Source organism: Artemia franciscana, unplaced genomic scaffold (genome assembly GCF_032884065.1).
Source record: "Artemia franciscana unplaced genomic scaffold, ASM3288406v1 Scaffold_1089, whole genome shotgun sequence".
Classification (NCBI taxonomy): Eukaryota; Metazoa; Arthropoda; class Branchiopoda; order Anostraca; family Artemiidae; genus Artemia; species Artemia franciscana.
In genome coordinates this window covers 22,254-163,060 of record NW_027062738.1, presented here as the reverse complement: position 1 = coordinate 163,060, position 140,807 = coordinate 22,254, and the positions used below count along the sequence as shown (strand labels likewise).

General features: G+C 35.2%; 1 protein-coding gene across 4 annotated transcripts; it reads left to right on the top strand.

The window, feature by feature from the left end:
- The first annotated feature begins 23,797 nt into the window (after nucleotides 1-23,797).
- LOC136042317 (uncharacterized) lies at nucleotides 23,798-132,663 on the top strand. Of its 4 annotated transcripts, none has more exons than XM_065727266.1 (14): nucleotides 23,798-23,932; nucleotides 33,924-34,116; nucleotides 35,447-35,706; nucleotides 36,709-36,894; nucleotides 48,437-48,798; nucleotides 52,069-52,273; nucleotides 68,100-68,275; nucleotides 70,847-70,990; nucleotides 85,099-85,407; nucleotides 91,221-91,703; nucleotides 94,976-95,446; nucleotides 102,558-102,637; nucleotides 121,908-122,053; nucleotides 131,157-132,663. In XM_065727266.1, exons 4-14 carry the CDS (start codon nucleotides 36,771-36,773, stop codon nucleotides 132,389-132,391), a joined length of 3,735 nt encoding a protein of 1,244 aa, XP_065583338.1. In that variant the 5' UTR covers nucleotides 23,798-23,932; nucleotides 33,924-34,116; nucleotides 35,447-35,706; nucleotides 36,709-36,770; the 3' UTR covers nucleotides 132,392-132,663. The 4 variants fall into 4 exon arrangements, with proteins under 4 accessions (XP_065583338.1, XP_065583340.1, XP_065583341.1 ...); XM_065727267.1 differs by lacking the exon at nucleotides 23,798-23,932 and adding an exon at nucleotides 30,657-31,914; XM_065727268.1 differs by lacking the exon at nucleotides 85,099-85,407.
- Nucleotides 132,664-140,807: the final 8,144 nt, after the last annotated feature.

The window sequence follows — 140,807 nt, the reverse complement described above, 5'->3', positions numbered from 1 at the left end:
CGGAAAAAATAGAAAAAATGAAGTATTTTTAACTTACGAGCGAATGATGGTATCTTAATAAAAATTCTATGTTTGGAAAGGATATCGTGTCTTAGAGCTCTTATTTTAAATCCCGATCAGATCCGCTGAAATTGGGGGAGTTTTTCGGGGGAACCTAAAATCTTGGAAAACGCTTAGAATAGAGGGATCGGGATGAAACTTAGTGGTAAAAATAAGCAGAAGTCTTTGATACGTGATTGACATAGCCGGAACGGATCTGCTCTGTTTGGAGGAGTTGGGGGAGGGGTTAATTCTGAAAATTAGAAAAATGAGGTATTTTTAACTTACGAAGGAGTGATCGGATCGTAATGAAATTTGAAGTTTGGAAGAATATTGTGTCTCAGAGCTCTTATTTTAAAAGCTGACTGGATCCGGTGACATTTGGGGGAGTTGAGGGGGAACCCTAAATCTCGGAAAACGCTTAGAGTGGAGGAGGGATCGAGATGAAACTTGGTGGGAAAAACAAGCACAAGTCCTAATAATAGCACAAAAGCTATTAATAAGCACAAGATACATGATTGACATAACCGGAGCGGATCCGCTCTCTTTGAAGGAGTTGGGGGAGGGGGTTAATTTGGAAAAATTAGAAAAAGAGGTATTTTTAACTTATGAAGGAGTGATCAGATCTTAATGAAATTTGATTTTTGGAAGGATATCTTGTCTCAGAGCTCTTCTTTCGTATTCTGACCAGATTTGGTGACATCGGGGGGAGTTGGGGGGGGGGGCTAAAATCTTTACAACACTTGGAGTGGAGGGATGGGGATGAAACTTGGTGGTAAGAATAATTGTAAGTCCTAAATACGTGATTGAAATAACCGGAACGGATCCGCTTTCTTTGGGAGAGTTGGGGGAGGAGAGTTAATCCTGAAAAATTAAAAAATAAGGTATTTTTAACTTACGAAAGAGTGACCGGATCTTAATGAAATTTGATGTTTAGAAGGGTATCGTGTCTCAGACCTCTTCTTTTAAATCCCGACTGGATCTGGTGAAGGGGAAGTTGCGGGGGCGGAACCTAAAATCTTGGAAAACGCTTAGAATGGAGGGATCGGGATGAAACTTGGTGGGAAAAATAAGAACAAGTCCCTGGACACGGGATTGACATAACCGGAACGGATCTGCTCTCATTTTGGGAGTTGGGTGGGGGGGGGGGTTAATTCTAAAAAATAGAAAAATGAGGTATTTTTGACTTACGAAAGAGTGATCGTATCTTAATGAAATTTCCTATTTAGAAGGACCTCGAAACTCAGATCTCTTATTTCTAAATCCCGACCGGATCCAGTGTCATTAGGGGGGGGGGGTGGAAATCTTGGAAAACGCTTAAAGCGGAGAGATCAGGACAGTGTTGCGATGGGTGGTACAATTGTACCAGATTCAGTACTTTTTTCTCTGACCTGTACATCTGTACAACTTTTTTTTAAAGTCAGAAAATCAGTACATTTACGTCGAACTGGTACAAATTCAGTACATTTTCTCCAAAACTAAAAAAAAGAACGATTTTTACTTGTAAACGGAACCTTTACCATTCATTGCTATGGCAAATACTCTCGCGACTTGTCTGTCTGCTTTTATTTAGAGGTTAACTCTATGGTAAATTTGGAATCGTTACGGAAAACGGAAAGTTGCCGCGGATTTTCAAAAACTAAAAATGCTATCATCTTAAGGCTAATGGTCTTAATTTGTGTCCAATGCTATTTCTCCTATGATAGAAAATCATGAATAACTTCTGCGATTTTGGTGATTTTGAACTGATTTTTTTTTTGATGACTCTCGAGTTAAAAAGGAAAAAAATGTTGGTTTCACTTTTTCTGTATATGCTTTACCTATTGTGCAAAAAAAAGAAATCAAGTTATTTTAGTTTGATGAATAAAAATTTAGTGGATGGGAAATGACAGTAGATTTTTTTTTTAGTTCATCCTGCCAGTATTTAAAAAAAAATGTTGGTTGCAGAATTGTTATATTTTTATTTTTAACGGTGCAAAAAATTATTTTTAATTTTCAACATTTTTCTTGCTAGAAGGTATGAAGTTGGCTCCAGAGGGTAGAATTTTGGATCATATGTAGATTTTATACTCTACAACCATTACAGAAAATTTCTGATGTCTATCATAAATAGTTTGAAAGCAAAATCAGAAAAATACAATTTCAAAATGTGCTTACTTTTTACTTATTTTACCCCTGTTTCCGGCTTAATAGCGTTGTTCATCAGCCAATAGAAAAAAAGGCGGGATTCTTATCCAATTTTAGGCATTACGCCTCCAAGGCATTGTGTCTCTGATTAGTTGACTTGTCAACTGAAGTCAATAAGACATTTGAGATATGAGGAAGAAAATTATCAACAAAAGGTGGCTGAATTTAAAATACCGGTAAGTAAAAATTACATATACAAGTTTCATTCCCTCTTGTCCATTAAATAAAAAAAAACAAGTTTTTTTTAACTGCATGTAAGGAGCGACATTAAAACGAACAAAAATTATTCCGTTTATGAAAGGGGGTAGTCCCTCAATGTCCCGCTCTCTACGCTAAAGTTTGACTCTTTCTCGCAACTATACTTTTTAAAACAATAAGAAACTTTAGCGTAAAGAGCGAGGCGTTGAGGAGGGGACTACCCCTTTCATATACGGAATAATTTCTGTTCGTTTTAAGTTTTAATGACGCTCCTTACTTGAAGTTAAAAAAAACTGTTTTTTTTATGTAATTTCTGAACGTTTTTAAATTAATGCATGTTTTGATTTGGCTAACCGCACAACGAAATTTGCATATCTTTTTTTGTCTAAATGGCTTTCTCATATTTTCGTTCTGACGATTTTGAAGAAAATGGGGTGGGGGAGGAGGTCTAGTTGCCCTCCAATTTTTGGTAACTTATAAAAGCACCTAGAACTTTGTATATTTGTATTACATATATGAGGGGGTTTGCCCTTTCGTCAATACCTCGCTCTTTACACTAAAGCTTAAATTTTCTCCCGGTTCTTTAAGAATGACCCTAGAATCACCAAGTCCGTAGAATATATAGTTGAAATTACTTTAACGGAAAGAGCGAGGTATTTAGGAGGAGATGAACCCCTCATATGCGTAATAATTTCTGTTCGTTTTATGTTTTAATGCTGCTCCTTACTTTCAGTTGAAAAACTTCTTCATTATTATTTTTTCAGTGTTTTTTTTAATAATGCTAGAAAATCCTATGCCCCTTCATTGAATTTCTTTTCCCCCGTGACAAATTCCTCTAAGTAAAGATCCTTCAACGTAGCTCCCTCCCGTCTACCCCCCCCCCCCTCAGCCAAAACCCCTCAACCGTTGACTTTTAATTAAAAGGAATAGTTGTGGGAAAAGTCAAGTCATGGCCAATTGTAGAAAAAGCCAAGACAGATTGTCCAATTAAGTGGGCATCAGGTCAAGGTAAACACTGATCAAAGTTTATAACTTGTAGCCCCTCCCCCGGGAACTATGGGGGAGTAAGTCGTCCCCAAAGACATTTTATTATGTTTTTTGACTATGCTTAAGAAAATGGCTATCTCAAAATTTTGATCTGTTGACTTTGAGAAAAAAAATGAAAGTGGGAGGGGGCCTAGGTGCCCTCCAATTTTTGGTCGCTTAAAAAGGGCACTGGAACTTTTCATTTTCATTAAAATGAGCCCTCTTGCGACACCCTAGGACCAATGGGTCGATACAATCACCCCTGGGAAAAAGAAAACAAAAAACAAATAAACACGCACCCTTGATCAGTCTTCTGGCAAAACAATTCTATGACTTTTAGGGCGTGTTTCCCCCTTTTTTCCAAAATAAGACAAATTTTCTCAGGCTCTTATCTTTTGATGGGTAGGACTAAATTTAATTAAAATCCGATTCTTTTGACGTATTTATTAGTATCAAAATTTCGTTTTTTAGACTTTCGTTTACTATTGAGCCGGGTCGCTGTTTTGTTTTTCTATGGTTCTTTTCATTTTTTTAGAAAGGTGCTGCTTGGAGAACAAGATAAAGATAATTTGTCAAATGGATCGAAAATTTCAGAAGAATTTTCAGCAAATCCTCTCATAGACGATTCAAATAAATTGGAAACGGTAGTGGTTCTTACGGTGTTGATTGCCCCGATACGAATACTGAGATAGACTTATCTGGAATTCCAGATGGAAACTGCATTGTGAATCTAAGGTATTTCCTTGCTGAAGTAATTTCAGCATTCAGACACAAAATCAGTTGCGATCACGGAAAATTGATTATAAAGCAATTAGAAAAGAAAGGCCTGAAAACTGAACTGAAAGTTAAGTGTAATAAGTGTAACTGGGAAAAGAGGATTAAAGGTGAACCAGAATGTCCAGCAACAAGCGTAAAAGAATATCTTTCAAGTTTTACGGACCAGACACAGGTTGCTTTTTCCGAAAAAAAATCAAGTCTTAAAGGCTGCTTGAATTCGAAGGCTGTTTGGGGAGCCATGGGTAGTGGAGGAGGGTATTCTACACTGTGTGAATTCTTCGGGGGGGGTGCTTGGAGTGAAACCAATGTCACGAATAGTTTATTCCCGTATTGAAAGGCAGCTTGGTAATGCTTGGATGAATAGTTTATCGGAAATTTTGCTAGAAAATGGACGAGAGGCCTTAAAATCAGCCATTCATGATGATAGGTATAAGGAGGACTCATACTGGACAAAAGTGATATGTGATGGAGGCTGAATAAGCGTAGCAAAGGACACGATTATTCGGCCAAAGGATGTGTTGCAGTTATCATAGATGCATTTACGAAAAAACTGTTATATGTTGGCATAAAAAATAAATACTGTTATATATGTTTTTCTTCTGCAAACGGCAAAGTAATTCCCAAAGATCATTTCTGCTTTCTGAATTATAACGGAAATTCAAGGAGCATGGAAACAGATATTCTAGTTGAAGGCTTTCGTTCCAGTGAGGAGATGCACGGATTACAGTTTTTAGAGTTTATCGGTGACGGTGATTCCAGTGTTTTTTATAAGCTAAAACAAAGTGTTTCCTACGGTTCCAACATACGGAAACATGAATGTGCAAATCACGTCACAAAAAACTATACAGCCCATCTATATAATTTGTGCAAAAATAAAAAAGGTTTGTACACAAAATGTCTTCCCCGAGGAATTATCCAGCAACTGACAAAAAATTTAAGGGGTGCGATAAAAATAAATTCTGAAAATAATGGAACAGCAGAAGAATTGAAAATCTTGTTAAAAAGAGGTCCGTACCATGTTTTCGGAAACCACACAAAATGTGATTCTGGATGTCCTAAGATTGCTGAATTGACCGTGAATAGTAAAATAGAAGATCGGTGGAATAATTTTCCCCTGCACGTGTTTGAAGATGTTATGACAGAGGTCGATATTGTGTGTCGAAAAGCAGAGCAGCTTCGAAATGACGCAACTACAAACTTAGCTGAAAGCTACATGTCAATTGTTGCTAAATTCATCGGAGGAAAGCAAATAAGCCGGTCTAAACGAGGTTCATATCATGCAAGAGTTCATGGAGCAAGTCTTGCTTATAATTCAGGTCCAAAATGGCATCAATTAGCTTGGAAAAATATTTTTGGGCTTAGTCCTTCTAGCGTAACAAAAAAATATTGTAATAAAACGGCTAAACTCCGTGTAATATCTAAACGTAATTTGACCAGTTATTATAGTGCTCTTGGAGGAAAACACGTTGCTAAGTTAAAAAATAGAAACTATAACTTTGGTAATCGTGACTATGGACCAAATTGCAATAAGCCAGACATGACTTCTGATGAAATGAATTTGGCCATACAAAAATATACTGACGAGAATTTAAAATTGGATTTTGCCAGTATAAGCTGTTTGTTCAACAGTACCAAGGGCCAATCCAAAAATGACACTTGGGTTGAAGAAAGATCTAAGAGAATAACTAGTAGTTACTTCCACAGAATTGCAACCAGAAAAAACAGCACCAGAGTTGCCCCAATTGTTAAGCAAATTCGAAACTTGGGACCTAGATTCTGCTCTGCCCTAATGAAAAAGGGCTTAGATTTAGAAGTAGTGGCACTAGAAGCATATGAAAACAAATTCAACTTAAAAGTCGTAAAGGGAGATCAAATAGGACTCAGTGTGCATCCACAGTATCAGTATCTTGCTGCATCTGTAGATGGGCTGCTCCCTAATGGCACACCTATAGAGATAAAAACGGTGCATAATATACCAGAGTTCAAAACCATTTATGATGTGGCCCAGTCAAAAAATTTAGTTAAAGCATTTTTTCTTGAATTATCCAGTGAAGGTCTTCAGCTAAAAAAAAATCACAGGTATTTCGCCCAGATACAAGGCCAACTCGAGATACTGGATAAAATGGTATGCCACTTAATAGTTTATAACTCTATTGAGGATTGGGAAATAATTACAGTTCATCGATCGAAAGACTACTGGGAAAAAATATTTCCGAAGCTTGAAGCCTTCTGGAATGAATCCTTACTTCCTGAAATTTTAGACTCAAGGGTTGCAAGGAATATGGAAATCAGAGAACCTGTGTCTGTAAAATGTACAACAGCCCACCAACCGAAGGACTCAAGCTTGTCTCAAGAAATAAAAAGAGGAAAAAAAAGAAGGTTGAGTCGAGTTGAAGTGAACAGCAAGAAAAAAAACGCACAGAAGGGATCGGGGGAGAACAGTGAATTTACCAGGAACTCAATGCATGAAAACAGTGATTTTGAAGAAATAATTTGGTCTGATTTGGAATAGATAAATCTTCGTGTTTGATAAAAAAAAATGTGTTAAAAAATATTGGCAAGGAAAATTATTTTTTCCTCCATAAATTTCTGTCTCATTCTTCGTCAATGTCCAAAAATAATGAAGTTTCTTATCTGGTCTGAAGTATATTAAATACATTTAATACAAACAATTTTAGTTTTTTTCTTATAAATTTCTTGTATGTTACTTGGGCTTAGTATTTGTGATTTTTATAGTTTTTCCTACAATTATTACGTTTTCTGTACAATTCGTTCATTTTTGGTATTTAATTAAAGCGTCTTTAAGTTTCTTTCCGAAATCTTGTGCATCTCGCCCTAACACAAAATAACGTTAATGCCCTAATCTTATTACAAGGAAAATAGCTTTCATCTTATTAATTCCAAAATACTGACAAAAAAAAACCACTATAAAAATCAAGGTGACTGGAAAGATATTGAAAATGAACTGAATGTGTAATGTATAATTATTTAGTGTTTAATATACTAATTACAGGAAACATCAACAATTAAGGTTTACAGATTCTATTTAGCGACAATTTTTTATTTTGGTTTACGGTTAGAACGGAACTCTAGTCGAACTCCTATGGGCAGTAATTTGTGTCCTTTTTGGTTTAACTTTAGCACTCATTTTAATTTTTAATCGTTTAGGATTTAATTATTTGTATATAGCAGTACCCATTTCTTTTATGTTTGGTATAATTATTTATTTTTATTTCTCTTCATTTTCAGTCAATTATGCATAGACAGTAATGTTTGACCGTTTCACATTTAGATCATTGAAGGATTTTATTTTCTGTCCGTCTGTTTCAAATGGCTCTTTAATTTTCAATTACTTAACTCACTAGCCTAATTGTATAATGTACATTCCCAGATTGCTATGAAATCACGATCTTGTATCAGACTTAGCAGACATCTGCCATGCTTGGGATACTTATGTCATGCTTGGCACAGATCATTCACTCTTAGTACTGTTCTCACAGTTCCGCTATGCTTGGCACACTTCTGCCATGCTTGGTACTAGCCACCTGAGGTATATGATTTCTGAGAGTGAAAAACCTCTCAAACATTCATCCTTTTTCTTTGGGTAGTTTACTTTTGCATGTGCGGACTGTTTGTTTTCGTTGTTGTATTTTAATGGGGGCAGATACGATGGACAAGGGTTTTTAAATTCCTTTTGGGAAATCCCAAACTTTTTACTGTTATCGCTTTTCTTCTATTTCAATAAAAATTCTTTTTTATGTGCTTTAACCCGTATGCGCCTGAGAGGCTATATTTCTTCCAAAATAAGTTCATTAGTACGGGTATGCATTGAGTTTTTCGTTTTACACAAACTTTTCCTCTTGTTATCTTCCCAATAAATTAGTTTTATTTCCATCAATTCTGTTTATGTGCTACTTTTTCATAGTAAATTTATGATGGAATGGCGGATTAGTCTTCTTAGTTATTTAGCAGGATGAGATTGAGGAGCACAAAAACACAAACGTACGCAAACACAGGAACAAGTCTACACACACACATCAAATTACCAATTACGCACTTATTGTTTGATGCAAGCTGTGCTAGAGTTTTGTTCGCAGGAATTCTTCAATTCAATTCAATGATATATATTTAAATAAAAACCCATAATTCCATGTACATAATCTGCCAGGAAAGCACAAAAGTGCTTGACTAGGGCAGAAACTTAACTAAAGAATAATTAAACAATCAACTAACAGAAACAACGAATCAACTGGATTTATCAAAAAAGAAAAAAAAGAGAAAAAAGGGGAGTGACGAAGAGAAAGAAAAGAAAAAAAAGAAAAGATCGAAAAGAGGAGGACTGCATGATATTCAAATCTAAACAGTATTTCTGGAACGACCCTTCACTGCTCGCTTGAAGGTAGTAAGGTTATTTGAGTTCCGGATTTCCAAGGGGATTGAATTCCAGATAGCTGGTGCATATCCGTAGAAAGTCCTTTGCGAAAGCCAAGTTGGGTATCGCACAGAAGATTCTACTCCTGGAGGTAATCATACATTCTTTCATGGACTACTTTCTCATAAATCTTCGAAAAAAAGGTAAAATAGAAATGGATCGGTAATTACTCGGTTCATTTTTTGACTTCCCTTTGTGAAGGGGTAGCACTCAGGCTAATTTAAGTCTTTCTGGAAAAGTTCCCTCTTCAAGTGATAAATTAATCAGATGAGTCAAAATAGAAATAACAATTGTTTTTGTTGCTTTAACGATACTTCATCTACTCCACAGGATTGTTATTTCATACACATAATTATTTCATTTATTTCATTTTCATCACAATTTGTAAAAAGGAATTCAGAAGTAACATGACGAGGTTTAAGTTTGGGGACTGGTGGACTTCGAGAACTGAAGATTAAAAGAAAATAGCCAGGTGGGTGTTTCACCCACCTGGCTAACTGCTTGCAATTCTCAATACCCAAGGGTTCTCCCAATAGCCAAACAATTTTCATTTCCAAACGGACTCGGTCTCGGTTGAGGTTTGGGAGAGTTCACGCTTTACATTTCAAAACAGACACCCATCTCGAAAATAAAAGATTTGTCTACTTTTCGTACAAGTTCTACCATTTGCATTCAATGCACATCGAATCAAAATCTCTGAGCGAAAAAATATAGGATTACCCTTTAAATTGATGTGCAAAAGAAAACACTATTTTTAGCTCAGCAGTGGGTATATTTTCTTTTACATAACCTGTTCATTTAAATTAATCTCCGTAGAATCTAACGTGCTTTTGCTAAACAAACATCTTTTGTTTTTTTCTCCCACTTGTTTATGTTTTTGTCAAGTCTCATAAACGAGTTTGCTATCGAATAGATACTAGCAGTGGCGTTATTAAGATTCTTAGAATCTGTTTCAGAAATTGGGCGGGAACAAAAAAGACCATTAGCCTTAACTCCAGTTGTGAGGTAAGCCTGCTGAAGTCTTCTTCAGATTTGCCATGTCAGCAACGCTAAGTATGTAGTGTAGTGGCTTATTCAGATGATTGTTATGTACGGTATTTGTGCAACAAGTCCTTCTTGCAACCCACATTGCTACAGGCTCGATCACTAACTTAGTGATCTAACAAAATGCACATTCAAACCTACAAGTTCAGATTGTTCAAAATATCTATCAGTTATAGTATGAATGACAATAGGTTTTATGTGAGCCATACCTGTATGCGATTAGCCCCCATGTTTCTTAAGCTGATCACTTGTGGAAAAGCAGATAGAAGAGGCTTAGAGTAGGAGTGTAGTGGAGAGCATATTGGCTAGACATATGCCATGGTGAAATCTACCTTCATGAACCTTTCATGTGCAGCATACTTGGGTAGAAGTATACTTATTTGAATGTTTGTTGACTTTGAACTTTGCCATTTTCATGCACTTGCTGTGACTAAAGTTAACTATCAATTAGCCAAAGTAGGCAATTAGGGGCCTCTGAAAATAGTCTACCTGAATAGGTATTTTGGATCTTCATTCTACCATTTAGCCCAAAACTGCACTGTTTATATTTAAGTATGGTAACTGTTTAAATAAGCATACCTCTACTGTATCATTGCTAGTTTTGGAATAAAAAAAGCAGGAACCTTTATTGTATTTTTTTTTAACCTATAGGCTACTCTACCAAAATCAGGATAATTACTGACATGGGTAGTACCTGACAAAGTCACTTAACCTGTAGGCTACTCTACCAAAATCAGGATAATTACTGACATGGGTAGTACCTGACAAAGTCACTTAACCTGTAGGCTACTCTACCAAAATCAGGATAATTACTGACATGGGTAGTACTTGACAAAGTCATACTTATTTGAATGTTTGTTGACTTTGAACTTTGCCATTTTCATGCACTTGCTGTGACTAAAGTTAACTATCAATTAGCCAAAGTAGGCAATTAGGGGCCTCTGAAAATAGTCTACCTGAATAGGTATTTTGGATCTTCATTCTACCATTTAGCCCAAAACTGCACTGTTTATATTTAAGTATGGTAACTGTTTAAATAAGCATAGGCCTACCTCTACTGTACCATTGCTAGTTTTGGAATAAAAAAAGCAGGAACCTTTATTGTATTTTTTTTTTAACCTGTAGGCTACTCTACCAAAATCAGGATAATTACTGACATGGGTAGTACCTGACAAAGTCACTTAACCTGTAGGCTACTCTACCAAAATCAGGATAATTACTGACATGGGTAGTACCTGACAAAGTCATACTTATTTGAATGTTTGTTGCCTTTGAACTTTGCCATTTTCATGCACTTGCTGTGACTAAAGTTAACTATCAATTAGCCAAAGTAGGCAATTAGTGGCCTCTGAAAATAGTCTACCTGAATAGGTATTTTGGATCTTCATTCTACCATTTAGCCCAAAACTGCACTGTTTATATTTAAGTATGGTAACTGTTTAAATAAGCATACCTCTACTGTACCATTGCTAGTTTTGGAATAAAAAAAGCAGGAACCTTTATTGTATTTTTTTTTAACCTGTAGGCTACTCTACCAAAATCAGGATAATTACTGACATGGGTAGTACCTGACAAAGTCACTTAACCAGTAGGCTACTCTACCAAAATCAGGATAATTACTGACATGGGTAGTACCTGACAAAGTCATACTTATTTGAATGTTTGTTGACTTTGAACTTTGCCATTTTCATGCACTTGCTGTGACTAAAGTTAACTATCAATTAGCCAAAGTAGGCAATTAGGGGCCTCTGAAAATAGTCTACCTGAATAGGTATTTTGGATCTTCATTCTACCATTTAGCCCAAAACTGCACTGTTTATATTTAAGTATGGTAACTGTTTAAATAAGCATACCTCTACTGTACCATTGCTAGTTTTGGAATAAAAAAAGCAGGAACCTTTATTGTATTTTTTTTTAACCTGTAGGCTACTCTACCAAAATCAGGATAATTACTGACATGGGTAGTACCTGACAAAGTCAGTGACAAGTATCCCACAGCCTGAAATTCTGTGGAGGATAAGCGTTCCTTTATATCTATCATGGCCATGGGTAATTTTGTAGTAGCTTACCAGATGGTTACTCTTCTTAAAGAGATGACAGGCGCACACATCTTTGTGATCAGAGTTTTCACTGTCTTTGTCACCGTGTTTATTGGAATATCAGTACATATTTCGATCACCCATGCATTATTTACTGCTATCACATAACACAGTTTTTCAGGAAAATCTCTTTAGGAAATCCGTACTTCTGTGTTGTGTGATTGTAGAAGGGAATCTCTGGTTTTTCGTCAGTATCTGTTTACCTGATCAAGGGTAAAGCTAACAAAAAAATCCCAAAGTAAAATTACTATCTAGCCTAGTATGGTTGTCATTCTTACCATGAAAAAAGCTAGTTTTAATCCTCTTTTTTGATTTACCATACGTAGTAGAGAGTAGCTAGTAGATACATGGAATTATATGCTATATATCGTTTTTAAGGACAAAATGAAGCAATCAAAACTTCAACAGTTTTTCAAAAAGCCAGGACCTCCAGATGAGACAGATAAGAGACAAGAAAATCCGAACAAACCCACTGAAGAATTGCACGAGGTGACAGAAGTACAGACTGGAATAAACCCTGATAGCCGAGCAAACTTGGGCAGTGATAAGAACAGCAAAACTGTGACCAGGATATGATATCACTAGGTGAAGAAAGCGGCAGCAGTACTGAATCTAGTGAATCTGAAGAGTCTGACTCTGATGACGAATGTGTTGATGAGAGAATGAATGTCAAGGCAAAGCCAAAAAAGAAAAAGACACATTACAAGCACAAATTTAACAGTGACTGGCTTTCTGACAATGACCTGCAGAAATGGATTTGGAAGGATGAGAAGGACAGTACAAGATTTATGTGCCTGGTTTGCAGCAAAAGTTACATTGGAGGAAAAACCCATGCTCTTCGACATTCCAAAAATAAATTCCATGTAAAGAACTTTGAGGCAAAGCAGCATACAACTGATCTAGCAAACTTGTGCTCCAGTAACGTTGAATTTAAGAAAAGCGTGATGTTGCAGAAGAGTGTTGAGAATGCAGAGCTGAAGCTCAGCGGCTTTATCGCTGAACACAACCTGCCATTTAGGGTTATGGAACATCTGCCAGGGCTCCTAAAAAATGTGTTCCCTGATTCCGTGATCGCAGGTAAGATTACGTGCGGCCGTGACAAAACACGAAATATCATTGTGAAAAAGTTGGCACCTGATGCAGACCAGGCTCTCTCAGAGAAATTGCAGAAATGCAAGTTTTCAATCTTGTTGGATGAATCGACAGACAAATATGTTGTTAAATCTATGGCTGTTGTTGCTCGCTTCTGGTGTCCTCAGTTAAAACGTGTTTGCGATCGCTTATTAGGACTTGTCGAGGTGCCATCAGCAACAGCTCAGATAATGAAGGGAGAAGTAGATAAGCTACTCAGCATCAGAAATATCCCAAAAGAGAACTGCATAGGTTTTGGATGGGATAATGCCTCTGTGAACATGGGGGAGGTAACGGGGCTGAAGGCTCTTGTGAAAATTGACAATCCGTATGTTATTGTTGTAGGCTGTGTGTGCCATAGCCTTGCACTATGCGCGTCTAGCGCCTCCAAAGAGATCCCACTAGAATTTGATGAGTTTGTCTGTGATGTATATAACTATATACAGCATTCACCAAAGCGTATTGCAGCATATGCAGAGTTTCAGGGGATAACAGATACGAAAATCCATAGACTGCTGAAAGTCTGTGACGTCCGTTGGCTGTCTCTCGAGTCCGTAGTTATGCGAATTTTAGAACAGTGGAGAGCTCTGAAAGTGTACTTTTACGAGGAATTCAAGGCCATCAAGTCGGCCTCTGCTGAAAAGGTCCTGAAAATGATGGAAAATGTGTACACGAAACTGTACTTGCAGTTCCTGGGCTTCATTTTGCCGCAAGTCAACAAGCTGAACATATTGTCTCAAGCTGAGGGGGTTAGGCTGCACTGCCTTTGCAACGAGGTCTCTACGGTATTTGGGACTATCCTAAGGAACTTCCTACGTCCGGAAGTAGTTGAAAACAAGCCGTTAGGGACCTATTATCCATCCAACCGAGAGTATTTCTTGCCTCTTGAACGAATCTATGTGGGAGCAAACGTGGAAGCTGAGGTTATTGAGAAAAATATTCCTGCCCCAACAGTGCATGCGTTCAAACTAGTGTGTCTGAAGTTTTATGTGAAGTTGGCAAAGGAGTTTTATGTCCGCTTTTACTGCAACTCAACCTTTAAGGTTCTGCAGAAAATGAAAGTGATCGACCCGGTTGTGGCTGCCTCTGGCAGAGAGGATTTAGTACCAGTACTAGTCATGTTTCCTAACTTAGTCAACCGACAATCTCTAGAAGAATTGAGCTCTCAGTGGCGATCAATCCCTGCTGAATCAAAGCATTTGCCACCCCAATACTTGAAAAGTCCAGAGGTGTTCTGGGGGAAACTGAACGAGCTTAAAAATGGTCTTGGCTCTTCAAAGTATGCAGAGCTTTGTACATTCATGTTTTCTGTCATGTCCCTTCCACACTCATCGGCCTGTGTCGAACGTATTTTCAGTGCAGTGTCGGTGGTTAAAACGAAGTCTCGAAACCGCCTTGCAGTTGACACCATTTACTCCTTGATTCGGACAAGGGAGCATATTCGCGGCCATGGTACTTGTGTCTCCTGGAACCCTCAGGAAAAAAAAGAAAGGGTCTGAAGAACAGGCAATTGTTGAAGTAGAAGATGATCAACAGGAGGAAATTGAGTCTCTGCTAAGAGATATTGAAGACGTGATGATCTCGTGATAATTCCTAAGAAGTTTTAGTTTTTAAAAGAAGTGAATATCTTGTTTTTCTGTTCATTCCTACTTTTGTATCCGATGATCTAACATAAAGAAAGATAAATAACGCCGTAAAATGGGCCGTAATTTTAATTTGAGCTGATTCCGAGCTCCACAACTCAACAACCCCGTTCTCGATTAGAGCCAGGCCCATAGACATAACATATGTCCTCCATGGACAAAGCATATTTGGAGTTTTTGTTTTGGTTATCTGTGGTTTCTTCCGCTTCACTCTGCTTAAAATTGCTATCCTTTTGGTTATCACTTAGGTTAGGCTACTGCCGCTTTCCGTAAGCGTTGTTCAAATTGGTTAAATAAGACGAATAAGGGATTTTCGGAAGAGACATCTCTGGGTCCGTGGTTCGTGGATCCAGTGGAATTTCTTTGCGACTCAACCGCTTTTCCTTTGTGGCAGATTTTGCGTGACTTACCAGCTCTGAGTTACCTTCATTTGGCAGAACTAATTTACCTCAATAGGCACATTTTGGCTCTTTGGCTACTGAGCACGCTCTAGAGCCAAGCTCTATTCCAGAAAACACGAAGGTGCAGAAAAATAAGGTTAGAAAAGAAAATGGGAGCCATTGGGAAGAGAGAGAAAAATAAGCGAAAAGAACGATATTGTATAGATTCGTACAGTAGCGCGAAAGAAGAAAAATTTTTGCGTCTGGTACATTTTTTCCCGGGAAGTACATTTTTAGACCTATGTCTAGTACAATTCAAAAAATCAATATCGCAACACTGGATCAGGATGGAGCTTGGTGGAAAGAATAAGCACAAGTCCAAGATAGGTGACTAACATAACCGGACCGGATCCGCTCTATTTGGTGGAGTCGGAGGGGGGGGGGGGTAATTTTGAAAAATTAGAAAAAATGAGGCATTTGTAGCTTACGAACGGTTGATCAGATTTTAATGAAATTTGATATCTAGAAGGATCTTGTGCTTTAAAATTGGCTTTATGAATCTCAACCAGATCCGGTGACATTGAAGGGAGATTAAGGGGGAAACCAAAATTTTTGGAAAACGGGAAAATCGAGGTATCTCGATTTTGACGAATGAATGATCGGATATTAATGAAACTTGATATATAGAAGAATCTTATGTCTCGGATGCTCTATTTTCAATTCGAATCGGATCCAGGGACAAAGAGAGTTGGAGGAGGAAACAGAAATCTTGGAAACTGGAAATCTTGGAAAACCCTGAAACTTGATGGGAAGAATAAGCACAAGTTATAGATACGAGGGTGACATAATGGGTACGGATCCGTTCTCTTTGAGGGAGGTGGGGGTTGTTAATTTGGAATAATCAGAAAAATTGAGGTATTTTTAACTTAAGAACGGATGACCGGATCTTAATGAAAATTGATATTTAGAAGGAACTCATGTCTCTGAGCTCTTATTTCAAATCCCGGACCAGATGTTTTGACATTGGAGCGGGAAACCGGAAATCTTGGAAAACGCTTATAAATGTCGTAGATATATGATTGACGTAATCGAACTGTATCCGCTCTCTTTGGTGGAGTTAGGTGGTGGGGTTCAGTGCTTTGGCGAATTTGGTGCTTCTAGGCGTGCTAGAAAGATGAAAATTGGTAGGTGTGTCAGGGAGCTGCACAAATTGACGTGATAAAGTCTTTTTCCCCGATTCGACCATCTAGGGGGCTGAAGGGAGAGGAAAAATTAGAAAAATTGATGTATTTTTATCTTACGAGTGGTTGATTGGATCTTAACGAATTTTGATATTTAGAAGAACTTCGTGACTCAGAGCTCTTATTCTAAATCCCAACCGGCATTAAGCCTCTGAGTTTCCTTTTAAAGCAATCTATTGATTCTTAGAATTTTGCTAGAGCTCTAGGCTTTTGGCTCTTTCGACCTCGTCACAAGTGCCATACGAGCTCTTAGCTCTAGTTTTCATAGGTCAGGTTTGTTTTTTGACGGATATCCTCAAAAGACGAGTAAATATCACTTTTAATCCTATGTCGTTTACATCGAATGTTAGCTATCTAATTCAGTTCCTATGGTGATGTTGTTTATCATCTTACTTATTGTTGTACACTATTCTGTTTGAACTTTAACCTTAGGCACTATGTGTGGGGTTGGGGCATATAGTTTTTACATGCATTGGTTTTGTAGGGCTTAATCAAAATGTGCTATCTGACAATATTTGGAAAACTTCAATTTATATTTCACTTCCTCAAGCATAACCATTCCTATCAGTTTGTTCAATTCTCATTCAAACTACCTTATTTGGCTCCTAACACATTCTAATTTTTCAATTTTCTAAAATTCTTTATTTTCTCTCTTCCCAGTCATAGAATTTGTTGTAAATTGGAGCTTTAAAATTTTTTAAAAGAAGCACATTTTTCCACTTTTCTCCTCTGAAGTCAGTTTCGTGTTTGTAGAAATTTTGTCTTTTAAACCCATGCAACCAATTTTTTTTTTACTGATTTAATTTATATGAAATTCCACTTTTTTTTTACTGTATTTTAATGCTAGGAGCAGTGCTAGAATTGACAGTAATCGTATATAGATTGTATAATAAGGTTTGAAGATTCCTTATTCCTGATAAGGTATATGGTTATATGGTCTTATCGTTATATGGTATCAGAGGCGCCATTGGGGGGGGGGGGGTCAGGGGGGGCCAAATGTCCACCCCTAGATTTTTCAGGGGGGGGCCCAAGCTTCCACCACAAAGGGCCCTTTCCAGCCATAATTATACATTATGTCCAAAATAATCCATTCTGTTCAAATGATTTGAACTAACTGCACGCCTGTTAGCCAAAGAGCGTAATTTCCTGACGACCCTTGGGGTGATTATACCATTTGCTATTAATCATTGTAAACTTTGAAAGTAGGTTAGATTCATAATAGAAGTCTCAAGTTCTGTCAAATGCGTCATGCCCACCCCAAGATTTGGCCCAAATGGCACCTCTGTATGGTATACCAGAAAAATACATTAAAGTGATTTGTGCTATGCACGAGAATAATACTGCTACGGTTAAGGTAGGAAATGAGGTTAGCAACCGGTTTTGTATTAAATCAGGAGTTAAGCAGGGTTGTGTTCTATCCCCCTTTATATGGATCATTTTGGTGGACTTCGTCTTAAGGAGCACAGGAAAGGCAATTGGAAACCATGGAATCAAATGGAGAGGAAAAACGCTCTTGGACTTAGATAAAGCTGATGATTTAAGCATATTAGATCAAAGTTTGAGCAAAATGAATGAAGTTTTAGAGGTTTTGCGAGTTCAGGGTGCTAAAATAGGCTTGAAAATTAATGTTAAGAAGACTAAGTCACTAAAGCTAGGAATAAGTGAAGAGGAACAGGTGACATTACGTAACGAAAAGATTGATCAGGTTGGGAGCTTCAGTAACCTTGGTAGTATTATTAGTAAAGATGGTGGGAGCAGTGAAGATGTTAAAAGTAGAATAGCTAAGGCTCAGGGTGTTTTTTCACAGTTAAAAAAGTTTGGAAGAATAGAAAGATAAGTCTGCAAACCGAGATTAGAATATTGGAAGCTACAGTGATGACAGTGGTCAAATATGGTTCTGAAGCATGGGTGCTCCAAAAAGCAGATGAAAATTTACTAGATGTTTTCCAGAGAAATTGCCTACAGATTGTTCTGGGTACCCGGCTGACTGACCATATTTCAAACAGTAGGCTGTACGAAAAATGTGGTTCAATCCCGCTTTCTAGGGCTATAATGAAAGAAAGGTTGAGTCTGGGGCTACACGGAAAGCAGGTCGTCCTTGTCTGGGTTGGGAGGATGTCATAAATAAAGATTTAAAGGAAATGGGACCTTCCTAGGAGGGTGTAAAGAGGGAGGCTATAAATAGATTAGGTTGGAGGAGGAGCGTGCGTAGCTGTGTTGGCCTCGGGTGGCCTGGTGCTGCAGTGAGTTATTAGTAGTAGTAGTAGTAGTTATTCCTGATACCTAGTGCATTTTTGTCAGATATACCAGTTTGCTTTATCTTAAGCAAGTGTGCCTGTATAGATTTTGGAGGTGGGAATTTCAACAGGTTTATGATACATCAATCATCAATCAATAAAACCGCTTACCATAAAAATCTTCCTCCCCACTTATTATCTTATTTTAATAGTAATAATTCTGAAGGCCACTGTCTCCGTTCATCCAACCGTTCCTTCATTGTCCCCAGGTGTATCTCTAGTTCCGCCCAGCGATCCCCAATTTATAAATCTATAATTCAATGGAATTTAATACCCTCCAGTGTCGAGCTATCCACTAGTTTTCGGACGCTATATAACAATGTACTAAAATCTTGATATTATATTTCTCTAAATGTTTATTCGATTTGCTTTAAATACCCTTGTTTTCTCTTTTCTTTTTTTTCTCTCTTCTTCATTTTCAATTTTTTCGCTTCTAGGATCTTTATTATTATTGTTGTTATGTGTTTTTTTCTTTTAAATAAATTGAATTTAATTGAATCATTTTATTAATGCTATAACACTATTACAAATGTAAAAAAAAAAAAAATATATATATATTTGGCCCAAGAAGCTTTGCTTGTTATGGGCCATACAACACAATAATAAAGTACTAAAAGAACCATAAATTATACCCTAAATGAAGATGTGGAAGAATAAACGCTAATATACAGTAAAAAAACTGATAGTAATTACAAAGATAGACACAAGTAGAAACCAAGACAGTAGAGAAACAGAAAGACAAAGTTGACATTAGAACATGAGAAAAAATAAGACAAATAAACAAGGACATTAAGAATTAAGAAGATTCCTGAAAACAATTTTAGAAAGAATAAGAGAGGGAAATATCAGTTAGGAAAGAATTCCAAAAAGGAGAAATAATAGGAAAAGAGAAAACAGAAAAACAAGGTTGTTTTGTACAAATCTATTCAATATTCAAAGTGGTCGCAAAATTAACTTTAAATAGAATCGAGTCATAATTACGTATGAGCTTTCTTGAACAAAGATGCCATTTAAACCCGAAGAAAATGAAACACTATTTGCTGACAATTTTCGGAGGTAACAATTGATAGTAGAAAGAAGGAAATAGAATAGTATTTTTATGCATTATTCTTTTCATTTTATAATTTTTAATAAAAATTTTTTAAATTTATATAGATATCAGTCAAAAGTTTTATTTAGCCTATTGCAATTTTATCGATATAACTATATAGTTATAACCAACACAGAATCGTGTCATAAAATTGCCTCTAAGTTAACGTGGTATTTCCATGATGGTAAGACAGCAAATCTAATTGATTATGGTACTGGAAACTGAAGACTGGCAGGATCAATACTAGATACTAGTATAGGAGTGCTGTTCTTGCTGTTAAAAGTAGAGATCACCATTTACTAGCGTGTAGGACTAATTTAAAGCTGAAATTTTTGGAACAGTAAATACCTTACAGGAAGATATGGCGTTGATAGACTCTAGAGCGGCACTATGAGAAAAAATCTCCTGGAAGAGTTGAATCATAAACTGGAGAGGTTACAAATCAAAAATGTAGGAGATGGACTGAAAAATCTTTGAAAATAATTTATGAAGTTGCTGTAGGTGTCTCAGGGAAAAAAGTTAGGAACGCAGCTATAAATATCAGTAGAAACGCTTTATGTTTAATGGAGAGAAAAAAGGTCTTGTACAAGAACTATCTGAGAGATAGATCATATGAAAATAAGAAGAATGTAGAGATAGCGGAGAAAGTATTAAAATATAAAAAGGAGATGTGAAATGGAGACCATGGATAACATTGATGAGGGATTTGAAGATGCAAATAAACGGCATTATAGTAAAATTTTATACTGATATGCTAATAAATAGAGATGGAGTGGTCAAATGGCACAATTAGTGATAAGGAAAGAGTTGAACAGAGATGGGGAGACAATGTTGAGAATGTGCTAAACGAGGATATAGCTACTGGAAAAGATATAGAGTAAAATGAAAAAGTCTGTACACATTATATGTAAAGGACCATTTATTGACCCAAATTCAAGATCAAGGTCATTTTATGCCTACTTTCAAAGTAAAAGGGCAAATTTATCACAGAGGAGGCTCTCTTCTATCATTCTCAGGTGAGCTTCATAAATTTTTGCAACTGTACTTCATCAGTGATAGCAATGCTGAATTGAATGCACGTTGCAGCATTTCTCCCGGCGTTGAAAGGACTATCGTTTTCCAGTTGCAACATCTTTTCCACAATAATAATAATTATAATTATTTAGAATGGAGCCTACGGCTATCTCTTTAATATTAAATTGATAAATCCAGCCACTAACAAAGAAATGGATAAGAAATGCAGCGCAATGAACTGTTATGGCTACAGAATAATGATTCGTCAGGATGAAGAGAATTATATTTTAAAATGCCGTCAATTGTTTCACCAATACATCGTTGATATGTATGCAAAGATTGAATCAGAACGTTTGCTATTCATCTGTCTGAATCAGACCAAGCTCCACTCTAAACAATACATATATTTTCGAGATGCAGTTGTAAATGACGGTAATACCGTTAATATTGGAAGAGTAACGATTTCACCTTCGTCATATGCTGGCAGTCCGTGTCATATGCATGAGTATGCTCAAGATGCCATTGCGTATGTTCTTCTCTATGGTCGTCCAGATTTATTTATTATATTTACATTTAATCCATCTTGGAACGAGATACAGCAACTTTTACTTCCTGGACAATCACCGGTTCATAGACATGACATTACGGCCGGTGTCATCTGGCAAAAGTTGAAATCACAGATAAATTTTAAAGTAAATTTTTAAGTGTTTGGGCCAGTGCGTTGCTGGTTGTAATCAGTGGAATGGCAAAAGCGAGGGTGGCCACACGCACATATACTAATATGGTTATTTGATAAAATTTCTTCTAATGAAATTGACGATGTCATTTCCGCTGAAATACCTGATGTAGATGTCGCTAGGGGCTTACATGACATTGTGGTAAAAAAAATATGATACATGGATCTTGCGATAAACTGAATGAAAATTCACCATGCATGGACAGAGGATGGTGCGCAAAGTACTATCATCGACTTTTAGTACCTAACACAATTACCGGCAATGATGGATACCCTTTATATAGAAGAAGGTCGACCAAAGATGGCGGAAAAAATACAATCCGCACATAAACGTGGAATATTGTAATTTGGTAAAGGCAGTCAAATACATATGTAAATACGTTAACAAAGGCAGCGACATGGCAATTTTTGGCCCGCACTCCGAAATCAGTGATATCGATGAAGTCGTACAATATCAGGCTGGGAGATACATAAGCAATAATGAAGCTGTGTGGCGAATTCCTTCATTTCAATACATCAACGAAGTCCAGCTGTTGTTCGCTTAGCGGTACATTACAGAATGGTCAACGTGTTTATTTTTCGGAATCCAACGTGCAACAAATAGCCCTGAATCCACCTGATACAACGTTAACTGCTTTCTTCGTGTTATGCCAAAATGATTCTTTTGCAAAAAAAAAACTGCTGTATTCTGAAGTGCCTATGTGTTACGCATGGAATGCTAATAAGAAATCATTTGAAGGTCGAAAACGGGGTTAGTCAGTTGACGGTCAACCTAACATCTTCAAAAACCTCGATAGGAAGAATCTACACCATTCACCCAAATCAAGATGAATGCTTCTTTCACCGCCCGCTATTGGTTAATTTGCCCGGCCCGAGGTGCTTTGAGCATTTGAGAACTGTAAACAGAAGTCATCTTGAAGCATAGGCTGTATATATTAATTAATTCCTGCTTCCTGATATATCATAGCTCGCTCAACTAAAATTCCTAAATGCATGAATCATTCTTAACAAAGTCAAGCCTTATTAAGGTATGACAAAGAATCCCAGGGGTGATCGTATCGACCCAGTTGTCCTAGAATTCTACGAGAGGGCTCATTCGAATGGAAATGAAAAGTTCTAGTGCCCTTTTTAAGTGACCAAAAAAATTGGAGGGCACCTAGGCCCCCTCCCACGCTCATTTTTTCCCAAAGTCGTCGGATCAAAATTTTGAAATAGCCATTTTATTCAGCATAGTTGAAAAACCTTATAACTACGTCTTTGGGCACGACTTACTCCCCCACAGTCCCCGTGGGAGGGGCTGCGAGTTACAAACTTTGACCAGTGCTTGCATATAGTAATGGTTATTGGGAAGTGTACAGATGTTTTCAGGGGGATTTTTTGGTTGAGAGGAGGGGGTTATATTGGGGAAACTTTCCATGGAGGAATTCGTCATAGGGAAGAGGATTTCCATGAAGGGGGCGTAGCATTTTCTAGCATTATTTAAAAAAACAATGAAACAATAAATATGAAAAAGTTTTTTCAGCTGTAAGTAAGGCGCAGCATTAAAACTTAAAACGAACAGAAAATATTACGCATATAAGGGGTTCACCTCCTCCTAACACCTCACTCTTTACGATTAAGTATTTTTAGTAATTTCAACTATTTATTCTACGGCCTTTGTGATTCAGGGGTCATTCTTAAGGAATTAAGACAAAATTTAAGCTTTAGTGTAAAGTGCGAGGTACTGACAAGTGGGCGAACCCTCTCATATACGTAATAAAACATACGAATATAGAAGTTTGTTACGTAAGCTAGTTCGTAAATTAAGTATATCTTATACTAATGAAAACGTTCGTAAAAAACTAAAAGTTCTAGTTGCCTTTTTAAGTACCCAAAAAATTTGAGGGCAACTAGGCCTCCTCCCCCCTCCTTTTTTCTCAAAGTTGTTCGATCAAAGCTATGGGAAAGCCATTTAGCCAAATAAATAAATATGCAAATTTCGTTTTAATTATTCATCTGCGGAGAGCCGAAATCAAATCATGGATTAACTAAAAAACGTTCAGAAATTAAATAAAAAACAAGTTTTATTTAACTGAAAGTAAGGAGTGACATTAAAACTTAAAACGACCAGAAATTACTTCGTATATGAAAGGGGCTACTCCCTCTTTAACGCTTTGCTCTTTACGCTAAAGTTTGACTCTTTCTCACAGCTCTGCTTTTTAAAAAAATAAAAAAATAGTATATAGAGCGGGGCGTTGAAGAGGGAGCTGCCCCTTTCATATACGAAGTAATTTCTGTTCGTTTTAAGTTTTAATGTCGCTCCTTACTTTCAGTTAAAAAAAAATGTTTTTTTTATATTTTATATATATTTAAGTGCAATATCTAAAAAGGTATTAAACGCATTGTGACAGTATTGATAATTGTAGCCACTCTAAATAACGTCATTTCTATTTTCTACTACAGATAAAACTGTTTTTGTCTTTTTTGTTTATTCTTTGTCAGACCTTGATAAGGCTTGACTTTGTTAAGAATGATTAATGCATTTAGGAATTTTAGTTTAGCGAGCTATGGTATATCAGGAAGCTGGAATTGATTAATATATATAGCCTATGCTTCAAGGTGATTCCTCTTAACTATTTTTATAATTGGCGCAGTAATATGTTCTTTTAATTTGTTCGTAGTTCTAGCGATAAATTTTTTTCTATTAGTCTTCATTATTATTAATTACTCAAGAGGATCGAATCTTCTTATAGTTGAAGTCCTACTTCAACTATAATCTCTATTTTTAGAAGTTCTACTCTGTGAGAGACAGACAATACTAATCCGTACCTCTAGACTATGGATGATTACGCGTAAATTCTTAAATTAAGAAATATTTCGAGATGTTCAATGCCGTGTAATGATCTGACTTGCTTATATTTTGTGTTTTGAGATACTGGACTTTAAATATAAAAAATAAAACTAGTTTTTTTAACTGAAAGTAAGGAGCGACATTAAAACTTAAAACGAACAGAAATTACTCCGTATGTGAAATGGGTTGTCTCCTCCACAATCCCTCGCTCTTTACGCTAAAGTTTGACTCTGCCACAATTCTACTTTTGAAAACAATTAAAAACTTTAGCGTAAAGAGCGAGGGATTGCGGAGGGGACAACCCATTTCGTACATGGAGTAATTTCTGTTCGTTTTAAGTTTTAACGTCGCTCCTTACTTTCAGTTTAAAAAAAGCTAGTTCTTTTATTTAATTTCTGAACGTTTTTGAATTAATGCATGTTTGATTTTGGCTCTCCGCACTAATGAAATTTGTATATTAATTCTTTTTTTGGTAAAATGGCTTTCTCTTAGTTTTGATCAGACAATTTTGAGAAATAAGGGGTGGGGAAGGAGACCTAGCTGCCCTCCAATTTTTCGGTTACTTACAAAGGCAACTAGAACTTTTAATTTTTAGCGAACGTTTTTATTAGTAAAAAATATACGTAACTTAAGAATTAACTTACATAACAAACTTTTATATTCTTATATTTTTAATATGTATACGAGGGGGTTTGTACCCTTGTTAATACCTCGCTCTTTACATTAAATCGTAAGTTTTGTCCCAACTCTTTAAGAATGACCCCTGAATCAGGAAGGCCGTAGAATAAATAGTTTAAATTACTAAAAATACTTTAGCATAAAGAGCGAGGTATTTATCTCCTTCTAAATACCTCGCTCCTTATGCTAAAGTACTTTTAGAACCCCTCGTATGCCTAATAATCTCTGTTTGTTTTAAGTTTCAATGCTACTCCTTACTTTCAATTGAAAAAACGTTTTCATGTTTATTTTTTCATTGTTTTTTTTATAGTAATGCTAGAAAATTCTGCGCCCTTTTCATTGAATTTTTCTTCCTCCATGACGTATTCCTACAAGGAAAGATCCTGTCACATAGCCCCCTCCCTCAATTCCACCCCTCAAACCAAAAAATCCCCCTGAAAACGTCTGCAAATTTTCCAATAACCATTACTGTATTTAAACACTGGTCAAAGTTCGTAACTTACAGCCCCTCCCCCAGGGATTGTGGGGGAGTAAGTCATTCTCAAAGATATAGTTATTATGGTTTTCGACTAAGCGGAACAAAATGGCTATCTCAAAATTTTGATCCGTTTAGTTTGGGAAAAAAAGAGCGTGGGAGGGGGCCTAGGTGCCCTCCAATTTTTCGGTCACTTAAAAAGGGCACTAGAACTTCTCATTTCCGCTAGAATGAGTCCTCTTGCGACATTCTAGGACCACTTGGTCGATACGATGACCCCCTGGGAAAAAAACAACAACAAATAAACACTCACCCGTGATTTGTCTTCTGGCAAAAAATACGAAATTCCACATTTTTATAGATAGGAGCTTGAAATTTTTTCGAAATGGTTCTCTGATACGCCTAATGCGATGGTGTGATTTTTGTTAAGATTCTATGACTTTTAGGGGGTGCTGCCCCCTATTTTCCAAAATGAGGCAATTTTTTTCAGGCTCGTAATTTTTGATGACCAAGACTAAATTTGATGAAACTTATATATTTCGAATCAGCATGAAAATCCGATTCTTTTGATGTATCTTTTAGCATCAAAATACCACAACGTTTTTTATAGTTTCATTTACTATTGAGCCGGGTCGCTCCTTACTACAGTTCGTTACCACGAACTGTTTGACAGGCAATTCATCCAATTGCAGAATTGCCTCAAAGAGACGCATTATTCACAGGTCACCATCTGGACATCATGTTCTAATAATGTTCATTAATAAGGTTGGCATGAGAAGTTACCCTAATAGCGTACAAGAGCTTATGCTTAATTAGTCGTAGCTAGTTGGTAGTATACAAGGTAACAATAAATTCTTTTGTCCCACCTTGGAAACCCTTTTCTTTTGAAAAATTGTAATGTTCCCTTTGTAATAACCCACTTTACGCTCCCCTGTGTGGTTTATGTTTAAATTTATAGTATTTCTTTTATAAACATTGAAACAATATGTCCTTTGTTAAAACTGATCATCTTACTCCTTAAAATCACCTTACTTCCTCCTTACTCCTTACTCCTTAAAATACACGTACTAAGTTGGAACTTGAAGCTCCATCTCAATACATAACGATTGTCTGTTGTAAAAGGGTTTGGGTACTGAAATACAAAAAAGTACTACGTCGATAGTTCTACCAATAGGTTGCATCGTTCTAAAACAAGTATTTGAAGCCCAAAAAATCAGCTTTGACGGTCTACAGTTTGAGGTGCTTCAAACTTGTTGAAGACACATAGTCATAAGAAGCATTAATACGTAAAAACCTTGGGACAGTATATGTTTTGACGTGAAGATGTTTTGTTGCTTTCCTTCCGCTCCCTATAAAAGGGTTTCGACAAAGGGGACTCTTGTTATTTAGGTATACTGTTTTATTACAGAACTACTACTACTACTACTAATAACTCACTGCAGCACCAAGCCGCCTGAGGCCAACACAGCCACGCACGCTCATCCTCCAACCTAATCTATTTAAAGCCTCCCTCTTTACACCCTCCCAGGAAGTCCCCATTTCCTTTAAATCTTTATTTATGACATCCTCCCAACCCAGACAAGGACGACCTGCTTTCCGTGTAGCTCCAGACGGTTGGCCAAAAAGGACAATCTTCGGCAATCTGTCATCCTTCATCCGTAGAACGTGGCCTAGCCATCTCAACCTTTCTTTCATTATAGCCCCAGAAAGCGGGATTGAACCACACTTTTCGTACAACCTACTGTTTGAAATACGGTCAGTCAGCCGGGTACCCAGAACAATCCGTAGGCAATTTCTCTGGAAAACATCTAGTAAATTTTCATCTGCTTTTCGGAGTGCCCATGCTTCAGAGCCAAATTTGAACACTGTCATCACTGTAGCTTCCAATATTCTAATTTTGGCATGTAGACTTATCTTTCTATTCTTCCAAACTTTTTTTAACTGTGAAAAAACACCTGAGCTTTAGCTATTCTACTTTTAACATCTTCACTGCTCCAACCATCTTTACTAATAATACTACCAAGGTAACTGAAGCTCCCAACCTGATCAATCTTTTCGTTACCTAATTTCACCTGTTCATCTTCACTTATTCCTAGCCTTAGTGACTTAGTCTTCTTAACATTAATTTTCAAGCCTATTTTAGCACCCTGAACTCGTAAAACCTCTAAAAATTCTTTCATTTTGCTCACACTTTCATCTAATATGTTTAAATCATCAGCATAATCTAAGTCCAGGAGCGTTCTTCCTCCCCATTTGATTCCATGGTCTCCAATTGCCTTTCCTTTGCTCCTTAAGACGAAGTCCATCAAAATGATCCATATAAAGGGGGATAGAACACAACCCTGCTTAACTCCTGATTTAATACAAAACCAGTTGCTAACCTCATTTCCTACCTTAACCGCAGCAGTATTATTCTCGTACATAGCGCAAATCACTTTAATGTATTTTTCTGGTATACCATATAACGATAAGACCTTTGTTAACGCTGTTCTATCAACAGAATCGAAAGCTTGCTCATAATCGATAAAACTAAGGACCAAAGGTGTTTGACAACGAAGGGACTTCTCAATTATTAACCTAAGAGTGAAAACATAGTCGACACATCCTCTACCTTTTCTAAAACCGCATTGCTCTTCCCTTAAAATTTTGTCTACAACATGTCTCAGTCTAAAAAGTATCATATTACTCAGTAATTTGCTACCTACAGAGACCAGACTAATGCCTCGATAATTACGACACTCACTCCTTTCTTATACAGTGGTTTAATTAAGGTTTTCCTAAAATCATTGGGATCTACCCCTTTTTCAAAAATCATGCTCATAATCTTCAGTAGCTTATTACTAACCTCAGAGCCACCATATTTAAGAAATTCATTAATCATACTATGAACACCTGGGGCCTTAATATTTTTTAATCCTTTTAGTACTGTCACTAATTCTTCCTCACTAAACAAATCTTCCTTCACATCCAAGGGATCACAAACTTTTTCATTTTCATCTATATCTTTTCCTGCAACAGTATCTCGGTTTAGCACATTCTCAAAATGTTCCACCCATCTTTCTTTAACTTTTTCCTTATCACTAATTGTGGCCCCATTTCTATCTTTAACTGGGACTAGTCCGGATTGGCTACTCCCTTTCAATTTATTAACATGCCAGTATAATATTTTACTATTATGCCGTCTAGCCGCATCTTCCAGATCCTCAGCAATTTTATCTCGCCTCCACTTCACATCTCCTTAGTTCATATTTTAATGCTTTCTCCACTTTCTTTACATTCCTTTTGTTTTCATACGACCTATCACTCAGATAATTCTTATACAAACCCCTTCTACTCTCTATTAAACCTAAAGCTTTTTCATTAATATTCCTAGTTGCAGTCTTAGCACTCTTCCCTAGGACACCATCAGCAACTTCACAAATTGTTTTTCTGAAATTATTCCATCCATCTTCCACGTTGTCAAATTTTAAACCCTCAAGTTTAGTACTCAACTGTTCCTGGAATTTTTTTCTCAAATTTTCATCCTGAAGTCTACCACCATCATAACTTTCCGGGAGGGAGTTGCCCTTCCGAAATTTCAGCTTTAAATTAACCTTAGACACTACTAGATGGTGATCTTTACTTTTAACATCAATAACGGCACTCCTATACACCCTAGTATCTTGTATTGATCCTGCTAGTCTTCTGTTTACAATAACATAATCAATAAGGTTTGCAGTCTTACCATCACGTGAATACCATGTCAACTTATGGGCCATTTTGTGACCAAACACCGTTTTGGTTATAACTAGGTTGTTATACCTACGAAATTGCAAAAGCCTATAGCCATTACTGTTTTCTTTTCCTACACCAAATTTACCTAGGCTAGGATACCATCTATCCCTATTTCTACCAACCTGGGCATTGAAATCTCCTAGCAAAAACACCATATTTCTACCTGGTACCCTATCTATTTGCTCCTGTAACTGTAAGTAAAATTCATCTGAGTCACTAGTATCTCCATCAGTTGGTTCAATGGGGGCATATACTACTATAACTGATACCCTAAACTTTTTAGTCATAAAATGAGCAATTAGTATTCTATTATTAATACCTTCCCAGCCTAAACAAGACTTAGCAGCTTCCTTATTCATCATGAGCCCTACTCCCTGTCTATGTACCCCATCCTTCCTGCCTGAGTAAACAAATTCTATGTCACCTAATTTCATGCTTCCTACCCCTGGGATATGAGTTTCTGAAACTTCTAATAAGTCCAGTTCAAAGCGTCTGAATTCGTCAGTCAAAATGTCGATGCGATAGTCATTTTTTAACGTCATAACATTCCAAGTTCTAATTTTTATGTTTTTGCTGGTAATTATTATTGCCGCTTACCTGCCACGTATATTATCATTATTAGTAAATTATCACCACACTACCTTTGTTATACATAATTATCATTACCAGCTGCTTACCTGCAATGTATATTATCATTAATGGTATATTACCACTATATACCATTGTCTTACATGTTTATCATTGCGAGCTACTTATCTGATAGGTATATCATTAATGGTATCAAGTGAAAGAGGCAGCTACAGAAATTGTCGGAGTAAGGGACAAAAAACCCAATAGGTGGATTTCACAGAAGACAATAGAACTCTCTTTAAGGAAGAACCAAATGACCGATAGACACTCTACTTCTTTTGAAGTACTCCGCAAAGATTGTCACAAATCTGCTAAGGCAGATAAACAATCAAATTATTTTATTGTAGCCTGTGAAATGGAAAAAGCTGTTTCACACAATGATTCACGGAAACTCTACTAGCTCCTAGGCGAATCAAACGGGAACAAAAACCAAAGATCTACCCCCACGCTACTTAGTAAGGACAACAAGCTCCTCACGAGCAAAGAAGATGGTATCGAACCATAGTGTACTCACTTCGAGAAGCTCCTTCACCCGCCAGAAAATGACCACAGCCAACCCACTCCATCCCACAACAATTCTGAGTCACCTACCATGTATGAAGATCACAATATCGTCCCTCCAAGCAGAGAAGAAATTATCTATGCCATAAAATTATTGAAAAATAATAAAAGCCCTGGCTTCGGCAAATTACCGGCTGAATTTCTCAAGGCCCTTCCAGACGTTGCTACCGATAAGCTCCACAACTTACTTACAGATGTCTAAGTTAATGAATACATTTCTGAAGATTGGAGGATCTCTGTAATAATTCCTTTATTTAAAAAAGGGGATCGAACCGATTCTACAAATTATAGAGGAACTTCCCTGATACCGATTTCTGCAAAAGTTTTTACAATAATAGTATTAATTAGGCTCAGAAATATGAGGAATGGCTGGAGGAGGCCAAATCAAGCAGGATTCAGACCTGGTACGGGATGCTGTGATCACGGTTTTAGCCTGAGACAGATCCTGGAACACCGCCTTATAAACCAGCAGGAAACAATACAAGTTTTATCGACATTGTAACGGCCTTTGACTCTTTGAAGAGTAACTCTCTCTGGGATATGATGAGGGATGATAGAGTACCGGAGAAAACTGTTCGTTTAATTAAGGCTTATTACGAGGGAACGAGGGCATTTGTAAGAGCAGACGGATAAATATCTAATGGACTACCAAATGACAAAGGAGTGCGACAGGGTTGTGCCCTATCGCCATTTTATTTAACTTTGTCATCGACCAGATCCTGAAGACCCTTGACAAATATATAGGTGTGGCAATCAGTCCCACACTATCAATGACAGACCTTGATTACACCGATGATGTAGATATCTTGGCTGAGTCTGTAACCGAAACACAGCTCATGATAGATGACATTGCTGCTAGATCCCTTGCTAGCGGACTAAAGATAAGCCAATCGAAAACAAAGTCAATGCGCACCTCTGGCTAGATGAAACTTCCGATCACGTTAAATGGCGTCCCAATCGAGGAGGTCCAGAATGTCAAATATCTAGGTTCCCTAATAAATTCAAAGGGCAAAGCTCTAAAGGAAATACAAAGCCCCATCTCTGCCGCCTAGGCAGCGTTCATTCAGTTTTGGAAGTATCTCTGGCTACGAAATGAAATCTCCCTTGGAACTAAGCATCGTATATATAAGCATTGGTCCTCTCTCCACTTCTTTATGGTTGCGAAATGTGGCCCCTCACAACTGGAGAAGCTAACGACCTTAACGTCTTCCACCACAAGTGTGTCCACTTTATTCTTGGCCTGTGTCTCTCTGACCGCCTCTCTAATGATGTCATCAGAAGAAAATACGGTGATATACCACTTTTCTCAAATGTTGTGAAAGCGAGACGACTACGGTGGTTCAGGCATACATTGTGCCAACCGGACGACTCGTTCAACAAACAGTGCTTGAAATGCCAACTCTTTACGCACTGGAAGAAGAAGTCTGGAGGACAAGAAAGACATGGTTATCGACTGTTAGAGCTGACGCCGAGCCAATGGGATTTCAAGAAGCACGGGCATCACTGGAATAGGCAATGGATTCTGCTGATAGAGCAAATCACACTTGAGAGAAAGCAATGGATAGACGCTTCTTGGCAAAATCTGGGTGCCATGATGGGCCTGGACAAGGTTCGAACATGACCCAAGTACAAGTAAGTAAGAAAGTACCACTAATTTATCACTGTATTACATAATTATCATTGTAAACTGCCTACCTGCCATGTATGTTCTTCCTGTTTAAACAAGCAATAATTGTAAAATCATGTGTGTAGGTTAATGTTACTCAAAGAGCAGCATATCTTTTTTTTTCTTTGTGGAAAAATATGCAATCCAGGATTTTCTGACTAAAAAAACGGTCTATATAGGTTAAGAGTCTGAGAAAATTCGTTAAAAGCCTTAATTCTTAAAAAATAAATCACAGTGACGTTATAAATATGGAACACATTTCAAGAAAATAAATCGTATACCCCTCCCACACTGTGATCGTATCGCTTTTAGTATCGATGACGCATGCTACATCAAAAAAGGAACATAGCTAAGCATAAAATACCAAGTGTAATGAAGTATTTTTACAAAACGTGTTTTAAGTAGTTCCATAATGCTTAGAAGACAAAAAAAAAAACTAGACCATCTAATCTGACAAAACCAATCCGAGCAGCTAACTTAATGGGTATTAAAAAATATCTGAAGCAATGGTAAAAGAAAATGAAGAATAAAGAAACTTGTGGTTATAATACTTGGTGCAATGACAATTTAACGATCAAAATTACGCGCTGCTGCGAGAATTACAATTGACAGTGCTAGTCTGAACGTGTCAAAAATAAAAGTGACAAGTTCCACAAAAGGAACATAGCTAAGCAAAAAATATCAAGTGTAATTATTCTATTTACAAAAGGCGTTTTGAGCAGTTTCATCATGCCCAGTGGTCAAATGACCAACTTAGACCATCATATTTGACAATATCAATCCGGGCAGCTAAGGTGAAAGCTATCAAAAAAATATCTGAAACAATGATAAACAAAATTAAGAAAAAATAAGTAAAAAAAAGAAGAACAAAAGGAATATCCGGTCCAAAGATAAATGACAGCCAGAGTTAAAACAATTCAAAAACAAAAGTGAAGAACAAACAAAAAATATGAGGTTACAAGACATGCAATAGCAAGAAGAATTGTTTTTTGTCAACCATCCCTGTGCCAGAAAAATGGTCTAAATGGTTTTAAGGAACTTAAAGAAGAGGGTGCAGCTAGAAAACAAGTGACAACGAGTATCAATATTTACAAACCTGCCGCTTAGCCGTGCTAGTTCCCAGTGGCATAGCCACTAAGCTCCTGGTACTATATACTATCTCCTGAAACGAACCATTATTGTTATGTATTTTATGCATTATTTCTCGAAAACAGCTCCATATTTTTTCGGGAAAATTGGCATCCAGGGATTTTATGGCCTAAGAAAACGATTTATATAAGAATGTTTACAGGAACTTAAATTTCCAGTATCTGTCGCTCGATAAGAGCTCGAATTTTGAATCTGAAATTGCATTAGTCCTTTCGAAATTTCTGTGACATTTGTGTCCATAAGAAAATGGTTGGATTAAAAAAAAAAAAATATTAATAATAAACACTGAGCCCACTTCGCACTTAACTGAGGTAGCACTACTAAAAGTGATTTTTGCAATTCTAAGTGTCTTAAAGTGACTCTCTATGTTATGTTGGGAAGAGTGTGAATCTTAATAAAAATACTTCCCTTCTATATAATGAGCTATTTTGTATAGACCAGAAACGTTTATATTTCTTGCATCTTCTATTGATTATATTCCTTCCTAAAAATTCCAGCTTTCCTTTGCATTTTAATTTATCCAGATTATTTATTGAATATATAAAGCAACTATTATATAATTAAATATGATGAATCATTTTCAGTCGTAATTAAACAAATTATAAAAAGTAGGCTGATTTAACCTTTATGGAGATCCATTTTCAATGGTCACCTGGTTCTGCAATTTAGTTCTGAACAGCAATTTGTCGAAACTACAGCATAATACTAAAATATAATTTTCCTTTCCTGCAGATTAAAATGCCAAAATCTTCCAAGAGTATTGTTTTGACTAGTATTGAATTAGATTTTCACGAGTGCGAGTCAAAAAGACCATTTTGAATTTTAGGTTGGTAAATGCTACCACTATGACAGTTTCATGTAGAGGATCTTCAAGAGGAGGGAGACGCAATCGAAATAAGACAAAACCAGCAGAGAGTAAGCCATATCACGAACAACTAGAAAAAACATTAAAATCAACAGCATCTACTGTATCTGAGAAAACAAAGGGCGCACAAAAACCAGGAGCTAGCAAAATACAGGTATTTAATTACCAAAAATTGATTATTATATGCCGATATATGCCGACATCTTCCTAGTGGTTGAATCAATCTAATAACCCATTTTCCTATTTCCAAAAGTTCTAAAAAGTTGACAATACTGTTTAGATAATGCTTCAAGCTTTTGTCCTCGGAGATTTTCTGTATCTTTAAATAGAAAATCCGCTTAAGAAAGACCTAGAAAACTAAAATTGGTATGAAATCATAATTTTGAGGTTAAAAATAATAAAAATGACACAATTATCGTTTTGCCTATCTAATTGCAACGTTTTTTTTAAACACATTGAATATTATTTATATGTTTTACTAATAGAATACCATTTGGAATATCAATTTCAACAAAACAAGCCTTGGTATTGATTTATATTGATAATACCAATTACAATTTTGTTATAATTTTTACAACAGTAAAAAAAATAACACAGAATTAGAAAAAGAAGAAACAAAATGAAAAGAAAACACTTAAGGACAGTTTAGTCACGCAACTTAAACCTACCTACAAAACACAATTTATTTACAAAAACAACCGAATTTGACAAAATAAACAAAGGATTATTTCCTTTTTAAGGTTTTATTGTATTTTTCTGTCAAAAGGTATTCATACAAGACCTTAAATGGGTTATTGCTATGCTGATATTGATCAAAACCCATAGGAACCATATGAAATTTACGACGACACAACCAAAGTTTTACAAGGTAATGACTGTCAAATTAATTAGTTGTTAACAGTGACCAGCCATTTATTTTGTATCAAGGATTTATTTAGGCTCTAGAGCACAGGAAAGCAGATTTTGTGTCCAAATGTTTTTATTTTCTATCCGTCGAGACCTAACTCTATTCGGAACATAGCCAAAAACTCCCTAAAGTAATTTGAGAACAGAAGGAGACACAAGGCGTTTAACCAATTTATCCAAACAATCAATATTGTTTCAAATGTACAGTTTAAATGAATTTAATAATAGTCCTAATTTTACTAAACAAAGTGCAGGAATGATTTTGACTAATGCAAACCCTTTTTATTCTTTTTTTGCTTAACTTGATGAAAGAAATAGATAAACATCTGTCAAATTTGGGATTGAACAATGTCCACTATCCACTACCTACCATTACATTAAGCCCACATTGTTATTCAGAGTTAAGTCTTGACACAGGCATTCCTCTTTTTCACAGATGAGGTGAGAGATAACATCCATAAAATTTTTGATATTTTTGTTTCAAGTCCACTTTTATAGTTTCACACTCGATGCTAGATATCTTACTTGTATGTAACTACGTTTAACTATGTAATTATGTTAACATCTGGCCTTTTCAGCTTGTTGATCCCAGTAATAAATCAGCAGACGCTTGTTTATCAGATCTGTACGACGCAGACTATGATGGTGACAAAGAAATTGAAAAGCAATTGAAGGATTTTCGAGCAATTGACCAATTCTTTGTCGAGCAATATTTGATAAAAAAAAACTGTTGAAGGTGATGTGCCTGGAGATAAAAGGAATGAAACTAATGCTTGGGATGCTGAGAACAGAAGGTCTCAAAGCAGAAGTGGAGGACCACCCAGATGTAGAGGGAGAGGTGTGTAATGACGATATTACATACCTTTGTTTAAGATGAGGTGGGAAATCAGTTCAGAAATAGCCTTGATTTAACCATATCCAATAGTTATTCCATTAAACTGGTAAATTTATTAAGAATAATTTACGCAATTGTATCATCCTTTTGGTGTGTTTTAGTAATTTTATATTTATTGTGTAACTTCCCCTTTTTTATTTAATATCTTGCTTGTTTTTAAACCTGTTCATTTTTTGTTTTCCTCTGTCGCTTTTGTGAAACTCTTTTTTACTTCCATTACTCATTTTCATTTCAGAGCACCCTTCCCCCCAAAGACATTACATAGGAATTTGGATATGGGCATTATATTCACCATAGTAGCCGCTATGAATTTGGTTGTAAGTTACGCGGTTTACCTCTGGGTCACATCATATAGCAATTGTTATTGCGAATTATTCAGAATTTTTAGGGGGAGGGGGGAGGATTTTAGGCAGGGGGATTTTGCACTGGGAAAATTTTTCACACGAGGAAAGTTTCTGGGAAGAATGTTTTAGATAAAATTTTGCACAAGGGAGGAAAGAGATTTTTAGGTATGACTAGAAAAACCCGTCAGAAATTCAATAGAAAAATTACCTTTTTCAGTCATTAAATGGAGCAACATAAAAATTCAAATGATTGGAAATTATTCTATGTGTGAGGGGGGCCATCTCGTCCTCAAAACTCGCTCTTTACGATAAAATATCACCTTTTGTGGCAACATTCTAATAAAGACTAGTCAAACTTTAAGAACTTTAGACTGCATTGTAAAAAGTGAGGGTTGAAAACTGGTAGCATACAAAATCATTTCTGTTCACTTTATGTTTTAATGTTGCTCCTTTTTTGTAGTTGATTGTTTTTAATATTAGCAAGAACGACCCAAGTACCGTTATTAAATATAAATTCTTAATCGAGAAAATACTGCGTGTTGTTTGTTGAATTTTCCCTATCCTGCTAGTGTTGATGACTAATTAGTTTTAATATTTAAAGGTCGCGGAAGATTTGTTTCTTCAAATGGGTCAGAAAGAGTTAGAGATGGAAGAGGTCAAGGTATGGTTGGTGCTCGTAATGTTGGCTATCGGGGAAACATACCCACAGAAGTCACTGTTTTTGGCTCACCCATGGAAGCCCAAAGTGGAACACTTCAAGAAAAGTCAGATGAAGAAGTTACAGTTGGCAAGTTCTGTTCCTCAAACGTATATACTACCCTATATCAGTGGATTTAAAATCTTCGACTTTATGAAAAAATTCAATTTTTAGGATGCAAATGATCCCGCAATGTTCTGAAATTATTTCCATTGGAGTTAAAACATTCCGAAACTCTTTGGGTAAATAAATCTCGTAGAAAAAGGGTAATACGGAACTCGAAAATAGCGAAACCACGCTGTTAGATAAACACATAAAATTGATAATTTCGTAAATCAAAAAGAGTGTGTTTAGTCATATCTGGCTACGGGCTACATAAGTTTTCAAACAGTTCCTCGTAACGAACTGTAATTAAGGAGTGATGCGGCTCAATAGTAACCAAAACTTAAAGGAACAGAGTCTTGATAATAATAAATACATCAAAAGAGTCAAATTTTGATGCTTATTCAAAATATATAAAATTCATGAAGTTTAATTTTACCCTCAATAGTTATGAGCCTGAGAAAGTTTGCTTTGAAAAAGGGGGAAAACACCCTTAAGAAATCAAGTGATCTTAAGGCAAATCATACCAAAAGTTTCAAAATTTTGCAGAACCCTACTGTAAAGGTTTCAAGCTCCTATATACAATGAGGTAGAATTTTGATTTTTTTTTTCCAGAAGCATGATCACGGACTCGTGTGTATTTTTTTTTCAGGGGTAATCACATCGAGCCAGTGATCCTAGAAAATCGGATGAGGGCTCATTGGATCGGGAAATTAAATTTTAAGGTATTTTTAACTTACGAAGGAGTGACCAGATCTTTATGAAATTTCATATTTAGAAGGACCTTGTAACTCAGATCTCTTATTTTAAATCCTGACCGGATCCAGTGTCATTGGGAGGACTGGAAATCTTGGAAAACGCTTAGAGTTGAGAGATCAGGATGAAACTTGGTGGGCAGAATAAGCCCAAGTCCTAGATACATGATTTCCTTAACAAGGAAAAAAAAATCACAATCGGCTTTAGGCCCCGCTTGTAGTCATTAATAGTATACTACTATTTACAATAGGAGGAAATGTTCTGGGTAGAATGTTCTTGAAGAGATTGTACACAATGAGGGAGGAGATTTCCAGGTTTGATTTGGAAACCGTTTAGAAAATAGCTAAAGTGTTTTTTTTTCAGCTGAACGCTACTAGCAGCACTAAAACTTAAAACGAACAAAACTTGTTGCATATATGGTGGGTGCTACCACATCTCAAGCCCCATTATTTATGGTAAAGTTTTATTTTTAGTCACAATGCATTGAGACAGACAAGTCAAAAATAAGGGGCGTTTAATTTAAATAAAAAGTAGTTTTAAAGAGCTTTAAAACTGTAGCGTAAGAAGAGAGGGTTGTAAACAGGGTACTCTCCGTTGTATACAAAATAACTTGTTTTGACATTAAGTTTCACTTTCAGTCGAAAAAATGTATTTTGTTGAATTTTAGAAGGAACTAATCAAACAGCGTTATAGAATTTATACTTTAATCAACAGAATATTTTACGATGTTTAGAGATGTTTCAATATCGTGCTGCTGTTGGTGATGAATTTTTTATTTTTTAATTGATGGGTCGCGGAAGATTTTTATTAACAAATGGTTCAGAGAAGGGCAGAAGAGTAAGAGGTAGTGGTTGTGCTCGTAATAGTCACTTTGAACGTCGGATAAATATACCCAAAGACGCCACTGTGTTCAAAACGCCAAATGAAACTTGTGGTAGTTTACCTCAAAAAAATTCGAAAGAAGAATTTAAAGTTGGTGAGTTTTGTGACTCAAATGTATAAAATAGGATTCAACAGTGAATATGAAATTTAGACTTACAAGAAAGTTCAATTTCTGGGATACAGACAATCCCACCACTGTTAGAAGCTGGCTGTTTCTTGTGTATGAGAAGCATTGAACTAATAAAAAGCATATTAAGCTTTTGAGTCTCTACATTTTTTTACAAGTTCCAATTTCTAAGCATCTACGCTGGAGTGGTGATGGGGTGGTAATAGCAGGTCATCTTTAGAAATGGTTTTGATAGCAGATAAAAAAAACAGCGTTAAAGCTTAGATATCCAGAATTCATGACCTTAAATGTGCTTCCTGTTATAACTTTTGAATGATGTGGAGAAAGGAATTGAACAGCTTTTTTCTTATTAAATTATTTTGTTCTTAAAGTTTGAATATAAAAATATATATTTATATATTTATATTTATAGAATATAAATAAAACACGATAGTAGTTTCAGTCAATTAATATTTTACTGTTATGTTTAGGTAACTCCATTATATTGAAGAAGTAGGTTCACCCTAGGTAGTAGAAGGGTTGAGGTGTATCCTCGTCAATTTTCAGGAGGTTTCTTTCTTTCCTTGAACATGGTACCTATATAGGCCTTTTTAGGGACGGAGGTAGTACTCGTTTAGCTATACTGGCAACTCTTCAGGGGGTCACTCCCTCCATGACGTACCTAACAATTGTTTTAAGGACCGCTATGTCTCATTTTCATTGTATCTATATGGTATACTGCGACATAGTATGGGCAATTCTTGACAGCATTTCGTCCGAGTAAAATTTTATAGGGCAAATCTTCTAGAATCAAAAACTTTTTTTCACCCCGTGTCGGGTGGATCCAAGGGAGGCCGCGGAGGGCCTTAGGCCCTCTAATATTTTTCTGACACCCTCATTCGCATTCCGTTCTTTTTTCTTTTTTACTCTTTTTTTAAGTATACTTGTCAATTTGATCAATTATTAGTAGGTGATTTACCCATTTAACAACAAAAAGCAAAAATCTTCTATGAATGTAAAGAGCAAAGTTAAAACTTAAAACGAACAAAAATTATTTATCTTCAGCCGGTTCAGTATTAATCTGCAAAATTGGCATAAAAACCTTTGATTACTGCAAAGGTTTTTCAACAGACAAAGAACTTTCCCCTATTTCACGGAAACCTGTTGAAAATAAAGTGGTATCTTCAAGACGTTTAATAAATGTGGTAACACAGTTATAGCTATTTGTCTATTCACAATGACATATTGAACTGTAGCCTTGTAGCTAAAAGTTCAAAATGGATAAAAAATGAAAAATCTGGACACGAGCATAGAGTGCATAAGAGACGAAAACTGACTGCTGAGCGTGCAAGGGGATTGAAGGCTTTTTCCGGATATTTTTGTGAAATATCCGAAAATACCCTGAAATCGAAAGGTAAGTTTTGAATAATAATAAACCTCCTCCACCCTCAAAAATCCTTAATTTTAGTTTTGTGACTAATTAAATAGTGAATGGCCCAATAGGGCTCTCGTATAAATCAATCTATCTATCGATATATATTAACTATATAGCTAATGTGGTTGAAATTAGATGAATGAAAGAATTTAAAGCAATTTAGGCAAGGAACAGATACATGGGGTTGTAGGGAGCGACCCTTCTCCTAAGACACTTCTGGCACGCTTTTAAAATTAACTTTTTAATTTGGTGCCCACCTCGAATCACATTAGCGTTCTTGGTTCAGCAGCCCCCTTACCCAAGATTTTGCTTTTGATCTGTTAAAGATTCAAACATGAAACTGCTCGCAAGATCAGTTTCATGTTATAAAATTATAAGATAAACCTCGTTTTCATGAAAAATTAATCATATAATTTAACTTGCTTGCTAGATATTCATCTTCAGGATTTGTTTTATTTTTTATTTTTTTGGAAGATTTGTTTTATTCTCTTTCTTGTGAGCCCGTCAATTGAGGGTATGGTGTCTGGACTTCAATTATGGGGATATGACAAGGCAATTTACAACATTGATTTATGTTAAGGAGTAATTTTTTTGGACTGCCCCTGTCAACTCCCCACTCAAAAAAATTCTTAATTTTAGTTTTGCGACTAATTAAATGGCGAATGGCCCAATAGGGCTTTCGTGTGATAAATCTGTCTATCTTTTTATTTTAACCATGTAGCTAATTTGGTTGAAATTAGGTGAAGAAAAGAGTTAAAAGTAATTTAGGCCAGGAACAGATCCATGGGATTGGGGGTGACCCTTCCCTCAAGATATTTATGGCACCAGTATTCTGTACTTTTTTTCTTTTTTTATAATAAACTTTTTAGTTTGCTGCACAACATTAGTCACATTGGCGCCTTTGGTCCATTGGCCCCCATACCCAAGAATTTGCTCTTGATCTGCTTGAGATTCAGACATGAAACTGCTCGCAGGATCAGTTTACGAATCATTTCGTCATAAAATTACAAGATAAACCTCATTTTCAGGAAAAACTATACCTACGTTACCCGGGCAACATGAAGTGTTGCGGCAACCTTTGTCCGGCTTCGCCGGCTAAAGTATTGCGAGAGCAACACTTTGGTTTTGTTTCTTCGCTATCGATCAGTAATCACATGATCAAAGGCTATTCCTCAGCGGTGATAGAACAACAACAAAATAGTATCGAAAGAAGGGACTAAATTGACTTTGCAGCCAGTTGAAATTTATCCGTTTCAATCGTAGACATCATGACCGATGAAAAAACGGGACAATATCTTATATAATCTAGTTGATATTATAAAGCTATCCCTAACTTTTCAGGATCAAAATACCATAGATGACATTCTGTTAATTATTACGAAACTACCTCATTGTTTTACATTCTCGTTTGTGCTTGTTTCTTCACTATCGGTTAAATGATGAAGTTGTCAGGCTATCGAAGTTACTAAAACGGCATGTTCTAACAAGAACGCAATCAGTTATCACATGACCAAAGGCTTTTCCTCAGCGTTGAAAAAAACAACAACTACAAAATAATATCGAAAAAAGGGACTAAATTGACTTTGCAGCCAGTTGAGCTTTATCTTCATCAATCATAGACATCGTGACGGATGAAAACTTGGAACAATATCTTATATAATCTAGTTGGTATTATAAAGCTATCCGTAACTTTTGAGGATTAAAATACCATAGGAGACACTAATTATTACGAAGCTACCTTATTGTTATACGTTATCGTTTGTACCCGTTGCGTAAACACTTAATTCTGTCAGATTTAAAGAGATCGAACACAATATTCACCAATTCGCACAAATTTCTAGCTCAAAGTGAACAGATTCTTACTTACAAGTTCCTCTTCCGTGATAGACATCAAGCTCACCGGAAACAAATAAATGGGTACACCAACTAGCAAAAGCTGCAAACCCCTCATCGCTGAAGATGATTGTAGCCCAACAGCTGATTATTACTTATAATTCCCCTAAATGTCTTACCATTGGAACCAAATTGGTTTAACCATCAAATACACCGGAAACAAATAATAGGTACACCAACTAGCAAAAGTGACAAACCCATCATTGCCGAAGATGATTATGAGCTAACAGCCGTTTCTCGCCCAAAGTAAACCGATTCTTACTTATAAGTCCCTCTCCCGTGATAGGCATCAAATTCCCCGGAAACAAATAAATGGGTACACCAACTAGCATAGTTGCAAACCACTCATCGCTGAAGTTGACTGTAGTTTAACAGCAGATTATTACTTACAAGTCCCCTACATGTCTCACCGCTGGAACCAAATTGGTTTTACCATCAAATACACTGGAAACAAATAATAGATACATCAAATAGCAAAAGTTGCTAACCCCTCATTGCATATGGTGATTATTACCTAACAGCCAACTGTTGCTTACAAGTCCTCTATATGTCTCACAATTTGTATCGGCCTAGATTTCGTTTCAGTGCGTACCTTACTACTGAAGTTGGCAACTCCTTGAAACTTTCAAACTGAAAGCAAACTTTCAAACTTTACCTCATGAAGGAATTTTTGTACCAAGAAACGGATGTCATATACTTTCATCAGCTCATCAAGAGCTATTGATTGCCGTCAAAAAAAATTCTATCTGTCTTAGTTCAAAAGTTGATTTTTTTTTTTTGCCGTAGGCCAACTTTCTAACGTCACCACTTAGAAAGGAGCAAAGGATAAGCTCCAAATTTCTTTAGCAATGAGAGAACTTTTGAAGTTTATTAGGCACATCTGATACCATTTCTCTACCGCAATCCCAAGTCCGAAAAACCGAATGATAAGCTCAGCTGAAATCACGAACAGAAATGGATAGAAACAATAGATGGTAGCACTTTCAGACCCGTGGGAAAATGCCACATTTTCGCTTCTGTAAATCTTTCTATTTATTATTCAAAGAAGATATATTGGCTGTGGGGCCGGGTAACTGCCGCATATATTTAACACTTATAGATTTTAGTCCATCTTCAATTTGAAAGCGGTGCCTGCCTGCTTGCCTGCTAGAACGGAGCTCTCCACTCGAAAGCAGAAACATGTTTTGATGAAACGATGGCTTAGCTGCACAACTTCAGATACTCCTCTCTGACATAGGCTATATAAATCCAATTCACTTTGCACACCATAGGCTCTGGCTCGTGGACAAGCAAAAACCATCCTTTTTGGCCCCAGGCAAGAGTTCTGCGGAGTTTTCCAAAATGTAATGCCATATTCATCAATCTGGCCTGAGGTCCACACTTTCCGTAAAAACCGAAAAATAACGGGACAAAACCAAAGTGTTGCTCTCGCAACACAATTGTTCATATAATTAAACTTGAGTGCTAGATCTTCATCTTCAGATTGTGTTTTCTTTTATTGGCAGGCTTTTTTATTCTCTTTCTTAAGAACCCATTGATTTAGGATACGGTTTCTGGAAGTCATTGATAGGGGCATGATAAGAATGGATCACGGGAGGGAAGACACATTATAAAGGGGGTTTCGGGAAATGTTTTGGACATTTGAGTTTGCCGAGTAGGATTTGGGAGAGCTAATTCACATGCCCTATCTCATTGAGCTGCCTGACCGTAGTAAGATGCAGGGTAAAATACTATCTTCCTAGAACGAAGTCCTAGTGGAATATTGTCTATGTTATTCAAACAAAATGTGGAAGTTAGAAACTACCCAGACTGATAAGGTCAACGTAGGCTGTCTGATTCACAATTATCAATAATCTCAAACTCTATCGTCCCTGCAAGACAACTTGGAAAACTACTGAACTTTTTTAGTGCCCTTGTCTCCTGCCCTTTCGTCACTGAATACCCCAATATTACCCCCATATTTTGTTTATTATTACCCCGAAATTATGGGGAATAAATAGATAATGACCATATCAACGTCTATCACATCGTATATTATTTCCTCTATCGTAGCTACAGTTTCTTTGACAGAAACATATTTCCTGGGACCCATCTGTAAAACAGAAATGATCGCCTGCTACAAAGCATGTGGAAAATTTTAGGTATGCGAAACACCAAAATTTTCGGGTTGGGAACGCTTTTGGTTAACTGATACTGCATCCTTATTTTTATAGATATTTTAGTGCAATTGTTTCATAGATTCGAAGAGTGGTGATAATAGAACAACAAAATGCAAAAACAAGAGGTTTGCCTCCATGCCTTCCATGATATTCCATTAGAAACAGATAGCTTTCAAAAACTTTTTTTCCATATTTCAAAAAATCCAGAGAACCAAACTAAACCGAAGTCAAGTCCGAAAAAATTTGAAAATTTCTCTGATACTTATGACAATTTAAGGGACGCTTAGAATTTGCCCTAGTTGCTACCGTCTTAGTCATAAAAGTTTAAAGTAAGGCGTTCTCAGATGGGAACGCTGGACGCTACTGGGTTAAGTTAGAAACTATTAAAACATGTGTTTAAACAGTATTTTGACCGTGTATCGGCAAAAACCCCTAAATTGAGATAAGGCAGAACATCCAAGACCATCCATTTCATAAGTGAACAATATCATCATAAGAAAACGGTGTATCTCTACTTAGGGTCTATTCTGAGAATATTTTTTCTTATTTTTCACCGCTTAAAGGGAAATTAAAAAAAAAAGGACCTAACTGGTTCCATCGAGAGGAATCCTCAGAATTTATCATTTAGGACTTAATTGAGCGCAGGAGTTCAATATACTGATCAAACAGAATTAGTTAAGCCTTATGAATTCGCTTAGAAAAAATATAACTCAAAAAAGTAATTTTGCCTAGAAACTGTTGATTTACTGTCGACTAGTATTGAGAAAAATATCAATTATTTAATAACTCTAAAGAAAAAAAAATAGTCCGGTCAACTCATTCAGAAAGTCTCAATGAAACCATAGTCATTTATTCATCAAAGAATCTGCTCGCGTCTGTTGTTAATACGCATTTTACTGCTATAAGAAAATATTGTTGGCTTTCAAAGAGGTTTTTTTGTCATTTTACATCAGGACCAACCAGATTCACACAAATGAACTGGTCTGACGAAAGTGTTATCTACACCCCTATCATTACGTTCGAATCATATTGGCACCCTTGGTCCAGTGCCCCCCCCCAAGATTTTTCTTTAGATCCGCCCTGCCCGTGTCTTGTAAACTTACGCTCCATTCAAGCACATATGATATCTAACCTTTTATGCCATTAATATGAGATATATTTACCCTTTTTTTCGCGAACATAAAAATGTTTCTGACCTAATAAATCATTAATAGGAAAGGCGTATATCCCATTGTTTTTGCGAGCTAAGACTTTATGCAAATTGATTTGCCAGGAAGAACTTTATTTACATAAATCATGACCTTGTATTGGAACATATGCTAATTCTTTTGGCATTATATTTGGAGCATAGCTATTTCCTCACGCCCTTATGATAGACTAGAGCAGGATTCTGAACACATTTCATTGGAGCAAAAGAGATATCCGGACATTCCCCCTTCAATTAAATGTGTGATCAAAATTTGGTGAACATTATGATATTGTAAACCGATTGATAAGTAGCAGTCGGAGATATCATCGTAGTTATTATGTCTACAGATAGGGGCAATCATATTACTTGTAATGGGTACAGATAGAAACGACTATTAGAGTGTATTATGGATACAGATAGGAGTGATCATAGTACCTATAATAGCTAAGGATAGGAATGACCTTTGGAACGTATTATGGGTACAGATAGAGGTAACCATAGCACCTATAATGGTTACAGATAGGGGTGACCATAGTGCCTGTAGCAGCTACAGATAGGGGTGATGATATTACCTGTAATTGCTACAGACACTTTGACCAGTAGTATCTGCAGTGGCTACAGATAAGGATGGCTATAGTACCCATAAAGGTAAATAAGAGAGACCATCGGGACATATTACGGATGCAGATGGGCCAACCGTAGTACCTGTAATGGCTTCTATAAGATCAAAATATCCAAGTTCATTTTTAATGCAAAGGAGAAAAAATACTTTGTAGAGTGACTTGCGATTTTTAAGTTTATCCGGGGGTTAGCAGTTATAGTTCTTCAGTTTGACGTTTGCCCTATCAGTAACAGCCTAGGTAATGGAAATTAAGATATAAATTTACAAAACGGTTTAAAGTCGTATTTGGTTTCACTTTCGAATTATATTCTTAAGAAAAAAAAAGTTATGAGTAAGAATTGACCAGATAAAAAATAACAAAACATGGAGCAAAGGAAAATACATTACTTTGTGCTTCATTCAACAACAAGTGATGTCAATAAAGTAGTCTATCTACTGTGACTATCTGTGAGAAAAAAGAAAAAAATATTGGTGACTTGTAATTACTGCAAGGAACCACAGGAAGGGACATTCTATCTCATATACAGAATCCTTTTTGGTCCTTTTTAAGTTTTAATTACCTTCCTTAATATTCTTTAAAAAAACTTTTTTATGGCGCTTGGTATTCACCAAGTGACATGTAGCGATCGCAAATTCTGTCGGTCTGTCTGTCTGTCCCAGTTTTGCTAGTTTAGGCACTTCCAGATAAGCTAAGACGATAAAACTGTGGAGACGTCTCAGGGACCAGACCAGATTAAATTAGAAATAGTCGTTTCCCTGATTCGACCATATAGGGTGGGGGGACAGACGGTTAATTTGGGAAAATAAGAAAAAATGATGTATTTTTAACTTACGAACAGGGGTGATTGGATCCTAATGGAATTTGATATTTAGAAGGATATCGTATCTCAGAGCTCTTATTTTAAATCCCGACCGGATCCGGTGACATTGGGGGGAGTTGGAGGGGAAATAAGCACATTGGGGGGAGAGTGAGAATAAGCACAAGTTTTTGATACGTGATTGACATAATTGGAATGGATCCACTCTTTTGGGGGAGCTGGGGGGTATTTCCAGTGCTTTTGAGAGTTCGGTGCTTCTGGATGTGCTAGGACGATGAAAATTGGTAAGCGTGTCAATCTGCACAAATTGAATTGATAACAATTGTTTCCATGATTTGACCGGATCCAGGATGCTGTGTTATTGGGGGGAGCTGGGGAGGACCGGAAATATTGGAAAATGCTTAGAGCGGAGAGATCAGGATGAAACTTGGTCACAAGTCCTAGATACGTGATTGACATAACCAGACTGAATCTGCTCTCTTTTGGGGATTTGGAGGGGTGTTATTTTTAACTTAAGAATTGGTGACCGGATTTTAATGAAATTTGATTTTATAGAAGGAACTTATGTCTCAGAACTCCTATTGTAAATCCCGTCAAGATCTGGTGAAATTGGGGGGGGGGGGGGGTAGTTGGAGGAGGAAACCGGAAATCATGAAGAACGCTTAAAGAGGAGAGATCAGGATGAAACTTAGTGGGTAGAATAAGCAAACATCGTTGATACGTGATTGACATAACCAGACTGGATCTGCTCTCTTTGGGGGAGTTAGCGGTGGGGTCCAGTGCTTTAGCAAGTTTGGTGCTTTTGGACGTGCTAGGACGATGAAAATTGGTTGGGGTGTCAGGGACCTGCAAAAATTTACTTGATAAAGTCGTTTTCCCCGATTTGCCCGTCTGGGGGGATGAAGGAAGAGGAAAAATTGGAAAAATGAGGTATTTTTAACTTACGAATGGGTGATCGGATCTCATTGAATTTTGATATTAAGAAGGACCTCCTGTCTCTGAGCTCTTATTTTAAATCCCGATTGGCATTAAGCCTCTGATTTTCCTTTTATATCAATCTATTGATTCTTAGAATTTTGCTAGAGCTCATGCCATATGAGCTCTTGGCTCTTGGCTTTTCCGGCCTCGTCACAAATGCCATATGAGCTCTTAGCTCTTGTTCTTTCATGGGATTTATGATCATTTTCAAATTACGCTTCAGAATTTCCAAGATTTAATGAGGCTACCACCGATACATACCAACAACTGTGTAATATCAAATGGTAATTATAAATAGTTGTAAATTTATTGGTAGGGATTTACATTGGTAATGTAAAAAATCACCTGAGAATCGGAACACTCCACTGGCATTTAATTTATTTCATGAAGTAGAGAGGGTCTACCTTACAACACAGGGGGGAAACCAAATCCTTTATTTTTGCCAGTAAGTATTAAGTTTGTTTTAGGCAGCGCAAAATAGGCAACAATTCAGAATAATTTGGAGAATAAGAATAACCAGCTTTCCAGAGTTCCCACAGAAAGTGGGAAAAGAAATCTTCTTCATCTCTGAAAGATATAACTTCAGAACACTCTGTGGTAATGATGAATAGCATTGTCATTTAATTTTTAACTTAATATTCAAGAAGCATCATTAATTCAATTATTTACTTACTGCTTAACTCTCTTTTCAGCTGACAAAGAAGTTGACATATTTGGAATGGATCCACTCTTTTGGGGGAGCTGGGGGGTATTTCCAGTGCTTGGAAATATGGAGTCGAATGCTGTCAAGCCTCTTGATGCCAAGGACACCTATCCTTCAACTACTGCTATTATAGATGCCAAAGGAGCCCGTGAAGTTGCAAATGCTGTTAATATCCTTAAGGAAGAAAAGAATGTTCAACCGATAGGACAAGAATTTGTGAAAGAACTGAAGACGGACGAAGGAAGTTTTGTTAACTATCATTGCAAGTTATGTGATTGTCGGATCACTGATCCTACTGCCAAGGATCAGCATATTAAAGGGCGTCGCCATCGCTTGGCTTACAACAAAAAGGTGAACACACCTCCTATCTATGCTGCGTTTTGAATTAAAAACACAGTAAGTGTGGAATGAAGGAATATGAGTGTCTATGAAATATTTTTGGGGTTGTAGTTTCAAATACCTTCCTTTTCTCTTATTTTGGTACGCTCGTAAGGATAATGTGACAATTGAAACATAATTACAAGTTAATTCTATTGATAACAAAATACGATTTGAATAAAAATAACAGTTATTCTGTATTCCTGATCCAAATTATTTTCTTGTTGGTAGTAGTGGTGGTGGTGGTTGTAGTATTAGTGGTAGCATGCCAATATTGCCTTTTGTATCATCTTCCTTAACATTTCCTAAAAGTTCCAAATTAATATACTCAGTCATTCCTGAATGACTGAATGACAACCTTGTGACAATCCATACACAAATGGCATGTTTCTATTAAGTTCAACACTCTCCTCAACATTTTCAGAATAGATCACGTGATTTCCCTTCGTCCTTATGGAAAATTAATTTCAAATATGTATAACTTTCGTCATTACAAGTGCTATAGGTAAATAAAAGAAAAAAACCCTAATGTATGTCCTGAGGACTGCAGGGAGGCTGATATCCCCAAAGACATCATTGCTGTTCTTTCCAATAATGCTTAAATAATTGCTATGCTAAAATTTTGATCGTATGTGTTTTGGGAGATGAAACACATGGGAGGGGGGCTGGTTGCCCTCCATCCTTTTTTGACTCTTCTAAAGGGCACTAGAGCTTCTGATTTCCAATAAAATGACCCCCTTTTCATCCAGAAAACTCTTCCATAAGAAACAGTTATTTCTCAGGGCATAAGTTACGTCACTTGCTCCTAAGCCTTAAGGGGTTTTGTTCCCACTGAATGCATTTTTATTTGACATTTGGACAACTGTGAACAAAAAGACTGTCTCACCATTTCGATCAAATACATTTCAGGAAAAGAGGTATCAGGTATCAAAGTATCAGGGGGGGGGGTGTTGCCTTCCATCCTATTTGATTCTTGAAATAGAGCTAGAACTTTATATTTCCGATTAAATCACACTCCTTCGAAATTCTTATAGCCAGTTCTTCCATTAGAACTTTTTATGCCCCAGAACACAATCCTTGGTTCTATACTCGGGGGAGCTGTGTCAACACCAAAGGCCTTGTTTTGTGATCTTCGGACTATTCTTTGAATAAATGACTAGCTCAAAATTTGTATTGGTTGGATCTGGAGAAAAAAGACATGAGCAGGGGGGGGGCGATCTGATCGCTTTGACTATTAAAAACAGCACTAAAGCTTCTGATTTCTTTTCAAATGAGCCCCTTCCAAAGTTTGTACTACCACCCTTTTCATAAAACCTTATATGCCTTCGGGGCATGACTTACAACCCTTGCTCTGAGAGCTGTATGGGGTTGATCATCCTTGAAGACCTAATTACTGGATTTTTCATCTATGCCTAAAAAATGGCTACCTTAAAATGTTGTTTGGATGTGTTTTGGGAAATGAGGCGTGGAGTGGGGGCTGGTTGTCCTCAAATCACTTTCGACCAGTAAAAAGGATAATAAAACTTTCCATATCCGAGCTAATGAGTTCCTTTTGAAGCTTTTGCGACAACTTTCTCTATACTAGGTGCCCTGGTCTGATTAAAAAAAAATAATAATAATAAATAAATATTGTGCCCTTATGGGTCTTTACTTTGGCAGTGCAATTGCAAACTCTATGATAGAGACTACAAAGTTTGTTTAAAGGCTTAAAAATTAGGAAAAACTTTTGTTGTTGTCTATTTAAAGCCCCTAAAATTTAGATCAGCACGCTCTTAGGGACTGCGAACTCCACTTAAGTATTTTTACCATTAGTTTAAAGTCCCAAGGAAGAAAAAGCGAAGATTCTGAGAAAGCTAGCTGTAATTAAAATGAAAGAAAAAATTATGGAAAATAAGATGCCAATTAGACAAAAAAAATGGTCACTAACTGCGAAACCACTGGCTGTGCGTTGAGCTCCAACGCTAAGGATTTTCAAGGATTTTCATACCTTTTCTTGGTGGAATGAAACTCTAAGGATTGCCAAAATTCTTACTTAGAAGGTCCCATAAAAATATGAAGTTAAGATGCATTAAGATAGATTAAGAAAATACTAATCATAGTACAAAAAAAAGGATGTTTGGAGAAACAATAGTTACCTAATGAAAGCATTTTCCCAGGATCAAATTGTATGTGTTTAAACTAGAGAAGTCGGCAAGATGACGTACACAGTATTTAGAAGGTTGTTTTTTTGTCATTTTTGAAAGGCCATTTAAAATATGACACACTTATAAAACTTAACAGATGGACGCTTATTGAGTTTGATGGACTTTATTTAGGTTTCACTGATTAAAATGTCCCGAGACCGTGGCATACCCTACGATCAAGCCCTCGCTAAATTAAATTTATCTCCACTTAAAGTCCGGCTGGAACACCTTATTCACCAATTTGGAAAATTCATCCTAGCCAATAAGAGCCACCGATCTTTACTACCCGAACCAGCCCCTCCCAATAGCCGAACTCGATTACGAAATAAACTCGTACCCCCTAAAGTACGAACCAATCGATACGCAAACTCAATTGTGCCTTTTTTCACATCAGTTTTTAATGCTGAGTTGTAGTGTGTGATTTTTGTTTAAATGTATGATTTTTGTGAAAAAACTGAATTTAGCTCTATGCTACGATAGTTTTTAAATATACTAATCTCTCTCTCTCTCTCTCTCTCTCTCTCTCCGTGGAAAGAAATTTTTAGGAGATAGTAGGTATTAGGGAGAAAAATGTTACAAATCTGCTATTATTCTGATATACTCTGATGCAATTTCCTCCCAAACACAATCGGATAAAAATATAGATAATGTCATGTACACTCATTTGTGAGAAACTCCTGAATATGTAATGAGGAAGTGGGTATTGTCAATAAGTTTGCCCAGACATGTCGTGTAGCGGCCCTTAGAAACAGAGAAAACAGACCCTCGTAAGTATTAGAGAAATTAGTGCTATTAACGTGCCTAACAGTAGGTTTGGAACTACAAAAATCCTAAAAAGTGACCCTTGATTATCTACTTTTACTGGTACTGTTTTTCACAATAAAAAAAAATCCTTTTTTTTCATATAACCCAAACACTTGAAAATGTAGTTATAGATTTGAGAGTTGCAATTTTTTCAACAAAACAATAGATTATAAATTCTTTTTATATTGTACTAATAGTTAAATGCCACCTAAGCTAAAGCTGACTTCTAAATATTTGTTGTTGTTTTTTTCTTTAGGCTTATTCAGAGCATTTGGATGGACAGACGCACAAGAAGAACGAGGCATTAGCGAAAACTGACCGAATTGCTCTTGCTGTAACAAAAAAAGCTGTACAGCTGCGCTGTGATCTCTGCGATATTGCATGCAGTGGATCCCATGCATATGCTGCCCACATTGGAGGTGCTAAACATCAAAAAGCTGTTAAAGATCATACAAGACTTGGTAAACCCATACCATCTGATGAGCTATATTCATTTTTTTTTCTTTGTATAATATCACTGTCCTCAAAACAAATGGGCTTACCTGACAAATAGATCTTACTGAGATAAGATGGTCCAAGACATTTAGAATGACTTGGGCAAAGAGAAAAAATGAGTAACTAGTTGAGGCTGGAGGGCAATCAGCACCCCCACACCCATTGTTTATCCAAACACAATCAATCAAAATTTTGAGATAGACATTTGTTTAGTAGTTGAAGGGTCTAGTAAATATGTCTTTTGGGGGCGACAGCCCCTCAACCCCAAGGGTAAGAATTACAAGTTATAATAGTTGCCCAGTAATAACATATAAGGTTGTTATGATAGGGGTGGTCGCATAAACTTTAGAGAAAGCTCATTCAGTTGGAAACTACAGTTTCTAGTGCACGTTTAAAGCTTCAAAAGTGATTAGAGGGAAACTATCCCTCCCCCACCTTATGCCCTCGTTTGCTTAAATGCATCCTATGGAAAATTTTATATAGCTATTTTTTCAAAATAGTCCAAAGATCTTATGAAAATGCCTTCAGGGTTGAAACAATTTTGCAGAGTCAGGTGGCAAGGGTTGTTAGTTTTGTCCAGGGGGATACAAGCTTTTGTTAATTGGATTAATTCATTTTTGGTTTAGGAGCATTATTGCCTACGTCGTGACTCGGCCGACGTATATATACTTTAAAAGATAATTTAACAGTAAATTGAAATTTCTGGTTCCCTTTTAAGAGCCAAATGTGATAGAAGGCAACTATCCCCCACCCATGTGCAACCTTTTTTGTCAAATGGCATCCGATCGACATGGTGTAATAGCAACTTTGTTCGAATATTCCAAAGAGTATACAACAATGCCTCCAGGGTTGACAAAACTCACCAGACCCCTGGAGTAAGGGTTGTAAGTTATGCCCTGAAGGTATTTAAGGTTGTTTTTTTTTAATGGGTGGCCGTATAAACTTTGGTTGGGGCTCTTTTGATTGGAAATTAGAAGTTATAGTGCCCTTTAGAAAAGTCAAAAGTGATTGGAGGGCAACATATCCCCTACACTCCCCCCGAAAAAAATCCCCCCCGAAAAAAAAACATCCAATCAAAATGTTGATACGTTTATTTTCTTCAGCATTGTTGAAAAATCTAGTAATTATGCCTTTGGGGAAATCATCCCCCTCGAAACCCTCAGGGCAAAGGTTATAAGTTAAGCAATTCATTCATTGTTTGAATACAATACATATTATTGAGAAATGTACGGATGCTACAGTACAATAATGACTCCAGGGTTGACAAAACTCACCAGAGCCCGGGGGGAAGGATTGTAAGTTGTGCTCTGAATGCATTTAAGATTTTTGTGAAATAAGTGACCGTATAAACTTCGAATGGGGGTCTTTTGATTGGAAATTAGAAGTTATAGTGCCCCTTTGGAAAGTTAAAAGTGATTGGAGGGCAACAGATCCCCTACACCCATCATATCCAAAAACAATAATCCAATCAAAATGTTAATACATTTATTTTCTTCAGCATTGTTTAAAGGTTCAGTAATTGTGCCTTTGGGGATGTCACCCCCTTTAAAACTCTCAGAGCAAAGGCTGTAAGTTAAGCTATTAATCCATTGTTTGCATATAATACATATTATTGAGAAAGGTATGGATGCGACAATACAATGATGCCTCCAGCGTTGAGAAAAATCACCAGAGCCCTGGGGTATGTGTTGTAAGTTATTCTCTGAAGGCATGTAAGACTTTTGTGATATGAGTGGCCCTACAAACTTTTGCAAGGGGTCTATTGATCGGAAATTGTAAATTATAGTACCTTTTTGAAAAGTCAAAAGTGATTGAAGGGCAACAGACCCCGTACACGCATAATTACCCAAAACAAATATCCAATCGAAATATTGGTACATAAATTTTCTTCAGCATTGTTGAAAGGCCGAGGAGTTATACCTTTGGGGATGTCAACCCTTCAAAAACATCAGGTCAAAGGCTGTAAGTTAAGCAATTGATCCATTGTTTACATATAAAACATACTCCTGAGAATGGTATGGATGTTTGACCCTCACTTTAATAATGATAATAATAATTTATTTATAACCCACATCATAACAAGTTATGGCACTTGTGGAGTAACACAAAAAAAGAAAACGAAATACACTGCAGATAAAATACACTACAAATAGAAAAAAATGCTACGCTACAATGAGATTAACCGAACAGACGGACCAAAGGATGATGAGGCGATAAACGATAAAAAGCTGAATCCGACAACCTTCCTTGCAGGAAGGCCAACTTTGCACTTATATCAGGAACATCAAACTTACGAATTATCTTACCATTGCTATACTAAGGGGGGAGATAAAGTAAAAATTTACAATATCTGAAATGAAAAGTCCGAATCTTATTAACATCATTTTTCTTTAGGAGGGGATAAAGACGAGAAAGGTAAAGGACAGAATGATCACAGAATGTAACATATAGCTTACCCAGTGCACGTCTATTATACTTCCCTCGATTAGCAACTATCTTAGAATAGCCCATTTGAATTTTCTTTTGAACATCACGAACAGTGCACTGCCGTGGGCTAGAACTTGAATTAGTAACAGTAATACCCAACCACCGAAAGGCGGAAACAAAGGGTATAGAAAAACCGCGACAAGCTAAGGGAGCATTAGAGGAAGTCTGACCATTGAAAACTAGAAATTCACATTTCTCAACATTAAGAGAAAGACCAATTTTAGAAAATAGACGTGAAACTTTTGAGACCATAAACGAGACACCTTGCTCATTTTTACACAAAAGTAAAAGATCATCCGCATAAGAAAGATAAGGAACATCTGAGAGTCCAATAAAATGATTTGATCTAATTTCATCTAAAATACCAGAAATGCACATTTTGAATATACTAGGTGATAAAACCCCTCCCTGTTTGACACCCCGACATAAACGAACAAACGGAGATCTAGATTTATTAATTTGGAGGAAAGAATTCTCATACCAAAAACGAAGAAGAAAATGACTGAAAGATTTACACCATTATTAAAAAGGAAAAAAAAAGCTTGACTGTGAACTACATTGTCAAAAGCTTTAGAAAGGTCCAAAGTACATATATAAAGTGGCGACCCCTCAGCCATGCTATTCTTAAGGGTGGAAGAAAGAACACGGTTTGCATGTTGAGAACCAATACCAGATTGAAAACCGAATTGATTCAATTCGAAATTTATATTTTCATTTAAATGAGGAATTGAGATATATTCAAGGATTTTACTCAAGTTACACGTATTGGTTATAGGGTGATAAGATGAACATTGAGAAGGGAGTTTTCCCCGCTTTAGAATTGATGTGACAGTTCCACAAAGAAAGCTATCCAGAACCGGTGACGATGTTAAGCACATTTGGAACAACAACTGCAAATGAAATAAAAGTACAACACACTTTGGATTTATATTATTTACACTAATACGATCTATATCAATGGATGAAGATTTCAGCTGCTTAATTGCATTTTCAACAGCAGTTATTGATACTGGAATAATATGGCCTTGATGAAGCGAAGGCGGAAGAATTTTAGAAAGAAACCGAGAATAACGTGACTGCACGAAGAAATTAATTTTGGAAAAAATTCCCGAATAGTAAACATACCAAGTTGAACTAGGAATTGAATCATTATAATAAAGATCACTTTTATCCAGCTTCTCAGAATTGATCAATTTAGGTAATTCCTTTTTAGAGGCTGAAAATTTCATCCCTTATAACGAATAGATTTAAGGTTCTTTTTACAATCATTCTTTGTTTTCAGGTTTATATCCGCAACAGACCCCGTTGTAGGTCTACCACAATCAACCCAAATTCGAAGCCTAAGTTTTGCCTTATTTTTATAATTCTTTAATTTAGGATCGGGATCCCATATAGATTTCCACGTTTTTATACGAATACGCTCTTCGGGAACCGCAATGATCATCATAATATTATATCATCATAATATTTATAAAGATTATGCTTAATATCCTTTACTTGCAATTGGAGTAAATGGTAAGGCACATGAATACAACTAAGCAATGTAGATAAAGACAATATATATAAAGCAATATTGGCTCTTTTCCAATTACTACGTTTAAACCATTTAGAATTCCCAATTGGGGCAACAGTGAAAAGGTTACGTTTCAGTTTAGCAGTAAATGAAAGCAATAGATGGTCAATGTCATCAGTCTCAATATCAACATGAATAATCGAGCATTCTAGGTGTGACGAACTGATTATGTGATCAATATTAGAAACACTACCAGATTGATGGATGTAGGAGTATGATAAATCTTTCTTCAGAATCACGTAAGGGGGCATGCACTCCAATATTTCTTGGGATCGATAACTTTGTTCATCCAAATCCGTATTGAAGTCACCAAGAACTATAAAATCAAGTTTATTTTCCTTGACACGATTCATCACGGACTTTAAAGACTTGAATGTAATAGCAAATCTGTTTATTGACTCCATTGTATTATTTTTATATGGAAGATAAACATTAGCAGACACAGTGCTATTTACTCTCACAGCAAGAATGTCTGAGTAAATTAAAGCTATTTACTTTCACAGCATTTTGGTGAGGCATTGCATGGATTTTCTTTCGTTCTAATATGAGGGCCGGCACAACAAGCACATTTGGGTGCAGGACTGGGACAAGAAAACTGGAAGTGATGGGGCGATCGGCACTTAAAACAACACTTAGGAATTTCCTTAAACTCGCTCAGTCTAAAGAATTCATAGTCAATCCATACACCGTCTTTGAAATAAGCAGCTTCAGTTGAAGAATCCACAAAATAAAGCTTAACTGTTTTCGAAGAGCCCAGCCTTTTGGCAGCAACAATACCGCTACAATTTGTAAAAGACTGAATCGCATAATCCTCTGGAACACCTTTTATAATGGCCGAATATTTCTTAGAAATTTCTTTGGTTGACGTACCGGCGAGAATGACGGGAACAGATGCACGGGAGTCTTCGGCAGCAGATTTATCAATATTTACATACCACTTATCGTGAACAGGGCGAATACTAGAAACAAGTTCCTGGCCAATGATTTTATCAATAGTGTCTTTCCTTTTAATAGGATCCGATGGATGAGACGGCACTTGAGAGACGACAATAGTGGTTGAGTGGCGATTAGAGCCTACAGTTTCGGGTAACTGAGGGTAATTGAGGCTATAATTGTCATACTTTGCTGACACAATTTGAACAAACTGATGAATTTCGGAAACTTTAGAGGCTAATTGTGAATAGGCCACTGTCGGCAACACTGGAACCTCAGTTGGAAGTTAAATCACCTAAGTTGGCATAGTGATGCTAGCTTCATCACACTTCTTCAAAAGATCGAGCATGTCCTTAATATTACTGGTTGCAGACTTTGCACCACTGCGGTGAGGGGGAATTTCATCAGGCGCAAGTTTTGACCATAGATCAGCCTTAGCTTCAACTATTTTTGGTGAAGCAAAGAAATCCACTCCATATTCGATAATTTCCTTCTCAGAAATCGAATTCAGCCAATTACTTTGGACAAAATTTAACACAGGCAAATTGATAAGTTAAAAGTCATTCAGATCCTCCGATTGTTCGCTAACACTTGTCATCTTTTCAAGGCACCTATCTTCAACCACTACACAGTTAAACCGTTCAATTTGTAGATATAGGTCACCGTTATATGTCATTACAATCCCAAGCCAATTGTTGCAAAATAACAAGGTCAATGAATTAATTATGAAGCTTAGGTCAGGATTAAAAGTCTCTATGATCCTAAGCCAAATATTGTGAAATATCAAATTAATTCACTTGACAAGAAACTCACTGAATTAGTAATGTTCATAAAGTATCCAATTTTCCAATTTTAGCTGTTCTCGCATTGAGCTCTGAAACAAGATCTTTTTTTTTTCAAAAAAGCCAAAATATTTTTAGGTGAGCCTGTCAGAGAATGGTGAGGGGACTGTTGAACTAAATCAAAACACATTACATATATACGAGTTGTAAAAAGGGTGTAAGTCAGACTTGACTGAGTATATTAATTCAAAACTTTTAGGAAACAATAAGGGTGTCGATCAATTGATCAAAAAGGTAATATTTACAAGCTACTGCTACAACTCTAACTACTATTGCAACTTCTTCTACTACTACTGCTGCTACTACTACCACTAAAACTACTGTTTCTCTAGCTAGTACTACTAAAACACGCTACGTATATGTGAGTTGTCAAAAGGGTGTAAGGCAAACATGATTGAGTATACTAATTCAAAACTTTCAGGAAATAATAAGGGAGTACATCAATTGATCAAAAAGGTAATATTTACAAGCTACTACTACTGCTCGAACTACTATCGCAATTTATTTTACCACTACTGCTGCTGCTACTACTACCACTAAAACTACTGCTTCTGTAGCGGGTACTATTAACGCTGGTGATAATGAAATGAAGATCTGAGGAATCATTAGGGAGAAATTGGGCCAAATTAAAACAAACTCTGTGCATACAGACTTCCAATTCCCTTTATACAGACTTCTGATTCAGTTGTTTCAGCAAAATGTTTGGAGCGGTTTACAGTAACAAGATCAAACTTCTGGGGGATCATGAGTGGGATGTTCAGCGGACCGAACGGCAACACGTACCAGTAACCACTACCACTAATAATGCTGCTTCTACTGTTGCTTCTAATGCTAATCCGAATCTATTAGTCCTACTAGTGCTCCTACTATTACCACTACTACTATAATACTAGTACTATTAAGGCTACGCGTATGAAGGTGATAACTTAACAGAATATTGAGAAGGAATTTGAACTAAATAAAAACCGCTATGTTCTTGCAGGTTGTCGAAAGAGAGTATCTAAAGAATTGATCTGGGCAACAAATTGTAGCTTAAAGGGTAGAGCAATTAACACAATCGCAATATTGGCATACTACTGCTACCACTACTACCACTGTTACTACTACCCACTACTACTACTGCTACTGCTACTACTAAACTATTCCAACTACTAGTTCAACTGTAACATCTTGTAAGGCTAAGAGCGCTAAGATTTAAAGGGCGTCAAAAAGGGTCGAAAGGGCATATGAGCAATATTTTTGGAACAGCATACCGTATTAAGGTAAAACTTTTAAGGTAAAACCGTATTAAGGTATCATGAGGGGGATATTCAACTGACCAGAAACATGAACATGCTACTACTGTTATTGATGTGACTGCTATTTATGTTACTCCAACTACTAATACAGCACTATTGCTACTACTACTTCTCCTACAAACACCAATCCTGCCATGAAACTAGTTGTATTAAGGCTACGTCTGTGAAGGTGCAAATTAGAGAAAATTTTTAGGGGAATTTCAACCAAATCAAAAGACACATGTGCATGTAGATTACTAAAAAAAAGGTATTTAAAGAATGGATTTTGGTGCTAAGTTTGAACTTAGAGAGAAGGCTTTAAAGGGATGATAAACTGTCTTAAAAGGCATTATGTGCACGCTACTTCAAATACTGCTACTACTACAACGTTTACTACTGCTACTACCTCTGTTACTTTTGTAATTACTTGTACGACAAATAATAAGATGATAATTTTCAGAAGTAAATGAGTATTCAAGCTGTCAATAGGACATATCAGCAATTTTATTGCAACAGCTAATTGCATTAAGTTGAAACTTCCAGGACTTGATGCTTGGTATGTTTAACTGAAAAAAAAAATGCAATATATCAATGATACCGCTGCTGCTAGCACTATGCTATTACTTTTAAAACAACTACTAGTGACACTAACACTAATACTACTACTGTGACTTCTCTTAAAACTGTGCCTTAGGGTAATAAGGTGAAATTCACAGGGAATTTTGAGGAGGAAAGAAAAACTTAATCACAACCCGCTGTTTGTAGGAAGGTTGTCGAAAGGGCATACCAGCAACATTTTAGGAACAGTGTAGTATGTCAAATTGAAATTAATAGGGTTTGTTGTGGGTGATGTTGGACTAACCAAAAGAGATTTGTAGCATCTTATTTTAATGCTTCTATTACTATTACAGCTACTACTTTTATTAGTGATTCTACTACTGCTATTATTAATTCTAATGCTAGTACTATTACTACGGGTACTGTTACTATTGCTACTAAGCCTAAGGATATTAAAGTAAAAAAAAAATAGAAGATCGAAAATATTTTGAGCTAAATTGAACCAGAATATGCCCACAGAGTTTTCTAGCGTCCGTATCAGCAATTATTCAGGAACGGTTGATCGTATTAAGTTGAGACTTTCAGCGTGTGTTAAGGGGATATTGAAGAAAACCAATATCCCCTGATATTCTTGATACTCCTCCTAAATCCAATTTTTCACATTTAAATGCAAATTATTCACTTGCAACATTAATTTTTTTAAGCTTTACGAATATCCAAATATCAAGTAAAAATATTAAAAAAGCTATTTTATCCCCTTTTCTGTTTCTCAAGATAAATTCTACAATTTCAATGTTTTTATTATAGCCATTAAATAAAAATTCGTAAAAAAATAGTAGTGCATTACTGGCGTTTTAACTAATTAATTAAACAAAAACTTTCCGAAAAAGAAGGTTTTAAAGAAAAGTAAATGCCATATCATACGAAAGATAAGAAGAAATAGAAATCTACAGTAACTCAAAATGGCCCAAAAACTACTATTAAAGCATAAAGGGAACCCAAAACAAACAGACATTAGATAAACAACCATAGCCAAAAAAACTTATTACAGGAACTAATATAAATGAATAAATAAATCTTAAAACGAGTGAAGCTTAAATTTAATACACAAGTCAAGCTTAAAACCAACGAAAATATTTTGCTTTTAAAGTATAAATTAAACCCAAAACGAACAGAAATTAAATTAAAATCATAGCAAACAAACTTACAATATATACTAATATAAATGAATAAATAAATCTTAAACCGAGCTAACTTCGATTTTCTAACCATTTGCGTCCCTTCCAAAGTTTGTGCTACAACCTCTTCTATAAAAGCTTATATGCCCCCGGGGAATAAGTTACAACCCTTCCCTTGGACTCTGGGGAGGGGGGAGTATGAATGACCCCAAAGATTTTGTTATTTGATCGTCTGACTATGTCAAACAAATTTCTATCTCAAATTGATTGGATGCATTTAAGGAAAAGAGGGTGTGAGTGGAAAGGGGCTAGATACCCGCCAATCACTTTTGACTCTTAAAAGGGTAACTAAAACTTACAATTTTCAATCAAATGAGCTACCTCTGAAGTATATCCGGCCACTCCTTGCATAAAAGCCTTACATGCCCCGGGGCATAACTTAAAACAGTTGCCACTGGATTCTAGGGGGCTCAGTCGCCCAAGAGTTTATTTTATTTGATGTTTGAACTAATTTTAACAAAATGTATATCTTAAAATTTTTATCAGAAGGGTTTAGGGGAAAAGGGTGTAGAGGGGGGGGGGGGTCTAGTAGCCCTACGATCTCTTTTGACTCTTAAAAAGTGAATTAGAAAATTTAATTTCCAATCAAATGAGCCAACTCTTAAGTTTATACGAGCCCCCCTCCAAAAAAGCCATATATACCCCAGGGCATAACTTACAACGCCTGGCCCTTGGAAGTTGTCTTGACCGCAGAGTTTTTGTTGTCTGATCTTTGAACTATTTTGAAAATTTTTATGGAATGCATTTGGGGAAAAAAGGGCCTGGGTGGGCAAGCTACTTTCCCTTCAAATTTGACATTTAAAATGAAGCCTGTAACTTCCGATTTGCGATCGAACGTGTCCATCCTGTCATATGTTATACCCCTTCCCCCGGGCTCTGGTTGGTTGTGTCGACCACGGAGTTTTTGTTATTTGATTTTGAAACAATTTTGAACAAAGTGGCTTTCTCAAAATTTTGATTTGATGCATTTGAAGAAAAATAGTCTTAGGGGGAGGGTAGTTGCCCTCGTTAAGTTTTGACTTTTAAAAAGTGTGCCAGAAATTCATTTTTATGGTCAAATAAGCCTCCTCCAAAGTTTATACTACCATCCTTTCCATAAAAACCTGATTATATCAATGGGCATAATTTACATATTTTGCCTCAAGGTTCTGAGGGGCTATGCTATCCCAGGAGCTTTGGTTAAATGATCTTTGGTATGTTTTGAACAAAATTGCTGTATTAAAAATTCGGTCGGACACAGTTAGGGTAAAGAGGGTCGTTGAGGTGCTAGTTGCAATTGTGTCACTTTTAACTTTTAAAAAGGGAACTAGAACTTTGAATTTCTAATCATTTGAGTCCCCTCTTAAGTTTATACAACACATTCTTCCATAGAAACCTTATATGCACCTGAGACACAAGTTACAATTTTTCCCTTGGACTCTGACCTTGGTATCTGACCTTTTGACTATCAAACAGTTCGCGGTAACGAACTGTAGTAAGGAGCGACCCGGCTCAATAGTAAACGAAACTCTAAAAAACGGAATTTCGATGCTAAAAGATATATTAAAAGAATCGGATTTTTATGCTGATTTTAAATATATAAATTCCATCAAATTTAGTCTTTGTCATCAAAAGTTAGGAGCCTGAGAAAACTTGTCTTATTTTGGAAAATAGGGGGAAACACCCCCTAAAAGTCACAGGATCTTAACAAAAATCACACCATCGCATTCAGTATATCAGAGAACCCTATAGAAAGAATTTCAAGGTCCAATCTACAAAAATGTGGGATTTCGTATTTTTGGCCAGAAGACAAATCACGGGTGCGTGTTTATTTATTTGTTTGTTTGTTTTTTGTTTTGTTTTGTTTTTTCCCAGGGGTCATCGTATCGACCAAGTGGTCCTAGAGTGTTGCAAGAGGGCTCATTCTAACGGAAATGAAAAGTTCTAGTGCCCTTTTTAAGTGAGCACAAAATTGGAGGGTACCTAGGCCCCCTCCCACGCTCATTTTTTTCCCAGAGTCTACGGATTAGAATTTTGAGATACCCATTTTGTTCCGCATAGTCGAAAACAATAATAACTATGTCTTTGGGGATGACTTACCCCCCCACAGTCCCTGGGGGAGGGGCAGCAAGTTACAAACTTTGACCAATGTTTACATACAGTGATGGTTATTGGGAAGTGTACCGACGTTTTCAGGGGGATTTTTTTGGTTTGGGTGTGGGTCTCAGGGGAGGGGGCTATATGGGAGGATCTTTCCTTGGAGGAATATTTCATGGGGGAAGAGAAATTCAATGAAAAGGGCGCAGGATTTTCTAGCATTACTATTAAAAAAAAAACAATGAAAATATAAACATGAAAAAGTTTTTTCAATTGAAAGTAAGGAGAAGCATTAAAACTTAAAACGAACAGAGATTATTACGCATATACGGGGGTTCTAAAAATACTTTAGCATAAAGAGCGAGGTATTTAGGAGGAGATAAATACTTCGCTCTTTATGCTAAATTATTTTTAGTAATTTCAACTATTTATTCTACGGCCTTTCTGATTCAGGGGTAATTCTTAAAGAATTGGGACAAAATTTAAGATTTAGTGTGAAGAGCGAGGTATTAACGAGGGGACAAACCCCCTCATATATATAATCAAAAATATAAGAATATAAAAGTTTGTTACGTAAGTTAATTGTTAAGTTACGTATATTTTTTACTAATAAAAACGTTCGTTAAAATTAAAAGTTCTAGTTGCCTTTTTAAGTAACCGAAAAATTGGAGGGCAACTAGGCCTCCTTCCCCACCCCTTATTTCTCAAAATCGTCTGATCAAAACTAAGAGAAAGCCATTTAGCCAAAAAAAGAATTAATATACAAATTTCATTTTAATAATATATGTACGGAGAGCCAAAATCAGACATGCATTAATTCAAAAACTTTCAGAAATTAAATAAAAAAAACAAGTTTTTTGAAATGAAAGTAAGGAGCGACATTAAAACTTAAAACGAACAGAAATTACTCCGTATATGAAAGGGGCTTTTCCTCCTCGACACCCCGCTCCTTGCGCTAAAGTTTGATTCTTTTTCGCAACTCTACTTTTTAAAACAATAAAAAACTTTGGTATGTTTTTAACAAAATTGCTGTATAAAAAATTCAGTCGGACACAGTTAGGGTAAAGAGGGTCGTTGAGGCGCTAGTTGCAATTGTGTCACTTTTAACTTTTAAAAAGGGAACTAGAACTTTGAATTTCTAATCATTTGAGTCCCCTCTAAAGTTTATACAACAAATTCTTCCATAGAAACCTTATATGCACCTGAGACACAAGTTACAATTTTTCCCTTTGACTCTGACTTTGGTATCTGACCTTTTGACTATTTCAAATAATGGCTATTCCTTATTATAGGATGCATTTAAGGAAAAAAGGTGTGTAGGAAAGGGGATAGATGGCATCCGATCACTTTTGACTCTTAAAAAAGTAACTAGAACTTTCAATTTCCAATCAAATGAGCCACCTCTGAAGGTCATACAAGCACCCATCTGTTAGAACAATATATACCCTAAGACTGCTTGGTGGAATCTTCCTGGCGAGGGGTATTTTTGTGGAAGGAACTTTCCATGGGAGTAAAAGGGAAAGCATATTTATATTTTTTAATTATAAGTAGTTTTGTTGTTGAAAATGGAAAACAGAACGCTAAAAGTTAGAAGGAAAGGTATAATTTTAAAATTTTAAGGGTTTACCTATAAAATTCTGGAAATTCAAAGTGTTAGGAAGAAATAAGAATTTCTTTATGATTCTTTTTTCGGAAGAGTTGTTGCCAAAAATCAAAATAAAAGACTTCGTCAAAATGAAATTATACTGTTGTCTTTATGGTTTTACTTTTGTGATTGACAAATTAAATAAGACTGTAAAATACAGAGATTGGATTTTGAATTGTTTTACCAACATATCAACAAAATTTAACTACATACCAACATTACATTGCCGGACAATGCATACCTTCAGCATTATCTATTTTGACAGTAAAACTTATAAAAACTAGACGTTCGAATAAAGTAACTAAACCAGAATATGCTCAACAAAGAAAAAGAAATGAAAATTTATAATTTACCCGTAAAAATTAAATCGGAAATGGAGGGTATAGAAACAGATGAAAAGCCTTACTAGTTCATAAAACATGTTAGATTGAGGAGGGGGGCAATTACGATTGTTGCATACGGTCTTCCTTATCCTTTAGAAGTGGAAACTGTTGTTATTCTTGAAAGTTGTTGTCTTTAGTCCTTTGGCAAGTGGAAACTATTTTATGAAAAATCAAAAAGCTCAAAAAATGATGTTCAAACAGAATCATTATTTTTCTACGGTTGCTTGAAAATTGTATCCGTGAGTCTTTGAATTGAGGCACAACTCTAATTGAAAACATCGAAAAACAGTTGTTTCCCTGTAAGAGTGTTATCTTATGAAAAACTTAAAGCTCAAAACATAAGTTAAATGAAAATGAACATAAATTGAAATTAATTGTATAGAAATTAAAATAACAAAATTAAAATACATTTTGAACCTCAACTATTTTAAATATTAACTACCAAACAAGTTTAAAACTGAGTAATAGGGGTCAGAGTAAAATGGAGTTTGGAAATAATAAACGAGCTTTTGCTAGACTGGCCAAGGAAAAGATTCAGGCAAATAAAACATAAGACATTAGAAATATACGAGCATTTTAAGACATAATGAAACGTTTTGAAATATGCTCAAATACAACGAAACTAGGACAGATGAAGTTTTTTCAAAAAATTTTAAAGCACAATACAAAAAAGTTTTTTGTTTTATTATAATTTTACCAGATAAAAACCACTTACTGCCTGTTTTGTATTTTTTCACGCCTTGTTAGTATTGTGCTTTAAAGCTGAAGTCATTCAATTTATCAGACATATAATTTATCAGTTTCATAATTTATATCTATTATAGTTATAATATAATTATATAATATTATATTATATTATATACATAGTATGATATTATATTATATACAATATGACATATATATATATATATATATATATATATATATATATATATATATATATATATATATATATATATATATATATATATATATATATATATATATGTGTATATATATATATATATATATATATATATATATATATATATATATATATATATATATATATATATATATATATAACTAGCTGTTGGGGTGGCGCTTCACACCACCCCAACACCTAGTTGGTGAGGGCGCTTGGCGCCCCCCAAGCCCCCGCGCGCGTAAGTCGTTACGCCCCATATTAGTTACGCGCCATTGTAGTTGTGTTCCTGTGTCCCACCTGTGAATATAGATAGATATATATATATGTTTTTAACTACGTAAAACTTGCGAATGTACAACATTCTTCGCTTTCCCATTGTCTGTGCATATAAATAGATTGTCAGGTTTACCGACTCTTGAACATACAACATATAATTGTCCATGGGGAAAACAATCCTTATTCAGATCTATACCTCATTATTCTAATGATTGCCCTTGAGCTTTGTTGATGGTGATTGCTAATCGAACATTCCCTGTGTCCCGGTCGTCATTAATATATCCCCCCTGTGCCCCCCAGCGTCCCCGTTGTACTTGTTTCCCTGTGTCCTGGTCGTCTTTTATATTCCCCTTGTCCCGGTCGTTATTTGTGTCCCGGTGTCCCAGTCTGTAATTTCTCTTTGGGTGTCCCGTTCGTCATTTATATTCCCTGTGTCCCGGTGTCACAGTTGTCATTTGTGTCCCGGTGTCCCGGTCTGTAATTTCGTCAGTCGACAAACATGACGTCAGTCGACAAACAACTTCATGACGGCATAATGCTCAATCCTTATAATGACGTCAGTCGACAAACATGACGTCAGTCGACACACAAACATGACGTCAGTCAACAGACAGACAAACAACTTATTTTATATATATATAGATATGACATATATAATATGTGATACATATAAAATATATTATATCTAACATCATATAATAATTGTCAGTTTATTAGTATAATTTATCAATTTAATTCATCGGGATTTGTACTTTCGTTGTTTTAATGCATAGCAATGATTATTATATTATGCTTCATTAAAATGTAAATTTTTATTTGAGTTTTGTCTGCTTTTTTGTCCTTCCATTACGTTTATTGGATCAAAAGAGCATAGATTGTCTTGTTTTCTTGGTTTCGTACGAAAAATGTGGTTCAATCCCGCTTCCTAGGGCTATAATGAAAGAAAGGTTGAGATGGATAAGCCACGTCCTGCGGATGAAGGATGACAGATTGGCGAAGATTATCCTTTTTGGCCAACCAACTGGGGCTACAGGGAAAGCAGGTCGTCCTCGTCTGAGGTGGGAGGATGTCACAAATAACGATTTAAAGGAAATTGGAACTTCCTGGGAAGGTGTAAAGAGGGAGGCCTTGAATAGGTTAGGTTGGAGGAAAAGCTTGCGTAGCTCTGCTGGCCTCAGGTGGCTTGGTGCTGCGGTGAGATGTTAGGAGTAGTAGCAGTAATTTGTTTTTTTTTTCCTCTTTTATTCCTGTTTATGAACGCATATGGATGTGTAGCCAAAACATTTGAATCCTAACCATTATTATTTTAAAGTATAATGCCTGAAGATATTTTTTCAATTATTTTATTAAGATATTACACCACTATTTCTTTAGTTCTGCTTTTGATTTGACAATTTTTTGTATTGAAGAAACAGAAAGTATTCTATATAGTTTGGGATAAGGGTAGATTTTTTGTTACTTAATTTTAATTCTGTTTAATTGATTTGTTTTTCCATTAAATGTAGGAGTAGTTAATTTATAAATCCCCTTATCCTCTTCTCGATTGGCACCCTTTTGCCTTTAACTTTTCCATGTATCAATTTTCATTCTATTCTAGAGTATGAGCGACAGTTGCGACCGACTACCTCCTCATTCGGATTAGGAAAAGACTGTCTTGAGGTGTACCTGTTTGAAGATGCATTGAAAAATCACTTTTTTGTGAGGAGACACCCCACCATCAAAGGAATGAGCACGAACATATTCTTTTTAAGTCATGATGTATTTGAAAAAGAGGTACGGACCCTATAAAATGTCGTAAGAAAAGATTGTTTAGGAATGGAAACATTGTACAAACTCCTAAATTACAAACTTTATTGCCACTCTTTTCCACATAAGGAGAAAAAGCATTAAGAATTGCTCACCATCTAGGTAAAATTATAAGCACTATTTGACAAACTAAACATTCATTCTTCAAGAATAATTTTATGACTCAAACCTTTTTGTCTCCTCTTCTTGATACATTTTGGCGTGCCTTGCTTTTTGTTCTTCCACAGATAGATGCCAAAGCTGCTCAATGTTTGACAGTCTTTCATCCTTTATTCATAAAATAAGACCTAACCATGTTAAAACTTCTCTTTGGTAAAAATAAAATCCATAATTTTTCTAATTAAAAAAAAAATAGACCAATAGTAAGTGAAGACGTGGAAAAATTTAGAAGTATTTCAAGATCGAAAATAAGATAGTACTTCATGTCTAAAATAAACACAAATAAATGTTGATGAACAAATGAAACTCAAAACGAACAGAAAGTACAACTAATAGTCAAGCCAAACAAAAACTTATGGTAACTTTAAAAATTGATTAGTTGATACTTTCATGGAATGCTGGAAGGACTTTAGAACCTAATCAAAAGGCATTACTTAAATTTAGGCTGTCAAAAGGGTGTATCTAAAGTGTTTTAGGAAAGCCTTAGCACAGAAGTTGAGACTATCAAGGAAGGGGATGTATAGCTAAACGAAATGATTAGTGCTATGTTTGACAATAACCCTGATGCAGTTAAGGCAGGATATGAGGTTAACATCTGGTTTTATATTAAATCAGGAGTTTAATATGGTTGTGATCTATCCCCCTTTATATGGATTTTTTTAATGGAATTTTTCTTAACAAGCACAGGAAAGGCAATGGGAGACCATGGATTCTAATGGGGAGGAAAACTCTCCTGGACCTTGATTATGCTGATGATTTAAGCATCCTAGACGAAAGTGTGAGAATATTGAATATTGGAAGCTACAATAATGGATTTCCGATATTAGAATATTGGAAGCTACAGTGATGACAGTGGTTGAATATGACTCTGAAGCATAGGCGCTCCAAAAAGTGGATGAATATTTACTAGATGTTTCCCAGAGAAATTGCGTACGGATTGTTTCCGGCTTACTTACCGTATTTCAGACAGTAGGCTGTGCGAAAAAAGGTGGTTCAATCCCACTTTCCAGGGCTATAATGAAAGAAAAGCTGAGATGGCTAGCACACGTTCTGTGAATAAAGGATGACAGATTTCCGAAGATTGTCTTTTTTCGGCCAACCGTCCAGGGATAAACGGAAAGCAGGTCATTTTCGTTTGGGGTTGGAGGATGTCAAAGAAAGATTTAAAGGAAACCGGAACTTCCTGGGAAGGTGTAAAGAGATAGGCTTTGAATCGATCGGGAAGGAGGAGGAGCGTGCGTAGCTGTGTTGGCCTTAGGTGGCCTGGTGCTGCAGAGATTTGTTAGTAGTAGCAGTAGTAAAACACACCATTTGCATCTAGGTTGTCAAAACAATATATTTCTAGTATATGTTAAATACTTAATGGAAATAAATTGAAACTTCGAGCAAATGTTTTACGAAGTCACAACACTCATTTTCGATCAAAGTGATTAGAGGGCTTTTCGGCATTATATCCTGAATGGCTTAAGATAAAGCTTTGAGGGACTTTATAACTAAGTTCAAGGGCACTATGTGCTTACCTTTTTAAAGTGCTTATAAGTGATATCTCAGTAATAGCAACGGTTATAAAGTTGTAACTTTAATGCTATTAAATTTTTGTAATATTGCTTCTTCTACTACTATTGCTAATGCTGAGGGTATTAGTTAATTTTCAAGGAACTGTGAGGGTGTCAGAACATATCATGTGCATTTAGGTTATAAAAAACATGAATCTGTAACACCTCGGCAACAGCTTAAGGCTCAATAGTATCTTCTAAGGACCATAAATTTATTGAAACTTTATTGAAATAAAACTTTATTGAAAACAAAATATATTTTATATGTTTTCTTTTTTTAGTTGTATTAGATCGAATAACGTTAAGACTTTCAATAATAGATATCATTATGCATAGTAAACTATCAATCCACATAATTATGTTCTTTTTTCAGTAATCTTGGTTATGATGGTGATTTAACCAAAAATTATTTTTTGGTCTTTATATTCTGGTCTTTAGAAGATACGGGAAGTGCAGCCCTACTCCTTTATGTTTCAGCTCGTTTTGGGCTTAACTGGGTTGAATTATTGATGGTGACTTGTGGTAGTTATGCGCTTTAAAAATTATTATGACATTATTTTGCTTATCTTTGGCTTTAACATAGCTCTTTACTTTTCTCCGAAAAACTTTATCTTTGGAAAAAGATTTTTTTTTATCGATGGTAAAACAGATTGAAATCTTCAAATCCATTTATTTGTTCCTGAAGCAAAAAAATAAAATTGTGCATTAAATTAAATAAAAGAAATGTTGTGAAATAACTTAACACGCAAAAAGATAAAAATTAATACTATATTATAAATATAATATTATGAAAAACAATAATAATGTTAATACTCAATTGTAGAACGAGGAGCAGAAGCCTATGTTCAATCAGCACGAAGCCGAGATAGCTTTGAACTTAGCAAAGTATCTTACAAAGCAGGACTATTCACAGAATCAAATCACCATTTTAGCTACGTGTTCAGGGCAGCTGTTTTATTTGCAGAAGGTAATCTATTTAAATCCACTCTTTCTTTTACCTTACACTTTACTCACCTTCTATAAAACTTTCATTTTGTTTTATTTAAATATAAATTTTGTTCAGACACTAATTGCATTAAGTACACTTAAATGATACTTCCTCTCAGGTCAAAGTCTCACAAATTTATCCAAGCTCTGGTTCATTCTTTGACCAGCTTTTATAAGTTTTTTTTCGAGTAACTTTATTTTGAATAAGAATAATATATTTCAAATTTAACTAAAATTTATAAATACTAATGGTCACTCGTCACAGGAAAAAGATAGCATTTTGTGTAAGTTCTTGCTTATTTTTTTCAAACTTCCTATAAATTGTATTTTCAGATAAGACCAAGCTAGTGAATGCTTGCGATATATCTGTGCAAGCACCTATCCTTGGGCTCTTTAAGGAAAACTATTTTTATATATATACTCGCAGTAATATAACTAATCCGGGCACCAAATTCAAAAGAGAGATACACATACCCCCAAAATTCCAACCATCTATCTTTTTATACAAAGTTCATGTCTAAATAGTTTAACAAAAGAAACTCAATTTGCTCAATTCAGTAAACTCTAACAAGGTACCTTAAACTAGTTGCCACCCCACAATATGCTTCTTTGTGCAGAACAACTTTAAATCTATCTCATCCAGCCAACTCAATTCAGTAAACTCTAACAAGGTACCTTAAACTAGTTGCCACCCCACAATATGCTTCATTGTGCAGAACAACTTTAAATCTATCTCATCCAGCCAACTCAATTCAGTAAACTCAAACAAGGTACCTTAAACTAGTTGCCATCCCACAATATGCTTCAATGTGCAGATCAACTTTAAGTCTAGCTCATCCAGCCAAACTTAATTTCTTTAGAGTTTTTTAGACCTTTCAATATTATAATTTGACAGCTCAGGTACTTCTGATTCAAGAAACTCGATTCTTTTTCACATTTTGAAATAAAAAAAAACTCAACAATTACGCGTTTTGCTAGCTCATGACTTTCGACATGCAGGTATCTCCTCTTTTGTCATGACATTATATTTCAATCTCTTTTCATTTTACAATTTACGTACTCAGACTTTATCTGTTGCATTCTCATCTGATATTTCAGCTTGGCGTTTTCAAGCCTCAAATTCTTTAAATTTTATAGCTTACACATAAGCTATTAAAGTTCAAGAAAGTTGAACGTTTTCCTAATACTTTTGGACATTTAGATCATTCAATTCCATCATTCAAAGGACAAATCTGTCAATAAAAGCCTCTTATATCACAATGTGTGAAAATTCACCTGATTGATAGATCATTAGAATCCAAGAGGAATTCAAAGATAGTGGAAAAATCATTAAAATATGAACTAAGGAGGTGTGAAGTGGAGACCATGGATAAAATTACCAAGGATCAGGAGAATGCAGCTAGATGGCATATTAGTAATATATTGGACTGGTATGCTAGTAAATGGAGAGGGAGTGGTCAACGTTGTCTTTTCCAATTTAAAGATAGGAACAGAGCTACAGTTAGTGATAAATGAGAATGTTAAAGAGAGATGGGCTGAACATTTTGAGAATATCCCAAATCGGGATACATCTCTAAGAAAATTACTCAGGAAAATGAGAAAGTATTTGACTTTTTGGATATGAAGTAAGATATATTTTATGAGGAAGAGTTAGCGACTAGAAGGGCTAAGAAAATAATAGGGCCCCAAGTTCAGATTGTATGGCAAATGAATTTCTTATATATGGTCACTATGAGGTTAGAAATAAGTTACTGAAGACTATGAATATTATGTCGGAAAAGGGGAAGCCCCCAACAATTTAAGGAAAACCTTAATCAATCCCCTATATAAGAAAGGTGATAAGAGTGAGTTCGGTAATCATAGAAGCATTAGCCTGGTCTGTTAAGTAGCAAATTACTTATTGTGATGCTACTTTTCAAGCTTGTTATGCTGTAGACAAAATTTTAAGAGAAGAATAATGTGGTCCTAGGAAGGGTAGAGTGTGTTTTGACCCAATTTGAACTCTCAGGTTATATTTAGGAAGTGCCTGAACCATCAAACACCTTTAGCCTTCAGGTTGCTTTTTTTACTATAATCGAGCGTTTAATTCAGTTGATAGAACAACGTTGGCGACGGTCTTGTATTTATCTATATATATAAAAATAAGTTGTTTGTTTGTGTGTCTGTTGACTGACGTCATGTTTGTGTGTCGACTGCCGTCATGTTTGTCGACTGACGTCATTATAAGGATTGAGCACGTCATGAAGTTGTTTGTCGACTGACGTCATATTTGTCAACTGATGAAATTACAGACCGGGACACCGGGACACAAATGACGACGGGGACACCGGGACACAGGGAATATAAATGACGACCGGGACACTCAAAGAGAAATTACAGACTGGGACACCGGGACACAAATCACGACCGGGACACAGGGAATATAAATGACGACTGGGACACAGGGACACAACTACAACGGGGACGCCGGGGGCACAGGGGGGGATATATAAATGACGACCGGGACACAGGGAATGTTCGAAGAGAAATTACAGACCGGGACACCGGGACACAAATGACGACCGGGACACCGGGACACAAGGAATATAAATGACAACCGGGACACTCAAAGAGAAATTACAGACTGGGACACCAGGACACAAATGACGACCGGGACACAGGGAATATAAATGACGACCGGAACACAGGGACACAACTACAGCGGGGACTCCGGGGGCACAGGGGGATATATAAATGACGACGGGGCCACGGGGAATGTTCGATTAGCAATCACCATCAACAAAGCTCAAGGGCAATCATTATAATAATGAGGTATAGATATGAATACGGATTGTTTTTCCCATGGACAATTATATGTTGCATGTTCAAGAGTCAGTAAACCTGACAATCTATTTATATGCACAGACAATGGGAAAGCGAAGAATGTTGTATATTCGCAAGTTTTACGTAGTTAAAAACATATATATATCTATCTATATTCACAGGTGGGACACAAGGACACAACTACATTGGCGCGTAACTAATATGGTGCGTAACGACTTACGCGCGCGGGGGGGGGCTTGGGGGGCGCGAAGCGTCCCCACCAACTAGGTGTTGGGCTGGCGCGAAGCGCCACCCCAACAGCTAGTATGGTATACCAGGCAAATACATCAAAGTGATTTTTGTTACGTATACGATTAACACTACTGCAGTTACGGTAGAAATTGAGGTTAGCAGCTGGTTTCATATTAAATCAGGTCATAAGCAGTGCTGCGTTCTATATCCATTTATATGGATCGTTTTTTTGGACTCTGTCCTAAGGAGCACAGTAAAGACTATAGGAGAACACAACCTTCCCTAAACTTAGATTAATCTATGATCTAGGCACCCTAGATGAATATATGCGCAAAAAGAATAAACTTTTAGAGGTTTTGCAAGTTAAAGGCACGATAATAGGTTTGACAATTAACTTTCGGAAAACTATGTTGCTAAGGCTAGGAATAGGTGGAGATAAAAAGTTGACGTTGGGTACCGAAAAGATCTATCAATTGGACAGTTTCACTTACCTTGGTAGCATTATTAGTAAAGACTCAGGTTGTTTTTTAATAATTAAAAAAAAGTATTGAAGAACAGAAAGATATGTCGGCAAACCAAGATTAAAATATTGAAAGTTACAGTGATGACCAAGCTCAAATATGGCTCTGAAGCATGGGTGTTGTTTTTCTATATGTTTCCCAGAGAAATAGCCTACAGATTGCTAGGGGTACCTGGCTTACTGACCGTATTTCAAACAGTAGGCTGTACGAAAAGTTTGGTTCAATCCCTCTTTCTAGGGCTATAATGAGAGAAAGGTTGAGATGGCTAGGACACGCTAAACGGAAAGTAGGTCGTCTACTGTTAGCAGGCGAGAATTTCATAAAGTACGATATTTAATGAAATCGGTAACTTTCTAGGAGGTTGTAAAGAGGGATGCTTTGAATACATTGGAATGAAGGAGGAGTGTGCGTAGCTATACTGGCCTCATGGGGTTTGCAGCTTTGTTGAGTTACTAGAAGTAATGGTTGTAGTATTTCTTTCCTAACTCAACATTTTCTGATTCAATATTTTTCCGTTTTTAGACTGTAAAATTCAATGACGACGCGAAAAACTTTCCATCTTTCAAGAAACCTATCAAATTTCACAACTTCACATTTCAACGGATTTTAATTCCACTGTATGAAAATTAAAGGCATTAAAAATTTAAAGAATCTCGGCAAAATTTGTAAATTAAGTCCGCAAAATTTTAAATCGCTTCAATACGAATAGTCAAAGCCTTCACAATTCAGAAACAAATACTGTTTTTTTTTCACAAATGGGCATTTTTCAAATTAAAATTCTTACACCATAGCAAGTTCAAATACATGAAAGTCAGCTGATGTTTGAGGTACCTCTCTTTGACAAGTAACTTGGGGCTTAACTTAAACAGAGTTTAGAAAGTTCATGATTTATAAATTACTTTTAACAACTGCAAAAGTATCATTTTTTGCTCAAACTTTTGTATATTTCGTAGTAATTGTTGGTATTTATTGAAAGTTGATTACACTTGAAGGTTTATCAGTAACTTCAGATTTTGAAAGATACTTGAATTTAATTCTGATAGTTGATATTTGACTTTGATTATGGATTTGTTTCTTATTTCAGAGCTACTTTATATGGAAGGAGTAATAATAAACCTTCAAAAGTGGCTCATTTGATCGTAAACTAACAGTTTTAGCGCTTTTTTCAAGTGTAAATATATATTACAGTGATTTGAGGTATCCAGCCCACATCCCCAGCCCTTTCCTCTGTCCCCCTTCCCAAAATAGATGTAATCAGGAATTCAGAGACCTATTTTGTTGAATGTAAGCCAAAAAGGCTTAAATTATTTAGGTAGAACTTTGAGAAAAGTAGAGAGAGATGCCGAAAACAATCACAACATACTATTTGCATGATGAGCGTTTACAGGATATTCAAGTTCGGGTTCTTTTATTCACTAAATATCCGAGGAAATCTTTCTGGCTGTGTTGAGGGAGATGTTGAAAATTGATTACAGGGCTAGTGGTCTTAATTCTCTGCCCTTTTTACATGTACCCTCTCGTCATCACTGATCAAAGTTTGGAAAAAGGTGATTTTGTTTCAAAATATTCAAAAGATCTAGTGTCTATGCCGTCGTGAATTCGCTACCCCAGATAACAAGATCAGATAATAAAAACTCTTCGATTGCAAACATCTCAAAGAGCCTGGGGGTGAATGTTGTACGTTATGCCTGAGTTTATAAGGGTTTTATGAAGCTGGAAATAAATCAGTCATTTTTGGAGTCAAAACTGTAGCCCACTACAGCCCACTACAAACTGAGCCCACACTAAAAAGGGTCAAGATTACTATTTGCACTTCAAACCTGATGATTTACGTGGAGCAATTAAGACTTTGTAGAATAAAATGTGGATGAAAAGTCTCGAAATGCATACATTTTGAAGATGCTGAGATCTATTCTTGGAAAATATGATTGTGTACTGAGTTTAGGTCTTTATCACTCTTGTGTCCATTGATGAACAGTAAATCATGTTCTCTAGCACTAACTATCTCGCTGTTTGTACTCGTCTTCCGAAAAGCTTGAGATCTTCTTTAGGATGCCTTGTTCTCTTTTTAAATTTCTATTGTTTTTCCTTTTCCAACACCGAGTATATAGGATTTGGTATCGCAGGCCAAGTAGTGACCGAAAAAAAAGTATGGATTTCTATTCCCAAGCAAGTTTAATCGCAACACAACACTTAAAGCGCCTTGTTTTGCTTCTGGAGAATAATATATTTTGTTAAAATCACAATTGGCTTGAAATAGTAAAAGAAAGAGTAAGTCAGTATCATCAGTACCGTAGGAAGAACATTAAACACCCCAACAGTATTGTAACGATTTTTAAATCCACTTAACCTTTTCCCTGAACAGTTTCGGTCCTCCTTTGGCATAATCTTTGACCAAGCATGCGGATGAAACTCACTTTATTTTTTTTATTAGATATAAATTTGTTGTTGGTAATTTAAAGAACTGCAATAAAAAGCACCCCTCTACCATTAAATTTCAAATACCTACTTTATGTTTAGTCATTTATTGTAAGTCCTCCATCATATCCGTCAAAAACAACTGTAGATCGTCGGTATCTTGTTTTGATAAATGCCATGTACTTGTTGAGTGTCATTGAAATGTACTTCTAATCTTCTACTGAAGTCTATGAAGAAGAGCTCCATCTTCCAAAACGCGGAGGTGGTATCCCCTAAGCTCATTTTTATTTGATTACAGGTTATTTACGCCTTTGCAGGCTTCAAATAAATGTCTTGCAAGATCGGACTTGTTTGGTCTCCAAATGTGCCCATCATTGTCAAAGAGTGGTGAAGGAACAGTATATAATCAGTTTTGAGGCAGTCTCTTTCTGGTATAACTGAACATTTTTGTAATAAACAACAAATTCTAGAAGATTAGGCTGGAATCCATGTGCTTGATGTTCGGTGAGCCAGCTCTCTTGGCTGTTAAGAGGGTTACTTGTGATTTTTTACGTGACTGACTTATAGCTTGACTTATCTGTTTCCATTGAGTGTTCTGTTTCCATCAACTGCTCTGTTTCAATCGATATTGACGGATATGTTTCCAGTAAATGGAAATAAGTAGTATTGGCTAGTATAATTTCGAAGGTAGATTATTTATTACTGGGCTCAATTGATACTGAAAGAGCATCAAGCAGGTGACAAATAAAAAATTTATTTGAGAAAATTTTATGTTTGTTTCCGCTCCTTTTTCTTCATCGACAACTCCATAAAAGGTATTTACTCCACCAAATTTTCATGATTTTTTTTTGTCGCCTTTTCCCTCGTACCACGAGGAAAAGCTTGAAAAACATGGCAACAAGACCTGTTACTAACTTTGGTACTCAGGGAAAAGATATTATTTTTAATTTTTACGATTTCCATTTTTTAACACTCATAGGTGCATAGGCATAAGGGTCAGTTTTGGTAGGTTCCAAGTACTTTCTTTCCCTTTTTGATATCTATGATTAAGAACAGCCTAGAAAGAACCCTTTAATCACTCAAATAGGATTTGTCATTGTTATGTAGACATTTTTAAACTTTTTTTTTAAACATTCCCCCTTTTTAAACATTAAAGTGGAAATTCCAAAAATGCCCCTGTTATACTAGTGATGGACCACTTTTACATTCATTTTTTTAATTTACGACCCCATTCACCCATAGAACATATCTATTCTATACGTCATCGCAAAGTAATCTCTTAGCCTTTTGCCTTTTCCTTCGCATTTCAAGTGTCAATTTGATCCGTTTTGTCTAGGAGTAGCAATGCCCATTTTGGAAATGTTAATATTTGCGTTCTTTTTTCTGAATGGTATAAAAATTTAATTTTTTACAATTCGTTCAAGGTCTATCAACTTTTTTGTCATATATTTATTTTAAAACAGGACATTGTCCCAGATTTGATGAAAAGCGATTTATACGTGTGATGAGAAGAAGACTGTTCTTCCCAAATTAGTTATCTATGCACCTGAGAAGGCTGTAATTGCTCTTGAAGAGATTACAGGGACTCTCACCTTAATTCTGAACGGATTTTTAATTATGGATGAATTTTCGTATATAATACAAGTATTGCAGAGTCCTAGTTTGTTATCTTAAAGCAGTCACTGGAAAGACTTATTAAACCGGTGGAGCGTAAGGGTAATTTTGAAATTTCTGCAGGTAAAACTTTTTGCTCCTATTATCTGGACTTTTGCAGTTTGAGCAGCTTGATTCAGAAGAGGGGAGCCCTCTTGGGATATTTCAGTGCTTGCGAGTTCTCCATGATTCACGAAACATTTGGTGTTGTGAAACCCGGCCAGACCTGTTTATTTTCTGCTTATATTCCGATTGATTATTCTGGCCTGGCTTCTGACGAGAGATTTAGTAGTGCCTGTAGTGAAAGTTATTAATGATCCCTGCGACAAATAGCAGAGTATCATAATAGCCATTGATTTTAAATGCAAAGTTCTAAAGCTTGGTCCTTGTTGCATCTACCTACTTTACCTTGGTTTCAAGCCACTTAAAATGACGAAAATCTTATCTACATAAACAACTCAGATTTCATCTGCTGTCTAGACTTTTTCTTTCATTATGATGGAACCAGACAATTAAGTTTGAGCCATACGGTTACTGTTAAATATACTTCTGCCCACTTGCCACTTACCTTTACATTATAAATGGAACCCACCTTTATTGTTTGTATTATCAAAACAAAGAGGTGTTACAAATCTGATTGGGACAAAATTGACATCGCCCGCTAGACGATACTCTTACTAGAATAAAAGAGCTGTTTCAGTTACTTCAAAAAAACAAGGATTTTCCTCAAAGTGAAAAACGATTCTTTCTGAAACTGCTTAGAGATTACCCAACTCTTGCGCAGTGTGAGCTACCTCTACTTAGGGTTTGTATATCTTTAGAATTACCTAGATAGTTCCTTGAATACCTTTTTGGTGACTGCGTATCATTCATCTAAAGTATACAGCTTATGGAGTGAATCTGAGAAGTCATACTTTGGTCCTTTACATGATATTCTGGCATGAAAAGCAATAGGCCACTGCAGTTGATAGTTTCTCTGAAAAATTAACTTAATACAATTAAGGAATTTCTAAATAAAGAGAAAGAGGAATCTATCCCTCGACGCCTAAACTTGTGCATACAAACTGGTTGATAGAATATTTTACTATAGATTTTACGCCACCCTTACCTCTGCCAAATAAAATTATTCGGCTAAATTAAATGAAAATATTTGTGTAGATTCTCGTGACCCAAACTTTACTGTATGTGCCTCTAATATTCATTATTATATGAAGAAAATGAAAAAGAAAATGTCATACGGAATTGACAAGTTATGTGGTCCATACCTAGTGAACCAAACTGAATTTTTGTTCATCATATTGTGGGTCGATATGCCCAATATTCCTAAGGGTATTGTTGCTGGACCGTTCAACTATGCTAAACAAAATGACAGTCTCAGAATTTTGACTAATTGTCTTTGAAAAATGAATGGGCTTGAGAAAAGGTCTGCTTCCTCTTCGATCTCTTTTTACTCTTAGTGGCTCTGGAGCTTTTACTTTTGAATGTAATAAGCTCCTTTACATGTTTCAATGATATTTTTAGTAATTATAGAGTAGTTCTACCTATGATATTGCATATATGCCCCTTTGAAAACGTGTATGCATAGCCTTTTTACCTTTAATTGAAACACCCCCTAAACGTTTCCCAAAATTTTCACCTTAGTAAAAACGAGCCACATCCGATCCGGAGTTTATACGACCATCCGTTCCATTAGAAATTTATATGCCCTTGTATAACTTAAAACCATTAACCCTGGGCTCTTGACGGTTTTGTCTATCCTGAAACCATTGTTGTGTGCTCTATAGATTATTGTGAAAAAAATGGCCATCTTACAATTTGATCAGATGTGTTCGAGGAAAAAAAAGTGCCAGGGAAGGAGCTAGTTGCCCTCTATCGCTTATAGCTTTTACAAAAACACCAGAACTATACATTTCCAATCAAATGAGCTTCCTCTAAAGTTCACAAAACCATCTCTTTCATAGAACGCTTATTAGCTCCTGGGGTATAACTTGCATTTTCGTGCCCCCAGACTTTGGGAGCTTGTGTCAACCCAAAAGGCCTTGGATACTCATTTGTTATAGCCACCACACTTAAAAAGTAAAGTTAGGTTAATCCGAATGAAATATAACTATATCCTATAATCTATAATCCTAGAATGGATTATATTCAGTGGTTTCTAACCTAACTCAACCAAAATACAAACTAGAATATTTAATTAAAATACACCCACATTGTAGTGTATATACACTCTCTCACGCTAAGCTGAAAGAAACTACATAAAGAAACTGATTCTGTCAGACCAAGAGCCTCAGTATGGTGGCCATAACAGATAACTACCTTGTTATATGATCTTTGGACTGCTTTTGAACAAATAGCTATCTTAAAATTTCCATCAGATGTATTTTAGGAAAATGGACCATAAGGGGGGGGGGCTAGTTTCCCACTGATCATTATGACGCTTAAAACGGGCAATATATTTTCTGATATCCTATCCAATGAGCCTCCTCCGAAGTTCACGCCCCAACCCTTTCCGTTTAAACCTTCTTTGCCCCGGGCATAAGTTACGGCCCTTGCCTTGAGGCTATTGGGGGATTGTCGTCTTCAAATAAAAAATTGTTGGACCTTTCAACTACACTGAGAAAAATATCTACCTCAGTATTTTTGCTGGATGTGCTGAGGGGTGATGGACGAGGGGGATAGATACCCCCCGATCCCTTTGACTCTTAAAAAGGGCACAAAAACTTCTGATTACCAATCCAATAAGCCTCCTCCGAAGCTTATACGACCACCCTTCTATAAATACCTTATATGCCCCAAGGGCTTAACTTGCAACCATTGCCCTGATGGCTTTGGAGGGGCGGGGTATCCTCAACGACATACTTTCAGGACCTTTTAACTATGCTGAGCCAAATGGTTGGACCAAAATTTTAATTGGATGTGTTTGAGAAAATGATGGGCGGGGGGGGTAGTTGCCCTTCGGTCACTATGATTCTTAAAAAGGGTACTAGAACTTCTGATTACCACTCTAATAAGCTCTTTCCGTAGCTTATACAACCCCATTTTCTATAAAAAAAAAACAACCTTATATGTCCCCAGGGTATGCCTTACAACCCTTACCCTGAGGGCTCTCTGGGGGAGAAGTTTTGGTCATTCTCAAAGACATAATATCCAGACCTTTCAACTATGCTGAACAAAATGACTATTTACAAATTTTGAATGGATGTGTTTATGGTAACGGTGGTCTAGGAAGGTGGGTTGCCCTCCAATTACTTTTGACTCTTAAAAAGCGGGCTAGAACTTCTAATTACCAGTCCAATAAGATGCTTCCGAAGCTTGTATGACCACCATTTTTATTAAACCCTTATATGTCTTCAGGGCGCAACTTGAAACCCTTGTCCTGAAGTATGTGGGGGTGTTATTGTCAAAGGCATAATTTGTGGACCTTTGAACTACGTTGAATAAGATGGTCATCTCAAAATTTTGACTAGATGTGTTTGGTGAAATGATGGGAATTGAAGGAGGGTTGGTTGCCCTCTAGCTATTTTTGACTATTAAAAAGAACACTACCCCCCCCCCTCGATTTCAAATTAAATGGCGACTTTTGAAGTTTAACGACAACTCATTCTATACGAAATGCCCAGGTCTAAAAAAACAACAAGAAAATTAATAAATAATACATTGTACCCACTTCCCTTTTTACTTAAGTAGCGATATTGTGTTGCCTTCGAAAGCAACTGAAGGCTCATGACTAGTTTTGGGGTAAATCATACCCTTTGTTGTTACTGAAGGACTTCATCTTTGGTATAAGAATACTCTAGAACATGAAAATTATTTAATGCATGATTAATTCTTTTCATATTAGCATGTTTTAGCCGAGTGGATTGGTGTGCTGGATTTAGGATCCTCTGTCTGAGAGGGCGAGGGTTCAAATCCCAGTGTACACAATTGTTTGGTTTGGGACGGGGGTCAGTGGTGTGACTCTGTAAGCTCAGCAAGTGTCAACCCAGCTCTAAATGGGTATCTGGAGAAATCTGGGGAAGGCAAACATGAAGGGTATGCAAAAGCACAGGATGGCTGGCCCTCATCCCCTCATTGCACTTCCTGGCTGAAGGGCTTTGAAACAGAGATCAGCACCGCTGGTTCAGACCTTATGGGTCTAGTGTCGCATCCTTTACCTTTACCATTTGTAAATTGTCATGTTACCCTAGGAAGAACCCTCTCTAACTCTCTACTTGTTTCTTTGATTTTCTAAAATAAAAATTCTAAATTCTTACTAAAATTTTTCTTAATTTTTCCATTTTTACGCTATTGAAAATTTATATAAGCAAAAAGTCTAGGAACATAAGCCATACGCCGTCCTAGCTTTCCAATAAGCTCTTGCTACTCCAGAAATGCATTAACTTTCTTTTTTATGCATACACTGTAGTTGAAGAAAATTACAGGTCTGTGTAGACTTGTGAACTCTCATTATAAATGACGCAGCATAAGAAACTCAAAGTGTCAATTACTTTTTTCGTCTAAACTGAAATAAAGCACCAAGAAACTTTTGGCTATTTCAAAATTTGTGTCCGTTTTAGTGCCATATATTTTTGCAGCTCTACATCTGGATATGTATTTAATATTTTGTTTTGACTTGTATTTTAAACAATCGAACGTTTTTAAACGACCACGTAATGTCGTTCAGTGATTTTCGACTAACTTTTTCACCAATTCAATTTGAACCATAGTGCTGCTAAGACAGTCTGAAGAATTAACCAGGCATTTGGGCAACGCCAGTGTTAATGAACACACTGTTTGACAGTTGTCAAAGAACTGTCAAAGAAGTGTCAAAGAACTGTTTGACACTGATGTGTAAAACTTGTATCTAGAGATTTTAATCTGGAAGATTCACCCCGAAGTGGTCAAGCTATCAGTGGTTTTGGCTATCTCAAAATATTCTACCTAGAGCAACTTAATCCTCATTATGATGATATTTTACCAAAAAAGTGGCAGGAAATGCCACTTCGCTTTGGCAATATCACTGACTGTCTAAGAAGGGCACTATAAATCTGTATTTTCTTTCAGTTGAGCCTAAACTTGATTTTCCAAAACAGCTGGTGCATGATCATTCCTGCGAGAAAAAGCATTTATTCGTGATCTGAATCCTCAAGAAAATACTAATTTCCGTGGTTTACATAAATAGAACATTAAAATTTCCACAACAAGAGACTTTAATAGGTTAAATTTTACAATATGAGTCTTGTCAATATTACTGGCAAGAAGCATGCAAATTTTCACTGGCTCGTAGCTGTCGATGGGTAACTTCCAACTTGATAAATATTTGATCTTTGGAAATTTCATCTAAAATTTGATTGTATGTATGTTAGTATCATAAATAAAACTTTAGTTCCTCTTTGGCTACACTTTGTGCTCAGAAGCAATTGGATTAGTATATCTAGTTCTGTATTTAATTGAATTACATTGTTCCATAAAAGAATAACTCTTTATTGGTTTAATGACTATGTAATGATATTATCAAGAATTCTATTGTCTGATGCTTTTTTTAAATTGTCAAATTATTTGTAACAACTATCTATTTTTATTTATGGTTGTCTTCCTTTTAGAAGCGAAAAGAATCCTTCAAAACCTAGAAAGAAATTAAGATACTATTGCTTGGCAATCACCAAGGAGGTGAGAATTGTATGATTATTCGCTGCCTGGTTAGGTCAAACAAAGAATCGAATAAAGAATCGAAGTAGCTTTAAACAAAAGGAGACCCAAAAAGTTCTTAGAGACTACACTTATGACTAAAGTTGGCAGTGTCTTCTTACTTACTGGTTTTAAGCCAAAATTGATTTGTGTAGACTTGTGAAGAAGTACTAGTCCCTGACCTGTATTGGCAGGACTCTGCTTTTCCTGAGGCTGTAACAATTTCAATGACTTAAACTGTATGAAAATTGTGATTTCAAACATTCGAATATAAAAAAAAAACAATCATATTGTGGTCTTGACTGATTATTAAGAAGTTTTGAACTGTACTTGTCAGGAGTTCCAAAAAACTCTTCTCTTAGGGTCAGGAAACATGAAATTTGGTGATAAGAAATTTATTTATAGGTTTATTTTAAGGTTTCTTATCGACAGTAACCGGTGTATGTGTCCCCTTTTATCGATCTATTAAAATTTATGAATTATAATTATAAAATGAAATATATAAAATTATCAACAAACAATGATATCAATATTATTACATTGAAAAAAAAAATACGTTTCTGCTACCCTAGTTTTCAATTCTTTTGTATTTTTTGCTGCGATAGAAGAGCAAGAACTTGTAGATCATTGGAATAGCCTACACTGTTTCGTCTTTACTTCAATACGCCTTATCTCTTCATTTGTTACATTTTTTATTTTGTACTCTTCATTTTTATTTTGTACAGTCTAACTATTGTTTTATATATATTATTTTTAATATCTATGTTTCTTATAGCTGCAAAAGAAATCTTTTGAAAACTTGAGCAAAATAAGAATATCAGTGGTTGGCAATTATCTGGGTGAGAAGGACGACATCATTATTCTGTCCCTGGTTGGGTCAAATAAAGACTCCAATATAGATTTTTTATCAACAGTAAACAGTTATGTAAAGAGAGTATGTTCTGGCCTATCTCATGCCAAACATGGACTGTATATGATTGGTAATATAGAGTGCTTGAAGTCACAATCCGAGCTATGGAATAGAATTTACACCACTTTAAATGACATGAAAAAAATTGGAAATCAACTGGACCTGGTTTGTCAGGTAATTGGATTCACTTTGTAGAACCTCAAAATCGAAAAAAATCATATTTTCTTCCTCTTGTATAACAAAAGTGTTCGAAGACAAGGAGATTGAGCTAATGAGTTTTAGTTATTTACAAAGTCAGAGATGATGAAGTGCTTAATCTGGGTACTTTAGATTGCGTTTGAGCATTCTAATACTGTCTATCTGACAGGTCGAATTACTTATCCCTTGCATTTCACGAGATGTGAATGACGTCAGAGGCTAGTAGGATTAGTACTTAAAACGGTCTGAATAAATTTTAGGATAGTTGCCACCTGCTAACCCTGGAAAATACAGGATAACAAAGAGTAGTTGAAGGGAAATACGAGCACAAAATTCAATCTTTTCAAAAATTAAGTAAAAAAACAAGTTTTTTTAACGGAAAGTAAGGAGCGGCATTGAAACTTAAAACGAACAAAAATTACTTCGTATATGAAAGGGGCTGCTTTCTCATGAACGCCCTGCTCTTTGCGCTAAAGTTTCAGTCTTTCACTTAACTCTACTTTTTAAAACAGGAAAAAACTTTAGCGTAAAGAGCAGGGAGTTCATGAGGAAGCAGCCCCTTTCATATACGATGTAATTTCTGTTCGTTTTAAGTTTTAATGCTGCTCCTTACTTTCCGTTAAAAAAACTTTTTTTTTTATTTAATTTCTGAATATTTTTGAATCAATGCATGTTTGGATTTTGGCTCTCCGCAGATGAATAATTAAAACAAAATTTACATATTTATTTTTTGGCTAAATGGCTTTCTCATAGTTTTGATCGAATGATTTTGAGAAAAAAGGAGCGGGGGAGGAGGCCTAGTTGCCCTCCGATTTTTTGGTTACTTAAAAAGGCAACTAGAACTTTTAATGTTTTACGAATGTTTTTATTAGTAAAAGATACACATAACTTATAAATTAGCTTACGTAACAAATTTCTGTATTCTCATGCTTTTATTACGTACTAGCTGTTGGGGTGGCGCTTCGTGCCACCTCAACACCTAGCTGGTGGGGGTGCTTCGCAAATAACCCCCCCCCCCAAGCCCCCTCGCGCGCGTAAGTCGTTACGCGCCATTGTAGTTGTGTCCCTGTGTCCCACCTGTGAATATAGATAAAAGAGAAAAGATTTCTCTTTTCTTTATAGATATATATATGTTTTTAACTACGTAAAACTTGCGAATATACAACATTCTTCGATATCCCATTTTCTGTTCATATAAATAGATTGTCAGGTTTACCGACTCTTGAACATGCAACATAAAATTGTCCATGGGAAAAACAATACGTATTCAGATCTATACCTCATTATTCTAATGATTGCCCTTGAGCTTTGTTGATGGTGATTGCTAATCGAACATTCCCTGTGTCCCCGGCATCATTTATATATCCCCCTGTGCCCCCGGCATCCCCGTTGTAGTTGTGTCCCTGTGTCCCGGTCGTCATTTATATTCCCATTATCCCGGTCGTCATTTGTGTCCCAGTGTCCCAGTCTGTAATTTCTCTTTGAGCGTCCCGGTCGTCATTTATATTCCCTGTGTCCCGGTCATCATTGGTGTCCCGGTGTCCCGGTCTGTAATTTATCTTTGAGTGTCCCGGTCGTCATTTATATCTCCCGGTCGTTATTTGTGTCCCAGTGTCCCAGTCTGTAATTTCTCTTTGAGTGTCCCGGTCGGCATTTATATTCCTTGTGTCCCGGCTTTTAGTTTTCTTTTTCTCCTTTATTTTTCAGTTTTTTTTTTCCTTTTTTATTTATTTTTTTCAGTTTTTAGTTTTTTTTATTAGGTTTTAGTTTTTTTTCTTTTTGTTTTTTTTTGTAGTTTTTACTTTTTTAGTTTTTTTTTTAGTTTTTTTTTCTTTTTTGGTTTTTAGTTTTTTATCTTTTTTTTAGTTTTTTGTAGTTTTTACCTTTTTTTAGTTTTTTTTCTTCTTTTGTATTAATGCTAAAGCCAAGGTTCGAACCTGGATTCTCTCGGACCTAGAACCTGGAAGATAACGCTTTACCAACTCAGCTACTTCGGCTTGAATACATTCGTTTTGAGCAGCTTCCTCGGCGGTTGCCATTGTAGGTTCTTCAGTCATTTTACAAATAGAAATTTCTCTTTCAACGATCTTCTTACAATTAAAAATTTGTCTTTGAACGATTTTCTTAAATACCTGTGTCCTGGTCGTCATTTATATTCCCTGTGTCCCGGTCGTCATTTGTGTCCCGGTATCCCAGTCTGTAATTTCTCTTTGAGTGTCCTGGTCGTCATTTATATTCCTTCTGTCCCGGTCTGTAATTTCTCTTTGAGTGTTTTTTCTTTTTAGTTCTTTTAGTTATTTACCTTTTTTCTTTTTTCAGTTTTCTTTTTCTTCTTTATTTTTCAGCGTCACTATGAAATACATATCGCCGAACCTTTTTATTTTTTTAACTAAAATCTGGTAGGCATTGATGACCTTATCCAAGTCAAAATCCCAAACCCAATCATCATCGCTCTCATTTTCAGTTTTGATATGTTTTGACTCTCGCTGTCCAGGTGGATTTTCATCTAACTGCGCGGTTTTGCGTTCTTTAGCCGCAAGCCTGTTTTCTTGCTGTTCTTGTGATTCCTCGGCACGCTTTCTTGTCGTACTTTCTCTATCAGCCGCAAGTTTTTTGGCATAGAGTCGTTGAGCAGCTTCCTCGGCTGTTGCCATTGTAGGTTCTTCAGTCATTTTACAATTAAACATTTTTCCGTCCACGATCTTCTTAAAATTAAAAATTTGTCTTTGAACGATTTTCTTAAATACCTTTAATGACGTCATCGTCATAACAAACATGACGACAACCAACTTCATGACGACATGACATGATGACATGACGTCACTCGACAGACCCACAGACAAACAACTCATTTTATATATATATATATATAGATATGGAAGGTTCACTCCCTCGTCAGTACCTCGCTCTATACACTAAAGCTTAAATTTTGTCCTAATTTCCTAAGAATAGCCCCCTGAATCACAAAAGCCGTAGAATAAATAGTTGAAATTACTAAAAATACATTTGCGTAAAGAGCGGCGTATTAGGAGGAGGTGAGCCCATCATAAGCGTACTAAGTTCTGTTCGTTTTAAGTTTTAATGCTTCTCCTTACTTTCAGTTGAAAAAACTTTTATAAATTTTTTTTTTTTTTGTTTTTTTTTAAATAATGCTAGAAAATCCTGCGCTCCCTGCATGAAAATTTTCTTCCCCCATGACAAATTCATCCAATGAAAGTTCCCCCAACAATAAGCCCTCTTCGCAACCCCCCCCCCAACCTAACAATCCCCCTGAAAACGTTTGTACACTTCCAAATAACCATTACTATATGCAAGCACTAGTCAAAGTTTGCAATTTGTAGCCCCTCCCACGGAGACTGAGGGAGTAAGTCGTCCCCAAAGACATAGTTATAAGGTTTTTTGACTACGTTGAATAAAATGGCTATCTCAGAATTTTGATCTGGTGACTTTGGGAAAATAATTAGCGTGGAAGGGGGCCTAGGTACCCTCCACTTTTTGGTCACTTAAAAAGGGCACTAGAACTTTTCATTTCCGTTAAAATGGGTCGATACAACCACTGGGTCGATACATTCACCCTTGGAAAAAAAAAATTAAAATGAACACGCATCCGTGATCTACCTTCTGGCAAAAAATTCTATGACTTTTAAGAGTTGTTTCCCCCTATTTTCTAAAATGAGGCAAATTTTCTCAGGCTCGTAACTTTTGATGGGTAACAATAAACTTGATGAAACTTATATATGTAAAATCAGCATTAAAATGCGATTCTTTTGATGTAGCTATTGGTATAAAAAATCCATTTTTTTTTTGTTTTGGTTACTATTGAGCCGGGTCGCTCCTTGCTACAGTTCGGTATCACGAACTGTTTGATATAAAAATTATGTGAATTTTTACGCAGAGAAAAACAAAAAAAGAGTAATTTTGGAGTTTGGCATATCTTCAGGGGATTTTAAGTAAGCAGTGCTTACAGCTGAGTATCGGTGAATAGTGTTGTTATTCACTTAGGTGCCAAAAGGATTTCAGTTGACAGGTTTCCACATAAGTGTTTGTTGTAATCTTTTACGGATTACGTCTAGAAAAGTTAATATTAAGCAGAAAAGTCAGATATGAATGCTTGAACGCATATCCAATTTTCTTTATGCGCTCTTAAAGCCAGTTTAACAAGATTTGTGCCCATTCGTATCCCACCATACTAGTCAGAAGCCTTCTTTTCAAGCCGATTTTTCTTGATATTCATATTTGTGCAAACACCACTCAAAATCCTAACAGTCAAAAGCCTTTTATACGACTATGCAAATTAAAAGGCTGATTAGATTGTTTTCAAACATTTTCTTTATATTCATATTTGTGCACCCCCCACACCAAATCACAGTAGTAAAATCTCTTTAAATCACTATACTCTTCAGAAACCTTCGTTTTGCTATTTTTAAACCATATTTTTGTTTTATTGACTCCTAAGCCGTAGATTATTGAAACCCCATATTATTTTCTTATCGTCATAATATTAGAAAACCTTAGATAATTTTACCAAAAATTTCGATTTTTTGCTTGCAAATTTAGATTATCGAGATATTCATACAATCTTATACCTTCTCATTTTCACCGTTTTTGCAACTAAGAACTTTCTAAAACATTTATTTTTAACTGTTTTACTTTTCGCATTACCAAATTTCAAAGAAATATCTTTTACTCACTTCCAGATTTGGTATTTGCAAATACCCCACATGCAAATCTTTTGAAAGCTCAATAGCGAAATTAAACCTTCTGAGCTTATTAAAGGAAAACTCTAAGAAAGGAATAACAGGTCTAAAAGGAAGGAAGTCTTCTTATTGGTCACTATTCTGCTCCTTTTCCACTCCGTCAAATACAAACGAGGGAATATTTGAAAATTTATAGTTTATATCTAGGAGTGCACATTCACAACATTAAGATTAGGTAAGGCATATAAGGTATCTGGGATGTCCCACAAACTTACAAGGAATGATAAATCCTAAAAAATGATAAATGCCCCACCCAAAATAATTGAAGGGTTGCTAGAATTATCAAAAGCAGATGGCAATATCATTGCATTTGACTCCATATTAATTTAAACCAGAAAAAAATTCAAACTTTAGTAAAAGAAGATAGCTCTGAATTCACTAATAATCGAAAAATATTTATTCAGCTTTTTCGTAAATCGAATAATTAGAGAAAAGTGGACCTAGTGAAGGCAAAAGGGTTTAAACCAAGTGAAAGCAAATTTTTGGCTAAAATATTTTTATCGACTCTTATTTGTCCCGACATGATATTTCATAGAAATATAATTTCTCGAATTTCATATTTATCCTCACACATAATAACTCATTCAGTTGAAAACCCATATATATGCGAGATATGCGGTTCTTTTTTAATATATTTTTCATTTGTCAAACCACTTACCAGTTCATTTAGGAGAAAAAACTACAATGTCAAATATGCGATTCATCTTTCACTCCTAGTTACTACTTATCTTACCATTTGAAAGTTCACTATCATAGCATAATATATTCTACGCAATTTTCCTCGAAAATTTAAATTTTCTAACCTATTGAGACTTCATCCGAAAGAAAATCCTTTTACCTACAAAATACGTGAGACAGAATTTTTGTTCAAGCTTTACAAGCCTTTAGGGCTTAACCCTAAAAATTCATTAAAACCAAAATATATAAAAAGGAAAATGCATTTTCATTTACATCTAAGATTTCATAAATATTAAGATTCCGTAGAATTTTCTATAAAACAGTCGGTTACTGTTCCTCCAATATGTTTTGCAGGTTCATGATACAGTAACTCAAGTAACAAATGCCAGTGATTTTGCTGCTGTTACCAAGGTTGTACAAGAAGGTTGTATGCAAGAATGTTATGCAATTTTGAACTGTGGTCATTTATGCCAAAGAATCTGTCATTTTGACGACCGAGATCACCTTCAATATCAATGCAACAAAACTTGTGACCGATATATCTGCTCTGAAAAGCATCAATGTCCTAGGAAATGTTTCGAAGAATGTGAAAAATGCATAATTAAAGTTGAGAAAGCTTTACCCTGTGGCCACACAGCCACGCTACCCTGCTTTGTTGATAGTTTAGACTACAAGTGCTTGGTTATGGTTGAAGAAGTTTTGCCAGATTGTGGTCATCTTATACATGTGCGATGCCAATACAGACAACTATGTGCCAATTTTTCTTCCTTTTGCAGAAAACAATGCAATATTCCATTACCCTGTGGACACCAATGTACCAGACAATGCCACGTAAATGTAAGTATTAGGCTGAATAAATCATTTTCTTGTAAATTCATCGTGTTTACCTTTCAATTTTTTATTGAATATAACAATGACTTGGCTTAAGGAATGGAAAATTAATTTTGACCAACAAAAAGGAAAGAATTGATGTAATAACCTGAAAAAATAATACTACTTGTTTTTAAACTGCCTTCAAGTACAAAAGAAACTTCCTAAAGCCTTGGCTATTATGATTGTTAAATCTAAATTAATCTTAGATCAAATGTTAAGATATTAAGTCCAACACTTTTGACGGTGTTCGGATATGAATCTGAACCATGGATGGTTCAAAATATCTGTTCAGAGCTGAAGATGAAGATCTGTTGATATGAAAATATGATACTTTTCTGTGAAACTGATGAATATATTACAAACTTAGTATATTGACCATAAATCCAAATCAAACAGACTTGATGAATATTTTACTAAATTTAACTACAGCCTAAACGTAATTTTATAGAAACATCATAGTTATTTCCACTATGTGGGGGCCCACTGATAGAAAGTATTTAAGAAACATTGAAAATTTTGCTCTTAAGCTTTCATAAGGGAATAAACAGGAAAGAGTACATGATAATAGAGGTTCTGGAATAGATTATTTACAGTCAAAAATAAGGTGTGTCTGTAATAGGCGAAAAGTTTGCAGCCTAAAAAATCCTGATGGCGGTACAAAACACTGATCCCTGTCTTAAATCAAAGTTGTTTCATTATTTAATGATTTTTACCATTTAATATTTTATAAATATTCCGAAGGATTTTTCAATCTAAAAGTTTTTTGTTACTGCATCCCCGAACATGCTAAGCTCTTATTTCCGAACGCATCATTTTTTTAAGTTACATTCTTGAACATATTAAGCTCTTATTAAAAATTTAAACTATAATAAATTCTCACGCTGTGTAGTTTCTTTTATGTTTCAAGCTATTGTTTTCTATTGTTATTAAATAAAAAAAAACAAGTTTTTTTTAACTGAAAGTAAGGAGCGACATTAAAACTTAAAACGAACAGAAATTACTTCGTACATGAAAGGGGCTGCTTCCTCATCAACGCCCCGCTCTTTACGCTAAAGTTTGACTCTTTCTCTCGACTCTTCTTTTTAAAACAGTAAAAAACTTTAGCGTAAAGAGCGGGGCGTTGATGAGGAAAGGGCGTTGATGAGCTACATGGCTTTCTCATAATTTTGATCGAATGATTTTGAGAAAAAAGAGCGGAGGAGGAAGCCTAGTTGCCCTCCGGTTTTTGGTTAATTAAAAAGGCAACTAGAACCTTTAATTTTTTACGAATCTTTTTATTAGTAAAAGATATACGTAACTTATAAATTAGCTTACGTAAAGAACTTTTGTATTTTCATGTTTTCATTACATATATGAGGGGGTTCGCCCCCTCGTCAGTACCTCGCTCTTTACACTAAAGCTTAAATTTTGTCCCAATTCATAAAGAATGATCCCTGAATCACAAAAGCCGTAGAATAAATAGTTTAAATTACTAAAAATACTTTAGCGTAAAGAGCGGGGTATTAGGAGGAGGTGAGTCCCTCATATGGGTAATAATTTCAGTTCGTTTTAAGTTTTAATGCTGCTCCTTACTTCCAGCTGAAAAAAAAGTTTTCATATTTTTTTTCATTGTTTTTTTAAGTAATGCTAGTAAATCCTGCGCTCCCTTCATGGAAATTTTCTTCCCCCATGACAAATTCCTCGATGGAAAGTTCCCCCAGCATATCTCCCTCTTCTCAACCCCTGCCCCCAACCAAAAATCCTCCTGAAAGCGCCTGTACACTTCCCAATAACCATTACTATATGTAAATACTGGTCAAAGTTCGTAACTTGTAGCCCCTTCCACGGGGACTGTGGGGGAGTAAGTCGTCCCCAAATACATAGTTATAAGGTTTTTCGACTACGCTAAATAAAATGGCTATCTCAGAATTTTGATCCTTTGACTTTGGGAAAATAATTAGCGTGGGAGGGGGCCTAGGTGCCCTCCAATTTTTTGGTCACTTAAAAAGGACACTAGAACTTTTCATTTCCGTTAGAATGAGGCCTCTCGCAACATTCTAGGACAACTGGGTTGATACGGTCACCCCTGGGAAAAAAAACAAACTAACAAACAAATAAACACGCATCCGTGATCTGCCTTCTGGCAAAAAATACAAAATTCCACATTTTTGTAGATAGGAGCTTGAAACTTCTACAGTAGGGTTCTCTGATACGCTAAATCTGATGGTCTGATTTTCGTTAAGATTCTATGACTTTTAGGGGGTATTTCCCTCTATTTTCTTAATTAACGCATATTTTTCAGGCTCGTAACTTCTGATGGGTAAGACTAAACTTGATGAAACTTATATATTTAAAATCAGCATTAAAATGCAATTCTTTTGATGTAGCTATTGGTGCCAAAATTATATTTTTAGAGTTTTGGTTACTATTGAGCCGGGTCACTCTTTACTACAGTTCGTTACCACGAACTGTTTGATTTTGATGAATCCAAGAAATTCTATATATTGCTGACAGTTAAAACTTTCAACTGTAGTTGATTTTAACTTGAAGCAAAGAATCATATTCTTTCTATATTTTTCGATTACAAGATATTTAATTCACTGTGCATTTTATTTATTCTTTTATATGGTCAGTTTACATTTTCTAACACTATCCCAAGTATGACTTGAGAAAACTTTCAGTCCTTTGAACGCATAAAATTTCGTTTCAATGCCGATGAAGCTTTAGTTCCTGAACATTGTCTTTGCTAATGCTTCCAATTTAGTATTTTCTTTGGCATATTGATTTAATTCATCTTCTCATATATTTGCTTCGTTTCACAAGTTTTGTCTTTTATAATATTTAAATTTTGGGTTGTATAATACATAGATCAAGACTTAAGAGCCTGACCCCCGATACTTTATGATTTGATGATTTTATCGCAATTAATCATCATTTCGATATTGTGAGAGTTTTTTCTTCTTTTTCTTACTGTTTGACGAAATTACCCATCTTGCACCCCCCCCCTGTGGCCCAAAAAGATAACTTCTTCACAAAATAATTCAGATTTATTAAATGACTATGATTACCAGGTAAGAGATAGTCTAGGTTCTTCGAGGGACATAATACGGGTTCCTGCATTTTGTATTTTTCAAAACAGGTCCTTTTGTTGTTTCTCTAGGTATTTCTGGAAACAAGGGTGAATAGAATAATCTAACATTTCTATTTCCATTGGATATTTCTTGTTTCTATTTTTATTTTTTTATTTATATTCTTAGGACGATCCTGAACATAAGAAATATGTCTGCAAAAAGAAATGTGAAAAGAAAAACAAAGGATGTAAAGGAGATCATCAATGTCGCCGATTATGCTCTGAAGAGTGTATGAAGTGTGAGGTCACAATCAAAGCTACATTACCTTGCGGACATGAGACTAGAATAGAATGTGGGGCAGATATTCAAAAGCACATCTGTACTGTTGAAGTTAAGCAGGTTTTCCCAAAATGCCAGCATACTATCACTAACCCTTGTTTTTGCTCAAAAAGATATTCCAAGATCCACATCGTCGTGGCTACATTACCTTGTGGGCATTTGGGGGCATTAGAATGTGGGGAAGATATTCAAAAGTACATATGCACCGTTGAGTGTAAGCAGGTTTTACCAGAATGCCAGCATACCATCACTAAGCCATGTTATAGAGTTCAAGAATATGTTGACTTGAGTAAATCCTTCGATGCTTCTAAAAATCAGGTAATATTTCTTAAAGAGAAAAATAAAGAGCTAAGCAAAAGTAAACATTCAGGTTAAATATCGCTTTGAACAGAATGATCTGTTTTCTAATTTTTGGAGGATACTGTAATGTCTTATCAAATTAGTGTGGAAAACATGGTCACTTATTTATGCCGTAACCTATTCCTGAATTTCCGATATATGCTATTGAAAATATTTTTGAAATTTAATACAAACACAATAAATAGATCGATAAAATAAGGAAAACTAAAAGTAAAACAATCAAATCTTGATTAATTATTGAAAGTTTCCCCTTATTACTAAAGTATATTTTACTAATACTTTAACCCCCTCATACCTTGTAACTTTTACTAGCCTAACTGACATTCGTAATTTCACTGTCCTTTCAACAAACTTCTAACACCGTATGTACACCGCGTATAAAAACAGTCTGTTGTCCACATTTATTTTATATTATGAATTAGACCTCTAAGCAAAATTTAGTCTACCACCATTCCAGCCAAGATTCTGAAAAGAACTAATTCGTGATAACCAACTGCAAGTAAAGAGCGACAAACCTCAGTACTAACCAAAACGTTAAAATGGAATTTTGATATTAACATATACATATATATATATATATATATATATATATATATATATATATATATATATATATATATATATATATATATATATATATATATATATATATGTTATTATGTATATATATATATATATATATATATATATATTTATATATATATATATATATATATATATATATATATATATATATATATATATGCTGTTGCGTTGGTGATTTCTCTTTTCATGATATATATATATATATATATATATATATATATATATATATATATATATATATATATATATATATATATATATATATATATATATATATATATATATATATATATATATATATATATATATATATATATATATATATATATATATATATATATATATCAAAAGAATTGGCTTATTATAATGATTAATCACAAATCTTTTCCCGCAAAATAAGTCTTTCAAAGAAAAGTAAAGTACTCCGTGTAACAAAAAATTGAGCAAAATTAGAACGAAATTATATACGAAGCATAAAAATACCACAAATCAGCATCAATAAATAAATAAAACCAAAAACCAACAGAAATTATAATAAATAACTGAGCCAGGCTCAAAATTAGCAGAAATTAACATGAGTAGAGCTCACAACCCCTGTGCCTTCTCAAGGCCAGAACATAATTTGTACTTAACTGAAAAAAATAATTTATATGTTTTTACTTTTATAACTTCAAAAATTATGAATATTTTTAGGAATAAGTGTGAGCATATCTATATTAAACTGACCATGTATATTCATTGTGTTTTGGTAAAGTGCAAATTATGTTCTGGCCTTGAAAAGGCATTGGGGTTATGAGCCCTACTCATTTTATTTCTGCTCAATTGAATTTGATTCGGCTATTTGAAATAATTTATGTTTGTTTTGGGTTTCAGTTATTTATTGATGCTGATTTATGGTAATTTTACGCTTGTTAGATTTTTTTATTCTATTTTGGTTATTTTGGTTTAATGGAATTCTTTATTTTTCTTTGATAAACTTATTTTGTTGAATTTTTTTAGATTAATTTCTGTTCATTCTATTTTTACATAGTCTGTTTCAGGGGAAAAATTATTTAGATCTTTTTTGTTTTTTCCTTAAGAATTTAAAGTTTGGTCTGCTATTTGTTTGCTAGAGAACCTTTTTCACCAATTTTAACAACATACATCCTTTTGAAAATCTTGCAAGAAATAATAGTGTTTAATTAAGTTGTATACCTTCTCTAGTGAACCTGAAAAATAAACTTGTACCATTCCCAAAAAAAATTTATCTATGCTCTTTGGCAACCTGGATACAATTACGTACTTTAGTTTTAGTTAAATTTTATGAGAAGAACTAGTAATAAAAGTAGCCTCAAAGTTTCAAACTTAATACCCTCAGTCGTTGTTGAGTCCTGATATGTCTTATTGGCAACCAGCATAAACACAGTGCATTTTAATATAAACTTAAAGCAAAATATAGTTTTAAGCATAATGGGCCAATTTTGTAACTGTGTGTGTGTGGGGGGGTGACCTACGCCATAGCCTTAGAGAAATGGTTACTAGACTGTTCTGTAATACTGAGCTAAATGGCTGTCATAAAATTTTGATTGGAAGTGTTTGGAAAATCTGACTTCCAAATTATAAGGAAGGCTGATTGTCATTTAATAATTTTTGAATCTTAAATAGGGCACTAGAAATTATAATTTCCAATCAAACTAACTCTTGTAAAATGTGAGTGATATTACTAGATAAGACAGAGAAGCACTGCCTATTATATTGCTTATTTAACCTATTAATACCTGGATGCATATTGTTTTTTTTGTTGTTTAGTTAAAACTGCTACTAAACATTCCCTAACAGTTTCAACTTAATAGCATTAGTTTCATTACAGTATTTGTAGAAGTAGTACTAAAAGTATACACAAAATGTCCACCGGCTAATTCAAAATCCACCACAACTTACCCTGAAAGTTCTAATTGAATAATTTAAGCCGTTAATATGTTATTGCTTTGTCATCCCTTTGACTTTCTACATAATCACATTTCGTTTTGATTTAAATTAACATCCGCCGAAATATTCCTTTAAAGCTTTACCTGAATATCCTTAGCTTTTGTAGTAGCAATAGTTGTAGTAACAGTAGTAACATTAGATGCAGTATGCACATAGCACCTTTTCGTGTGTTGAACATCCCTTTCAACATACCGTGAAAGTTTCAGCTTAATACCCTCAACCGTTCCTGAAGCATTGTTGATACGTCCTCTTGACAACCTATGTAGGCATAGTGTGTCTCTATTTAGCTTAATACAGCTTCAGCATTACCAAAAATTTTAGCCCTAATACCTTTAGCTTTAGAAGCAGTAGCAGTAGTAGCACTAGTAGTTATAGTTGTATCAATATTAGCAGTAGCATTAGAAATAAAAGTAATAGGCTCAGTTTTATTATCAGTAGTATTCCAAAAAGCTTCATATGCACCCAGGAAATAACTTACAGTCCTTTCTTTAGGGCTTTTCTTAGGGGGTTCTGTCAACCATGGAGGCATTGTTATGTATTCTTTGGACTATTTTGAACAATTGAGCTATTTCACAGTTTTAATCAGATATTATGGTGAAAATAGGGGTGGTTGAAGGGGGCTAGCTTTCTCGATCACATTTGCCTCTTAAAAATTTAATTTTATTTGTTTTGGGTTTCATTTATTCTTTAATAGTAATTCCTGGTCGTTTCGATTTTTAATTATTAGTGTTTTGTTTCTTGTAGTTTTAAGCTTAATATGGCCTTTACTTTACTTTGAAAAAACTTTTGTTCGGTTTTGTTTTAATTAACTACAAAAAACACCAGAAAGTTTGGGCACCTTTTGAAGGTGCACCATTGGGCACCTTTGCTGAAATTATCTACCTTTTTCGAAGAAAAATCCTGCTAGACAATTTGATCCCTGCTGAAAATTTCCCTCTGACAATTCCCTCATGAAATCCTCTCCATATGTAAATTTGGGTGTCCAGAGATAAATAAAGACAATTGAAAAAAATTTTGTGCATGAATTCAGAATAGACTTCACAGAGCCTTTCCCCCCCACTGGAAATTCTCCCCTAGGAAATTCCTCTCCCATCAGTGAATTCCATTGCAAAAAATGTCCGTATGCTGCCCAATAATAAATATCATCAGTAAATAATAGAAAAATTGCAAAAGTTACAGCCCTTTCTCTAAGGGTTCAGGGTGGTCATGTTATATGCAGAGTTGTAGTTGTTGGACCTTTCAATTATGATGAACCTAATGGCAATCTCAAAATTTCACAAGGATGTGTTTTGGGAAAAAGGCGCCATGGGAAGGGGGCTTGCTGCCCTCCATTCTGTTTGTTACTTAATAGGGCAATTAAAATTAAATTGTTTGTTCAAATGAGCTATCTCTCGATGTCTTAGGACCCTTGGCTCAATACGATCATCCTTGGGGAAAACAAAAAGACAACAAACAGCATGCACTCTTCATCTTGGTTGGACAAAAACTCCACAATTCTTATTTTTTATAAGTGATAACTTCAAATCTTCACAGCATGAGTGTTGTGTAGTTAGGGAGGGGGCAGATACCACAAAGGATGCATTTTAACACATAACAATCCTAACTTTCACTGGACCCCCAGATAAATACATAATTAGTTCTAATGAAGAGGGAAGGATGCAGGAATTAATCCCTCTTTGTTTCCAAAAATATATCTGGTCTACGTTGTTATTATGAAAGTAAAGAGTAACTTTAAGCCCAAAAATGAGCAGAGTTCATTTTGAATAGGTGGGGAAATCTTCCATCCTCAGCCATGTTCCTCTCGTGGTCATAGAAACTTCAAAGGATGGTCATTCAAACAAAAATTATCTTTTCTAGTCCTGGTTTTTAAAGTCGAAAGTGACTGGAGACCAGCCAGCCCCTTTTATAGAACAGTTTTAATATCTGGTCCTTTGGTTACCCTTTGAGGTATATCCTTTGTATTTTCTCTGTGGCTGCTCATTTTTGTGCGTTTTGCTAGTTTTAATAGTCAAAAGAAACTGGAGGGCAAGCAGTTCTCATCCCTTGTCACTTCTTGCTAACCTACTCCAAAAGACATTCGACCAAATTTTGAGACTACCATTTTGCTAATCAAAGTTCAAAGGTGCATTAGCTATACATTTGCTTATGATATAACCCCCTATAGCCCCTGGGGTAAGGGCTGCAAGTGTTGCAATTTGTAAATTATTGCATATGGGTAAGTTATTTGGAAGGGGTGGGCATTTTTCATCCTGGTATTCCTAAAAGGCTGTGGACATTAAGACTTTGCTTTCAGGGAATACCAAGTTAAACCAAAACCTACTAAGTGAATACAAGCTATTACAAGGACGTTTCTAAGGAATGGCTTAGGGTAATAAGTTAAAAATTTTAGGAAATCTTGAACTAACCTAAAGGCTCTAGGTTAATACTTCTGCTAAAAAAATTATTACTATCATTTCTACTACACCAATTGTTACTAATGCTGCTACTACTAGTACTACTACTATTGATACTACAATTGCTACCATCCTGATACTATTTCCAATGCTAAGAATTAAATTGAAACTTATAGAGTATGTTATGGGGGACACCAAAAGACATTTTGAGCACACTACTACTATTACCTCTTCTTCGGCTACTGCTACTAAGACTATTACTGATACTGCTGCTGCTATAAATACTTGGGCCAAGGGTATTGAAGCAAAACTTCAGGCATATTAATGGATGCAGAATTAAATAATTAACACAATCTGTGCACGCAACGATTTTATTTTCACGCATGAATATTTCAAAACTAAGTGATTTCACACTATAGGACGCTATGAAACCAGAGGCTGAAGTGGAAAAAAAAAACAGAAATTAGGTTAACCTTCGAATGAGATAACATCTATATTTAAGAGTATTTATCGGATTCAAAATTGACGAACAATAATTCTTTTTATTCAAAAGTGAATATAATGATTAAAACCATCTTAACGGATGGCATGAGAACAATCATCAACTACATGAAGGAAATTATCGCTCCTGTGAAAACCTTAGCAAATCCTGAAATATTGGAAATACATTGTTTTCACAACCTAGATAGACATAGTGTCTTTTGATTAACTCAATATCCTCTCGACCTGTCTTTAAAGTTTCAAAAAGATCCCTAGAAAATTGGATATGTCCTTTTGACAATCTTAGACGCAAATTGGGTCGTCAAATTTATTTGAGCGTTTCAACCAATATATTATGGAACTTCCAACGAAATATCTTTGTTCTTTCCCAGAACGTTAGATAAAATTCATTTTCAGAGCCTGGATGCTATAATGTTTTATGAATTATTTTCGAAAATTCAGCTTATCTATTTTCTTTATCAGAAATAGATCTTGTTTATAGTTTATTCCATTAATTGATATTTTCTTATTTAAATGTATACTTCTCAAATAAGGGAGTATAATAAAATTATCTCATCAGTTGACAGATGTGTATTTAATTCCATAAGTGTTTGAAAGCTAAATGTATTTAGCTATTCGTTTTTTTGGCAAAATTCTCAAATAGTGCTGTAATTGCTCTAACATTCCAATTAACAGCCAAGAAAACGTTCGAGAATGGGGAGCAGTACAGAGGACATGAGTGTATATATTAAGGTGGAGGGATCAAAAGAGTAGGAAAATAGTAATTAAATGAGCATAAGAATTCCGTAGGATCAACTGAGGAGGAGGAGTAATTCTTCCATGAATCTTATGGTAATATATCTTGTTTGACAGTAGGGATATCCAATCTAGAATTGGCTAGAAAAAGTTTAAACTAACACATCTGGCTTGTAATATGTCTATCTTAACAATTATTCTCAAAAACTAAGTTTATTGTCTTACGAAGATCAATTATGTTATCACAACACTAAAAGTGATAGGCACTGTATGGTGGGAGTTTGTAGATGAGTTTTATAGTTTAGTTTAACTTGAGACTGATCTGGTGGGTTCTGAATGTTAAGTGGGGAATCTTTTATATAAAAATTTTAGTCTGGAAGGGTCCTGGCCTCTGAGATACCTAGTACGTATACTAAAATAGCTCAATTTCGATGTTATACGACTTCAGAATCATTTGAACATAAATTCAGATAGTTTGCTAGAATGGTCCCATCCTTTTTATGTAGGTTCATGTCGTAACACTGGCCTCTAGATAGCGATGTTACAGTCTTTTTACTTATGAAACGTGCACTAAAACCTTAGATTCCTATTCAACTTTAAATTTGTTTCCAGTCGTTAGGACTGTAGGATAAGCTATTCATTTCTCTCTACGCTAGATCCCCAGCATGAGCAATAAGTAAAGAAATTCAGGTGCTATTATTGTACTACCGTTCCAATCAGTATCTCTACTGTCTTTTTGACATAATTCAATATTTTCTGAAACAATATTAACAATAAACTCCTAAATAATTTAAAATTAAAGAGACATAAGTAAACCTTCAAAACATCTTTTTTATAAATTGAAGAAAGGGTTTCTTCGTAGCACTAAGATAGTTTTCCTATCCTAGACTATGCCTGAATCCTCCTGGTTATCCTGGCTATGGCCCAGATCCACAGCGAAGCAAACTGAAGACACGTCAAGTGTGAGGTATAAGCAATGTCCTTTTATTCGTTTTTAGTCTACAGGTATTTGCGTAGTACTTTTTTTGAAATTCCAATTAAACAATAGTTTCACCTGAGAATTAAAAAGATTAAATAGTATAAGAAAAAATAATTTTGAAATTAATAACCTATGTATCACTGGTGATTTAAAAAATGGATAAATTGATGAATGCAGCTAAAGTCTTATTCCCAAGAAGTTACAAACTGAAAAATAATTTAAAATAAAATAGAAATAACATCGATTAAACATACTTTCAAATAGAACAAATAGTAAGTAAGATTTTGTCTACCTTGATATTACTGGATAGCAAAGTGTATCTTTAAATTACACTTCGTGTGTTTGCTTACGCATTGAATACAAATACTAGGGGCAACCAAACTGCTTTAAAATGTTTCAAAGATTAACTTAAATCACTGGGACCGCTTTCAGTACAGAGAAACCTGACAGAACAAAAATCAAACAAGCTAAGCGTGTCAATATGTAATTAAAAATATCTTTAATCCATAGGGTAGCCGTCTGTCTTTCTTGTGGGGGTTTTGGGGAGCCAACCCCTGAGAGGAAAGATGCTCTAACCCAAAAACCGCTTGATTTGGACGAGGAAGAAGAAACGAGGAAACTAGAGACCTCTAAGTGGCTTGAAAGTCATTTTGGTAGCGAATCTTCACAGTAAGCTCCCTCTCCAGTTTTAACAAGAAACATTTTAATTATTTTCGTCAAGGAAATTTTTATATAATGATTAATTACCCGTCTATCCAAAGACTTGGGGTTTTTTTTTTCGTTTTTTTTTCACAACTTGTTAAAGCTTGTAATATGTAATATAAGCACAGATAGTGCCCTGTGCCATGGCCACTTTTATATCATACTAGCTGTTGAGGTGGCGCTTCGCTCCACCCCAACACCTAGTTGGTGGGGGCGCTTCGCACCCCCCCAAGTCCCCCCGCGCGCGTAAGTCGTTACGTGCCGTATTAGTTACGCGCCATTGTAGTTGTGTCCCTGTGTCCCACCTGTGAATAAAGATTGATATATATATTTTTAACTACGTAAAACTTGCAAATATACAACATTCTTGGATGTCCCATTGTCTGTGCATATAAATGTATTTTCAGGTTTACAATGATTGCCCTTGAGCTTTGTTGATGGTGATTGCTAATTGAACATTCCCTCTGTCCCCGTCGTCATTTATATATCCCCCTGTGCCCCCCGACGTCCCCGTATTCAGATCTATACCTCATTATTCTAATGATGTGTCCCTGTGTCTCGGTCGTCATTTATATTCCCTGTGTCCCGGTTGTCATTTGTGTCCCGGTGTCCCAGTCTGTAATTTCTCTTTGAGTGTCGCGGTCGTCATTTATATTCCGTGTGTCCCGGTGTCCCGGTCGTCATTTTTGTCCCGGTCATCATTTGTGTTCCGGTGTCCCGGTCTGTAATTTCTCTTTGAGTGTCCTGGTCGTCATTTATATTCCCTGTGTCCCGGTCGTCATTTGTGTCCCGGTGCTTTGTTGATGGTGATTGCTAATCGAACATTCCTTGTGCCCCGGTCGCTTTCTCTTTGAGTGTCCCGGTCGTCATTTATATTTCCTATGTCCCAGTCGTCATTTGTGTCCAGATGTCCCGGTCTGTAATTTTGTCAGTCGACAAACATGACGTCAGTCAACACACAAACATGACGTCACTCGACAGACACACAGACAACTTATTTTTATATATATAGATATTGAGAAGTAATATTTTTAGCAAGGTGTAACCAATTTTATTTTTTTTTGTTTGGGGGGGGGGGATATTTTTCTTGGGTGCAATTTACAAAAAAAAACTTTAAAAACGCATTAAATATTTGTTTATATTCTTTGTTGTTACGTTTTTAGGAGTTCGGTAAAAATTCTGGAGGTGGGGGGTTAAAACTCGGTACTCTCCCCCTCCCTGGATACGCCTTTATTTTCAGATGAGTAGGCCAAAACACTTATTTCATAGTTGAATGAGTAGAAGTAAACTCAGTAGCTTAAGGCTTTTGAGATTTTCCTAGGCCAAGAGGTAGATACCGGAAATGATTGCTACTGACTCAGCTTTTAAGGTAAAATTTGTATCATTCTGGGGGAGTCTTAATGTTTTCACTCTTACTGTTTAACACATAACTTACTGATGCGTTTATTGTTTTGGCCTATGCAAAATGTAGGGGCATACATGACACTTTTTCTGAAGATAAGGTACGGTGTTGCTAAGTTATTGTAAGTTATTTTATATATTAAGGGGATTTTATTTTCTTTCTTTATTCCCTTTGGGTTTCTTAAAGTCCGAGTCTCTTAAATATTGCATTTTTCATTTTTTTTTATATATTTTTCTCTTGTGTTGAGTCGCTGAAATGTGTAAATGTATTATGTTGAATTTTGTAAACGTATTTATTTACTATTTGTTTCTCCCCTGTTTTTATTTGCCATAGAGCCTTACGGGGGAGTCTATGTTGACGTGTTTTAATGTGAAATTATTTATTGACTGATTTAATCAACAAATTGATTGATCGATGATTGACAGATTGCTACAAGTAGACTGATTGAATAACCACAAGTAGACTGATTGGTAAAAATATTTTGAAATTATCTCCTAGCAACTTATGAATTTTATAGGTCCTAACCTTTGACCTGATTTAAGGAGGGTCAACAATCGATTTTTGTTAGAAATTAGTAGTATATCCTGTATTCGTTTAAGTGGGGCCCTATCCCATCATTCTGAGTGGCATCCTATCCCATTCACTTAAGTGATGCAATATCCCTTGCTATTGGAGCTGCTAGTCCCTCGCATCAAGTCAAAAACTTCTATGAGATTTAAAGTTGTTCTGGAAACAACATATTCTCGGTGAAACCATTCAATTTGTACCAGTACACCCATAGAATTATCTCAATTTTTGGCTGATAAGAAAAATTGGTGGAACATTATTAGCTGAGTTTCATTTGTCTGGTATGTTGTTCGATAATAGAAGTAAGTTTGAAGTGACATGATGTCTAATTAACAAAGTTTTCGTATGGATATTAATGTACAATTGATGAGATTTTATTCTCTAAAGATTGGAGCCGATTGTTGATTATTCAAAATTTTTTGTAACTACAGCCAGGTATCAAGCAGGGTAACAACAAGGTATCATTATTCCATTACCAGGCTTGCGCATGACCACGGCCCCCACCAGGGTACTGAGTCCCCTCCAGGGCTACACGTCCACCTCCAGTGCCCCAATGACCCTCCCTCCAACCTTTTGCTCCCTCAACCATTTTTTCAACGTGTTAAAATCATATTAAAGTAAATACAGAAATACATTCTAAGACAATCAATGTATTGTTTCTGGGAAGCTAATCAATTGATGTTGAGTGTCGAAATATCGTGAAAGTTGATAACGAAATCGATTTTCATAATCGGAGTTGGACTTTTGGTAAATGCTACCGGTAATTTGTTTCCGGATACCTTTTTTGACATCATTCCAAGAATAATCAAACCAGTTTCCAAGAATTTTAAGTATGATGCATTAAAATGATACTGCTTAATCATTCATGTTGTCGTTGAAACAATACAACGAATAAAAGCGGGCTAATTCATGATTCCTGAGAGTTTTTTGGCATGTTTCCACGAATTTTTAGAATGATCTTATCTGGCATTCCGTAATCATTCACATTCTCGAAAAAAACAAAAATGAAAAACAGCGAGTTCAAATCCTGATTTCTGAGAATTCCCTGGTATGTTTCCGAAAATTTCAAGAAGGATACGTTATGTGGTTTTGCGTAATCATTCATGTTGTAGGTGAAGCAATACAATACATTTGGCGACAGGCCTCATATCTGGTTTTTTAGATAACATCTGAGCCAACAACATTTTTAGCGCTATGAATCTAACGCGAGACCTATTATTTCCTATGGTAAAAGAATGATAGGCTACTCGACTGAGCTAATATGTCATTGATGGTTAATTTCTTAGAAATACATTCTAGGAAATGAATGTATTGTTTCTGGGACGCTGGCAACCTGGTGTTAAGCATAACTACATCGTAAAAACTCCTTTCCACAATCGATTTATCATTTGGATATATTGTAAATGCAATCAGTGATATGTTTCCAGGCACCTTTTGCGGCATCATTCCATGAATATGCATAACAAAGAGATTTAAGATACTTTCTGGACAGACATATTCTTTTGATGATTAATGACACTTATTTCGATTCTCAAAATTGCAATGACTACAACCGGACGGGTACCATTTTTCTATTATAATGTTCCTTATCACTAATTATTGAGTTTCGATATTGATCATTGACTATCAATCATTGATAATGGAGCAATGGTCATTGATTTTCAACTATCGATTATTGATTTTTTATTACAGTATTAGTAATGATCGATAATTGATTATCGATTATGTAGTTGATTTTTTATTTATTTTTATTATTTTTTTTGGAATCTAAATTTTTTGGGACAATTTCATCGACATGGATATTTTTGCACTTAGATTTGTCTTGGAACATATAATTTTTTTGGACTTCGGGCTTATTTTTGGGCTTAGAATTTTTTAACTTTAATGTTGAACCATGGAATGCACCTTGAGTATCAAATAAATATTTTTTTTAGAACCTAGAATTTTCTTGGATTTTTTTGAAACTTATGATTTTTTTGAGACTTCAGATTCTTTAAACTTAGATGATGTTACATGCTAGAAAGAAGCATGAATCATGGAATACACCCCGAGTACACAAAAATTAATAGAAAAAAGCATTTAAGCATAGAACAGACTCAGCTACTAGGTTAGTTCAAAGTCTTAATTGGTGACTGAGCATCAAAAATTAATAAAACAAAAAACACTTTTGCATAGAAGAAACTCGGCTACTTGGTAAGTTTCAATCTTCTAATTAGTGACTGATTATCAAATATTAATGAAAAAGCACCCTTACGTAGAACAAACTCAACTACTTAGTAAATTCCACGCCTTTTAACTGGGGACTGAAAATAAAAAATTAATCAAAAAACACTTTTGCATAGAACAAACTAAGGTACTTGGTAAATTTCAAGTCCTTTAGTTTGTAACAGAGTATCAAAAATTAAAAACAAAGTACTTCGGCATAGAAAAAACTTAACTACATAGTAAATTCCTAGTCAATTTAACGGTGACTGAGCATCAAATTAATAAAAAAGACCCCTGCATAGAACAAGCACAACTACTTAATAAATTCCATACTTTTAATTGGTGACTGAGTATCAAAAAACTACAAAACCCTTTTGCATAAAATAAACTCGCTACTTGGTAAATCCAAGTCATTTAATTGGTGACAGAGCATCACAAATTAATAAAAAAAAAAGCCCTTTTGTGTACACCAAAATCAGCAAATTGGTAAATTCTAAGTCTTTTAATTAGTTACTGAGTATCAAAAAATAATTATAAAAACACTTTTAAATGGAACAACCTCTGCTACTTGTTAAATTCCAAGTGATTTAATGGGTGACTGAGTATCAAAAATAATTTAAAAAGCGCTTTTGCATGGAAAAAAAAATAGAATTTAAAGTCCGACTTAAGATGATATTACAGACTAGAAAGGAGTTTCAGTCGAGGAATGTACCCTTATAATAAAAATTCAACAGAAAAAAGCACTTATTTCATAGAACAAATTCAAATTGTTTTAATTGTTGAGGGAATTAAAAATTCATAAAAATATCTATTTTTCATAGAACAAATTCAGCTTCTTGGTAAATTCCAAATCTTTTAATTGATAACTGAGTATCAAAAATTAAAAACAACGCAATTGCATATAATAAACTCAGCTACTTGGTAAGTCCAAGTCTTAATATTGGTGATTGATTATCAAGAATTAATAGAAAAGCCCTTTTGCATAGCACAAACTACGTGGTACATTCTAAGTATTTCAATTGATGACTGACTATCAAAAAGTAATAAACAAACATTTTTGCATAGAACAAACTGGGCTACTTTGTAAATCCCAAGTATTTTAAATATGTGGCTAAGAATCGAAAATAAAATAAATAAAAAAATTTGCAAAAAAACATCAGGTAATGGGTACATTCCAAGTCTTTTAATTAATGACTGAGTATCAAACATTAATAAAAACGCACTTTTGCCTAGAAAAAACTAAGCTACTCAGTAAAGTCCAACTCTTTTAAATGGTGTCTGGGTATCAAAATAAAAAAAAAGCACTTTCACTAAAAAAAATTCAGCTTCTTAGTATTTTAATATGTGATTAAGTATCATAAATTAATAAAAAAAATACATTTGCATAGGAAAAAATTGGTTACTAGGTAAATTCTAAGTCTTTTATTTGGTGACTGACTATCAAACATTAATAAAAAAACACTTTTGCCTAGAACAGACACAGCTAGTTTGTAAATTCCAAGTCTTTTAATTGGTGTCTGAGTATCAAAAATTAATAAAAAAAATACTTTTGCATAGAACAAAGAACGATATCAGCTACTTGGTAAATTATAAGTCCTTTTATTGATGATTGAATATCAAAAATTAATAAAAAAGCAACTTCGCAGAGAATAAACTCAGCCACTTAGTAAATTCCAAGTCTTTTAATTGGTGACAGAGTATTAAAAATTACTCAACTACTTGGTTAATTCTAAGTTTTTGAATGGGTGACTGAGTACCAAAAATTAATGAAAACGCAATCTTGTTCAGAACAACCTAAACTACTTGGTTAATTCCAAGTCTTTGAATGAGTGACTGAGTACCAAAAATTAAAGAAAACGCAATCTTGTTCAGAACAACCTAAACTACTTGGTAAACTCCAAGTCATTTAGTTGGTGACTAAATATCAAAATTACTGTCTTCCCACAGAAAAAACTCAACTACTTTGGCAAATTATAAGTCATTTTAATTTGTAACCGAGTATCAAAAATTAAAAAAAAAACCGGTTACATAGAATAAATTCAGCTATTTAGTTAATCCAGGTCCTTTAATTAGTTACTGAGTATCAAATATTAATGTAAATAAAACACTTTTGCAAAGAATAAACTCAGCTACTTGGTAAATTCCAAGTCATTTAATTGGTGACTGAGCATCAATAATTAATAAAAAAAAACATTTTTTTACCTTAAATTACCTTAAATCGCAGTTACAGCGAGATAAGGTCTGCATCCTCCTGTAGAACATCTCACTTTTGAATTGATGAGGTGACATAATTAGTGGGTATGATGGGGTGTGGCCTCCCACTGGTACTTCCATTCCACGTTACTCCACTCTAAATCAACTGCATATTTGAAAGAATTAATCGATTCACCAGTGATAGTCTCATTGGAAAGACTGTTCCAAGTTGAGACAGAACGTACTGTGAAAAAGTTCGGCCTCTGTCTGCATCTGTAGTGCTCATGTTGCAGCTTCATTGAGTGGCCCCGTGTCATAGTGGCAAGAGAGGGGGTAAAAACGGAGTTAGCCATGTTGTTTTGGTACATTTTCTTGACAAAAAAGACATCTCCTCTGTGCCCCCGGTAAACTAATGTGGATATTGTTGGTGTGGGGCACAAAGCTTAGTTGCTCTTCTCTGTACGCTCTTTAGGGCTGTCACATCTCCCTTATATTGAGGATTTGTAACAGGGCAGCCAAACTCCAAATGTGGTCTTACAAGAGCATTATATAATTTTCTTATTATAAGAGGATGACGTGATGATATGGTTCGTTTAATTAGTCCCAGAGCTCTATTGACCTTAGCAACTTGTTGCATAGAAAAACGTTGCAAACAAAAAAGTAGATTTTTTAACTTAGATGATGTTGTATGCTAGAAAGAAGCTTGTATCGAGGAATGTAACCTGAGCATCAAAAATTAATGAGAAAAAAGAGCTTTTTCATAGAACAAACTCAGCTACTTGGTAAATTCTAAGTGGTTTTATTGGTGAGTGTATCAAAAACTAATAAAAATATTTTTGCATAGAACAAACTGAGCTATTTGGCAAACCAAGTCTTTTTACTTGGTGACTAAGAATAAAAAATTAGCAAAAAAGCACTTTTTCATAGAAAAACCTCAGCTACTCGGTAATCCCAAGTCTTAATTTGTGACTGCGTATCCAAAATTAATAAGAAAAGCACATTTACATGGATAAAACTCAGCTACTTGGTAAATTCCAAATCTGTCACTTGGTAACTGAGTATCAAGAATTAATAAAAAACTCTTTTGCACCGAACAAACTAGAATTCTGCTTGAGCTTCGATGATGTTAAATGATAGAAAGAAGCTTAAATCTTCTGAAGAACTTTAGCATAGAACAAACTCAGCTACTTGGTAAATCCAAATTTTTTAATTGATTACTGAGTATCAAGAATTTATGAAAAGGTGCAATTGCATAGAAAGAAAATTAACTACTGGGTAAATTCAAAGTCATTTTAATGGGTGAATAAGTATCAAAAACTAATAAGAAAACTTTTGCATAGAAAAAACTCAGCTACTTAGTAAATTATATGTCTTTTAATTGGTGACTGAGTATCAAAAACTAATATAAAAAAACACTTTTGCATTGAACAAACTCAGCTACTTGGTAAATCCAATTCTTTTAATTGGTGAGTGAGTATCAAAATTAATTTTAAAAAGCACTTTCACATAAGAAAAACTCAGCTAATTGGTAAACTCAGTCTTTTAATTGGTGTCTGAGTATCAAAAATTGATAAAAATTAGCACATTTACTTAGAACAAACTCAGCTGATTGGTAAATTTCAAGTCTTTCTATTGATGATTGAGTATCAAAAATTAATAAAAAAGCAATTTCGCAGGGAACAAACTCAGCCACTTGGTAAATTCCAAGTCTTTTAATTGGTGACCGAGTATCAAAAATTACTCAGCTACTTGGTTAATTCCAAGTCTTTGAATGTGTGACTGAGTACCAAAAATGAATGAAAACGCAATCTTGCATAGAACAAACTAACTCCTTGGTATATTCCAAGTCATTTATTTGGTGACTGAGTATCAAAAATTAATAAAAAATTTACTTTTCTACAGAAAAAACTCAAATAATTTGGCAAATAATAAGTCAATTTAATTGGTAACTGAGTGTCAAAAATAAAAAAAACCGTTTGTATAGAATAAATTCAGCTATTTGGTTAATCCAGGTCCTTTAATTAGTTACGGAGTATCAAATATTAATATAAAAAAATACTTTTGTAAAGAATAAACTCAGCTACTTGGTAAATTCCATGTGATTTAATTGGTGACTGAGCATCAAGAATTAATAAAAAAAAAAACAGTTTTGCAAAGAAAAAGGTAGATTTTTTTAACCTAGATGATGCTGCATGCTAGAAAGAAGCTTGTATCGAGGAATGTAACCTGAGCATCAAAAATTAATGAGAAAAGTAATTTTGCATAGAACAACATCAGCTACTAGGTAAATTCTAAATGTTTTCATTGTTGAGAGTTTTTCAAAAATTAATAAAAAAGCACTTCTACATAGAATTAACTCAGCTACTTGGGAAATTCAAGTTCATTAAATTGGTGTCTGAGCATCAAAAATTAATAAGAAAAAACGCTTTTGCGTTGAACAAATTGAGCTACTTGGTAAACTCCAATTGTTTTAGTTGTTGAGAGTTTATTGGTGACTGAGTATAAAAAATTTATAAAAAACACTTTTGCATAGAATAAGCTCATTTACTTTATATATCCAAGTCTTTTAATTGGTGCCTGAGTATCAAAAATTACTAAAAAATTACTTTTGCATAGATCAAACTCAGCTACTTGGCAAATTCTGAATCTTTTACTTAGTGAATGAGTATCAAAAATTAATACGTAAAACTGTTTTGCATAGAACAAGCTTTAATTTTTTTTAGTTTAGATGATGTTACATGCTAGAAAAAGTTTGAATTAAGGAATATACCCTGAAAATCAAAATATATGAAAGAAATCACCAAAAATTGGTAGTATTGTATTATCAAAAGTTTCAAAAATGGAAAGTATCTTGGTAGTACCAAAAATTAATAAGAAAAAGCACTCTTGCATTGAACAAACTCAACTACTTGGTAAATTCCAATTCTTTTAATATGTGACTGTATATGACAAATTCCAAGTTTATTAATTGGTGTCTGAGTATCGAAAATGAATAAAAAAAAAACACTTTTGCATAGAACAAGCTCAGCTTTTTGGTAAATTCCAAGTCTTTCAATTGGTGATTGAGCATCAAAATTAGTGAATTAATTATACTTTACGGGTAATAAAGTTCATTCATTCATTCATTCAAAGTCTTTCAATTGGTGACTGAGTATCAAAAATTACTCAACTAATTGGTAAATTCCAAGTCTTCGAATTAGTAAGTGATTATCGGAAATTAATGAAAAAGCACTCTTGCGTAGAACAAACTCAACTACTTGGTAAATCCCAAGTCTTTTAGTTGGTGACTGAGTGTCAAAAATAAGAAAAAGCACTTTTGCATGGAAAAAACTCGGATACTTGGTAAATTCCAAGTCTTTTCATTGGTGTTTGAGCATGAATTTTAATGAAAAAGCACTTTTTCTTAGAATAAACTCAGATGCTTGGTAAATTCCAGGTCTTTTAATTGATGTGCGAGCATCAAAAATTAATCAGCTTTGCACTTTTGCATAGAACGAGCTGCGCATATTGGTAAATTCTAAGTTATTTTATCGGTTATTGAGCATCAAAAATAAGTAAAAAAGTAATTTTGCATAGAACAAATTCATCTACTTGGTAAATTCTTCGATTTTGATTGATGACTGACTATAAAAATCAACAAAAAACAATTTTACATAGAAAAAACTTATCTACTTGAGTTAACTTGAGTTAAGTGACTGAGTATCAAATAATAATAGAAAAAGCACTTTGCATAGATGAAACTCAGCTACTTGGTACATTCCAAATCTTTTACTTAGTGACTGAGTATCATAAATTAACAAAAAAGCACTTTTACTTAGATCAAACTCAGCTTCTTGGTAAATTGCAGCTCTTTGAATTGGTGTCTGAGTATCAAAAATTGATAAAAACGCAATTTTGCTTAGAAAAAACTAGAATTCGTTTTTGAACTTAGATAATATTAAATGCTAGAATGGAGCTTCAATCGAGGAATGTACCCTGTTAATCAAAATTAATAAGAAAAAGCACTTTTGCATAGAACAACCTCAGCTACTTGGTAAATAATAAATGTTTTAATTGTTGAGAGTTTCTAAAATTAATAAAAAAAAGCACTTCTACATAGAACAAACTCAGCTACATGGTAAATTCAAGTTCTTTAAATTGATGATTGAGCATCAAAAATCAATAAATAAAAAAAGCTTCTGCATAAAACAAAGTACTTGGTACTTGGTAAATTCCAAATCTTTTACTTAGTGACTGAGTATCATAAATTAACAAAAAAGCACTTTTACTTAGATCAAACTCAGCTTCTTGGTAAATTGCAGCTCTTTGAATTGGTGTCTGAGTATCAAAAATTGATAAAAACGTAATTTTGCTTAGAAAAAACTAGAATTCGTTTTTGAACTTAGATAATATTAAATGCTAGAATGGAGCTTCAATCGAGGAATGTACCCTGTTAATCAAAATTAATAAGAAAAAGCACTTTTGCATAGAACAACCTCAGGTACTTGGTAAATAATAAACGTTTTAATTGTTGAGAGTTTCTAAAATTAATAAAAAAAACACTTCTACATAGAACAAACTCAGCTACATGGTAAATTCAAGTTCTTTAAATTGATGATTGAGCATCAAAAATCAATAAATAAAAAAAGCTTCTGCATAAAACAAAGTACTTGGTACTTGGTAAATTCCAATTGCTTTAGTTGTTGAGAGTTTTTTGGTGACTGAGTATTAAAAATTAATAAAAAACACTTTTGCATAGAATAACCTCAGCTACTTTGTATATCTAAGTACATAATCTCCAACTGAAATCAGCAAAAGTCCTTCAGTCTACCACCCATATTTCTGTTGAACTTCTGAAGATTAAAGATATACACACATTACACCTCTCTCTCACTGCATTTCAATATTTCAGTGGAGACCTTCTATTAAGTTTTTCCGGGATTCTTGAGATTGTTGGAAATGTCAGTCCTTATGAAACTAGGAACCAGGATGATGTGCTAGTGCCATCCACCTCTGCAGTGCGATCGGACTTCGGTCTGATAGTTGCTGTCGGACGTGCCTGGAATTCCATTCCTGTTGGGATTCGACGGTCCTGTACCATAGGCTCCTTCAAGAAACGGTTTAAGAATTTTTTAAATAAAAAGAAAAATTATAATCAGTTATTTATATTGTTTATTTATTTAGATTTAATTCAATTATTTAGATTTGGTGGTGTGATTGTTGTATTCTCGATGTATATATGTATTTTTTTTTTTTTTTTTTTTTAAGTAAGTGTTGCGGAGACCGGTTGTACTCGGGTGGGGATTGGTGAGTAACCTCTAAATATATTTTAAGTTTGAATGTATTTAATAGTTATATACATTTTGTTTTGTTGTTTGTTTTGTTCCCAAATAACGGGCCATTGAGCCCTTTGGGATATATTTGTTTATAAATGGATGGATATGGATAATAAAAGGAACTTGAACTTAAGTTTTTAATTGGTATCTGAGTACCAAAAATAAAAATAAAGTATTTTTGCATAGCTCAAACTCAACTATTTGGTGAATTCCAAATATTTTACTTAGTGACTGAATATCAAAAATTAATAAGTAAAACAGTTCTCCATAGAAAAAGCTTAAATCAAGGAATTTACCCTGAAAATAAAAAAAAATAAAAAAAGCACTCTTGCACAGAACAAACTGAACTACTTGGTAAATTACAAGTCTTTTAATTTGTGACTGTGTATAAAAATTAATAAAAAAAAACGCATTTGCATAGAACAAACTTAGCTACCTGGTAAATTTCCAAGTCTTTTAATTAGTTACAGAGTATAAAAAATTAATAAAAAATTACTTTTACATAGAAATAAAACTCAACTACTTAGTAAATTCCCAGTCATTTTAACTGGTGACTGAGTATCGAAAATTAATAAAAAAAAAAACACTTTTGCATAGAATAATCTTAAATACTTTGTAAATTCCCAGTCTTTTAATTGGTGACTGAGCACCAACAATTAATAAAAAAGCGCTTTTGCATAGAACACACTCAGCTATACGGTAAATTCCAAAGCATTTAATTGGTGACTGAGTATCAAAAATTAATAAAATTACACTTTTGTATAGAAAGAACTAGAACTTGCTTTGAATTAAGATGATACTAGACCTAAGTTGCCCGGGCAACGTGAAGTGTTGCGACAATCTTTTTCCGGCTTCGCCGACTAAAGTGTTGCGAGGGCAACACTTTGGTTTTGTTTCTTCACTATCGATCAGTAATCATATGATCGAAGGCTATTCCTCAGTGTTGAAAAAACAACAAGAAAATAGTATCGAAAGAAGGGACTAAATTGACTTTGCAGCCAGTTGAACTTTATCCTTTTCAATCGTAGACATCGTGACGGATTAAAACTCGGAACCACATCCTATATAATCTAGTTGGTATTATAGAGCTATTCCTAAATTTTCAGGATCAAAATACCATAGATGACATTCTATTAATTATTACGAAACTATCTCATTGTTTTACATTCTCGTTTGTGCTTGTTTCTTCACTATCGCTTAAATGATGAGGTTGTCTGCCTATCGCAGTTTTTAAAACGGTATGTTCAAACAAGAACGCAATCAGTTATCACATGACCAAAGGCTATTCCTCAGCGTTGAAAAAACAACAACTACAAAATAATATCAAAAGAAGGGACTAAATTGACTTTGCAGCCAGTTCAACTTTGTCCTTTGCAATCGTAGACAGCGTGACGGATGAAAACTTGGAACAATGTCTTATATAATCTAGTTGGTATTATAAAGCTATCCGTAACTTTTTAGAATTAAAATACCATAGGTGAAACTAATTATTACGAAACTTCCTCATTGTTTTACGATATCGTTTGTATCCGTTGCGTAAACACTTCATTCTGTCAGATTTAAAGAGATCGAATACAATGTGCACCAATTTGCACAAATTTCTTTCCCAAAGTAAAAAGATTCTTACTTACAAGTCCCTCTCCTGTGATGGACATCAACTTCACCGGAAACAAATAAATGGGTACACCAACTAGCAAAAGTTGCAAACCCCTCATCGCTGAACATGATTGTAGCCTAACAGCCGGTTATTACTTACAAGTCCCCTACATATCTTACTACTGGAACCAAATTGGTTTAACTATCGAATACACCGGAAAAAATAATACGTACACCAACAAGCAAAAGTGGCAAACCCCTCATTGTCGAAGACTATTATGAGCTAACAGCCATTTCTCGCCCAAAGTAAACCGATTCTAACTTATAAGTCCCTCTCCCATAATAGGCATCAAGTTCACCGGAAACAAATAAATGGGTACACCAACTAGCATAGTTGCAAACCCGTCATTGCTGAAGTGATTTTAGCCTGCCAGCAGATTATTACGTACAAGTACCCTACATTTCTTACCACTGGAACCAAATTGGTTTTACCATCAAATACACTGGAAACAAATAATAGATACACCAACTAGCAAAAGTTGCTAACCCCTCATTGGCGATAGTGATTATTACCTAACAGTCGACTGTTGCATACATGTCCTCTATATGTCTCACAATTTGTATCGGCCTAGATTTCGTTTCAGTGTGTAACTTACTACTGAAGTTGTCAACCCCTTGAAACTTTCAAACTGGTATACCTCATGAAGGAATTTTTGTATCAAAAATTGGATGTCATATACTTTGATCAGCTCATCAAGAGCTATCGATTGCCGTCGAAAAACACTCTATCTATCTTAGTTCAAAAGTTGATTTTTTTTGGCCGTAGGCCAAATTTTAACGTCACCACTTAGAAAGGAGCAAAGGATAAGCTCCAATTTTTTTTTTAGCAATAAGAGAACTTTTAAAGTTTATTAGGTATATCTGATACCATTTCTCTACCGCAATCCAAAGTCCAAAAAACCGAATGATAAACTCAGCTGAAATCACGAACAGAAATGGGTAGAAACAATAGATTTTCTGTTTATCATTCAAAGAAGATATAATGGCTGTGGGGCCGGGTAACTGCCGCATATATTTCACACTTATAGATTTTAGTCCATCTTCAATTTGAAAGTGGTGCCTGCCTGCTAGAGCGGAGCTTTCCACTCGAAAGCAGAAACATGGTTTGATGAAACGGAAGCTTGGCTGCACAACTTCAGATACTCCAGATACTTCAGATACAAGCAAAAACCATCCTTGTTGGTCCCAGGCAATAGTTCTGTGGAGCTTTCCAAAATGTAATGTCATATTCATCAATTCGGCCTGAGGTCCCCACTTTCCGTAAAAACCGCACCCTTACCAGTTTCCAGGAATAAGCTGAGATCGGCGCCATAGGAAAAAAAAAACGGGACAAAACCAAAGTGTTGCTCTCGCAACATAATTAAATGGTAGAATGGAGTTTCAATCGAGGAATTCTCCTTGTTAATCAAAAATTAATAAGAAAAGCACTTTAGCAAAGGACAGCCTCAGATACTTGGTAAATTCTAAGTGTTTTAATGGTTGAGAGTTTCAAAAATTAATAAAAAAGCACTTCTACATTATAATAAAATAATCCACTTGGTAAGTTTAAGTTCTTTAAATGGTGACTGAGCATCAAAAATTAATAAATAAAACGCTTTTGCATAGAACAAAGTGAGGTACTCGGTAAATTCCAATTTTTTTGTTTTTAAGATTTAATTGGTGACTGAGTATTAAAAATTAATAAAAAACACTTTTGCATAGAATAAACTGAATTAATTGTTCACACACCAATGGATTCTGCTGAGCGTAAATCCAACTGGCGTTCTTCTTTTATCCAGCTGCATTTATTACAGCCGGTTGAGGTTGTCCCAATTCATATCATGAACCCTCAGGGACTAGGTCCCTGTTTGGTCAGCACCTCCTATTCAGAGATATACTCTATATATTTGTGCAACAATCCCCAGTCCACCACCTGGCGACGTGATGAATGGCCTTGAGAAGGCCCCTTCCGAAAATTTTATTCAGTAGGAATTTAATACCTACTCCTATTAACCTAAACATTATAACCTTCATAGAATGGCATATTTTTTCTTGGGATCCTGCTTATTTATTTCTCTAACCGTAAGTAAAATCATTTGATTGACCATAGTCTCTGTCACTTTTCTCCACGGGGGTAAATATTACTATGACTTACAACTTATACTTATTAGCTGTTAGATACTGAAATTCTAGAATGCTAATCATTTTATCTTCGTCCTATCAGAGACTTAGAGGCATCCTTCATCATCATGAGCCCTACTCCCTGTCAATGGGTACAACGCTTCTTTCTTGAATAAATAAAGTCTTGTCACCAATTTTTATGTTTCCAGCCTTCGGAAGATTTCTTTTTCAACTATCAAATCCAATCCAAAACATTAAAGTTCTTAAATTAAAATATCGATACTACAGTTTATTTACGTTTTATGTCACAATTTTTATAATATTTAGACATTCGAAATCGTAATGGCTTATGGAAAAGCAATGTATCCCACCATTTTACATCAAGGACTAATATCAAACAGTTCGTGGTAACGAACCATCAGGAATGAGCAATGTGGCCATCGACTGATCATAATGTATGTATGTGTGTATGTATGTAAACATAACAAAACCAACAAGAAAATTACAAATAAATGTAGAAGAAAAAATGCACTTTTATATGAATCTTCACGATATTATTTACAAAGAGATACATCTTTCACAATGTATTTGCCCTTCATCAACATGCTTAGCCATATTCCTTAATGTCATTTTAACTTATGATCCTACAATCACTTCTGCCCACCTTCAATGTGTCATCACTAACGAAAAACACTCGTTTCTCAGATCCGCCAATTCCTTACAATTACCCCAAAAAGAAAAATATCCTCATCATCTTCCCCAAACATTGGAAAAGGGCTTGGTTATGCATACTTATATGCATACTTACCGTTCCAAAACAACTTAACCCCTAAATGCACAAATTATTTTTTAACCTCTATAAAATCACCTTAAAATCTAAATTCATCATCTTTCCTTAATTTTCCACCTTTCCTAAAAACTACGATCTCCATGTTCTTATCTAATTCTACTCCTTTTATATCCAAATATTCTTCCATTGAACAAAATCGGTGACATTGGGCATCCCTGTTTTAAACCTGTTCTCGTCAAAATTTTCCCAGATACCTCTCGTCCATTCTATTGGCCAGCTGCACAATAAAAATATTTGGCTGAAAATGACAGTTAAAACTGGTATGCATACTTCTTTTGCCTTTTTCAATACTCTTAGTGGAATTCCGTCTCAATCTGTAGCTTTTTCTTTAGATGATTTCCTTGTCTCCTATATCTCCTGTTCCAAACTTGTTATTATCAATTTCATATTTCCTTCTGTCAGGGGCAAAAAAAAATATAATTTCTGGTAAGATTTTGGAGATCTTAATGAAAATCACACCATCAGATTTACATTTTAGAGAGCCTTTGACGAGAATAGGTTTAAAATAGGTTGATTTCTACAGGTAGAAAAACGCTCCGGAAGTAATGCTAAGAGTTTCAAAAATATGCATGCTTTTGTTTGCTAATGCTATTGCTCTCCTAGAAGAATCGGCAGAAAACATGCAAACACTTAAATAGAATGGAGGAATATTTGGATATAAAAGGATTTGAATTAGATAAGAAGAAAGCAGCAATTGTAGTTTTTAGGAAAGGGGGAAAATTAAGGAAAGATGATGAATTTAGATTTAAAGGTGATTTTATAGAGATCAAAAAATAATTTGTGCATTTAGGGGTTAAGTTTTTTTGAAACGGTAAGTATGCAAAGGAGGTTAAGCATAGAGTACAAAAGAGAAATATACGCAAAAAATTAGTTTTTAAAAGTGAGGTTGGAAAAATTAGGGATTTAGCAATGCATTAATATTTATTTAGGACTAAACTCCTTCTGTTTATGCATTAGGGGTCTTAGAAAAAGAGAAAAAGTGTCTAGAAAAAGCTGTGGGGTCTTAGAAAAAGTGAGGAGTTGGAGAGAATGCAAAGAAATTATTTTAAGAGATTTTTTTTAGGCCCATAAATCCACTGACACTGTTGTACTGGAGGAGGATTTGGGACTAAGCAGGTTAAGGAAAGATAGGTTAATAAGCATGGTAAGTTTTGGATACAAATTTTAAGAAGTAGAAATAGACTAGCGAAAAAAGCGTATTTTATTGTGTTGAAAGATAAGATAGGGGTAGCGTGGCTGGAGGAAATAAAGAAAATTTTAGATAAAGTTGGATATTCATATTTTTGGAATGAAGGTAAGGGATCTAATACGGGTAAAGTGGTTCATAAGTTAAAAGAAAGGTTACACGAGCAAGGAATACAGCAGTGGCGGGCTCGCAAGGAGGCCTCAGGATCTCTGAGTCTGTTTAGTATGGTTAAGGACACGTGGAGGGAGGAAGTTTATTTTATGTTGGGGTTGAAAGGGCAAGAAATAAAAAGGATTCTGAACTTAAGGGGAGGTTTGATTAATATTGGGGAAAGAGAGATGGAATTTAAGGGGTCATGGTGCTAACCCTGTCTCTTATCCAATATGTGGGGAAGATTCTTCTCTCTGTGAGTAAGTGACTATTTAATTTTTTTGCTCTTCTCTGAGTAAGTGACTCGTTTATTTTTCCCCTTTTTTACAGGCCAAAGAACCATTGGGGGAATAGTAAAAAATGTAAGATTTTATGTGTGTTTCGTGATGAATAAATCTTATCTTATGATGAGTATATTTTTAATATTTGGGGATTTGTAAGTTAGTTTAGGTCAAATATAAGCAACCCCTGGAAAGGGCACATATCAAGCTTATCAGATACCCTGGTAAGCAATATAAAGTGCTTTCCTCTTGACAGTGTTTGCCGACAGAACAAAGTTTGAGAATTAAGAGTTTTCTGCTTGCTGTTCTGCGAACTCTTAAGTAAGTAAGTAAATATTGCAATCTCCAGATTTTGGGTGTTAAGTAATTGGTTTTCCAGAATTCGTTACAGATGAATAAATTAAAGCATGGTTAATCATTTGCCTAATTTAAACCAATTACACTTAATCATGGAAGTATGGTAAAGTGTCTTCTTCTTTTGTCTTTGACCGTATGACAATGCATGAACTACTTTCATAAGCGATTCCAAATTGTCGAGCTTAATTTATTTTTAATATTTTTTTTTACTATTTTATTTAAATTAACGAAAAGCCGTTTTCAGATTTGTACCTTCTCCTTTATCGGCTAATAATCTTTCATTTTATTTTGAAGTGCCAAGCTAATTTGCGTAGAACCATGTAGGAAGAAAGTTAAGTGTGGCCATTACTGCCCAAATTTGTGTGGTGACCCTTGCATAATGCCATCTGACTGCCTTATATGCAACAAAATCAAAGAAGAAAAGGATAAATCAGAAAAAGGTAATGTAGCAATATTTGATTTTTCTTATTTAGTTGTTTCACTTCGAAAAATTACAATAATATTTCCAAAATTTTAATCTAAATAAAAATAAAATATGAAAACGATTTTCCTGTGAAACTAAGTTTAAAAGTAAAGTTGTTCTTATCAGAAAAGTATTACACTTTTGATGTTTTTTATACCGAAAACATAAAAAGGGAAAGAGACAAAAGTCTTCGCCAATATCTCCCCTTCGTGGCGGGTGACCTTCGGTAACCTTGCAAAACAGTCAGATTACCTAACGTACCGAATTTAGGATTTAAAACAAATTGTTTTTATTGTAGAAGGTATGGTGTTGTCGGAAATTTCTAGAGACCTGCCTTGTTTAAGGTGCGATAGTTGAGGTGTTTTTGCCATAGGTGGACCAACATTGTGACATGTTTGCAGTGTCAGCAGCAGTAAAACAGAAAAAAAGAAGGAAATTTCTTTATTAAAATGTTTTTGCAAAAGCTGAAAAAGTTTTAATCCGTAATTATGAAGTTCCATGTGTCATCTAAGTCAGTGTGTCTCCAAAGAAAATCATCAAAAAGGTACTTAAAATTTTTTGCTGTATTATTTTATTTATTTCTATTGTTTAGCTGATGCAGGTGATTTTTCTTTTGTTTTTAAGGTTTGCTAAGCGGTATTTCCCTTGCAGCCCTTGGTAGACTCGACCTATATTTTTGTGGTTTGTTTATTGATTTTTTTTTTCATGATCACAAAAAGTTTTCATACCGTGCTTTTCCAAAATCTGGTTTCACACTATCGTTCAAGTTATTGTTATATATATTTTTTTTTCTTGGTTTCTTTTTCTAGCTTTCTCTTCTTCTTGGCCTCTGCCTCTCTCTCCTTCTTTTATTGCTCTCACTCTTTTTTACTTTCAGTCTATTTACTCCATCGTTTCTTTTTGTCAATTAGATAAAGGTATGTTGAGATAGATGTAGGTAGCTAGATCGACCTAGCTAAGTAAACTTAGTTAAGTAGGTAAAATTGTGAATATCTGAGCTTTACTTTTTCTTGCTTCAGTTAATTTATTCTTTCAACTCTTCTTCACTCTTTTCTTTTTTTACTCTTTTAATGTTTTGTTCGATGAATTTTGAATATTTCCATTTTTGGCTCCGTAGGTACTCTGTTTTATTATTTGTTCAAGTTTGTTCGTTCGTGATTTTTTAAATTGTGCTTGCCATCTTTTTTTTTTTATATTGCTCGTGGGTTTGGGATCTTTCAGGTTTTCTAAGAAATTATAAATTGTATATATTTAAGATGGAAAAATGTTCTTGTTCTGTTTTACCTGAAGTTTCTTCAAGTAAATTTGTGTTTCTCAGAACCTTGTTTTCGTAATTTTGTCTTTATTAAGTTTTTTCTGTCGTGTCTCTGACTTTTTAAAAGTTCTTTTCACGTGTTTTTTTTTTGAAGGTTTAGTTTGTGTCTTTGGAGCTTGTTCGAGTCTTCTCTCGTTTTTTTGGTGTATATGCTGAATTTTTCGCTGCTGAGTTTGCTTTATTGAAATGTGTGGGTTACATTTCACAATTTTCTGGGGGATTTTCTTTGAGAAGCGCAGGCTTCATACCTTTTTAAAATATTTAAAAATTTTTACCTTTTTTAGAATACTTTTTTAACATACTTTAAAAATATCTTCTTAAAATACTTTGTAAAAGTTCTTTTCATGTGTTTTTTTTCTGAAGGTTTAGTTTGTGTCTTTGGAGCTTGTTTGAGTCTCACTCAATTCAAATTTCACGATTTTCTGTAGATTTTCTTTGAGAAGTGCAGTCTTCGTGCCATGTGGTTTTCTTTTTCTCTTGCTAAGTTTCCTGTACTGATCTGAGAGGCTTTATTAATGCTTGAAAACCCTTCACAATTATTCTCGGTCAACCGGCTCAAATGCTTTTCTAAAGCCAATGAATAGTAGATACAGCTAGTTCTACTAATTTGATTACTCAATAAGCATTCGCAATAAGAAAATCAAATCAGAGCATGATCAAACGTTTTTAAAACCATTTTGCCCTTCTTGCATATACTTATATAGTGGATGTCGTAACCGGTACAATATAGTTGAAGCCAATAGGTTGCATTGCACTGGCTTAAGAGTTACACCTTTCCAGCTAATGCAAAGTATAGTATTTCCATTCTGGAAAGTTTTTCCAATATTCTCTTGGTCTATTCACGTGGAGCCATCCATACTCTATATCTGGTTTATATATAGATATGCAGATATTCTATTTCTGGTATTGGTCACATTCTATATCTTAGGGAAAAGGCTGATTACACAGACACATAATTTCATACTGAATACTTAAGAATTTCTGCAGTGATTTCATCTATACATCTAGAGTTCTTCTATATTTTAGCTATTTTGCTACACATATGGTCTCGGTAGTGTCCGACGAGTACTTATATATGTTAAGCCGCAAATAGAGAATATAAGGTGCATTTTCTTGGTCAATAGATCTCGACCTATTTGACAGCCATAGGCAGCGCAATAGCGCTGCCTAAGCAAAGAGCGATGTGGGCTCATTGTATTGTTTATTTATTTTTTTGCTTTGTTTTATACCAGGACACTTGATATCAAAGGAGTTGTCATGTGAACTTCAAAAAAGGCTCATTTGATCGGAAATAGGAAGGGCTTGTGGCTTTGTTAGTAGTCAAAAGTGATTGGAGGGCAACTAACCCCCCTCCCAAGCCCACCATTACCCCAAACACATCCAATAAAAATTTTGTATAGCCAATTTGTTCAACGTAGTTGAAAGGTCTGCAAAATTATGTATTTGAGGATGACAACCCCCCTGCAGCCCTCAGGAGAAGGGTTGTAAGTTATGCCCTGGGGGCATGTAAGGTTTATATAGAAAGGGTGATCGTATAAACTTTGGAGCAAGCTTATTGGATTGATGATCAGAAGTTTTAGTGCATTTTATTAGATTCAGAGAGATGGCAGGGAGGATATCCTTCCTCACACCTCGTATTTTCCTGAACTGCGGCTGATAGAAATTTAGAGATGGCCATTTTTGGTCGTAGAAGCTTCGAAAAAGGCTGATTCGATTGGAAATCGGAAGGGTTAGTGCCCTTTTTAATATTTGAAAATGATTGAAGGGCAACTAACCCCCATACCCATTATTATCCTAAACACATCCAATCAAAGTTTTGAGATAGCCATTTTGCTCAACGTAAATGAAAGGTCTGGAAATTATGTTTTTAGGATGATAACCCCTCCCCCTCCCCCAGAGCCTTCAAGGCAAGGGTTGTACGCTATTTCCTGGGGGCAAATAAGGTAAATATAGAAAGGGCGATCGTATGCACTTCGAGGGAGGGGGGTGGGAGGGCTCATTGGACTGGTAATTAGAAATTATAGTGTCCATTTTAAAACTCAGGGTGATTGGGAGGTTGATACCCCTCCCCCCTCCACACCTCTTTTTTTCGCGAAATCAGTCCGATAGAATTTTGGGATGGCCATTTGTTGTGGTAGAAACTTCGGAAACAGCTCCTTTGATTAGAAATTGAACGGGCTAGTGCCCTTCTTAATAATCAAAAATGATTGGAGGGCAACTATCCCCTCCTCCCACATCCACCATTACCCCAAACATATCCAATCCAAATTTTAAGATAGGCATTTTGTTCAACGTAATTGAAAGGTCCAGAAATTATGACTTTGAAAATGACAATCCCCCCTCCCCCCCCCCCAAAGTCCTCAGGAAGAAGGTTTTAAGTTATGCCCTGGGGGCATATAAGTTTTATATAGAAAGGATGATCGTATACACTTCAGAAAATACTACATATAAATAATACTACTTCTGTGACTACTATTAAAACAACGCCTAAGGGCAGGAAGGTGACATTTTCAAGACATTTAGAGGGGAAGACTAATTGAATGAGAGCACTCTCTCTGTATGAAGGTTGTCAAAAGGATGTAACAGCAATATCTTAGAAACAGTTTGGTGCGTGAAGTTGAAACTAACAGGGGTTGTTGTGAGGGATATTGAACATCCTAATGCTGCTGCTTCTACTCATACTACTGCGGATGTTGCTAGCTACTACTGCTACTAAATCTATGGCTACTAAAATTGGTACTACAGCTACTATTCATACTATTGCTATTAAAACTAAGGCTATGAAGGTGAAAAATGTAGGATATATAGAATTTGTATGGAACTAAATCGAAACGCACTATGCTCACATAGGCTGTCAAGCGGACGCATCAAAAATGCTTCAGTAGTGATTCATGGTATTTATTAAGCTGCAACTTTCAGCATGTGTTGAAGGAGTTATTAAGAAAACCAAAGGTGCTATGTGCATACTGCTACTAATGCTGCGTCAACTATTGCTACTGCACAAACTAAGGGTTGCAAGGTGAAGTTTTTAAGAAATAATTGGGCGGATTTTGAACTAAATCAAAATAAACTATGAGCATGTGGACTTTCAAAAAGGCGACAAAGCAATATCTGAAGAACAATTTATATTAGTAATATAGACCTTTAAGGGTAAGCTGTGGTGGATTTTGAACTAGCCAGAAGGCCCTCTATATACACTTTTATTACTACCACTGCTGTCAATGTAACTAATGCCGATAAAGGTATTAATATGAAACTTTTAGGGAACGCTTATGAGTTTCAATTAAAAGACAACACTGTATGCATGCAGGTTTTCAGAACGGCATATAAGCAATATCATAGGCAGCACCACTTTATAATAGCTAGAAATATCATTGAAACTTTTAAAGGAACTAATTCAATTCAATATTAAAAGTTCTGGTGCCCGTTTTAAGAGTAAAACGAAATTGGAGGATAAACAGCTCTTCTCTCAAGCCCATTCATTTTCCAAACGCATCCAGTCAAACTTTTAAGGCAGCTATTTTGTTGAGCATAGTAGAACGGTCCAGCAACTTTGTTTTTAGGTATATAAGGCATGTCAACCCCCCCCCTCCACAATTATGCAATTGGCCCATTATACTTTAAAACTAAAAGTTGCTTTAAAATAAATTGAAAGGCATTGTATTTATGGTTGCCAATAAGACACATCAGTAATATATTGACAACGACTGAGGGTGTTAAGTTGAAACATTTGGGGATATCACTATTACTACTTCTGCTCTTACTACTTAAATAAATTAAAAGAGTGTAAGTGTATCCAGATTGTCAAATATCTTAGATAGAATCTTTTGGGGATGATTTTAAGTTTATTTCTTAGGTAAACTTCAGAAACTATAAAATTTAGTTAAAAAATACTGTTTGTGTCAGGATTAAAAATTGTTGTAAAAGTTTCTCCAACATAAAATAGCAACCCATACTATGGATTCTTATAGAATTAAATAAAAAAAAAGTTTTTTAACTGAAAGTAAGGAGCGACATTAAAACTTAAAACGAACAGAAATTACCCCGTATATGAAAGGGGTTGCTCCTGCTTCAACGCGTTGCTCTTTGCACTAAAGTTTGGCTCTTTCTCTCAACTCTACTTTTTAAAAGAGCAAAACCTCTAGCGTAAAGAGCAGGGCGTTGAAGAAGGATATCATAAGGTTTGTTACCACGAACTGTTTGAAAAAGCTAAAAAGATATAAAATATTATTTTTTACATGAAAAAGGCAAGCTCAATAAAAAATAAACAGAAATTAATTAAATGAACATTTTCCGCAAAACAAGTTTTTCAAAGAAAAGTAAAGATCTTCATCAAGTTAAGAATGAAAAAAATAAAGTCAAATAATCTTCGAAGCATAAAACTACCACACATCACTATCAATAAATAAATGAATTTCAAAACGAACAGAAATTACAATAAATAGCCGAAACAAACTAAAACGAGTAAAAATTAACATGATTAGGGCTGATAACCCCCATACCTTCTCAAGACCAGAATACAATTTGCGCTATGCTGAAAACAAAGTACGATTGAAATATTTTCACTTTCCTTACTTTCATAAATAAAAAATTCATAAAAAATAAATTAAAAAAAAATAATTGGCTTGAAATTAATAAGCATTAATAAAGCAAGAAGATAAATATACGGTTAGTTAAAATTTTCAGAAAACCAAGCTAAATGCGAAATTTGAAATTTGGGGAGAAATATATATTGAAGTTAATAAAAGGTAGTCATTCAAATATTATTAGAGCACTGAAAAAGGTATAGGGGTATTCAAAAATTTTCAAAAATGTTGAAAAATCCAATTTTACGATAACATTTGATAAATTGGCTTGAAATGTATACTTTTCAAAATATTAAGAGGACAGATATAGGTTAAGAAGTATATAACAATTTTAGAAAATATGGTAAAATCCAAGTTTAGGAGCATTTTGAAAAATTGCCTTGATATCAATAAAAAGTTTTTCAATATTAAAAGTTATTAAAATATTAAAGCAATATTAAAGTAATATTAAAAGTTTTTTTTCAATATTAGTTAAGGACGTTAGAAGGTACAGAGTCTAACGTTATTTTCAAAGAAAAAGGAAAACGTTAAAGCTATGAATGTAATTTGGGGGAAAATAGGGTTAATATTAATAGATAGGAAGTGTTTTAATTATTATTGAGGGACACAGGAAGGTATGGGTTTGTATCTAAATTTCAGAAAATGTAAAAAAGATCAGAGTTAGGAGACTAATTTATGTAAATTAGGGTTGAAATTGATAACAAGGAAGGGCTTTAAATGCTACAAAAGGGCATAGGAAGTTGTACTATAGGAAGGTATAAATATCCAAAAATTTGGATAAATTCAAGCTCGGAAGTGCCATGTATAAAATGTTGGCCAAAAATCAATAAAAAGGAAGGCTTTTAAATATTATTGGGATGTAAACGACATAAAATTTACAAAAAAAAAAAAAAATACGAAACAAAAGGTTTTAAACATTATTGAGGGACGGTGGAAGCCATAGGGAACCACTTCAAACTTCAATGTGTATGATCTTAAATTTAGGGAATTAATTACAAAGGAATAAAAAATATTTTAATTTGTGGGCATGGGGACTCCTAAGGTGGGGCCACCAAAATTGATGCTAAAATCAGGGTATTAACTTTATATTTGTATGAAACTTGCATCCATTTGCACTATTGAACTCAAATGTAATGTGAAATATAGGCGAAAAATGCTATATAGACGAAACCCCTGCCATAGGGCCAAGAAAAATATGTATATAAAACCTTTTCTGAATCACTTCAAACTTCAAACAATGTAAATTCAGCTTAGAGGAACAATTTGAAAATAAATAAAAAATAGTTACAGTTGGTGATTATTGGGTTTCTCGAAGATGGACCTTCAAATATCTTTATTCGGTTTATCTTGTAATTTAGAACTCTAAATAGCAACCTTTGTTTATTCATTACGCAGACTGTAAAACATAGCTCATATAAAGTAAAGTTTGGTGATAAAAATGACAGACCAATTATTCAATTATGCACCAATTATAAAACAATTGGTGGTAAACAATGGGCAAATTTTATAACTTGAAAACCTTTCTCTTGGGGCTATGTTTGGAGGGGTGTCATTTTATACCTAAATGCATTGAGCCTTTCAACTATGATGAATCTAACCATGGATGTATCCTCTATATAATTCAATCTCGGTGAAAATCTACTCCAGACAATTACTCTTAACCACTCCAAACGTAAAATTGAGACGGAAAAGAGAATTAAGACATATGAAAAGAGTTTTGTACAAGAATTCTAGCAAATTTCCACAGTTTATAATTTCCCTCACAAGTTCACTTCCAGGAAACTTCCCTCCCAATGGAAGATTCCCCTGTGGAAAAATCACCAGTAGAAAATGTGTCCCCCCATTTTGAAAATGTATGCATGCATCCAAATAACAGATACTATGCGTAAACAATGGGCAAATTTTATAACTTAAAGACCTATCTCTTGGGTCTGTGGGTGGAGGGGGGTCATGTTATACCTAAATGCATTGAGCCTTTCATCTATGATGAAGAAATGGCAATCTCAAAATTATGATCGGACGATTTGGGAAAAAATTTAGTTGCCGTACAATTTTTGATCACTTAAAAAGGACACTAGAACTTTTAATTTGTTTTCGAATGAGCCCTCTTCTGATTTTCTAAGATCGTTTTTCTTGCAAAAAATGCAAAATTCCGCATTTTTGAAGATAGGAACTTGAAACCTAAACAGTTCTCTTATACGTTGAATCTAATAGCGTGATTTTCATTGAGATCACTTGACTGTTAGGGGCTGTTTCTTCCTTTTTTTGAAAATCAGGAAAATCTTCTCAGGGTCTTAACCGTTGATGGGTAAAACTAAACTTAATGAAATGTATATATTTGAAATCAGCATAAAAACCAATTCTTTTAATTTATCTATGTATCAAAATTCTTCTTAAAAAACCTGTTTTTAGAGTTTCAGTTACTATTGAGCCGGGACGCTCCTTAATTACAGTTCGCTAACATGAACTTTATGAACCACAATTTTGTCAGTTTTTTCTTTTGGTTGTTATTACGTATATGAGGGAGTTACCCCCTCCGCACTACCTCGCTCTTTATGCTTAAATTATTATGAATTTGTAAAAGGCCTATTATTTCAGTTAAATGGTCCTTATGTGTCAGAAGTCATTCTTAGATACTTGGAACAAAAAGTAAAACATTAGCGTAAAGAGTGCGGTATTTCAAAGGGGGCAACCTCCTCCTATACTTAGTAATTTCTGTTCGTTTTAAGTTTTAATATTGTTCCTTGTGTTTTTTTTTTATTATTTAATAGCAACCACAAGCCGAAAACATACAATATCATTGGTTTACTATCACATATAAATCATGGTCAAGAAGGTGCTTAATATTATATGAAATGCAAAGATTGGCAGAACTATCATACTAATAAGTCCTTAGGAAAATAAAGACAGGGTATATAAATACTAGACATCTCATTTTGTGTATTTTGTTCTTGAAGAGGAATATAATGTGTTTTTTTTTTTTGTTAAATAAACATTTATTTGAATTGGTAAGCTTGTCATTTTACTGGTAATTTCAAAAAAACGGCACAAAGCTTTACAAATGCATTGCAATTCCAGGAATTGTTAGTCGCAAACTTTGAACATAAAAATCATAAATAAACATAAGAAAAAGCAACTGAACAAATAAATACATTTATATATGCATGTTTTCTTTTCAGAAGCACGAAAACGTCAGTTAGAAACGTACCAAGAAATTGCCCACCAAAAGGCACTTGAGTATAGAAATGAGACAACAAGGTTTAAAGTATCCGGTTTGGATCCCTCGTCCTCTGTCTTTGTAGATGTTAGAGACAAAGTTCTTAAGTACTTCCAACCTGCTCATAGCTGGCACCCTGAGGTTACATCAGTCCAAGAGGTTTTTAATGCGAATTTACTCGAAGCTTTTTACTTATGTCAAACCAATTTATTTGAACCTTCAACTTCACGTGAGAAATTTCACGGTACAAACACCGAAGCTTGTGAGAATATTATTACTAATGGCTTCCGACTACCGCGCAACGATGGCCAACAAAGAATGTTCGGCTTTGGTATTTACTTTGCCACTGATTCTAGTAAGAGTGCGCAACAAATCTATACAAAAGGGTCAAATATACTTATATTATGCGACGTTCTACTTGGAAAAGAAATGAAGGTTTCAACTCCTCAATATACAATGAATTATAATACTATTAAAAGTTTAGGTTATGACTCATTGTTTGCTCCTCGTGACACAAAAAGTGCTGGTGGAGTTTTATTTGATGAATTCGTCATCTACGACCCACGTCAAGCATATCCTAGATATATTATCAATTTCAAAGCTACTCAAATGGGAGTCCCTCTTGGAAGTATACTATCAGCAAAGTTTCAGAAACATGAAATTTACCCAAGTAGATACTTTAATCCATCAAATGAGCTGGACTATCACTTTCGTGTAGCTGAGGCACAGTTTCGACGCTTGTGTCAAAATAGAGATGTGATAAAAGTAACTTATGTGAGAAACCCAGCATTAGAATCACAATTTTTGGAAACCTCAAAACAGTTTGCTGCGAAATATGGAGCTGGTGCAGAAGAAGCCAATCCAATATTGGCATTTCATGGTACTCCAATTGAAAAAAATATTGAGTCAATCCTCAAGAATAATTTTCAACGCTCTTACATTAAGCGAACAGCTTATGGCCATGGACATTATTTTTCAGAATTCCCTGAAACAGCTTTAGGATATGCTGGTAGTGTGAAAGCTCTGATACTCTGTAAGATATTAGCAGGGAGATCACTGGATGTTACTGGTACCACCCTTCTAACGAATGGATACGACTCACTCCGTGTTAAAAAGGATGCCTTTGGAAGAGGAACAATGATTATCATCGACAACGAAAAACAGATATTACCTCAATATGTAGTTCACATAAATTAAATGCTGTGATAAGAAAAATATGTGCAAAAAACACGAAACGGAAAGTAATTTAAAGCAGAATAAAAATGGATTAATCACCAGGAACTGCTGTTATGTTTTTTTTGAGATGACAGATTAACTTATATATTTTTAATCTAATTTTGGTAGTTATTTTGGAAGTGTTTAGGTCAAAATTCCATCAATTTTAAATGATATCCTTATCTTTGGTTTTATCGTACTATTTCCATTGTCCTGCCTGCAACTAAAAATACTAATAAAATATATTATACTAATACTCGTCTCATTATAATTTTATAGAACTATCGTCTAAATACTTTTTTGTCGACTGTCACAGATAGCAATTTGAAAGTCACAAGAGGACTGAAAACCTTACATTCTAGTTGTATTATAAAACTAGCTGTTGGGGTAGCACTTCGTGCCACCCCAACACCAAGTTGGTGGGGGTGCTTCACGCCCCCCAAGCCCCCCCCCCCACACGTGTAAGTCGTTACGCGCCATATTAGTTAAGCGCCATTGTAGTTGTGTCTCTATGTCCCACCTGTGAATATAGATATATATATATATCATGAAAAGAAAAATCCCCAATGCTACAGCACAAACACAAAAAAAAAAAAAAAAAAAAAAAAAGAGACAGAAGGAGAAAAGGAAGACTGTTTTCCTAAATTAGTGATTAATATAGACCAGCACTTGAATGAGGCCATAACATTTATATATCCCCCTGTGTCCCCCGGCATCCCCGTTGGCGCGCCCCCCCAAAACCTAGTTGGTGAGGGCACTTAACGCCCCCCAAGCCCCCCCGCGCGCGTAAGTCGTTACGCGCCATATTAGTTACGCGCCATTGTAGTTGTGTCCCTTTGTCCCACCTGTGAATATAGATATATATATATATATATATATATATATATATATATATATATATATATATATATATATATATATATATATATATATATATGTTTTTAACTACGTAAGACTTGCGAATATACAACATTCTTTGCTGTCCCATTGTCTGTGCATATAAATAGATTGTCAGGTTTACCGACTCTTGAACATGCATCATATAATGGTCCATGGGAAAACAATCCGTATTCAGATCTATACCTCATGATTCTAATGATTGCCCTTGAGCTTTGTTGATGGTGATTGCTAATCGACCATTCCCTGTGTCGCCGTCGTCATTTATATATCTTCCTGTGCCCCCCGGCGTCTCCGTTGTAGTTGTGTCCCTGTGTCCCGGTCGTCATTTATATTCCCTGTGTCCTGGTCGTCATTTGTATCCCGGTGTCCCAGTCTGTCATTCCCTGTGTCCCGGTCGTCATTTGTATCCCGGTGTCCCGGTCTGTATATACATTCGTTTTTGAAATGGTATATGATGAAAGAAATTTTTGTATTTTTCCCCTTTTTTTCTTTTTAGTTTTTTTTTTAGTTTTTACTTTTTTTTAGTTTTTTTAGTTTTTTTCTTTTTTCTTTTTATTTTTTTTTTTAGTTTTGTTTTTCTCCTTTATTTTTTTTTTCTTTTTTTCTTTTTTTTTCTTTTTTAGTTTTTTAGCTTTTCTAGTTTTTTTATTAGTTTTAGTTTTTTTTTCTTTTTATTTTTTTTATAGTTTTTACATTTTCTTTAGTTTTTTCAGTTTTTTTTTTACTTATGTCCTGGTCATCATTTATACTCCCTGTGTCCCGGTCGTAATTTGTGTCCCGGTGCTTTGTTGATGGTGATTGCTAATCGAACATTCCTTGTGTCCCGGTCGCTTTCTCTTTGAGTTTCCCGGTCGTCATTTATATTCCCTACTAGCTTCGCGCCCCCCAAGCCCCCCCGCGCGCGTAAGTCGTTACGCGCCATATTAGTTACGCGCCATTGTAGTTGTGTCCCTGTGTCCCACCTGTGAATATAGATAGATTTATATATGTGTTTCAAACTACGTAAAAATTGCGAATATACAACATTCTTGGCTTTCCCATTGTCTATGCATATACAAAGCCGTATGTACTAATAATGACGTCATATGCAAACGCTCTTTTTACAAACAAACAAACATGCATACACACAACTTGTTTTTATATAGATAGATAGATAGATAGATACAATACAAATTAACTGCGTAAAACTTGGGAATATACAACATTCTTCGCTGTCCAATTGTCGCTGCATATAAATAGATTGTCAGGTTTACTGACCCTCGAACATGCAACGTACAATCGTCCATGGGAAAAACAATCAGTATTAAGATCTATACCACATTTTTCTAATGATTGACCTTGAGCTTTGTTAATGGTGATTGCAAATGCTAATCGAATTGGGAATTGCAATCTTTTAAATTGAAAAGGCAGATCCGTTGGAATCATTTGAATGCGAGGAATAAGAACAGCCTCACCCTCAAAAGGCCCTGTCAAGATTGTGGCCTCTATTAAGTTTTCCATTGTTTTTTACGGCAACTCGCGTGCCATTGCAAAGCTTTGTTGGGTTGATATTTCTTAAAAGTATTATTGGTACGCCTATTTTTAGTTGTAGCACGTGTGGTGGAGACCCTGAAAGATCCACGGAATTTAAAAATTCAGATGGATAATTAACCGCTTCATTTGGTTCCAAAACTGTGTCGACTGACTTGTAAAGGACTGCCTGGTCTCGAATCTTGGTCAAAACAATATTGTTGATTTCGTGGACGTCTATATTTTTGGGTGCGAGAATCGCTCTTTCTCTTAGCCATTTATTATTTTTATAATTGTTTAGAATATTCGGAAATACTTTTTACCCTGTTTTCGACGTTCAAATACTTTATTTTTAGTATTCCACGTGTAATACGAAGGCACTTCAGTATACAGCAGTTTTTTTGCAAAAGAATCATTTTTTCAAAGCGAAAAGAAAGCGGTTAACTTTTATCCGGTGGATTCAGGGCTCTTTGTTGCACGTTGGTTTCCGAGAAATAAACACGTTAACCATTCTGTAAATGTACCGCTAAGTGAACAACAGCTGGACTACGATCATGTATTGGAAATAAAGGAATTCGCCAAACAGCTTCATTACTGCTAATGTATCTTCCAGCCTGATATTGTACGATTTCGTCGATATCTTTGATTTCGGGCTGCAAGCCAAAAACTGCCATGTCACTGCCTTTGTTGACGTATTTACATATGTATTTGATTGCCTTTACGGAGTTACAGTATTCAACGTTTATGTGTGCATTAAATTTTTTTGATAATAATGGGGAATATGGAACAACCCACTGGTTATCTACTTCGATGGTGGTACCATTACGCTTCTTTATTATTGCTGTTTTACCCCCATCTTCAGTAGATCTTCTTCTATATTGTGGGTAACCATCATTGCCAGTAATTGTGTTGGATACTAAAAGTTGAGGATATTGCTTTGTGCACCTTCCTTTGGCCATGCATGGTGAATTTTCGTTCAGTGCACCCGCAAGGTCTATGTATCATATTTTTTACAATAATATCATGTAACCCCTTATCAACATTTTCATCAGATATTTTAGAGGAAATCACATCATCAATTTCGTTCGAAGTAATTTTTTATGTAGCCAGATTAGTATATGTGCGTGTGGCAAACCTCATTTTTGCCATTCCACTGAGTACATCCAGCATCGCACTGACCCAAACACTTCAAGTTTTACTATGTAGTTTATCAGTGATTTCAAATTTTGCCGGAAGACACGGGCCGTAATGTCATGTCTATGAACCGCCGATTGTCCTTGAAGTAAAAGCTGCAGTATCTCGTCCCAAGATTGATTACATGTAAATGTAATAAAAAAATCTGGACGACCATAGAGACGAACATACGCAATAGCATCTTTAGCATATTCATGCATATGACGGGGACTGCCAGCATAAGACGAAGGTAAAATTGTTAATCTTCCAACGTTTGTGGTATTACCGTCATTTATAACTGCATCTCGCAAATGAATGTATTGTTCAGAGCGGAGCTTGGTCTGATTCAGGCGGATATATAGCAAACGTTCTGATTCAATTTTAGCATACATATCAACGACGAATTGGTGAAACAATTCACGGCATTTTAAAATATAATTTTCTTCATCCTGCCGAATCATTAGTCTATAGGAATAATAATGCATTGCGCTGCATTTCTTATTCATTTCTTTGTTAGTGGCTGGATTCATCAATTTAATATTAAAGGTATAGCCGTCGGCTCCATCCCAAAAAATGATAGGATATTGTAGGGCATCGTAGCATCGATGAGTTTCAGCAATTGTTAACAACTGAGCGTTTCGCTTATGAAGAATAATATCTCGAGATAAAAACTGATCACCGACCATAACGATGGCCACTTCGTCGATAGTTGGAGCATTGTATCTACGCACATGTTGGCCAGGAGGCGTTTTGTCAGCGGAAATAACAATTTTATGTGTATCAGTAGGCATCAAATCGATGGCTGTTTTGAACAGACGCACTAAATTATTATTTTCGTGGAAAAGATGTTGCGATTGGGAAACGATTGTCCTTTCAACGTTGGGAGACATTTCGCAACGTGCATTCAATTCAGAATTTCTATCACTGATGAAGTACAATTATAAAAATTTATGATTCTCGCCTGAGAATGGTAGAAGGGACCCTGCTCTGTGATAAATTTGCCCTTTTACTTTGAAAGTAGACATAAATTGATCTGGATTTTCGATTTGGGCTCCTAACGACGTCATTTGGAAACATGAGTTGTATTTTCTGATTTGTGACAAAAAACGCTTAGATTCTGACGTAGTTACAGTAAGGAAAGTCTTCAATGGCTCTGGTGGTGCAGCCAATAGAGGAAGTTTAACTTTTATAGAGGAAGGCCTTGCAATAGGGACAAATTTTAGACATTGTCCCGATTTGAACACATCTACTCAAGCTATAATCATCGACTGGGCTGTACCTGAATGCCAGGCGATAACTTTCAGGTTGCTCTGATTCCTCGGCACGCTTTCTTTTCTTACTTTCTCTATCAGCAGCAAGCCTGATTTCTTGCTGTTCTTGTGATTCCTCGGCACGCCTTTTTTTTCAATTTCTCTTTTAGCAGCAAGTCTGGTTTCATGGTGCTCTGGTAGTGCCTCGGCATACTTTTTGTTCTTTCTTTCTCTATCAGCCTCAAGCCTGTTTCCTTGCTGTTCATTTGATTCCTCGGCACGCTTTCTTTTCTGACTTTCTCTATCAGCAGCAAGTTTTTTGGCATATACTCTTTGAGCATCTTCCTCGGCTGTTGCCATTGTAAGTTCATCAGTCATTTTAAAGTTAAACATTAATAGATTTCTACGTGAACGCATGTCTTACATATCTTTAATGACGTCACCGTCATAACAAAAATGACGACAACTAACTTCATGACGTCAGTCAACACACAAACATGACGTCACCTGACAGACACATCCACAGACAACTTATCTATCTATATATATATATAAATAAGTTGTCTGTCTCTGTGTCTGTCTGTCAGGTGACGTCATGTTTCTGTGTCGACTGACGTTATGAAGGTTGTTGTCGTCATTTTTGCTATGACGGTGACGTCATTAAAGATATTTAATCATGAAGTTAGTTGTCGTCATTTTTGCTATGACAGTGACGTCATTAAAGATATTTAAGACATATATGTTCACGTAGAAATCTATTAATGTTTAAGTTTAAAATGACTGATGAACTTACAATGGCAAAAGCCAATGAAGATGCTCAAAGAGTCTATGCCAAAAAACTTGCTGCTGATAGAGAAAGTCAGAAAAGAAAGCGTGCCAAGGAATCAAAAGAACAGCAAGGAAACAGGCTTGAGGCTGATAGAGAAAGAAAGAACAGAAAGCGTGCCGAGGAATCAAAAGAACAGCAAGGAAACAGGCTTGAGGCTGATAGAGAAAGAAAGAAAAAAAGCGTGCCAAGGAACTACCAGAGCAACGCGAAAGCAGACTTGCTGCTAAAAGAGAAAGTGAAAAAAGAAGGCGTGCCAAGGAATCACAAGAACAGCAAGAAATCAGGCTTGCTGCTGATAGAGAAAGTAAGAAAAGAAAGCGTGCCGAGGAATCACAAGAACAGCAAGAAATCAGGCTTGCTGTTGATAGAGAAAGTAAGAAAAGAAAGCGTGCCGAGGAATCAGAGCAACCTGAAAGTTATCGCCTGGCATTCAGGTACAGCCCAGTCGATGATTATAGCTTGAGTAGATGTGTTCAAATCGGGACAATGTCTAAAATTTGTCCCTATTGCAAGGCCTTGAAATTCAATGGTGAAACAATGGGAATGTGTTGCGCCTCAGGAAAAGTTAAACTTCCTCTATTGGCTGTACCACCAGAGCCATTGAAGACTTTCCTTACTGGAACTACGTCAGAATCTAAGCGTTTTTTGTCAAAAATCAGAAAATACAACTCATGTTTCCAAATGACGTCGTTTGGAGCCCAAATCGAAAATCCAGATCAATTTATGTCTACTTTCAAAGTAAAAGGGCAAATTTATCATAGAGCAGGGTCTTTTGAGGGTAAGGCTGTTCTTATTCCTCGCATTCCCATGATTCCAACGGATCTGCCTTTTCAATTTAAAAGATTGCAATTCCCAATTCGATTAGCATTTGCAATCACCATTAACAAAGCTCAAGGTCAATCATTAGAAAAATGTGGTATAGATCTTAATACTGATTGTTTTTCCCATGGACAATTGTACGTTGCATGTTCGAGGGTCGGTAAACCTGACAATCTATTTATATGCAGCGACAATTGGACAGCGAAGAATGTTGTATATTCGCAAGTTTTACGCAGTTAATTTGTATTGTATCTATCTATCTATCTATCTATATAAAAACGAGTTGTGTGTATGCATGTTTGTTTGATTGTAAAAAGAGCGTTTTCGTATGACGTCATTATTAGTACATACGGCTTTGTATACGCACAGACAATGGGAAAGCCAAGAATGTTGTATATTCGCAATTTTTACGTAGTTTGAAACACATTTATAAATCTATCTATATTCACAGGTGGGACACAGGGACACAACTACAATGGCGCGTAACTAATATGGCGTGTAACGACTTACGCGCGCGGGGGGGGGGGGGGCTTGGGGGGGCGCGAAGCGCCACTTTTGTCATTTTTGTCCCGATGTCCCGGTCTGTAATTTCGTCAGTCGAAAACATGACGTCAGTCGACACGCAAACATGACGTCACTCGACAGACACACACAAACACAGACAACTTATTTATATATATATATATAGATTTGTGCCGTTTTCTTCTTTGCTTTTTGTTTCTCAAAATTAAAAAAGAAGGAAAAACTGGTTTAAATCAACGCATTCTAATTTAACCTTGCCTTTTTAACCAAGGTACGTTTATATAGTTTAAGCTAGTTTCTAATCAGAGTCGATTTCTGCTTTAACAATCTGATTCCTGTGATTCGAGGAACAAGAATGTTTTCAGGTGGTTAATCCTGTTTGCTTCTGTTTTTGAAAGGACGGTAAAATTCTGTTTAAGTCAAGTCATGCTCTCCGGTTAAAGCAATGATAAATGTGCTATAACTATTTCTTTTTTTCGATAGGTTCCCAAGGATTCTTTTTGGCAAATTTCCTAAAAGACTAGTGAATATCACTTTCAATCATATATCGTTTACCTCAGATTTAAGCTATCTCTTCCAGTGGCTAAGGTGATGTTGTTTGATCATCTAAGCCTCATAGATATGAACAATTCGGTCATAGCTTGAACTTTACTCAAAATGTTTTTGATATTTTCGTCGATTCGAACAAAGAAGTGACGAACATCGCACTATTTTTTTCTTTAGTTTGACTGATTTGATTTGGGATTTGAGCATAGAGTCTTTACGTATATTATTTATGCATCACTAACTGATAAGGCGCTATCTGAAAATATTTCGGAAACATCAATTTTATATATCACTTCTTCAAGCACAGCTCTTATCAATTTGTTCAATCGTTCTTCAATTAATTTATTTGGATGCTTACATATTATAACATATCGATTTTACAGAATTCACACTTTCCTCTATTCCCAGTCACATAGCGTGTTATAAATTGGAGCTTTTAAGTTCATTTTTCTTCTGTATCTTTAAATCCCTTGATAGCCTTCATATGGGCCTAGATATCATTGCGTCAAGCACAGCCACTCGTATCAATTTGGTCAATCCCTATTTGGCTCCAAACACAGGTTAACCTATTTGGCTCCAAACACATTTTAATATTTTACTTTTTCGAGAATTCAGGATTTCCTCTTTTCTCAGCGACAAAACCTGTTCTAAGTTTTACTTTTTGAGTTCAATTTTCTTATATATTTCGGAAACCATTGAAATTTTCAAAGGACACTACATTTTCAAATAACGGATTTTTAGTCGGAGCCGTAAAATTAAATAAATTTTTTCTGATTTTTCCTTTCACATCCTGCCCTTTCAACCCAAGAAGCTGATCTGGTTCACTAATTAAACGTATCTGAAATGAAAC

Coding starts and splice junctions, on each gene's coding strand:
- LOC136042317 (XM_065727266.1), top strand. CDS start 36,771: ATGGTTGGTGCTCGTAATGTTGGCTATCGGGGAAACATACCCACAGAA. Junction 48,799..52,068: donor GCTTGGCTTACAACAAAAAG/GTGAACACACCT, acceptor TTTTTTCTTTAG/GCTTATTCAGAGCATTTGGA. Junction 102,638..121,907: donor GAAGACACGTCAAGTGTGAG/GTATAAGCAATG, acceptor TTTATTTTGAAG/TGCCAAGCTAATTTGCGTAG.